At 43.3% G+C, this 130,328-nt stretch overlaps 2 protein-coding genes across 2 annotated transcripts; one reads left to right on the top strand and one right to left on the bottom strand.

Moving 5' to 3' along the window:
• Nucleotides 1-560: 560 nt before the first annotated feature.
• On the top strand, nucleotides 561-27,461 carry mtnr1al (melatonin receptor type 1A like; the record flags this gene model as incomplete). Its single annotated transcript, XM_079556267.1, has 3 exons — nucleotides 561-903; nucleotides 24,277-24,740; nucleotides 27,156-27,461. The coding sequence occupies exons 1-3, from the start codon at nucleotides 636-638 to the stop codon at nucleotides 27,459-27,461; spliced, it is 1,038 nt and encodes a 345-aa protein (XP_079412393.1). The 5' UTR covers nucleotides 561-635.
• A 22,284-nt stretch (nucleotides 27,462-49,745) lies between these two features.
• slc36a1 (solute carrier family 36 member 1) lies at nucleotides 49,746-129,772 on the bottom strand. Its single transcript, XM_079556311.1, has 11 exons — nucleotides 129,666-129,772; nucleotides 116,547-116,646; nucleotides 112,759-112,849; nucleotides 110,603-110,691; nucleotides 108,703-108,792; nucleotides 107,105-107,189; nucleotides 101,419-101,646; nucleotides 95,883-95,981; nucleotides 92,491-92,657; nucleotides 90,383-90,552; nucleotides 49,746-50,030 (listed from the first exon to the last, which is right to left on the bottom strand). The coding sequence occupies exons 1-11, from the start codon at nucleotides 129,697-129,699 to the stop codon at nucleotides 49,753-49,755; spliced, it is 1,431 nt and encodes a 476-aa protein (XP_079412437.1). The 5' UTR covers nucleotides 129,700-129,772; the 3' UTR covers nucleotides 49,746-49,752.
• Between the last annotated feature and the right edge of the window lie 556 nt (nucleotides 129,773-130,328).

Raw genomic sequence — 130,328 nt, 5'->3', positions numbered from 1 at the left:
AAAACACAATAAATGCCAAAGCAGTGACTTCCATAACCTTTCAGTGAGACTTTCAGTCCAACCACAGAGCGAGATGGGCTAGGCTACTTTCTGCTGTTCGTTTGTTTTTGTTTTTGGTGCTAACAAAGTCATAAAAAGCCCGTTGTGATGCCCTACCTCACTCTCTCAGATCATGAGGCCACACTTAGTAAGAACATGACTTTGGTGACCAGTTCCTCACACCTGTAACAATCGTCGCATCTGAGTTGGTCGTGGAGATTGTAGTTTTCTCTTTCGCTTCATGAACGAACACAAAAGTCAGTCATCTTTCCAATGCCTTATCTCAGCGACTTGATTCATCAGTTCTTCTAAAGCCTGAAACACCAAATCCATATTTTCTTTACTTGAACTTGAGTAAAACTATTTGAAAGAGTTTTCTCAGCGCACAAAGGCTTTATGTTGAAGTTTATACTTTTTTAACTTCTTTCTATTGAGCATCACGTCAGAAAAAACATCCCCCCTTTGGCTCGAGCATCAGAGTCACTGCTTTAAGTAAAGAAACCGGTGGTCCACTATTCAGCCCCCCCCGCTGTCCCCGCCTAATGGCCCTCCCCGTCCCCCTGCCGCCCCGCCGTGAGTGCCCCCCTCGAGGCTGAATGTGGAGCGCCAGGCACCTGCCGCAGCTGATGTCCCTGGAGGGCCATGAGCGGGCGCTGGTGGAGGCGACGCTGGCCCCGGTGCGGAACGCCAGCGCGGCGTCCGAGGGGGAGGACGGGGGCGCCCACGGGGCCCAGCGCAGGCAGCAGTTCCCCTGGGCCGTGACGCTGCTGGCCGGGGTCCTCATCACCACCATCGTCGTGGACATCATCGGCAACCTGCTCGTCATCGTGTCCGTGTTCAGGAACCGCAAACTCAGGAAAGCAGGTAACGCACGGGCGCCGCTCGCCGAGTCCTCGCCTTTGGACGGGTTTCTGCCAATTTAGGGCTAGAGTTAGAGTTAGGACTAGGACTAGGACTAGGGTTAGAGTTAGGACTAGGGTTAGAGTTAGGACTAGGACTAGGGTTAGAGTTAGGACTAGGGTTAGAGTTAGGGTTAAGGTTATGGTTATGGTTAAGGTTATGGTTAGGTTTGGGGTTAGAGTTAGGACTAGGGTTAGAGTTGGACTAGGACTAGGATTAGAGTTAGGGCTAGGACTAGGGTTAGAGTTTGGACTAGGACTAGGATTAGAGTTAGGGCTAGGACTAGGGTTAGAGTTAGGACTAGGGTTAGAGTTAGGGCTAGGGTTAGAGATAGAGTTAGGACTAGGGTTAGAGTTAGGACTAGGGCTAGGGTTAGAGTTAGGACTAGGGTTAGAGTTAGGACTAGGACTAGTGTTAGAGTTAGGACTAGGGTTAGAGTTAGGACTAGGGTTAGAGTTAGGGTTAAGGTTATGGTTAAGGTTATGGTTAGGTTTGGGGTTAGAGTTAGGGCTAGGGTTAGATTTTGGACTAGGACTAGGGTTAGAGTTAGGACTAGGGTTAGAGTTTGGACTAGGACTAGGATTAGAGTTAGGGCTAGGACTAGGGTTAGAGTTAGGACTAGGGTTAGAGTTAGGACTAGGGTTAGAGTTAGGGCTAGGGTTAGAGTTTGGACTAGGACTAGGATTAGAGTTAGGGCTAGGACTAGGGTTAGAGTTTGGACTAGGACTAGGATTAGAGTTAGGGCTAGGACTAGGGTTAGAGTTAGGACTAGGGTTAGAGTTAGGGCTAGGGTTAGAGTTAGGGCTAGGACTAGGGTTAGAGTTAGGACTAGGACTAGGGTTAGAGTTAGGACTAGGGTTAGAGTTAGGACTAGGACTAGGGTTAGAGTTAGGACTAGGGTTAGAGTTAGGGCTAGGGTTAGAGTTAGGGCTAGGACTAGGGTTAGAGTTAGGGCTAGGACTAGGACTAGGGTTAGAGTTAAGGTTAAGGTTATGGTTATGGTTAGGGCTAGGGTAAGAGTTAAGGCTAGGACTAGGATTAGAGTTAGGTTTGGGGTTAGAGTTAGGCGTAGGGCTAGGGTAAAAGTTAGGACTAGGGTTAGAGTTAGGGCTAGTGTTAGAGTTAGGGCTAGGACTAGGTTTTTGGGTTAGGGTTGAGGTTATGGTTATGGTTATGGTTAATGTTCTGGTTAAGGTTAGAGTTAGAGTTAGATTTAGGGTTGGAGTTGGAGAGTTAGAGTTAGAGATTTGAAAGTCAAGACCTAGTTTCAATAATATGTGTACGACCTCTGTGACATTTGCCGTTCCTAACCTCTGACCCCTGACCTTAACGCCGTGATCAGGTGAGACTAACGGGTTAAAGCCCTTGAGGCGCGGGGGTGTCCAAAATGCGGCTCGGGGGTCAAATGCGAATCAAATCTATTCTGATCGGCCCTCATTATATAATGTTGCACGATTTCACAAGGCGAGGCACTGCAGGTGAATGGGGGAAAAAATTCAGTGTTGAGATATTAATTTGAAACTTTGGCTGAACATTACGGATATAAATATAAGAACAAAATGTACTGCAAGTTTACTGTCACTTAAAATATTGTGCATTAAAAAATACGTAGATGTCATCGCTGTAAATCGATGAAATCTAAATAATGGACCCAGATGGTTTTATTTTGACATGTTCGTAACAAAGATTTGCTCAGAGGGATGTTTGTTTTTTGAATAATCAAATCAAGTGAAAAAATCTAGAGGAAAAAAGCCAGGCTGTGAATTAGATATTAAATAATCCCTCTGAAAAAAAAATCAAAATCTTGTTCAGCCCAAGACGGTAAAGTTTGGAGTCTGTACGAACAACTAAAACCTCATTTAGAGAAAACCGGCCCTAAAGTTTCTCTGCTCTTCTGCACCGGGCGTCTCTCAGAAAGAAAAACACCATATTTGGATTATAACGTTCTCCCGGACGCCCTTCAGGATGTAAAATCTGTCAATATTTGTGACTGAATACTTGAGGGAAAGCCGATATTGTGCCTCGTACGGGATCAGTTTAGTCATTTTTATATCTGACGTGAAAACTAAGACGTTAAGGAGTAAACTAGCTCAAAATCTCCAACATCAATACCTTTACCTGCCGTGTCTCTCCTTCATATAGAAAAGGGCTGAACGATAGGCTTGGGCAATTAAACGAAATCGCAACCTCGACTTTGGTCCGTCTCTGTCATCGTCAGGTTCACAGACATTTCTTTGGCAGAAACGTGGATGAGAAAATGTACGATTTTTTGTGTTAAATGGGGGAAACTGTTTGTTTGCATAAAAGATAAGTCAAAGTTCATGAATCAGCTACATGTGTTTCTCATATCGTCCAGCCCTAATGTTCGATAACAGTCATGTTGTGCCAAAAAAGACTTAAAGGATTTAAACTTGGCTAAAATGGAAGTAAATTTGGAAACTCATGACTAAAACTGAACTTTTCCACATTTTAAAGTTCCCACACGTTGTTGTTTCACGCTGTGTTTGCATAAAATGTGTAAATCTCAGTCGAATATAAGACCTTTAACAATGTAGATTGTTCTTCACAATCATCAGGATCTAACGGTTTACTGGGACACAGACGTGGACCGAGGTTCCAGTCCAGAACAGAAAGTCCAGGCTGATTTTTGCTCCGTTCCGTTATGAGAGAAGTGAGTTTGTGAATGGAGCAGTGGTGACTGGTGATAGAAGTAACAAAAACGAGAGCTCGAACGATCTCGATGTCCGATTGTGTTGTCGCCCAAGCACTGCAGGAGTTTGTCAGGTTCATGTGGAAAAAGCCTTTGGAGCCGAGATATTTCAACACCGAGAAACAACAGTCAGTGTTTGATTGTGTTTGACATGTTTAACTCTTCAGAAGCTTCCATGGTGAGATGTTTTGCCAGGACAGTCATCAAAATCGGCTTTTCAATTTTCCATTGAAATGTTGGAAGCCTTTGAGGAGATGCTTTGAATGTCCTCTGGTTCTTACAGTGCATTCAAGAGGAGGGAGATGGAATAAACGAGTAGAAAGATGCCGAGGTTAGAGCATCCAGAAAACTAGCAGCTTCCTTAAGGACCATTATGGACTCTGTGCAGTACAAAAAAAAAAAGCCTTTGAACCCCACTAAAAGACGTGTGTGGATCAGAAACCACTTGGGTTACGGTGTTGCAGGAGCTTCGTCTTTGATCAGTCCCGAATGCCTGAACCTCCACCCTGTCCCAGTGACCCATAAAACCAGAGGACACTTGTCCTTTAAACTATGGAATGACCTTCCTCTGTCGCTGTGGCCGACTCTGGAGATTCTTTTCTAAAGACGCCGATGTCCAGACGAGCTTTTAGCTGACACTGGCTTATGATTGTGTCTATTTTTATTCAGTTTAATTTCATTTAGTCGCACATTTTTGCTACGTGGCATTTTCATCCTTGTTTTCGGCTGTGTCCGAAACGAGCAGATTGGTAAGAGCTTTTACGCCAAACCGGATGTGCGTCAGTGTCCGCCATAACAAGATGCTTCCGAATTGGGCTGTCAGTTAGGAAGTAGTTAGGAAAAGGAGCCTCGATGCTAACTATCATAGCCACTTTAGCATAGGGACCTCTGGTGCTAACTATCATAGCCACCTTAGCATAGGGACCTCTGGTGCTAACTATCATAGCCACTTCAGCATAGGGACCTCTGGTGCTAACTATCATAGCCACTTTAGCATAGGGACCTCTGATGCTAACTATCATAGCCACTTTAGCATAGGGACCTCTGGTGCTAACTATCATAGCCACTTTAGCATAGGGACCTCTGGTGCTAACTATCATAGCCACTTTAGCATAGGGACCTCTGGTGCTAACTATCATAGCCACTTTAGCATAGGGACCTCTGATGCTAACCATCATAGCCACTTTAGCATAGGGACCTCTGGTGCTAACTATCATAGCCACTTTAGCATAGGGACCTCTGATGCTAACTAACCGGTGATTAGGAGCTATGTGCCATCCCATAAGCCACTGCGCCAAACCCCCCACCCCCCTCGGACCCACCCTCAAGTGATTCATGCACCACTGTTGATTGACAGGAGCACATTTAATAATAAAAATAATAATAATAAAAAAAATAAGATTCTGCACAAGCCAAACTTTATAAAAGTGATAAATCCATGTTGTCGTCCCCACAGCTCAGTCACATGTCAGTGTTAAAGAGGAAACAGATTAAATGCTTTTGTTTTCATTTAGTAGAAACTTAAGCCACATGGATCATTTGCTGCTGTAGCTTTAAGAAACAGCTGTTGAGATAAAATAAGACTAAAGGGAAATGTTTGGAGCATTTGGATTTTTTTTTTCTCCTTAAATGTCTTTGTTTGGACACTATGTTGTTGTTGTTGGACACTGTACAGGCGACAAACAGCTGTTGGTGATGTCACTTCCCTTTCCCCTGTTTAAGGACGGACAGATTGTTCAAAATGCTGCTGAAGCTCTAGTTCCCTAACTGCACAGATCTAACAGTCGACCCATGAAAGGTTAAGGATTAGTTGCTGGTGTTAGAGCTTAGAGGCTGTAATGTGATGGTTTCAGGCACAGCCTTCGTATTGTTTTTGTTGCTGCTTTGACGCTCTTTCAAACTGGAGCTAATGTTCTCGGTTCAGGTGGGGGTTAAAGGTCAACTTAACGTTTACACACACTACAAGGTCAGGGAGATTCTGTTTTCTGCAGATATTAATCAGAATGACTCAGAAAGCAGCCGGTGCAATTTGCCAGAACTGTTCCATTTGCAATTACCTTTTGCTTCTCGTTATCCTCGCAGCCTTTTACCTGAACAAACATCGAATTAATGCCAATACGACGAGGCCGACGGGGAAAGCGCTCCTAATGAAAGGCTGCAGTGAACACGCGTGTGTCTGGAGACTCACCTGTGTGTGCGGACGGTCTCAGGTGCTGCTGGTTTATCGGAAACCTGGTGATTCTGAATGAAGCCGTGATGTGATAGAAAGTGACAGGATCCGACTAATCGCCTGCTGTGGAGGGGGGAGGGGGGGGCAGATGTGGGGGGTGCAGATGGAGAGAGAGGGAGACAAACCTCACTACACGCACCTGTATTCTTTCATATTATTCTGGCACCTTGATGGTTGATCTGGGAAATCATATTGATGTGGAGCAGCTGAGCAAAGTCTCACTAAAGCAATGAAATATTCACTTTTGAGATGAATATTGGGGTTTGTTGGTCTTTAGCAGCACCTTGTGTGTTTCTGATGTTACGCTGTTGTTAATTAGCATCAATAAAAGTTCTCGCTGTTGTCGCTAATTTGCAACCAGCCTCTATAATAGTCCCACGAGACGGAATCACCGGGGACCTGCTCAATCCTTTCCAGACGGGTTTTCAAAGAGACTGGAAATACATTCAGACAATCCAAGGTCACGTGTCTCTCGCTTTAGTGTTTTAGTGCGAATCCTACGTGAGCTTCACAGGAATAAAACAGAATAGAACAATCAGGCCCTGGTCATACGAAGTCAAGCTGACCAAAAGATATTTGATCAGTCCAGTGCGTCGTCCATACGAGCCGGTGTTTTGGGCGTCTGTTAACCCCTTAACTCCCACCTGAACCGAGCACATTTCTTCAGTTTGGCTTTACCCCAATCCAAAAGCTTCTGGAAAAGAGGTGTGAAAATAGCGACAGAACTGAGACGAAAACAATGATGAAGATGTGACAAAAAAAAAAAAATGACAAAAATGTGACAAAAAAAGACCAAAATGTGACAAAAATGTGACAAAAAATTCACAAAAAATGCACAAAAATATTGTGACAAAAAAATGGTGACAAAAATGTGACAAAAAATGACAGAAAAGTTACTGAAATGAGTTGAATCCTCCCAGTTTGGGCTGTAGCATCTTTTATGACCTGAAGAGCTTTGAAGAAGTTTCTGTAGAAGAAACTAGAAGCGAAACATCCTCAACTTTACCAAACCCAGTCCAGTCGATGATTCAACCATTTTCTACCTGGATATTCCCTGGATGAACGAGAGCCTTCACAAACAGCACTTGGTTTGTTTTCCTACTGAGGACAGCTTTGAAATCACTCATGGACTCATCAGGAAACGAGGATCACAAACTCTCCCGAGGCTTTACTTCCACCACGACAAACAACGCACTGACTTATTATTGATGGTAAAAAAAAGTCTCCTGTTGCTAAACTATAGCTCAAAGTCACCCACATCTGCATGAACCTCATCACATGATCTACAGCTGGAAACATGACAGGGATGAGTTACTGTGGGCGGACATCGATCACTCTCTCATCAGCTCTGTCACGCGTGGATCCATCTGCGGCATTATGGATTCCAACATTCATGACGTATGTTCAAGAGGTGCTTTCAGACATTGATGACATGTCAGTAAGGAATCTCAGGCTCGCAGTCGCCTGTTTAGAAAGCTCTGAGCTCGGGTATTCAGACCTGCACTGTTTGGTCCACTTTAAACGGACCAGGGTTCGTTTTGAACGCTGCTCCGGATTTTTTATTCATTTACGAATCCTGTTGCGGATCAAAGAACTGGACCGAGATCCGCTTTTTCAGGTGGTCTCGGTCCGGCTTCCAAACGGACTCTGGTCCAGTTCGCTCCAGGTGTGAATATAAACCACTGTTGATCCGAAACAACTGCGGGAAACATGCGCCTTTTTGGGCTTAACAAGCCACCGTAGCTAAGGCACCGTGGGGAAAGTTATCCCATCGCTGCTGCTAACGCTAACACTGGATGGATGCTACAAACGAGGAGCCGTGGACAGACCTGGAGCCTCCTGGATATTTGGGCAGATGCACAAACACAACTGTGAGAAAAGACACAAAAATGCGTTTGTTTAGCGAGAAAATGAAGCCGACTTCGCCAAACTTAAATGAAAGTACAGATGCATTAAAGAAGAGGAGGATCAAGACCAACAGTTTGGCCCGTGGACATAATGGAAACAAACAGCTCAGCAGACGACCCTTCATCCACACTAAACACCTCTTCCTCCAGCTGCTCCGATGAAGCTGAGGTTAATGGTCAGTGGTTTAGCCTCTCACGTTTCTTTTATAGAGCTCCACAGTCCCACCTCCTCCCTGGTCCGGAAGTAAAACTCCCCTTGCTCTGAGACCGTATTGATTTGGAATAAAGTCTTTAACTCCGTAACTGAATCCAGCTCTGTGGTTCTAAAGCGACCGCAAAGTCAGACGCAGGTGAAAAAAGCACGTTTGAGATCCATCAAGTTTAACTGCGAGCCTTCGTCCTAGAACTACATTACCCAGGATGCTCGGGAGTCCCATGATCTACTACGAGGCTTTTGATTGGTGGAGCTTCACGTTCCCACACATATTTATTTATTTATTGTAATGTAGACGACATATTATAAAGAATGTATTAAAACATAATGCAGGCAGAGAGTCGACGTTTTATCCAGATCTAACACTGAGAGTTAGAAAAACGTCAAAAAAATGTTCCCAACGATCCAATTAAACGAACCACCATAATTTTTATTCCCATTAGCCTGATTCAGATTGTTTAATAGTGAAATAATATAGAACTTTTGTCTGCAAAGTAAAAGAAACTCACCTTGTTTGCTGAAAACCTGGTTGCCTTGACCAGCGGGCGCGATGTCGCAATGGTTCTTGGGATACGGAGTTTCTATAGTCAGGAAGTGAATGATGTCACAGCCTTGTACCTTTGCCTTTTCTACAACATGTCGTCTTCTTTTTGGATTGAAATGAAACATTGTATGGTCACGAATTGCTACAGAGCTGATTAGCTTTTGCGGTGACGTTAAACTCTTAATATTTGAATTTTTGGAAAATCGACGGTCGTGTAGACGGGGATTTTTAGCTTCCGGAGCAACAGGACTGCAAGGGGCGGGACTGTGAAGCTCTATTATCATAGTAAGTATCAAATTTTCATTTTTATTTCATCTGTTGTGGTCCTTGCTGTCCAATGGGAGCCTCGATCGTCACACACGTGTCTGTGTTTACAAAATATAGTTCTCTTGCAAAAAGTACAGTCTGAACACGAACTGCACCAAACGGAAAAAAAAGTTTGCTTCTGATCCGGAACAAACAAGCGGAGCAAAGGACTTTTCTGGTCTGAATACGTATTTACACTGGAGGAAAGTCTCTATTCCAAAAGGGGACAAACTGTAAACATGCCAGATCACTCAGACATTCAGCTTTTGTCTGTTTCTCACGTTGGAACGAGCTGAAAAACTCCGTCAAAGCGATACCTGTGCCCTTTGAACGGACGCTTCAGTCGCATTGATTTCCGATCCCGGCTGTGGACGTGGAAAGGCCAGAGTCGTAATAAACGATCGTGTAAAATGGTCTCGAGGGAAACAAATTTACGTCACTTATGAACTCATGGATTTAAAACTGTGGGCTCGAATGTGAGGGCGACGCATCAGCGCGGTGTGTTCAAGCGCTCATGGTTTCTTTCACTCACGGCGGTGATGCTGTGAAGACTTTTACTTTGGAAACAATGTATGAGCTCGTTTCAAATCACCATAACTAAATAAAACACCAAACTGACCCTGTTTACTCATCCCAGATCCTAACACTGTGTATTTCCCGCTTTAGCATCAGTGAAACTCTGAGTCTGTTGTGGTCGTTGTGGAGGAGGTTCTGTGTTGTTCATGCACAGTCCAGGAACTTAGAGCAGGGGTGCCCAAACTTTTTGTCTCCGAGGGCCAAAATTAAAAAGCGCCTGTGGGTCGCGGGTCAAACACGGCGATGTCGAGCGTGAAACACATATAACTGCAATTAATAATAGTTACTTCATTTTATTTTTTGGTATATATTTGCATTTTATTCTATCGACATTAATACAAATGTTAACTATGGCAAAATCCTAGTTTTAGTTGAACAAAATCAACAATTGTAGCAAAATGTAAACAACAACAGTTTACAGCACCTACACCTACCTACAGTGACTTTACCTCATTCATTTGTTCACTCAAAGAAAGAGAAGAACTGAGAAGAACTCAATAAGTCATTTTTTAACATGTACCTGTGTTGATGTCAACAACTTTTGCAATAAAAGTTGGAAAACTGAGAAAGTCGATGCTACAACGCTGTGGGATAAACAACAAGACACCACAACAGTGTTTCCTTAACTTTGCGAAAGGAGTCAAACAGCGCCCCCAATTTGACGTGGTCAACAAGTGTACTGCATCCAAAATTAACAATGAGAATGAATGGGAGAGAATTGGTATTAACCTCTTAACTCCCACCTGAATGGATCCTATTTTCTCCAGTTTGGCTTTACCCTAATCAAAAAGCTTCTTGGGAAAAAACACCACAATAGCCACAAAAAATGAGAAGAAAACAAGGATGTAAACGCAACAAAAATGTGACAAAAACTCAACAAAAATGTGACAAAAATTCAACAAAAAAATGACAAAAATTCAACAAAAATGTGACAAAAACTCAAAAAAAAAATGACAAAAATGTGACAAAAATGTGACAAAGACTCAACAAAAATGTGACAAAAACTCAACAAAAATGTGACAAAAATGTGACAAAAACTCAACAAAAATGTGACAAAAATGTGACAAAAACTCAACAAAAATGTGACAAAAATTCAACAAAAATGTGACAAAAATTCAACAAAAATGTGACAAAAACTCAACAAAAAAATGACAAAAATTCAACAAAAATGTGACAAAAACTCAACAAAAAAATGACAAAAATTCAACAAAAATGTGACAAAAACTCAACAAAAATGTGACAAAAATGTGACAAAAATGTGACAAAAATGTGACAAAAACTCAACAAAAATGTGACAAAAACTCAACAAAAATGTGACAAAAACTCAACAAAAATGTGACAAAAACTCAACAAAAATGTGACAAAAACTCAACAAAAACTCAACAAAAATGTGACAAAAACTCAACAAAAATGTGACAAAAATGTGACAAAAATGTGACAAAAATTCAACAAAAACTCAACAAAAATGTGACAAAAACTCAACAAAAATGTGACAAAAATGTGACAAAAATGTGACAAAAATTCAACAAAAATGTGACAAAAACTCAACAAAAAAATGACAAAAATTCAACAAAAATGTGACAAAAACTCAACCAAAAAATTACAAAAATGTGACAAAAATGTGACAAAAATGTGACAAAAACTCAACAAAAATGTGACAAAAACTCAACAAAAATGTGACAAAAATTCAACAAAAATGTGACAAAAACTCAACAAAAATGTGACAAAAACTCAACAAAAATGTGACAAAAACTCAACAAAAATGTGACAAAAACTCAACAAAAATGTGACAAAAACTCAACAAAAATGTGACAAAAATTCAACAAAAAAATGACAAAAATTCAACAAAAATGTGACAAAAATTCAACAAAAATGTGACAAAAATGTGACAAAAACTCAACAAAAATGTGACAAAAACTCAACAAAAACTCAACAAAAATGTGACAAAAATGTGACAAAAATGTGACAAAAATGTGACAAAAATGTGACAAAAATGTGACAAAAACTCAACAAAAATGTGACAAAAATTCAACAAAAATGTGACAAAAACTCAACAAAAAAATGACAAAAATTCAACAAAAATGTGACAAAAATGTGACAAAAACTCAACAAAAATGTGACAAAAACTCAACAAAAATGTGACAAAAACTCAACAAAAATGTGACAAAAACTCAACAAAAATGTGACAAAAACTCAACAAAAATGTGACAAAAACTCAACAAAAATGTGACAAAAACTCAACAAAAATGTGACAAAAATGTGACAAAAACTCAACAAAAATGTGACAAAAATGTGACAAAAATGTGACAAAAACTCAACAAAAATGTGACAAAAACTCAACAAAAATGTGACAAAAACTCAACAAAAATGTGACAAAAATGTGACAAAAACTCAACAAAAATGTGACAAAAACTCAACAAAAATGTGACAAAAATGTGACAAAAACTCAACAAAAATGTGACAAAAACTCAACAAAAATGTGACAAAAATTCAACAAAAATGTGACAAAAACTCAATAAAAATGTGACAAAAACTCAACAAAAATGTGACAAAAACTCAACAAAAATGTGACAAAAACTCAACAAAAATGTGACAAAAACTCAACAAAAATGTGACAAAAATGTGACAAAAACTCAACAAAAAAATGACAAAAATTCAACAAAAATGTGACAAAAATTCAACAAAAATGTGACAAAAATGTGACAAAAACTCAACAAAAATGTGACAAAAACTCAACAAAAATGTGACAAAAATTCAACAAAAATGTGACAAAAACTCAACAAAAAAATGACAAAAATGTGACAAAAATGTGACAAAAATGTGACAAAAACTCAACAAAAAAATGACACAAATGTGACAAAAATGTGACAAAAATTCAACAAAAATGTGACAAAAACTCAACAAAAAAATGACAAAAATTCAACAAAAATGTGACAAAAAATCAACAAAAATGTGACAAAAATGTGACAAAAACTCAACAAAAATGTGACAAAAATTCAACAAAAATGTGACAAAAACTCAACAAAAAAATGACAAAAATTCAACAAAAATGTGACAAAAATGTGACAAAAATGTGACAAAAATGTGACAAAAATGTGACAAAAATGTGACAAAAACTCAACAAAAAAATGACAAAAATTCAACAAAAATGTGACAAAAACTCAACAAAAAAATGACAAAAATTCAACAAAAATGTGACAAAAACTCAACAAAAAAATGACAAAAATTCAACAAAAATGTGACAAAAACTCAACAAAAACTCAACAAAAATGTGACAAAAACTCAACAAAAATGTGACAAAAATGTGACAAAAATGTGACAAAAATTCAACAAAAACTCAACAAAAATGTGACAAAAACTCAACAAAAATGTGACAAAAATGTGACAAAAATGTGACAAAAATTCAACAAAAATGTGACAAAAACTCAACAAAAAAATGACAAAAATTCAACAAAAATGTGACAAAAACTCAACCAAAAAATTACAAAAATGTGACAAAAATGTGACAAAAATGTGACAAAAACTCAACAAAAATGTGACAAAAACTCAACAAAAATGTGACAAAAATTCAACAAAAATGTGACAAAAACTCAACAAAAATGTGACAAAAACTCAACAAAAATGTGACAAAAACTCAACAAAAATGTGACAAAAACTCAACAAAAATGTGACAAAAACTCAACAAAAATGTGACAAAAATTCAACAAAAAAATGACAAAAATTCAACAAAAATGTGACAAAAATTCAACAAAAATGTGACAAAAATGTGACAAAAACTCAACAAAAATGTGACAAAAACTCAACAAAAACTCAACAAAAATGTGACAAAAATGTGACAAAAATGTGACAAAAATGTGACAAAAATGTGACAAAAATGTGACAAAAACTCAACAAAAATGTGACAAAAATTCAACAAAAATGTGACAAAAACTCAACAAAAAAATGACAAAAATTCAACAAAAATGTGACAAAAATGTGACAAAAACTCAACAAAAATGTGACAAAAACTCAACAAAAATGTGACAAAAACTCAACAAAAATGTGACAAAAACTCAACAAAAATGTGACAAAAACTCAACAAAAATGTGACAAAAACTCAACAAAAATGTGACAAAAACTCAACAAAAATGTGACAAAAATGTGACAAAAACTCAACAAAAATGTGACAAAAATGTGACAAAAATGTGACAAAAACTCAACAAAAATGTGACAAAAACTCAACAAAAATGTGACAAAAACTCAACAAAAATGTGACAAAAATGTGACAAAAACTCAACAAAAATGTGACAAAAACTCAACAAAAATGTGACAAAAATGTGACAAAAACTCAACAAAAATGTGACAAAAACTCAACAAAAATGTGACAAAAATTCAACAAAAATGTGACAAAAACTCAATAAAAATGTGACAAAAACTCAACAAAAATGTGACAAAAACTCAACAAAAATGTGACAAAAACTCAACAAAAATGTGACAAAAACTCAACAAAAATGTGACAAAAATGTGACAAAAACTCAACAAAAAAATGACAAAAATTCAACAAAAATGTGACAAAAATTCAACAAAAATGTGACAAAAATGTGACAAAAACTCAACAAAAATGTGACAAAAACTCAACAAAAATGTGACAAAAATTCAACAAAAATGTGACAAAAACTCAACAAAAAAATGACAAAAATGTGACAAAAATGTGACAAAAATGTGACAAAAACTCAACAAAAAAATGACACAAATGTGACAAAAATGTGACAAAAATTCAACAAAAATGTGACAAAAACTCAACAAAAAAATGACAAAAATTCAACAAAAATGTGACAAAAAATCAACAAAAATGTGACAAAAATGTGACAAAAACTCAACAAAAATGTGACAAAAATTCAACAAAAATGTGACAAAAACTCAACAAAAAAATGACAAAAATTCAACAAAAATGTGACAAAAATGTGACAAAAATGTGACAAAAATGTGACAAAAATGTGACAAAAATGTGACAAAAACTCAACAAAAAAATGACAAAAATTCAACAAAAATGTGACAAAAACTCAACAAAAAAATGACAAAAATTCAACAAAAATGTGACAAAAACTCAACAAAAACTCAACAAAAAAATGACAAAAATGTGACAAAAATGTGACAAAAATGTGACAAAAATGTGACAAAAATGTGACAAAAACTCAACAAAAATGTGACAAAAATTCAACAAAAATGTGACAAAAACTCAACAAAAAAATGACAAAAATTCAACAAAAATGTGACAAAAATGTGACAAAAACTCAACAAAAATGTGACAAAAACTCAACAAAAATGTGACAAAAACTCAACAAAAATGTGACAAAAACTCAACAAAAATGTGACAAAAACTCAACAAAAATGTGACAAAAACTCAACAAAAATGTGACAAAAACTCAACAAAAATGTGACAAAAATGTGACAAAAACTCAACAAAAATGTGACAAAAATGTGACAAAAATGTGACAAAAACTCAACAAAAATGTGACAAAAACTCAACAAAAATGTGACAAAAACTCAACAAAAATGTGACAAAAATGTGACAAAAACTCAACAAAAATGTGACAAAAACTCAACAAAAATGTGACAAAAATGTGACAAAAACTCAACAAAAATGTGACAAAAACTCAACAAAAATGTGACAAAAATTCAACAAAAATGTGACAAAAACTCAATAAAAATGTGACAAAAACTCAACAAAAATGTGACAAAAACTCAACAAAAATGTGACAAAAACTCAACAAAAATGTGACAAAAACTCAACAAAAATGTGACAAAAATGTGACAAAAACTCAACAAAAAAATGACAAAAATTCAACAAAAATGTGACAAAAATTCAACAAAAATGTGACAAAAATGTGACAAAAACTCAACAAAAATGTGACAAAAACTCAACAAAAATGTGACAAAAATTCAACAAAAATGTGACAAAAACTCAACAAAAAAATGACAAAAATGTGACAAAAATGTGACAAAAATGTGACAAAAACTCAACAAAAAAATGACACAAATGTGACAAAAATGTGACAAAAATTCAACAAAAATGTGACAAAAACTCAACAAAAAAATGACAAAAATTCAACAAAAATGTGACAAAAAATCAACAAAAATGTGACAAAAATGTGACAAAAACTCAACAAAAATGTGACAAAAATTCAACAAAAATGTGACAAAAACTCAACAAAAAAATGACAAAAATTCAACAAAAATGTGACAAAAATGTGACAAAAATGTGACAAAAATGTGACAAAAATGTGACAAAAATGTGACAAAAACTCAACAAAAAAATGACAAAAATTCAACAAAAATGTGACAAAAACTCAACAAAAAAATGACAAAAATTCAACAAAAATGTGACAAAAACTCAACAAAAAAATGACAAAAATTCAACTAAAATGTGACAAAAATGAAAAAAAAAAAAAAAAAAAAAACATACAAAAGGTGACTCAACACAGCAACAATGCGAAGAAAAAGATCAGTTTTGCGGGTCTTAGCTTTCAAATGAGGTGTTACACAGGCCTATATAATAGCCAAAGAGGACAGAATGCATTAGGTTTAGGCGGGTGGTAAGAGGTTAAGAAATGGCCCCAAAAAATCCACAAAGATCTAAACTTTGCACAACTGTATATGGGGGGCGAAACATTCTCCTGATGTGTTGAAGAATAAAGCATTAAAAAGTGTCTTTGTACGTCTTATGTGATACAGCACTGGCGCCGCATGTATGTGGAAGGACATGTGGCGGCTTCTCACACAACAAAACATCCGGCCTAACATTGTCATTTAGACTTTTGTTTCTTGTATTAGTTTAGAAGTTCATATCTTCTCTCAAATATGTTTAAAATGTGCACATGGACAACGTTTGATCCCAGCTGAAACACTTCCCAGCCCTCGTACGGTCTCTGCTCATAGAAATCATTCTAATAGTCTGTATGAAGTAGCTCAACATGGGACAATACATGTTTTCCTTGATATTGCAAATCAATACTGAGCACATTACCGTCCTCAGCGCCTTGTTATCCATCGATCGCCTGGACTGGACTCCAAAGTTCATTTCCGACCTGACACCGCACATGAATCCTGCTATAGATTTAAAATAATAATAATACGACGTGTCCGCAGATTAATACGCCTGGACTGTGGAGGATTTCTATCAAAACAAGACGGAGCAGGAGGAGAACGTGTTCATTTAGTCTGTCTCGACAACGTCACAACGTGGTTAGCCACAAGTGTGTTAAAAGTCAAGTTTCACTACACCTCAGTCCTTCTGAAGCTCAGAACCTGGAGAATTGAATCGCTGAGGAAGTTTTGACCTCTGCAATTGTATTTTCGATCACCAGTGCTGTATGTGGCTGTGAAATGCATGTCATCACATTCTCTGAATACACAGGAGGGACTGTGAGAGCTAGAAACAAGTTTGGGCCAAAACAAAAAGTGTCACTGTTTGAACAGGAAAAATCAGGTACCCCAGATTTAATGAACACACATGGGTCTCATGCATGTAAACACGCCTGGTTAAAGTTAGAAAACACACGAGCCTGGCTATAAAGGCTTAAAGGTTTGAGTGGAAAGTCCAGGGGCCTGGCTCCACATCCTTGGGGGCTTCCAGATTGGGGGGGGCTATAATTAGTCCGTTGATGCGTGCGATGCTAAGCTTTCCCAGAGTGCGTGGTCTCTCATCACGTCTCGCGCTTGTCAGAATCGTTTAGTCTGTGGCTTCAAACGAGCGTGAGATCAGAAACGTGTGTGTGGACTCCAAACGTGACGCCTCCATTTCAAACTCAAACGGTTTTCAGAAATTCTCTCATGTTTTAGAATGTTTATTTGGCTCGACATGTGAGCTGAGCCTTTTCACTGTTATTGTTCCACCTTCACCAGCAGAGGGCGCTCACACCGGGATAGGACTTAGAGCTTCAAAGGAGGCGTCTCTGTCACAACAAGGTCAGGAAGAAGAGCTATATTTACGATGGTGATCTGCGGGTCAGGAGATAAAAATGACCGTGAGTGGAGGCTGTGTATCATACGTGTTTCATGGAGAACATCACTCTCACTAAACATGATGGAGGCATTACTCTTTATTAATCTGACCTTATCAAACACGCAGGTCCTGATCTCAAAGGAGACTCACACAAATGACCCTGGAGTCATATTTCACTTCATCCACGGAGTTTGGTGTAAACCTGTTCACTGGTTGTTTCTTCTTCTAGTGTTGAAGCGCTCGGATCTGCATTTCAAGGATTCAAGGAGTCGTAGATGGACGAAAGTGAAAGAAATAGCGGCAAAAACGAGACGTAAATGAGAATCAAAACACAGCAAAAGAGTGACAAAAGTGCAATAAAACAAAAAGCGACTAGAAATCAACAAAAAAGTTACAAAAACCTGACAAAAAATACAATGGAAAAAGTGACGACAACGCAAGGAAAACTCTTAGATGTGTTTTGTAGGTCTTAGCTTTCAAATGAGGCGTTGCACTGGCCACGTTTGTTAAGTGTGACGTCACGACTTCCGCTTCCGGGTCCCAGAGCAGACCGGCAAATATGCAAGAAAAAAACATCACTATTTCTGAAACTCAGCGGAGAGTTACTGAACCTGTTTATTTCTCAGACTCATAAGCCACAAATGCCGCACCTACTGCTATTAAAGTAATATTTACTAAAGTCACTACTTCCGGGATTAGCGTAGCTGCTGCGCGGTTAGCATTTGTCTCCGCTAACCCGGATGTACCGATTTTGGTAAATATGTCTGTGGAGGCTCCGCCCACTCGAGTGCAGGGCTTCCCGCCCTTTTGCCCTTTTAAGGAACAGGCTGCATAGGAGACAGAGCGGCCATTAAAGGAACTATACAGAGCTTAAAAATGTTAAAGAGGGGGTATTATGTTTTTTTCAGTCACGTAGCACCAGTCTATATCACACTACAATGATGACAAACCTTCTGTTGGTCTGTAAATGCAGTAAATTAGAATAACTGCCTTGTATAAAATGTCTCTCTCAAAATGGCTGTAGTGAATGTCTTGAAATAGGCCTCTGTCTCTTTAAGAACCTCTGAGCCTTTAGACACGCCCCCTCCACACGCTGTCTGTGGCATCAGTGGGGAGGGGGTTCTGCTGAGGAGCAGTGGTTGGTTACTCGGCTGGTGGCGAAAGCTCGGAGGCGTCTCCAGGAGGTGGGGGCGTTCCTAGGAGGACTCAGGCAAACCTATCCCTAAAATGGCCGCGATCAGAGTTTTTACAGATTACTCACAAATACGTGAATGTGCCAAGGCAACACTTCAGGCATGTTTTTAATGAGGGAATGACATAATAACATGATGGAGAGCTTGAAAAAGTCCATTTTGCATAACCATAACTGGGAACCATAACTCAGGACAGAGCATCCTGGTGGACGAGTTGTGTAATTACATCTTAATAATTATCTGAACATTAATGGACCTTTCAGTTTCTCGTGTGGGCCGGTGCAGAACAGGCCGGTCCTCTGGTCTGACCTCGGCCCCCGACCTCGGCCCCCGTGCTCCCGATGGCCAGTCCTTATATGTAGCTCTTCATTTCCTCACGAGTCCTCTCTTAGTCCTTGATCAGTTTGAGGCGGTGAAACTTCCTGACGGCCCCCGGGCCCCCGCCCACCCTCTGATCCGATAGATTGGGTCGTAATGAACACATTTGAATTTCAATGAGGTCGCGTACAGTAGAGACCAGATAACACGGCGGTAAACTCGTCGGCCATTTGTCTGGATGACGGAGTAATTAGTGAAGACGTCTGCTGCCGGTGTGAGATTAGATCCTGATAAAGCCCATAATATATTACAACAACGTGGAGACGAGGAGGCGGGGTTATCGACCTGGAGTAACTTAGGAGTCGATGCTGTGAGGCTGCGGACCGAGGAGGAGGAGGAGGACGCTCAGGATCAATCCATGCACCGAGCTGCCCACACCCTCCACCTGCTTCTGCTCGGCTCTGAGACTCCATCCACACAAGCTGCTCTGGCTGATGCAGATTCAGGAAACTTTATTTATCTCCTTTATTTATCATCCATCACCATAGACCTGAATAATACATACGAGTAAAATAATAATCGATCTGAAGATGACTCATCCTGGTTTAGCAGCGCCATGTCTTAACTTAACTCCCACCTGAACCGAGCACATTTTCTCCAGCTTCACCCCAATCCAAAAGCTTCTGGAAAAAAGGTGAGAAAATAGAACTGAACTGAGATGAAAAAAATGATGAAGATGTGACAAAAAACGGACAAAAAGTTGACAAAAAAACAGACAAAAATTCGACAAAAAATTGACAAAAAATGATGAAAAAATTTACAAAAAAGGACAAAAAAGTGACAAAAAATTGACGAAAAAATGATGAAAAAGTAGCAAAAATGTCACAAAAAATTGACAAAAAAGGAAAAAAAATTTTACTAAAAATTACAACAAAATTACAAAAAAATTACAAAAAAATTACAAAAAAATGCAAAAAAAATGATGAAAAAATTTACAAAAAAGGACAAAAAAGTGACAAAAAATTGACGAAAAAATGATGAAAAAGTAGCAAAAATGTCACAAAAAATTGACAAAAAAGGAAAATTTTTTTTACTAAAAATTACAAAAAAATTACAACAAAATTACAAAAAAATTACAAAAAAATGCAAAAAAAATGATGAAAAAATGATGAACATGTGACAAAGAGTGACAAAAATGTACTATTTGATTAAAAAAAAAATTACAGAAAAGTAAAAAAAAATGTTTTTTTGGAAAACCCCCCCAAAAAATGATGGGAAAAAAATGTGATGACGTGAGGAAAAAGATCCATTCAGATGAGTGTTGTAAATCTTAGCTTTCAAATGAGGTGTTACTCTGGCCTACAGGACTTGGGTAAAGCTGAACTGGAGAAAATGCTCTAGGTTCAGGCAGGAGTTAAGAGGTTAAACCCCTGAACCGAGCTCTGTCCGGTTTGGCTTTACCCGGATCTAAAAGCTTCTTGAAAACAGCATAAAAAGAGCGGCAAAGACAAGGGCTTGGAAAGGCGACAACACAATGAAAAAAGTGACAAAAATGCAAGAAAAAAATAAAAAATGAAAACGTAAGAAAAAGACGAAAAATGAAACTACGAAAAAGCGCCAAAAACACAATAAAACGGAGGTGAACACATTGAGTGAATCATAAAACCCTCGTTATCTCCGTTTCTAGAAAACAATCTGTCATTTTGATCAAAACTAGCCTCTGTTTAGCTTAGATTTCTCAGGAACCGAGGCACATAGAATGAAACAGTTTTCACCTACGGAGAGATTAGAGTCTCCCCTTTCAAACGAGCCACAGCCTGTGTTCACGGCTATAACATAGAATACGCTGTGGTGCTACAAATATCATGAAAAATGGTCTGGATTGTTGGCGCTCTACAGCTGAATCCCCAAAACAGCGCGGCCTCCATGTGTTAACAGCTGATTCTTTGTTGCTCGTGACACTTTGTAGCGCCGCCCAGAGGACATCGACAGAAACTCTGAGGACAGAATGTGCTCTGGTCGGCTCAGGATTTGTTTTGCACGTTCACTGGAGAAAAAGACGGGTCATATTCGTCTGCTGCGCTCCTCAGAGGAGGGTGAAAGACTGACCGGCTGGTTTCCCCGACCTCCAAAAACCTGCTGCTCAGGTTGACCCACAGCGGCGGCGCGGCTCAGTCGCAGCGGCTCAGGACTAACACCTGAGCTACGCAATTTTGTTGCACAATTGTACAATAACAATTAAAGGAACAGGCCACCGTTTTTCATACTGAGTTCTTACCTGAGCTTGGACGAGTTGATGCGTACCTGAGCTATAGGAATACACTGGGAGAGGCCAAAGGTTAACAACATCTTTGGTCGTTTTGACTGAGCGTACGCACAAAGACCAGACAGGTACACATCAACTCGTCTAGGCTCAGGTAAGAACAGATCCTCCCAGTTCCTTCAAAGCACTTACTTATATATTCACATTTTTAACCTTTGAACCTCCTCTTCAACCAAGCATATTTTTGCCTGTTTGGCTTTACCCAAATCTAAAAGCAAAAAAGGGACAAAAACGATGATGAATATGCAACAAACGAGCAACACAAATCTGACGAAAACCCAATAAAAAGTGATGGGAAAAAATGTCAAAAAAGTGAAGGCAACGCCAGGAAAAACCTCCATTCAGATGAATTTTGCAGGTCTTTCAAACGAGGCTGTGACCTCATGGATTTGGGTAAAGCTGAACTGGAAAAAATGCACTCAGTTAAGAGGTTAAAGGAAAACTGTCAGTCTATGAACCCCCCAAAGCTGTGGTGATCCAATGGTTTTCTACACTGTAAACGTGACCTTTGTGAAAGAAAACCAGATCATGGGCGTCGGCTGTGTCTCTGAACCATCAGGACGAGCGTGAGGGGTTTCACCACCCTGGACTTTCACGGTCTGAAAAAGGAGAGATTGAGGTCGTGCTGCTCTAACCTGGATAGTTCTTGTAACATAAATGAAGCATCTAATGAAAGCATCTGCAAATACGGAAGGAAAAGGGTTAGTAAAGGGGAAAGACTCCAACCCCAGTGGAAAGCGAAAAGGAATGAAGAAGACTGAGCTGAGTTTTACTTGTATAACTATACTCTCTAAACTATAACTATATCCCAGGTCTTTACTATTCAATAATTATTCAGATGGTTTGCACCCCGTCCAACCAGAGGCAAAAACACCCCCCTCTTCAACAACAGCCCTTAAATGAATCCATAGGCCGACTCTAATGGCGCTAATGAGCCGCTCCGAGTCCAGAGGAGGCCCCGGCCTAACGAATGACGCACGCGCGGCGTTGAACCCGTAACCTCGGCCGTATAGTTTCCCGAAGAGTGCGTGTCCTGGCGTCGAAAGGCCACGGGGCTAATAAAGTCAGAACATTGGACTAATACGCATCGAGTGGCGGATAACAAGCTTCTCCGTGTTCACTTCAAGCCAAACGTGGCAGAAAACGGCCTTAACTACGAGGGATTAATGGAGGAGCAGGAGGGATCGTTCATGCGAGGCCAACCATTGACCGGCATCTGCACTTTCTGCCTTCTGTCTGTTTCTGTAGGAAGGGTTCAGAGCCCCTGTAATCCTTCAGCTCTGTTATGTTGATGCTAAATCTGAATAAAACAATGGAAAAACTAAAAACTAAATACAAAATCTACAATTCGACAATTCTCTTTGGTCCTCAGGGAGCTGACACTGCTGTAACACCACCCCCTGGTGGCCAGAGGCGACTCTGAAAGACACTTTGGAAACAGGATTCCTATTATAGTATGTCATGGTGGAACACACGGCCAACCCAAGTCAGGAACTGTGGCACTGATTTTACTTTGTGTTCTGAGATATTGGTTGAAAACTAACCTGACATGAACCACACTGGTATATTATCCTTTTTTTGGAGCGTCGGGCGTCTTTGAGTATATGTACATCTTGTATATATCTCTTCTGTATATTGTCTTAAGTTAATGTTTGCTGATCTTACCAGCCTTCGGACAACGCATGAAAATTAGCTTCTGTGCTAACTCCGACAGATTTATGTTTATGTTGATGAATATGTACTGTCCTAATTCTAATAAATAAATGTAGCTTTGGGCCTCGTTTAGACAGTTTAAAAGCACTAAAAAATGGCAGGTGGAGCCCTATGGAGGCTCCGCCCACCCCGCCAAGGCGGGACTTCCTGCCTTTTTGCCCTTTAAAAGAAACAGGCTTCGTAGGAGGATAAACCCTGCACACTCCGGGCAGATCATTGAGGTCCTCGGACCAGTTGCTCTTAGACTTTAGCCCACGGTCCAAACGAACAACCCGAGGAGATCCAGCCTTTGCTGTTGCTGGTCCTAAACTCTGGAACTCTCTGCCAATCAGAGCGGCCTCCACTGTTGACAATTTCAAGTCGTTGTTGAAAACGCATCTCTTTGCACTGGCTTTTACTCCAAGCTGAGCTGGACATTTGATTATGCTGCAGTTTTTATTTTTTGTACATTGTTGAAGCGATATGTTTTGTGTGTGTGTATTTTTGCACTGAATATGGAAAGCTCTGGGGCAGTACTCTGTTTTTAAATGTGCTTTATAAATAAACCTTGACCTTGACCTTGACACCCACTTCTTTCTGCAAGAAAAAAGTGGGTGTGGCCATACACGGTTAACAAGTGTCTGATTGGCCAATCATGACCGTCACAGAGAAATGATAAGGCTATGTCACTCGCTGCACCGCTATGTTGTTAGTTCAATTAACTTTAACATTAGCCAAAACTAATCATGGATGAAGGAGTCGAGGATTTTGCCTCCGCATGAGTTCATGTTCAGTTCACATTTTGTGAATTGGACACAGCTGTCGTCACGTCCGCTAAGTGCTTGGTTTATTTCACAGACAATCTGTGCGTGCTAGGCCCCGCCCCTTTAAACTGCTCCAATTGCTCCATGACCAGACTAACTCCCTGTGTGGAATAGTATGGCAGAGCCAGGCAAGGAACCCCGGTCAACTCTTCTGTCTTATATCTATGGTTCAAACCCGCAGACCGTAAACTCCTCCTGCCCAAAGATACTGCCCTTCAGTGAGAGCTTTTTTTAAAATCCACAGACCTTTTCTTCCTCTTTAGTTTGACCCTGTATGACTGTCCTTTATTCTCCACGAACAGTGACATGACTGATAAAAGCCTAATGCTAAAACGCTGCTCACCTGTAAAAGAATTGTCTTTTTTTTGTTTATGCACAGTTTGCAGAAGACTCTTTGAATGTCTCACACGAGCATCAGGGCTGTCACAGAGAGGGCCTCCTCGTGTCTCTCCTCGTGTCTGTGTAGGGTTTTGCATCTGCAGCCTTTACCTCACGCTCCTCCCTCTGGTCCTGCAGGAAACGCCTTCGTGGTGAGCCTCGCCCTGGCCGACCTGGTGGTGGCGCTGTACCCGTACCCCCTGGTCCTCACCGCCATCTTCAACGACGGCTGGATCGCGGGCTACCTCCACTGCCAGGTCAGCGGCTTCCTCATGGGCCTCAGCGTGATCGGCTCCATCTTCAACATCACGGGCATCGCCGTCAACCGCTACTGCTACATCTGCCACAGCCTGAAGTACGACAAGCTCTTCTCCAACGCCAACACCATGTGCTACGTGGTGCTGGTGTGGGCGCTCACCATCCTCGCCATCGTGCCCAACTGGTTCGTGGAGTCGCTGCAGTACGACCCGCGAGTCTACTCCTGCACCTTCGCCCAGTCCGTGAGCTCGCTCTACACCATCACCGTGGTGGTCGTGCACTTCATCCTACCCATCGGGATCGTCAGCTACTGCTACCTGCGCATCTGGATTCTGGTGATCCAGGTGAGCAGATCATTGTTATTGATTTATTTCATACGGACAGAACGACAGCACTGGACAAAACAGATACACGAGGCCTCATTCAGGAGACAGGCCAGCGTTTTTACATGAGCTTAGACTAGTTCATGTGTACCTGTCTGGTCTTCACGCGTGTCCTCAGTCACGTAAACACAGACGGCGTTAGCATTTAGCCTCTCCTCCTCTATAGCTCCAAACCAGGTGAAGATAGAAGCGACCGAGCTCTTCCACGTTTTCTCTATTTAAAGCTACACTGCGTAGAATTTTACCCAAAAAATAAAATTGAAATACAAGCTTTTATTTTATGACAGATATTTTCAGCGTTGAAAAATACCTCAAACATTTTATTTTGCTGTAAGCAGCTCAGCTCTTCTAAGACATGACATAACTTTACAGGGAGTGGGTACGTCTCCAGCTCGTTTCCATGGAGATGTCGACTAAAGCCAGCAGAATTTGAGATTTAAACAGATTAGGTTCCCATCCAAATCCATTCTTTGATTTCTCACTGCAGAAATAGCATTTTCTGTGTTGAGTTGGTCATGAGGAGCATGTTTTGTACTGGTGGAAACAGTATAGTCCAAATGTTACGCAGTGTGCCTTTAAATATGGTTACGTGAAGTGTTACACGATAAAGTATAATCACACAAAATGAAACAATGTGGATTTTCTAAGCGGATAAAAGGGGGGACTATATTGTGAGGCGTGCGAGGCGTACGAGGAGTAGTTCGACATCCGCGCAGTAATAGATACAGACGGCATCTCTGGAATCGCCCATATATGGTCATTTTTGAAAACAGTTAAGGGGGAAAACAATTTTGAAAAAATTTATACTTTCTCTAATTATTCAAAAACTACTGTAGCAAATGCTGAAATATGAATATAGTTTCTACTAAATAACGATACAAAGACATGGGGAGGAGCAAAGTGGCTCAACAGCCCATAAATACATGAATAACGGAGAATGCTAACTTGATGCTACATGTTAGCATCGGGCTAATGCTAACGGTTAGCTAGCGCTTGCTACAACTGCCGTTTTTTCACTTCTACTGAACAATCTGTTGTGACAAAATATCCATATGGGCCTGATTTACACTGGACTTTATTTATGTGATGAATAAGTTCATTTTCCACCAGAAAATGGCTAAAAAGAGGGAAAATTGTGTTTGTCTAAAGATTGTATTTTCCCCCTCGGCGAAGCCACGCCCCCTTCTATGACGAGATGCCGTCTGTATCTATATCTTCACTTTACTGTGCGAAGCAAAGCTATAACTTACAAAAACGTTGTTATTAGAGATGGCAGAGCTGTGTCTGAGCCAGGACTAAACCAGGACTAAACCAGGACTAAACCAGGACTAAACCAGGACTTACAGTAAACTGGTTCAAAACCAGGACTAAACCTGGACTGAATAAGAAACTAGAGAAAAGCAGTGACAAAGAAACACATGGGCTTTAGCTTTAGCTTTAGCCTCACAGAGCCTGAAGTTACTGCTGTTGTTACTAAACTCCAGATCAAAGATAGTTTGTGGATAAAGCGAGCGCTCACTCTGCATTAGCCATCTTTGGATCAGTTTTGGTAAATGATTCGTGACAGAGTGAGCGCTCGCACTACGTAACAGATCTTTGACGTGTGGAGTTTTTTCACTTTGTGGATCAGCTCAGTGAGATTAGAAAAGTTTCTCTGAAGTAAAACTGTCCTGATGTGGATCTGTCTCTGCAGCTCAGGAGGGAATAATGTCTGAACTCTCTTTTTATCCAATCGCTGTAGTACCTCCATGTAAACGACTGTAAAGCCAAGTGCCTATTTTTTTTAAATATATTTAGATATTGCTCCTGTGAAAGCACTGGGTTAGACACAATTCAAGAAACCACGAAAAACTACGATGCTGTCGGACGGTTCCCGCAACTTCCCAGCTCGTTTGCCGTCACATATGTTTGACCTGGTCAGATCTAACTCGCCAAGCTTTGGGCCAGGAGTCGGAAACACTTAAGTTTAGAAACAGGAAAAAATGAAGGTTAAGGTTAGGAAAATGACGGTTTTATAGACACTGCCTAAGAAAAACATGAGAAATCTCGAGGCCCTTATGCCCTTTTTAGGAACAGACTTCGTCAGAGCTGGGGAGGAGGAGTCTGTAAATCCGCCATGATTTCCCCCTTGAACGTGGTCATTATTGCAAACGGGAAGAGTGAGGAGGAGACGCTCTATTAATAATATGTTTTTATCGCTGCTGAAGTGGGAATTCTGCTCAGAAAAGTTCCAGGTGACGCTGCTGTGGCCTGAGTTCTTTCTCTTGTGCCGTTTTTGGACTTTCCCCTGAACGTTGGGCTCGACCTTTGTGTCTCTGGATGTTTGATTGTCTCTTTTGGTACTGTCATGTTTACGCTCTGACCTCGCCCCTGCAGGTGCGGCGCAGGGTCAAGCCGGACACGAGGCAGAAGATCAAGCCTCACGACCTGCGTAACTTCCTGACCATGTTCGTGGTGTTCGTGCTGTTCGCCGTGTGCTGGGCGCCGCTGAACTTCATCGGGCTGGCCGTGGCGCTGGACTCGCGGCTGGGCACGGCCATCCCCGAGTGGCTCTTCACGGCCAGCTACTTCATGGCGTACTTCAACAGCTGCCTCAACGCCGTGGTCTACGGGGTCCTGAACCACAACTTCAGGAAGGAGTACAAGCGCATCGTGCTCATCGTCTTCAGGTTTCACTGCTGAGAGGGGGCGGGGCCTGGAGAGGGAGGAGAACCACTGACGCCCACGCTCAGCTCGAACGCAGTGGTTCTCAAACTGTGTGTGGGACTCAGGTGCAATTCTACACATTTGAATTAGTTATTTGTTTAAAGGGGGGTGTTATGCAAAATCGACTTTTTCAAGGAGGGGGCGTGTCGGAAAGGGTCAGAGGTTCTTAAAGTGCAACTAAACGGGCGTGGCAGAGCCTTTCCCCACCCACAAACTAAAGTCAAAAAGTGCTGAGAAAGGGGTGGTCTCGGAGGCTTTGGGGGAGACGAGGGGGGTGAGTGTGTGGGCGGGGTCTGCTCTGTTGACAGTCTCAGACCAAGCCCCTAGATCTGACAGGACTGACAGACGGCTGTTACCGCTGTCACGGCTGTGCACAAGGTTGATTTTTTCGTAGGAGAGTTGGTGCACTCTCATGACTTGTGATTGCTTGATGTAGCAACTAGTGATGCGGGTCAGGGTTTTTTTTCAACCCGCGGGTCCCGCATTTGGAGCAGGTTCTAACCCGACCCAGCCCGCCCCGCAACGTTGTTCTATTTTTACAACCCGCCCCGCCCAGCACCCGCAACCATTAAATATTACATGTTACAAATATGATCCGTATGAACAGCACCGGCGTGTCATCACGCGCGCTCTCGCTTTCTCTCTCTCCCTCCGAAGAGCGCTGGCAAGAGGGAGAGAGGAAGAGAGCAGAGATAGGCCTAACGCGAAAAAGAAAAAATCGCCTCTGGTAGACGACTCGCGAACACAGAGAGAGCATCGCACAGTAGCTTTTCTAAGGGATTTATTCCTCTACACCACCTCAGCCGAAGTGTGAGCATCGCAGGGGCGCCATCTACTGGTTTGACTCAGGAGCTCAGGCGGTGTGTGCGCTACACATGTCCTGGTTGCTGCGTGACGGAGGCGGCGGCGTGTGTGGGCGGGGCCACAGAGGCACAGAGGCACAGAGGCAGAACTGATGACGTTTTCTGGACGCCGTGGACACACTCTCCTCCAACCACAAAATATCAAATGTAGTTGCTGCGTGAAACCAGTAGGGGGCGCTAACCCTGCGGTTTTAGACACTAAAGTGAGATTTTGAACAAGTTTGCCCCAAATGTCAACATATTGACTGGGACATGTAGCTAACTCTATTCAACAACCATTTAGACCGTTTATCAGCAAAAAAAAGTGGATTTGGTGTTTAGTTACTCTTTAACCACTTAACTCCCGCCTGAACCGAGAGGATCTTTTTTCTCACGTCATCAGATTTTTTTTCCATCATTTTTTTGTTGGGGATTCAACTCATTTTTGTCACTTTTTGTCATTTTTTTGTCATTTTTTCTCACATTTTTTGTCTTTTTTTTTAACACATTTTAATCACATTTTTGTAATTTTTTTGTCGTTTTTTGTCATTTTTTGTCTTTTTTTGTCATTTTTTGTCACATTTTTGTCATTTTTTGCTACATTTTGGTAACCTGGCTAACACCAGGCTGCTGTGTGCGCTCGAATTATTTCGAACTGCACAACAGCCTGGGGACCATGGCCAAATCTCCGGTGGATTTGGGAACCAATCACAGAGCGAGGAGGGACGGCAAGACGATGACGCGCTATTCGATATATGGAAGCTTGTAGTTTATTTACGGATAATTTTTAAAACAGTGTATTTACGGATCCAACATGACAGCAGCAGACACGATGGTATTTTTTGATCAAGCTTTAGACCTTGTTCTAAATAATTTAGCTCAAAAGTTTACAGCGGGTACGTCATACGTCATCTCATACGATGATATGATTGGCTGGGGCTACGTGCAGACGCATGAGACTTTTTTTTTTCTTTTTTCGTATCGCCCAATAAACGACTATGGACGATCGTAAACCACACCTCTCCTACGAGAAAATGAATTGGTGGTCCCCAGACTAAATATCACTTGTGATTTTAGTCTGGTGTTAGCCAGGCTAACATTTTGGTCATTTTTTCTGCAATTTTTGGTCAATTTCTTGTGACATTTTTGCCACTTTTTCATCCATTTTTCGTCACTTTTTGTCACATTTCCATCATTGTTTTCGTCTCAGTTTTGTTGCTATTTTTGCTTTTTTCCAGAAGCTTTTGGACTGTAGAAAATGTGCTCGGTTCAGGTGGGAGTTAAGGGGTTAAAGAGACAGAGGCCTATTTCAAGACATTCACTACAGCCATTTTGAGAGAGACATTTTATACAAGGCAGTTATTCTAATTTACTGCATTTACAGACCAACAGAAGGTTTGCTCATCATTGTAGTGTGATATAGACTGGTGCTATGGGACTGAAAAAAGCATAAAACTCCCTCTTTAAGGCTTTTCTTGTTGGGAAATGGATCACACTCAGTTTAGACCTAACTTAGTCCAATTTAAAGCAGACAAATGCAAAATGGACTTTTCTGGTCTGTTGTATGAAACCTACATGGAGTTGTTTCTTCTTCTTCTGCTGAAACGCTGCGATCCGTATTCCCTGGGTTATATTCTGTCATCGGCAAAATACAAAACTGTCCTCTGCATCTTCAAGGCCCACAATCCAACATTATATGAACCCCTGAGCAGCTCTCAATCAGCAGCAAAGTTAAATATACAAATCTGAATCTCAATAGGCTTTAACCCCTTAACTCCCACCTGAACTGAGCACATTTTCTCCAGTTTGGCTTTACCCCAATCCAAAAGCTTCTGGAAAAAAGGTGTGAAAATAGCGACAAAACTGAGACGAAAACAATGATGGAAATGTCACAAAAATGTCACAAGAAATTGACAAAAATGTGACGAAAAAATGACAAAAATGTGACAAAAAAATGACAAAAAAATGACAAAAAAAATGACAAAAATGTGATAAAAAGTGATAAAAATTTGATAAAAATGTGACAAGAAAATGACAAAAATGTGACGAAAAAATGACAAAAATGTGACAAAAAAATGACCAAAAAAATGACAGAAATGTGATGAAAATGTGATACAAATTTGAGAAGAAAATGACAAAAATGTGACGAAAAAATGACAAAAAAATGGACAAACATTTGACAAAAATGTGATAAAAATGTGATAAAAATGTGATAAAAATGTGATAAAAAAATTGACAAAAAATTGACAAAAAAATGACCAAAAAGTTACAAAAATGAGTTGAATACCCAACAAACAAATGATGCAAAAAAAATCTGATGACGTTTGGAAAAAGATCCTCTCGGTTCAGGCGGGAGTTAAGAGGTTAAAGGAACAGCAGCAGCTCATCAGCTCTGAGGACTCGAGCGCTGTTTCCCAAAGCCTTGATGTCGAAACTCAAGGCTTTGGTCGTTCCTTGGACCAAAAAGGAGCTGCTAATGGAGCAAACTTCAGAGGTAAAGGAAGTGACATCACAAAATATAAAAGGAAGATTTCATTTGCTTGAATGTTTGTATTTTTTCTGAAAAAGTCACACGAGCCTTTCCTGACCTGTCAGACGCTCCTCCTTTCTGTTCAAAAGAAGAACCGTCTGGACAGCTCCTCGCAGCCGATCATCTCACCATTTTACCCACATCGGTCCAATCAATATCTATGAAAAAGCATGTAGTTTGGCAGGCCAGGCGAACACGAGCCAGCTCCACCTTTTTTAGAAGCGTGGTGCATTGTGGGTCCACTGATGTATCCTATATTAGCCACATGCTAACCAAAGGGCCTCCAGACGACTTGAACATTGGAACAGCACTTGGGCGGCGAGTGATGATGTAGCTGTCTGACCACACCCACTTTTGACCAAGGCGAGGCACCGAGGCTTTGGGAAACAGACATAAAACACAACATTTAAAATGGCAAATTTATCCAGAATGTATAAACTGAAGCTGTTTTTTCTAGTATGCGTTATGAAAGGACTACGGATAAAATGAATGTTTTTTTTACTTCCGCTGTTCCATCGGGATGAGCTGTTTGAGACTGAGAATATTAAACAACGAAAGAACAAAAGAACATTTCACCAGCAACTTTCAGTACAAATTAAAGCAGCACTAAGCAACTTGTTTACCTTCATAAATCCTTTCCCTCTGGGGGTAATACAAGTGTTAAAGGGATGAGTGGGGGGTCTTTCATCTCCCCCTGGTGTCTCTGGACAGAAAACCATACTAATGGAATCAGGAAGAAGAAGCTAACAGGCTAATGGGCAAAGCTAACTGCGGGCTAGCGCCACTTAAACAGTATTTACAGCCAAGATTGAGTGAAAAAACTGATCTCCATTGTGTAATTGGATGAACAATATCCCTCTGTCCCTTTGTCTTTTCTGTCAGCGTAGGATTTACTCTCACGGACAATTAATGAGTAAAAAACACAACATGTACGACACCTGCAGTGGCGCTTATGGCCTCTAGGGGCACGAGTTACTTAGTTCTGCTTTAAATCTCAAAACCTGTACTTTTCTCTTTTTAAAGCCTATATTCTCAACAGATATCTATCTTGAGAGGAAAATGGCTTCAGGACCCGGATGTGGGCGGGACTCTGTCTGAGTAAACCACCTCTGAAGTGTGTCATTCCCACTGCTGCCTGCGGGGGGAGCTCCAGGCAAACTCCTCACCAGCCCCGACCCCGGTGTCTTAGAGCCACTTTCTAACCCACATATAGACATTATTCAAAGAGTGTCTTAGACCCCAGTTTGAGAACCACTGCTGCACGGCTGTACCGAACATCCTAAACAAAGAGCAAAGTTATTATGATATGAAAGTACTTTACAAACACTGTGATCAAATACTTGTTCTCTCTGAACTTGGTAAAGACATTTATTTTGAAGGGACATTCTCACTCCCGCACTTGGAGCCATGAAGACAATTTTTCATATTTTTGGACCTGGTGAATATTATGAACTTTCATGACGAGGACTTCCTGCAGGGGGCGCTGCTGAAGAGACTATTTTTTATTCTAAATGTAACTATTGAAGAAAAATTAAGCTGTGAAAACTTTGGGTCATGTCTTAAATGTCTCCACATGGATATTTTTGTAACCACAACGTCATTCTGAAGGATTTACTTTCAGTTATCCTGCTTTTCTCATTATTCACTCTGTTTTTGAAGCCACAGCGTCGGGAGCTCAGACGAAATCAAAACGTCAGAAAATAAACATCGTAAAGAGAGAGTTTGGTCTATTTCTTAAGACGTTAAAGGAGAAAACGATTCAAAAATGTATGAAATCCCTTCATAGAAGCTTCTTCTTCGCTCTCGTGGTCAGAATGTGAAACCAGAGCGTGATTTAAGAAACAAAAGTACCAACACCGGCTCAAGCGCTCAGTGAGGCAGCAGGGTTCATTTTTAAAACATACTACTTACTTTTGATGAAAATGTAATTAAGATAAGATAAGACAGCCTTTATTGATCTCACAATGGCCACAAAGCCTCTGTCTCCGCCTCTAATGCATCACTAATTCTCTTGTCTCAAAGAAACTATTTTCCTGATATGGAAGAGTATTACATGGTTACTCTGCCGGTCACTAGAGAACACAGACACTTGACAATGGCACACTGTGTGCAGATAATAATTACTTTGTGTTCAAATGATATTTTATAGACCCACTAAGTGAAATTGGATAATTTCCCAGGCCACACCAGACAATATCTCCCGGCACAGTGGTTGAAAAACACTGCTTTAAAGAAACAGGCCGTGTTTTTATAGACTGAGAAATGTTCTTACCTGACCTTAGATGAGTTCATGTGTACATGTCTGGTCTTCACGCGTGTCCTCAGTCATGTAAGGTTAGTGCTAGATCGTATGCTCCGGAGGGACAGTCTGCTGTGAAAACGTGAGATATCATGACACAAATTAAGGTTAAAATTCTTTTAAAATTCTTCTTCTTCTTCAACTCATTTTTGTAATTTTTTATCATTTTTAATCACATTTTTGTCATTTTTTTGTCACTTTTTTGTCACATTTTTGTCACTTTTTTTGTCAATTTTTTGTCACTTTTTTGTCATTTTTTTGTATTTTTTTGTCATTTTTATCACATTTTTGTCATTTTTTCGTCCATTTTTTGTCACATTTTTTGTCACATTTGTGTCATTTTTTCGTCACTTTTTTCGTCCATTTTTAATCAATTTTTCGTCCATTTTTTGTCACATTTTTTGTCACATTTGTGTCATTTTTTTGTCGATTTCTTGTGACATTTTTGTGACATTTTTGCCACTTTTTCATACATTTTTCGTCGCTTTTTTGTCACATTTCCATCATTGTTTTGTTGCTATTTTCACAGCTTTTTTTCCCCCAGAAGCTTTTGGACTGGGGTAACCTTAAGGATTAGGGTTATTTGTATTTTTAGACAAACTCACAGCAGACCGTCCCTCCGGAGCAGACGATCTAGCACTAACCGTCATGTAAACACAGCACAGACGGCGTTAGCATTTAGCCTCTCCTCCTCTATAGCTCCAAAACAGGTCAAGATAGAAGCTCCCAAGCTCTTCCACGTTTTCCCGATTTAAATATGTTTACGTGAAGTGTTACACTACAAAGTATAATTACACAAAATTAAACAATGTGGATTTTCTAAGCGGATAAAAGGGGGAACTATATTGTAAGGCGTAATAATACCAGGAGTAGTTCGGCGTCCGCGCAGTAAAGTGAAGAGATTACTGCGCGGATAAGAACTACTCCTGGTATTATTACGCCTTACAATATAGTTCCCCTTTATCTAACCATATTTAAGTAGGGAAAACGTGGAAGAGCTTAGTAGCCTCTATCTTCACCTCGCTAAATGCTAAATAGCTAAATAGCTGAATGCTAACGCCGTCTGTGCTGTGTATACGTGACTGAGGACACGCGTGAAGACCAGACGAGGTAAGAACATATCTGTAAAAACGGTGGCCTGTTCCTTTAACAGGTATTTGATCTCTTATTTGAATAATAATGTTTCTCAAAATCATCTTGGGGGCCAGAGGTTCTGTGCTGCAGGGCCGGATTTGGCCCCCGGGCCTCTCTTCTTTTCATTTTAATTTATTCTTATTTTAGTCTCAGTTTCAGTCTCATAATCAAACTTTTAATTTAGTTTTAGTCCAATTTTAGTCGACAAAAATATAACTGACTAAAATCTTAATACTTGACGTTATCGTGTCAACACTTTCTCCAGTTCGACTTTACCCAAATCCAAAAGCTTATTGAAAAAAGCGACAAGATGAGACATAAATGAGGAGGAAAAGGCAGCGAGAAAAAAAAAAAAAAAAAAAAGTGGCGACGAGTTTTCAAATGAGACGTTCCACTGGCCTATAGACTGTGACCTTTTAGGTTTGGGTAAAGCTGAACTGGAGAAAATGCACTCAGTTCAGGCGGGGGTTAGAGGTCCTTCACTCCTGCTGAGTCTGGGCTGATGCTTGACCCCTCGCTAAGTTCGTATCTTAACCTCGTCATCCTCACAGGTTCATGGCTTTAAGTTCGGCCGTTCTTTTTGGTTTCCTCCATGCACTGCTCACTGCACTGCTCACTACACTACTCACTACACTGTTTACTGCTCACTACACTGCTCACTGCACTGCTCACTGCACTGCTCACTGCACTGCTCACTGCACTGCTCACTACACTGTTTACTGCTCACTACACTGCTCACTGCACTGCTCACTGCACTGCTCACTACACTGCTCACTACACTGTTTACTGCTCACTACACTGCTCACTGCACTGCTCACTGCACTGCTCACTGCACTGCTCACTGTTTACTGCTCACTGCACTGCTCACTACACTGCTCACTGCACTGCTCACTACACTGCTCACTACACTGCTCACTGCACTGTTCACTACACTGTTCATTACTCACTGCACTGCTCACTGCACTGCTCACTACACTGCTCACTACACTGCTCACTGCACTGCTCACTGTTTACTGCTCACTGCACTGCTCACTACACTGCTCACTGCACTGCTCACTACACTGCTCACTTCACTGCTCACTACACTGCTCACTACACTGCTCACTTCACTGCTCACTACACTGCTCACTACACTGCTCACTTCACTGCTCACTACACTGCTCACTACACTGCTCACTTCACTGCTCACTTCACTGCTCACTACACTGCTCACTACACTGCTCACTTCACTGCTCACTACACTGCTCACTACACTGCTCACTGCACTGCTCACTTCACTGCTCACTACACTGCTCACTACACTGCTCACTGCACTGCTCACTACACTGCTCACTACACTACTCACTGCACTGCTCACTTCACTGCTCACTACACTGCTCACTACACTGCTCACTGCACTGCTCACTTCACTGCTCACTACACTGCTCACTGCACTGCTCACTTCACTGCTCACTACACTGTTCATTACTCACTGCACTGCTCACTGCACTGCTCACTACACTGCTCACTGCACTGCTCACTGTTTACTGCTCACTGCACTGCTCACTACACTGCTCACTGCTCACTACACTGCTCACTGCACTGCTCACTGCTCAATGCACTGCTCACTACACTGCTCACTACACTGCTCACTGCTCAATGCACTGCTCACTACACTGCTCACTACACTGTTCATTACTCACTGCACTGCTCACTGTTTACTGCTCACTGCACTGCTCACTGCACTGCTCACTACACTGCTCACTGTTTACTGCTCACTGCACTGCTCACTGCACTGCTCACTACACTGCTCACTGTTTACTGCTCACTACTGCTCACTGCAATGCTCACTACACTGCTCACTACTGCTCACTGCACTGCTCACTACACTGCTCACTGTTTACTGCTCACTGCACTGCTCACTGCACTGCTCACTACACTGCTCACTGTTTACTGCTCACTACTGCTCACTGCAATGCTCACTACACTGCTCATTACTCACTGCACTGCTCACTACACTGCTCACTACTGCTCACTGCACTGCTCACTACACTGCTCATTACTCACTGCACTGCTCACTACACTGCTCACTGCACTGCTCACTACACTGCTCACTGCACTGCTCACTACACTGCTCACTACACTGCTCACTGCACTCGTCCTTACACTGTCTGTTCTGTTTACAAAAGTATCCATGTGCCTGTGGGCGGGACAGCTCTGACCACAACACTGTGTCATCACTGAATGTCCGATTTTGTTTCCTGCGTTGAAACCACGTCCAGTCGTGAATGTTTTTGACCTGGGTCTGTGTCTGTGTCAGGTCTGTGTGTTTGTTTCGATCTCCTTTACGACACAGAGAGAAACATGTGAAGAAGAGGATCTACTGCAGGTCTGGGGGGCGGAGGCACCAAGGCAAGTCCAGGAAATACAACTCTTTCAAAAGCATTACATCTGCACAGCGCCACCTACAGCTCTGGAGTGTGCATTATTAGGCTTTTAAAATGAACATAACGATGTTTGTGGAGAAAAAATACAGTTTAAGATCTGGTGAAAACATTTTGAGCAAAAGATCTGTATCTGCTATTTTATCCATTCCAAAGTAAAGTATAGGCATTTATAGGATATATTGTACCTCTATCACTATGGAGCACTGTTTTTTGTGAGAAATATAAGTATTTTTTGGGGGTATTTTGCAAACCCAGAAGACATGACGCTTCGATTCAGTTAACTCCGCCCCCTCTCTCCGAGATAATCCGCCCAGGCAACATTAGCAGTAAAAGAAATATAAATATTACAGCAATAAGTTAAGTTACTTCACAATGCAGTTATAAGGAGTTGACATCTGCAACACAGCTTCATAAATGGCTAACACACACATGCTAACACACATGCTAACAAACACGCTAACACACACGCTAACACGCATACTAACACACATGCTAACACACACGCTAACACACACGCAAACACACACGCTAACACACACGCCAACACACACATGCTAACACACGTGCTAACACACATGCTAACACACGTGCTAATACACATGCTAACACACATGCTAACACATGCGTTGTCGTCACTTTATCGTCATATTTTTTAAGCTTTTTTGCGTTTTTGTCGCCGGTTTTGTAGCATTTTTGTCACTTTTTTGTCAGTCTTTTTATTTGTTTTTGGTGCGTTTTCATTCCCATTTTTGTCTCTATTTTGACGCTTTTTCCAAGAAGTTTTTAGATTTGGTTAATGCGAACTGGAGAAAACGTGGTCAAGGCGGGACTTAAGAGGTTAAAGGTCAAACCTTAGTGTCATGACGTCCTGAAGACGTTTTGAACATGTGGTGTTCTTGAGCTGCGCCGTTGGCGGGACGCAGTGAGGCGGCCATTTTTAATTTCTTAAAAGATCTTGATTGGCCTCTCCGTAAAGACACTGGACGCTACGTTAGTAACCCGTGGCTCCCACAGTCTGAGCGATGTTCTCTGTAACATCTCACAGTAAAGTAAACCCCAAGAACCATCTAAGGTTTGTTTTTTCTCCAAACATCTGCTTTTCCAACAAAGGACAAAACCAATTTAATTCCACTAAAAGAGCCGGGTTTAACCTGTTCCTCGGTGCCCCCTCCCCCAGGCCACGCCCCTGTACCCTGTTTGTTTCTATGGAGACCGTCTGCTGCTGTGGAGGTGAAGGTCCTGGAAGTGTCTTAATAAAGGAACTCACTGTGATCCTGTCTTTGTCTGATTCATTTATTCAACAACGAGCTTCACTCCACACGTCTCACCGTCACCATGTCATGCTATTTCAGTCGGAGCCGGCGCCGATACAACTCAACGGGACGGACAAAGCTTTGGGAAGAAATCTCCAAACAGAAAACATTCATCTCACATTTCATCAAACGCATCCTTTTGAATATTATTACTACTTTTGGACACTTTTATGAGACAGTATTTCAACCTAAGGTCATCTGTGCTGAGAGAGAAGACGTTATTAGATATTAACCACAAACCAAGTCCAACTTAGAGTCCGCTAGCTCGCTCAATGTATTTTCCCTATAGCCGTTAGCATTAGCCACCAATCATCGCAAATTATGAACGATGTTTTCAGCTGTTGTCAACCATCGACCACATTTAGGTCAAAGTTAAATCATTAATGAATGAAACAAACCTTTTGTGGTATTACTTAATTTACAAAATGGCGCCTAAAAGTAAAAGTCTGAGCTAAATGCTAACTCTTAGCATCAATAAAGCATATCTTATCTTATTCGGTCAAGTCTCTGCTTTTTGTGGAGTCACATAAACATCCAGTTGTCACTAAACATTATCTACAGTGGTTTGCATAAGTTTGGTTCCCCTTTAACTTTTAGACATTTTGCCGCGCTAGGGACCATAAACATGAATATATTTAATTGAAATGTTATGTGAAAGACACACACTAAGTGACACACAATCGTGAAGTGAAATTAATTTGATACATGATTTAGATTTGAGAAGTGGGATGAGCATAAGTCCCGCCCCCTTTCCTTTTAGTGAAACAATTGCCTTCAGAAGTTTCCTGATGATTTCTAAATGATCGCATGTTAGAGTCGACCTGTGTGTTTCTAATGTCAGGTCAGATACAGCTGCTCTGTGATGGTCTCAGGTCTGTTCAGAGACTATTGTGGAGCAGAAACATCATGAAGTCCAAGAACACACCAGACAGGTCCAGGATGAAGTTACTGAGAGGAATAAAGCTGGGTTAGGTAATAGTGTACAGTTAAATCCACCATCCAGGAATGGAACGAGTCTGGCATCACTGCAAACCTACCCAGACCCGGCCGTCCTCCTAAACTTACTGACCGAACAAGGACAGCACTGACCACAGCTGTTACAGAGAAGCCTGTGATGACCCTGGATGAAGTGCAGAGAGACACAGCTCAGGTGGGGGAAACTGTCCACAGAACAACTACTGGTCGTACACAAAAAACAGGACTTCTTAAGGTTTAAAAAAAATGGCTTCTTCGAGCGACTCTGCCATAAGGTTTGTGCAGTGTTGGACTAATAGTTATTCCAAATATCACCCTGATGGTAAATAAGCCGCTTTACCATTAGATTATGAACTGAACCTTCTCCACAAAAGACTCAGAGCTTCATTGATGATGGGAAGAAGTTTCCACAGATCCATGAAAGCAGCTCCTCGTACCCCCCCCCCCCCCCCCCGACCCTCTCTTATGTCCGAGCTCGAGCACCTTTGAGCCCCTCGCGATGCTGCCGTAAACATTTATGCCTGACCCTGTTGTTGACCCCGCGGTGTTGCCCCCGGCGATAGGACCAGCTGGTTTCCGCGACAACAGAGGCAGCAGCAGATGATGACGATGGGAGGAGGAGGAGGAGGAGGAGGAGGAAGGCCACTCTGAGGTCCAGCGTGTGCAGCGCTGACCTTTCCTCACAGGTCAGGAGCCGCCCGGCTGGTCACGACTTTAACGACTTACAATTACTGTAAACGAAGAAAAGGACGTCAGAGCAGATTCCTTCAGACAGACGGGGAACCATGGCAACTCTGCTTTTTATCTTCCTTCAAAAGATGAAAAACAAAACGATTAAAACCCACTTCCACTGACATCACGCATAGTTCCGGCGGCCATTTTGAATAAAATAAAAAGTCAAAGCGTTTCCAAACTGTTACATGCCTTTCAGTCATGTGACCTTTGTTGTTATGGCGGCCATTTTGAATACCGAAGTAGAACTGTGTAGTACTATAACATATAACAATATCTCTATGAAAGACAAGAAATCGAGTCAACAGAGTCTGAGTCAGTGTTTAAGCTGCTCAAGATGCTAGCATGCTACCGGTTAGCAACTGTCAACCATTTACCCTCGCTAACCGGTAGCATGCCAACCGATTCCATCAACATGAATTCTCTTAAAGCCACAGGCCACCGTTTTTACAGACTGAGAAATGTTCGTACCTGAGCTTAGACGAGTTCATGTGTACCTGTCTGGTCTTCATGCGTGTCCTCAGTCACGTTAGCACAGACGGCGTTAGCATTTAGCCTCTCCTCCTCTATAGCTCCAAACCAGGTGAAGATAGAAGCTACCAAACTCTTCACGTTTTCCCTTTTAAATATGGTTACGTGATAAAGTATAATTACACAAAATTAAATGTCACGGGGTGACTGGAGACTGGGTGTGAGAGCTGGGCGTGACCAGAGCGAGTGGGAGTGTGTGTGGAACAGTGACCCAGCCCACGACAATCAGTGAATAATTGGGCACAGGTGTGCGTGTTGAGGGGGGACAGTTTTTCAGACGCCGAACGGCGAGCAGTCGGGGAGCGCACGGCACCGGACGGCACCGGACTCTGAAGCGGATTTGCGGAGCAGTTAGACGAGGGCGAGGGGACCAGCCGGGACTGAGGACACACGCCAGCGGGACAACGCGACAACAAGAGCGGCCGGTGACAGGACGCGTCGTGGGAATTGTGGAGGGGGAGAGTACGGCAACCCCCCTCCTCCCAGCTAAGTGCCATTCCGTAAAGCTGTGCACGCAGGGCTACTGCGCTGTTTAGAGTGTGTGTGTGCGTGCCTTTCCGTGCGTAGCAGCTAGCCCTTGTGTGGACAGCTTGTACTAGAGCCTTAACCTGTCACTGGCCTGTAGTAGTGACGGCCTGTCTTCTAGGCTTCCCTCTCGAAGCGGCGCCATCGGAACTACAAAGTGGAGAGCTGACGCACCGGTGGAACAGTGGAGGGGGAGAGTTCGCCATCCCCCTCCTTCTTGCGTGCTTTTGGCGTTAAGTGGCAGACGCCCTGTTTGGCACTTTTTCGGTGAACGTTTAACAACTGTCCTGACGGCCTGTGTCCTACTTCCAGCCCCCGTTACGCGCAGAAGTGGACGGCGCATTCCACGCAATGGCCGCTGGCTGCCCTGCTTTTTGACCACAAACGTGGGGGCCGCCATTGCTCCGCCGTTGCTGTAGTACCTCCATATCGCCGCTAGGCCCCCATTGAAAAGCATTGGACTTTAGACACGTTAAAAACTACTTTAAAGCCTGGTTTCAATTGTTTCAACGCTAGACTAGGCTCGATCTTCCTCCTGAGATAACGCTGGGTTAATAACAATATATGAAACCAGGCTGGTTTTCGTAATATGATTTTTTGAAATCTCGTACTTAATGAGGCTCGGACTGTTAGCATTGGAGCAGCGTGAGCTACACGTCACGCAAGGGCCGAGTCTACGGTGAAAATCCCGCCCTTATGTCCTTTTTAGGAACATGCTTCGTCAGAGCTGGGGAGGGGGAGGCTGTAAATCCGCCATGAATTGCCCCACGGCCGTGGTCATTCTGGTAAACGGGGAGGAGTGAGCATAAGACGGCCATTTTTTCTACAGTCTATGATTCCACGCCAGCAGAGCGCTTTCCCCCCGGATGGACGGGCGCACCTACTGACCAACAAAATCCCCTTTTTTTAGACGCTTCTTAAACCATTTTAGCCTTGGCCTGGGACTACATTTTTAAACCTCTTATTTTTGTAATAAATAAATTGTATAAACTTTTATCTGTGTTGCGTATTGTTTTAATAGAGCTACTCCTCTTGGGACCAAGTTGTTTTAACGGTTCGGGGCACAAAGCCCCGTGACATAAACATGTGGATTTTCTAAGCGGATGAAAAGGGGAACTATATTGTAAGGCGTAATAATACCAGGAGTACTAGGTTCATCAGCCACAAACACTCACAAGATCATCGGTTCAGCCTGAGCGACTGAAATGACGAACTGCCATATTTTGCCATTTTTCCGCCGCCCTCTGACCCTTTCAACACGGACGTGAACGCGGGAAACCTTCTCTAATGAAAGTCCAAAGCGCTGATCGAAGCCCCTGAAGTAACGGTTTTATTTCAGAGCGCGGTTTGTGTTTCGCGGCGTCTTCGCGGCGGCAGATTGGACTCTCCATCTCCTCGGCAGATGAAACGTCCGGCACGAGTTCACCTCACGGCCAGATTCATGGGTTTCATTCTCACGGATACAGAGAGGACAGTAAACCCGGAGAGGGAAAGTAACAACGGTCTTATTTCTACACTTCCACTTTGTTCTTTCATGATCAATAACTTAAAGCTACACTGCGGAACATCAGGTTGCATTTAAAAAAAACATTCAAGATGTTTTCATACGTTTATGGAATTTAGGAGGAGATGTTATAAATTCACAGTTACCATAGAAAATCTGCTGTGTAACATTCCTCCAACCAGACTCTGCGACCGGGAAGGGGAGCGGGAGGCTGTGGGGGTGAACATGTGCTTTTGTTTTGGTGGCGTTAACGCAATTACAGCCGAGCGAGTGCCGTCCCGCGCCACACATGGACCGGCTGTAGCTGCATCTCTCTTAGGAACAGTGTTTAGCTCACGATGGGGTTAATTAAGTTTTAAGTTTGACCTGTGAGAGCCTTAAAGGAACAGGCCACCGTTTTTCCATACTGAGATATGTTCTTACCTGAGCTTAGACGAGTTGATACGTACCTGTCTGGTCTTTGTGTGTGCGCTCAGTCACACAAAGTAACCAAAGATGTTGTTAGCGCTTGGCCTCTCCCAGTGTATTCCTATGGCTCCAAACGGGGGTGAAGTTGGAAGCGACCGAACTCCTCCACGGGCACAAAGACCAGGTACGGATCAACTCAAGGTAAGGGTTTGCGCTGCCCCTGTATCGTTTCTGCGACATGTGGGACGTTTCTGTGACGTCCCTGCAATGTCTCCGAGACCAGCTGGACACCGTGGAGATCTTTAAAGGGATATTTCAGGAATTTTGACATAGGGCCTCATTCCTAGTCCAGAGTGTTGTTGGTTACGGAGATTTTTTTTTCTTTTAACTCATGCAGTCCTTATATTTGAAGAGTTTAGTAGTGCTAGGCTAGTGCTAGGCTAGTGCATGTCTATGGTAACTAGTAGCCTGCTTTAACCTCTTAACTCCCGCCTGAACCGAGAGGATCTTTTTCCTCACGTCATCAGATTTTTTTCTCCATCATTTTTTTGTTGGGTATTCAACTCATTTTTGTAACTTTTTCGTAAATTTTTTGTCATTTTTTGGCACATTTTTTTTAATAACATTTTTGTCATTTTTTGTCACATTTTTTCTTTTTTTGTCAAATTTTTAACACATTTTTGTCATTTTTTCCATCAATTTTTTGTCAATTTCTTGTGACATTTTTGCCACTTTTTCATAATTTTTTCGTCACTTTTTTGTCAATGTTTTCTCACTTTTTTGTCACATTTCCATCATTGTTTTCGTCTCAGTTTTGTTGCTATTTTCACAGCTTTTTTCCAGAAGCTTTTGGATTGGGGTATAGCCAAACTGGAGAAAATGTGCTCGGTTCAGGTGGGAGGTAAGGGGTTAAGAGACGTCTCCACAACTGAGAGGTTTGGCCTCTAATTTTTTACCAAGATCTGATGGGACGATGGGAGTGAAATAACAATGCAATGCTGGATCTTTCAACATTGCAGAAGCTTATTGAATCAAAGCCACAGTGAAGGTGTCATAATCAAAGCTGAAGGCGCTAAACTACACTGCTCACAAAATCTTAGGGCACACTCAAAAAACACAATGTAACTCCAAGTCAATCAAATTTCTGGGATATCAGACTGTCCAGTTAGGAAGCCACGCTTATTGTGAATCAGTTTCACTTGGTGTTGTGGAAATTAAACAGACACAGGTGGAAATGAGAGACAATTAGCAAGATCACTCCAAAAGAGGAATGGTTTTGCAGGTGGTGACCAGAGACCATTTCCCTGTCTTCATCCTTTGGACCGTATTTTTGGAACACTTTTGCATTTGTCCAGTGTTCTCACCACTAGAGGGATCATGAGGAGCATCTACAACCCACAGAAGCTGCTCAGGGAGTGATGCTCATCCAAAATGGCACGTCCATTCGTGCTGTGGCAAGAAGGTTTGTTGTGTCTCCCAGCGCAGTGTCCAGAGCATGGAGGAGATACCAGGAGACAGGCCAGTACACCAGGAGACCTGGGGGGGGGCGACCGAGGTCAACAACCCAGCAGCAGGACCGCTATCTGCTCATTTGTGCACGGAGAAACAGGAGAAGCACCGCCCGAGCCCTACAAAATGACCTCCAGAGGGCCACAAATGTGCATGTTGGTCCTCAAACGGTCAGAAACCGACTCCATGAGGGAGGTATGAGGGTGGTATGAGGGGGGTATGAGGGGGGTATGAGGGGGGTATGAGGGCGTTGGGCCGGTGCTTACTGCCCAACACCGTGCAGCCCGATGGGCATTTGCCCGAGAACACAGCGATGGGCAGATTGGCCAATGATGCCCTGTGCTCTTCACGGATGAGAGCAGGTTCACCCTGAGCACATGTGACAGACATGACAGAGTCTGGAGACGCCCTGGAGAACGTTCTGCTGCTGCAGCATCATCGAGCATGACCGGTTTGGTGGTGGGTCAGTGATGGTCTGGGGAGGCATTTCATTGGAGGGCCACACAGCCCTCCATGTGCGAGCCAGAGGTTCCCTGACTGGCATTGGGGACCGGGATGAGATCCTCAGACCTATTGTAAGACCATATGCTGGTGCTGTGGGCCCTGGGTTCCTTCTGATGCCTGATAATGCCAAGCCACATGTGGCAAGAGTGTGTCAGCAGTTCCTGCATGATGAAGGTATTGATGTTCTGGACTGGCCTGCCCGTTCCCCAGACTTAAATCCAATAGAGCACATCTGGGACATCATGTCTCGGTCCATCCATCAACGCCACGTGGCACCACAGACTGTCCAGGAGCTGACTGATGCTCTAATCCAGGTCTGGGAGGAGATCCCTCAGGAGGACATCCGTGGTCTCATCAGGAGCTGCCCAGGCGTTGTAGGGAGTGCATTCAGGCACGTGGAGGCCACACACACGACTGAGGATGATACAGACTCGTTTGGAGGAATTTCCACAGAATTTGGATCAACCAGTGACCTGAGTTGTCACTTTGATTTTGACTATAATTTTGGATCCAGACCTCCAGGGGCTGAGAATTTGATTTCCATTTATCATTCTTATGTGATTTTGTTCTCAACACATTGCCCTACACTATGAATAAAGATTTTCATCCGAAAAATCTATTTGATTGATCTAGGATGTGTTTTTTGAGTGTGCCCTAAGTTTTTGTGAGCAGTGTATAAACATTGGAGGCAGTGTATACTAATTACTGCTGAGCTACAACATATACTTACTGGATCTACTTTGTGACGCTCAGACACCGAACAGGAGTAGAAAAGTGTCTCCTTCGTGGTCCGTTCAGGCAAAACAAAGGGACTCAATATAATGGATTTTCTTCTGAAACTAAACTACATCAAAGTCGGTTTAAAAGCTCCATCGATGGGAGAGTTTGTGACGGGGCTGAACTCTACAGGGACAGGATTTAAGTCTGTGCTAAAGTGTGGAAAGGTCACATTTCAGACAGAGGCACAAGTGAGTGGACAATTCAACACAGAGTATTTGTAAAACATTGCCTTTAATCAGGATTATTATACAGGAAATGGACATGATTTATACATTTGTTGTTCATATCTTTCAATGAGATAAATCTACATCGATTACGGCTGGTGACGAAGGACTACAAATGTTATCGATTCAAATGGACCCGACTGACTGTTTTTAGCATCAACCAAAGCTAAAAACTTAGGTATTTTACAGAAATCTACAAAAATTACAACTTGTTCAGTGCTATACATTTACAGCACATTTGTTGAGTGGATCAGAGGAAATACTGCTTTTGTTTTGTTGAAAATGAGGACGGAGCAGAACTTTAGGAATGCGTCTTGACTTAAGTTAATTTAGAACAGTTTGAGGAGCTGAGAAAAGCTAAAATACAATCTGTTTTAGTTACAGTTAGGTGCAAATCAACAACATTAGACGATCCAAACGGAGAACCTGGGACTCACGTCAGGTTTTAATATTACTTTATATAAAGGCTCATGTGGCAGCGAGTCCGGGCTGAAGGCTGGGTGACGAGACCAGAAAGAAGCCTGTGAAACCTACAGGTACAAAGGTGGGTTTGGAAAATACATCCCTGGACGTCGGGTGTTATAAAACGCAGTTACACAAAACGACAGCAGAGGGCGCAAAAATATAAACAAGCTTGAACAAGGACTTGATGAAAGTCTCGGCTAATCCGGGAAACTTTGCAGAGTTTGTACAGCTCTTCCTATTTGTCCTTTAGCTGTTAGCGTTAGCATCGCAACATGCTAATGGGAAAAAATGGAAAATTTGGCAAAAATGTTAAAAAAATAAATACAAAGGGGGGGGGTTAATATCGTTGAAGTACCTGTATCGAAAAAAAGAAAAGAAAACTATACCCAGCCCTAAACCTCACCATACTTTAACACATTGAGTGTTTGACAAAGCTGAGCGGCTTCACACGGAAGATTCTGAGTTTTTAAATGGTTAAAATCGGTCCAAGGATGACTGAGAAACATCCTGTTAAAGTCTTCAATCCAGAACCGGGCTGTTTAAATGCACACGCCATAAAAAGAGATCGAGAACACGCGTGTTTCAAAACATGTCAACAATGAGGTCTTTGAAAATTGACCTGAAACAAATATATTTAGGCATTTGCCTTATAACGTTGGTGTCAGGAGAGAGAGGAGGAGAGGGAAGGAGAGGAGGAGAGGAGAGGAAAGGGGAGGAGAGGGGAGGAGAGGGGAGGGGAGGGGAGGAGAGGGAAGGAGAGAAGGAGAGGGGAGTAGAGGGGAGGAGACGAGAGGGGAGGAGAGGAGGAGAGGGGAGTAGAGGGGAGGAGACGAGAGGGGAGGAGAGGGAAGGAGAGGAGGAGAGGAGAGGAAAGGAGAGGAGAGGGGAGGAGAGGAGGAGAGGAAAGGAGAGGAGAGGGGAGGAGAGGAGGAGAGGAGAGGAAAGGAGAGGAGAGGGGAGGAGAGGGGAGGAGAGGGAAGGAGGAGGAGAGGAGAGGAAAGGAGAGGAGAGGGGAGGAGGAGGAGAGGGGAGGAGACGAGAGGGGAGGAGAGGGAAGGAGAGAAGGAGAGGGGAGTAGAGGGGAGGAGACGAGAGGGGAGGAGAGGAGGAGAGGGGAGTAGAGGGGAGGAGACGAGAGGGGAGGAGAGGGAAGGAGAGGGAAGGAGAGGGAAGGAGAGGGAAGGAGAGGGGAGGAGAGTGTTAAAATGGCTTCACATGACTTCTCCAGTCATGTGTTTGCTTTGTTCAAACTGGTCTGTGAAGCCGTCGGCGACAGAAGGACACTTTTGTAGGAACACATGGTCATTTCTGGGACTTTTAACATGACAAACTATGGAAACTATCAATTTGTCTATTTTAAAGGTGCACAATGTAACTCTTTTTGTGGAAAATAACTTAATATTTGCGTGTATTTGACCTTTTAGTGACTCAGTGGCGTTATTGGTGCAGCCTGACACCTTTTCTTTCCCTCACAGTGGCCTTTATGACACTCTAGGATCAGTTGTTTTCAGGTTTCTGGCCCGTTTCTGGTCCGAACCTCCAAAAACAATTGATCCTGCAGCGTCACAAAGGCCCCTGTGAGGGAAAGCACAGGTGTCACGCTGCTCCCATAACGCCACCGAGTCAGTAAAAGGTAGAATATGCACAGATATTAAGATTTTTTTTCCACTTTAAAAGATCCATATTGCAGCTTTAAGTGTATATTGGGGTGTGGGCCGGATTTAAATGTGTGCAAATTTAACTAAAAATGACTAAAAGGGAACAAATGTAGCCTCACGTCTCCATTTCTGGTTTAAAGGTAATGTACGCGGCCTTTAATCCCGGATTACTCCTGATCTCGGTGGTGCTGAGGGCAAGTCTTTGGTCCACATCACCCAGCCTCGTCTCACAGCCGCTACAAAACCTTCTGTTACTGAAGCTGCTAAACAAGATTACATTATTGCACAGATTTCACAGCAAATAAGGCAAAAAAATTAAAGTGCCAAAAAGAAAACACATGTTAATTTCTACAGTAAAAAAAAAACGTTGCTCTGGAAAGGTGATGCAAAGTGAGGTAGCGTGATTGGATAATGGACCTCTCCTGCGTCTTCAGCTTCTTGTCGTCAAAATGATTGAATTTCTTTAATCATTAAAATCCCACAATAAAAACAGATTTCAGTCATAGATACGAGGAACCAAACCAGGAAGCAAAAAGAAACATTTACAGCTTAACACAGATGGTTTCAGTCCTATTTTTATATATGTTTTTAAATGTTAGTGTAATTTTAGCCTGATTTGGCCCTGGTTTAATATTCTTTAAGTCTTTAAGTCTTAATTTGACAAACTATGAGGAAAAAATGAATTGCTTGTTGAAATAAGTCTGTAGTAACTTCCCTTTTTCACCCATAACACAGAAAAGTGTAGTCTTTAAAATAAATATTAAGCCATAGATACAGACGGCGTCGCTGCGGGAGGAGACCCTCAGAACTGGGTCCTCGTGGATGTTTCGTTTGCAGATTGTTCGGTAGAAATGAAGAACCACAGAGGCAAAAAGGAGAAGCGGCGTTCGGGCCTAGCGTGTCAGCTAGTGCGTTTGCGGCTGAATGTATTTTTCCTATAGCCGTTAGCATTAGCCACCAAACATCGCAAATTAAGAGCGATCCAGATGTTTTCAGCTGTTGTCAATCCACCACATTGAGGTAAAACCCTGGTTAGAAATCAGACTTTACTTTCCATACAAAATGGCCTCCGAGCTCGGGCTGAACGATTAGATAAACGACGAGATAAACATCCAATGGCCACTAAACACCGACTTATAAGACGCTACTTATAAGAAGCTACAGAGATCAAAGAAACGCCATGAAAAGGACAAACGTACCTCACCGTACTTTAGTATTTATTCGTATGGGAGTAGAAAGTTAAAATGGGATTTATGGACGTATTAGTAGGAACAGGCTCAGAGCTGAAGGCATTTCTATGATTTCAACGTGAAAAAAAACGGCACTTGAAGCTAGCATTAGCATGTAGCATGAAGCTAACGTTAGAATCCACTGGAATACTTACGAGTTTGGGCTTCTCCGTGCGTCTGCATCTTTATTCAGAGGAACAAACATCCATAATCCAGCGTTGGTTTGTGTCTGCACGTAGTTATTCTGCCGTCTGTATCTAGAACTTGCACATTATCGGCATCAGAATCCAAAACAAAGCAAACTCACTGATTCATAAACCTTCTCGAGCTGCTTCACCGTCACCTTACTTGAAGTTAACAATACTTTATATATTAACAAATGAATGGCCAGAGTCTGTTTGATGAGCATGATTTGAAACACCTCGTGTCCAGACGAAAGAACACAGACCAACGACACGCTTTTAAATACGGGAGGAAGAATTGGTGAAGCTTCACAGATAACGACACATTCACACATTCATAAAGCATCGTTAAACACTTCCCTAATCAGCAGAGAATCACCTTCAAGCTTTACGAAATGTGTTACGTGTTGAGTTATTTGAAAGAATGACCAATTTTCTTTTGTCTTTTCCAAAACAATTCCACTGAAAAAAAAGTTTCCTCTTCCCCTCCCGCGCCGCTACTGGACCACGATGTAGTCGGACACGGACTCGACCCGCTTGAGGGCGTTCCGGGCGATGATCTGCTCGATGGCGATGTACGTCCCGGCCAAGAACCCCACGAACCCGATCAGGCTGATGAGCAGGTTCTTGAGGACGACCACGGGGGACAGGCCTTCGCTGTGGAAGACGGCGATCTGGAGCAGGGGGGGGAAGATCAGGGCCAGGAAGCTGCTGCTGACCGAGCCCACCAGGGAAATGACCAGGTCCAGCTCCGGGATCAGCACGGCCAACGCGCCTGCAACGCACAGAGAATGTACATTACACAATCCATCAATACATGAGCAAAAGTACAGGAAGTCACCGGTTAAATATTACTCCAGTAAAAGTAAAGGCTGCCCAGGCAAAGGTGCTCAGTATCCAAAGTAGAAAGTTTTATATACGTTTAAATATGCACAAAACTTGCACCCTCTGTACGGCAACACCACAGGGACAAACCTTCCTCCTTGTTGCGAGTCAGCGCCACCTACTGTTCATAGTGTGCATTGTTAGGCTTCTAAAATGAACTAAACAGATGGACACATTTACTTTTTACTTTGGAGGCTTTGTAAAAAAGTTTTCTTCAAATGTAGTGGAGTAAAAGTCGTTCTCAAAAAAATGCCATAAATTCCAGACTATTGGGCGCACCTGAATGTAAGTAAGTAAGTACTTACTTACTTAAGTACTTACTTACTTACCTGAATATTAGCTGCACCATCAAAATGTGTTTTGTTTTTTACATAGAGAGGCGCCTTTAGGCCACTGGAAATACTGGACTTTTCTCTTTATGCGTGGTCTGTTTTACCGAGACAACAGTGGCCTACAGGTACATTTATTACGTTATCACGTTATTAAAGTGTTTCAGAACTTTGATTATGTCATTATTTATTGAAGCCAAAGTGCTGCACAGGGGGTGTGGCCGTGTTTAGAGCCGCCCCCCTCGGCCTGTGAAGCCCATCCATCCATTTTCTTCCACTTTATCCGGGTCGCGGGGGCAGCAGCCTCAGCAGAGACGCCCAGACTTCCCGATCCACACACACCTCCTCCAGCTGTTCTGACCCGAGGCGACACCAGGCCAGCTCGGAGACATAGTCCCACCACCGTGTCCTGGGTCTTCCACGAGGCCTTGTCCCACTAGGACATGCCTGCGGGAGGCGACCAGGAGGCATCCGGAACAGATGCCCGAGCCTCCTCAGCTGCTCCTTTCGACGTGAAGGAGCAGCGACTCTACTCCGAGCTCCTCCCGGGTAACTGAGCTCCTCACCCGATCTCGGAGGGTGCGCCCAGCCACCCTGCGAAGGAAACTCATTCCGGCCGCTTGTATTCGCGATCTTGTCCTTTCGGTCATTACCCAAATCTCATGACCATAGGTGAGGGCGGGAACGTAGATCGATCGGTAAATCGAGAGCTTTGCCCCGACTCAGCTCCCTCATCACCACGACAGACCGATACAGCGACCGCATCACTGCTGACGCCGCACCGATCCTTCTATCGATCTCACGCTCCATCCGTCCCTCACTGAGAACAAGACCCCGAGATACTTGAACTCCTCCACTTGAGGTAAGGACTCCCCACCGACCTGTAGAGGGGAAGGAGAACCATGGCCTCAGATTTGGAGGTGCTGATCCTCATCCCGGCCGCTTCACACTCTACTGCAAACCGCCCCAGAGCAGCTGAAGGTCCTGGTTTGTTGAAACCAACAGAACAACATCATCCGCAAACAGCAGAGATGAGAGTCTGAGGCTCCCAAACCGGACACCCTCCGGCCCCTGGCTGCGCCTAGAAATTCTGTCCATAAAGGAATGAACAGAACCGGTGACAAAGGGCAGCCCTGGCGGAGACCAACACGCACCGGGAACAGGTCTGACTTACTGCCGGCAATGAACCAAGCTCCTGCTGCTCATACAGGGAACGGACAGCCCTTAGCAGAGGGCCCCGGACCCCATACTCCCGGAGCACCCCCCACAGGGCACCACGAGGGCCCCGGACCCCATACTCCCGGAGCACCCCCCACAGGGCACCACGAGGGCCCCGGACCCCATACTCCCGGAGCACCCCCCACAGGGCACCACGAGGGACACGGTCGAACGCTTTCTCCAAGTCCACAAAACACATGTGGACTGGTTGGTCGAACTCCCACGAACCCTCGAGCACCCAATGAAGGGTATAGAGCTGGTCCAGTGTGCCACGACCAGGACGAAAACCGCATTGTTCCTCCTGGATCCGAGGTTCGACTAAAACGCCTTGACACGCGTCAAAAGAGCCGCCGGTTACGGTGCCGTGGAGGAAAACACAGGCATTAAGAGGACAGAGGACACGCGTGAAGACCAGACAGGTACACATGAACTCGTCTAAGCTCAGGTAAGAACATATCTCAGTCTGGAAAAAACGTGGCCTGTGGCTTCAAGAGAATTCAAAACAATAAAGTGTGTCCACAAGAGGTCAGTGTTGAAACAGAACGAAGCAGCTGAAGCGTCACACGGCTTCATCCTTATACGTTTCTTCGATGTTTATTCTTTACTATGTGGGGAAAACGCAGTATTTTCTTGCCCCGCTGGGATTATGGCGGGTCCCGACTGCTCCAGGTCATTCTTCTCCTGCGTGAATAGCAGCTGTCGATATGCAGAACTTTAACCAGCCTCCGTCTGTGTAACCACTCTCTCCAAACAAACCGCCCTGACAGTAATTGCGGCTCTCGTCGTGTTAAACCGCGGCGGCGGCGTCCGCGCTCCTTCAAACGGCGTCCTTGACTCGCCGCGTGTTGGATCTGACAGAGAAACCAGGCAGAGGCATCGATCACGGTTCAAAGCGCCTTTTATCACCGACACACGAGGCACATGAAAAAGCAACAGCGTCAGGCGGAGTTTAGGTCTAATGGGCCCGACATCGACCGCCCGCTTTAACCATGTGGACACGGAAAAGCTCAGAGACGCGGGAGGACTTCACAGCTCCACACCGCTGGAAACATCTGCACGTCGGAGGAAAAGATCGACTCAAACAATATCAGGATGAGAACCGGAAGGATTCCAGTCTCTTAAAGGTCCTATATCCTGCAAAATCGACTTTTTGGAGCTTTTAGCCATGTTGTTATGCTATTTCCTTATCAAAAACACCCCCAGAGTGGTTTGTGGCTTCATTCACGCAGCTCTCAGTAATCCTCCTGAATCCTGCTCTCTGAGGCTCCGCCCTCTCCTGGTGAACGACTGAGTGTTCAGTTGTGTCGTAACAACGGAACGGAAGTGCTCGACGTCTGTAATGTAATGTCTTAATTCTATGCTTACGGCCTGATTTTAATTTGTAAAACAGCGTTTTCATTATTTCTGTCATAAGAAAGGAGCAGAGCGGTGAGTCAATCCAAACGCGGGTTAGCATATTAGCTTGTGTGTTAGCATATTAGCATGTGTGTTAGCCATTTATGAAGCTGTGTTGCAGATGTCAACTCCTTATAACTGCATCGTGAAGTGACTTCACTTATTGCTGTTTATTTATATTACGGTAAAGTTATATGAGCAGAGAGAGGGGGCGGAGTTAACTGAATCGAAGCGTTGTGTCTTCCGGGTTTGAAAAATACCTCCAGAAAACAATTATATTTATCACAAAAATGAGTGCTCCATAATGGTAGAGGTACAATATATCATATAAATGCCTATACTTAACTTTGGAATGGCTAAAATAGCATGATATAGCCCCTTTAACTGGAAAAAAGGGTCAATATAGCGACAAAAACGAGATGAAAACGCAACTAAAGAGCGACAAAAACCTGACACAAAAGAGCAACAGAAAAGTGATAAAAACACCACAAAAAGGAGTAACAAAAAAGCAACAAGAGTATCAGAAAAGTGACAAAAAAGTGACAAAAATGTGTGAAGAAAAAGCAACAAAAAACGCATTAAAACAATTATAAAAAAAAGCAGTGGATCAAATACAACCAAATGTTGATGATATATGTGATCGCTGCCGCACAGTATCCGGTACTTTAGCACATATGTTTTGGAGCTGTCCAAAATTGGCTGGGTTTTGGAAGTCTGTTTTTATGTTTTTTTCTAAAGTACTAAAAACCCACATTGAGCCTTCCTCAATTTCGATACTTTTTGGGGTAACGTTACCCAGATTAGGTTTGAACACTGCTGGTAAAATAATGATAGCTTTTGCTACTCTTTTAGCCAGGCGACTTATTCTTAAACAATGGAAGGACAAATCTCCACCCACATTTATTCTATACAGGGCAAAAAACAAACATTTGATACTGTGTGGCAGCCAGTCCTCCGAATTATCAAAGAAATGGACTTTGATGTCATGACTCCATAATCATAAAGATAGGCCTTTCCTGTATTTTTTCTGTATTTTTTATTATTTATTTTCTTATTTTCTCATTGTCATTAACAATATTTTCATTGTTTATGATACTCTGGTGCAGTGGGTTGGGCGGGTGGGAAGGAGGGCTTTTTTGTGCGTGTGTGTTTTCTGGTTGTTAAAAGGAAAAATTCAATAAAAATAATTTACAAAAAAAAAAAAAAAGCAGTGGATGAGTGACAAAAAAGCCACAGATGAGTAACAGAAAAGTGACAAAAATATGATGAAAAAAAAAAAGGGGAAAAAGTGACAATGCAGCAACAATGCACGGAAAAAGATCTGTTATGTAGGTCTTAGCTTTCAAATGAGGCGTTACACTGGCCTGTAGGCTGTGATATTTTAGATTTGGGTCAAGCTGAACTGGAGAAAATGTGCTTGGTTAAGGCGGGGGTGAAGAGGTTAAAATGTGAAATAAATCACACAGAACACTTGGTGATTCTGATGAATGCGAGACACGAGGAGAGACCACACTTGTGTTATTGTGAGGTTCAGTTCTGAGACTGTGTGAGCCTCTGAGGGGTTTGCATGTTCATTTGGCAGGTCCTCCACCTTCTGAGGAGACTGAGGTCCTTCAGAGTGAGCCCCGGGCCAAGAACAGGAGGGCCAGCTCTGGACTCTGTGGAGGAGCTGAGGGACAGGAGGGCGTTAGCCAAGCTCACCTCCATCATGGACAACACCTCCCACCCACTGCACGGGACTGTAGAGGAGCTGAGCAGCTCTCTCAGTGGCAGACTGAGACACCCCAGTTTAAGAAGGAGCAGGTCTTTCATCTGCTGTTAGACTGTGAAGTAACATGTGCAATAACTATGTGCAATAATCTCTGTATCAGCTTCACTTATTGACAACCTGCACTAGGACTGTAAAGTTTGAACCTCGATATTCAACTTTTTATAATCTGTTCTAAGTTTTAGCTATTGTTATTTCCTTATTGTGATAATTCTGCCCCTTAAGATTTGTGCTTTTTTACCATTTAACTGTTTGCACATTCGTCTCTTGTTTTGCACAACCTGGTGATCTTATTGAATACCGAATGTGTTTGTGAGATCAATAAAGGATTATCTCATCTTCATCTCTGAGTCCTGATGACTCTGTAATCATGGTTTTATAGTGTCCCTGTCGGGTTAGACCCAGAGTCCGTTAAGTTTAATCCAACTGGAAGGAAACCGTAGCACCTAGAGGAAACTTGGCTGCCTCTGAAACTGGTTTTGTCCCTGTTTCAGAGCGTGGTGTCCTGCACTGGTCAGCTCCTCCTCCTTCACAGCTCCCTCCGCTCCACAACAGTCTCTCACCATGTTCTGGGAAGAGCTTAGCCGTTAATAAGCTTTATTCTCCAGTGAGTCTCGCCCGGATACCTCCTCGTATGTCCCGTCCTTGCTTCCTGTAGCTCCTCTTGTGACTCCTCCTCTGTGCTGCCGGTGTGGGGGCTCTTGGTTCCTCTTCAGTGTCTCAGAAGAAGAAATGTTTAGGTCTCAAATGGGTTTAGCTCATACGCCGCTTCATGGAGAGTCTGTAGTAAAAAAAAATCCTCCACGAAAACAGATGCACAAAAGCATCCAGCGAAACGATGTGAATCAGAAACCACAAATGCAGCTGTACCGAGAGAGAGGGAGGTTGCTGCCTGTTTACACCCGGCCGCCATAAGACTGTACAACAAACCTCGTCACTTGTTTATTACTATTGATAGAAGCTTTTTCTCTTAACTTATTCTTGCGGATGACGCAGCTGCTCACTGTCCAAACGTCCTCAGAAGTGGCTGTGTTTGGACAAGCCCCCCCTGAGGAAGGCAAAGTGGTCTGAGGGGAGGCATGATCCGGGCACATGAAAGTCCTGGGAGACCGTGGCCTGTTTAATGAAGTGCTTAGAGCGCTGGCCCTGTTGCACCGTCCCACACCACGGTTACTTTCATCGACTCAAGTAATACTTTTGCTGCCGAAAACTAAAGACAAGTAGCTCAAGAGACTAATATTAGGGCTAAAATCTCCATATGGCGACTAAAAAGCAAACATGAAAATAAAGGACTAAAACATCTGAACGAGCTCACAGATCTGGGCTTTTCTCATGTCGGAGAAGCTCCATTAAATATGTGTGAAAACAACAATGTGTAAAAGTGGGTTGAATGAGTTTTAATTTAATCTGCCCAGGGATTAACAGCAGTAAAAGAAAAATAAATAATAATAATAATAATAATAATGCATCGGTTTTATATAGCGCTTTTCTGGACACTCAAAGACGCTTTACATTGCACTATTCATTCACTCCATACCCGGTGGTGGTAAGCTACTATTGTAGCCACAGCTGCCCTGGGGTAGACTGACGGAAGCGAGGCAACCAGTCTGCGCCATCGGCCCCTCCGACCACCACCAACCACTCACTCACTACATTCGCTAGGCTTCCTGGTGTTACTAAACGGTCTCCCATCCAAGTACCGACCAGGCCCTTCCCTGCTGAGCTTCCATGGTCTGACGGGATTGGGCAGAGCAAAGGCGGTGTGGCCACAAAATATCCCAGCAATAAGTGAAGTTACTTCACAATGCAGTCATAAGGAGTTGACATCTGCAACACAGCTTCATAAATGGCAAACACATATGCTAACAAACAAGCTAATAAACAAGCTAACACACACACAAGAACACGCCAACACACAAGCTAACACACGCTTCGCTCTGTCCTGGCCGCTCCATCAGGTGTTTACTTTATGGGACTAGCACTGGTTATAAAAGTGAATCCACTTTGATGGATGTTTGGTGAACCTTCACCAGAATCAGAGACAGCCACAGAAAAAAACTATTTTGGCTGAAAGTCGCAGAATCCCGGAAAGAAATTACAACTTTTTAGGAGGAGCCTAACGCACTTTTCTCCGTGACATTATCATTAGGTAAGAAAAAAGAACAGGTGTGTCCAGAGTAGGTTAGAAAGAGCTCCTTCTTCACAACTTTCAAAGCAAACATGACGTCTGTTCAGACGCTGAGGGGGGGCCTTTGTTTTCTCCACAGGGGCAGCACGGACACCATTTTCATAAATTAAAATCAGGCCTAAGGCATTACATTACAGACGTCGGGCTCTTCCTGTTTGACACTGACGTCAGAGTGTCACAACTCAGTGGTTTTCCAGCAGAGGGCGGAGCAGCAGGATTCAGGATGATTGATGAGAACTGCGTGAATGAAGCCACAAACCACTCTGGGAGTGTTTTTGATAAGGAAATGGCATAACAACTTGGGTAAAAGCTCCAACAAGGTGATTTTGCCTGATATGGGACCTTTAAAACAACATATTCACCTTATTCTGGAGGTTCGCGTGGGCGCCGCCATGAATTGTGCCCGCCCCTTTTCTCCTATGTGTTTAACATGGGGCTGGAGAAGTCCAGATAAAATCAGTCACTACACGAAAACAAAGCCGTTTTTCAGCCGCGCAGAGAAACGCTGCAGTGTCGACATGTCGGTGCAAATGAACATCGGACATTTTACACAAATCAATCGACTAAACATCAGATTTGAGCGGAGAATATTTTCCCTCGTTCTCCGTTAAAATGAACAGGCTTCGCGCTTGCCCGGAAGTGTCTGGACAACGGAAGTGCCGAGACAACGCAAAAAGTGGCAAAAGTGGGCAGGGCGGAATAAGGTGAATAGGTAGATAGGCATAGAAAAAAAGTAGGGTTAAGGCACCGGTATCGAAAAGCATCGTTAAAGTAGTGGCATCGGGGGGAAAAGGAACATTACTCAGTCCTATTCGGGACCAAGACTTTTGTGTTTTCACTGAATTTATGGATCAAGTCCATCAGTTGCGACATAATATTCCAACAGGAATAATGCACATCCGGCGAGTCCCGGTTGTCGGCGTTGTCCTCCGGAGATGAACTGGCATTAGAGCGACTCAGCTGTTTGGACAAACACGTTTGTATGTTAAACATGACCTTCTGCAGATCACACACATCATTCATTATTCATGCACATACAGCGGGTGAGAGGTCAGAGCACTCACGGCTGAATAATGCACTCACGCCGCAGTGGTTTACACATGAGGGACATGAGACACCGGGTTTCTCTGGGCTTAGGACCGGCACAGAGTCAGGAGCAGGACAGGACCACAGTTACGTCATTTTAGTAAAGAAATGGATGCTCAGGCTGCTCCGAACTCTCAAAAGCTACATTTTACAGAGGCGTTTGACCCGGCGGCTCTCGAGGGACTCTCTTTGAGCTGGTATTTTGTGGCGGTTTAGTTACCCCAGGCCTGGCTTTGGGCCCACTGACCCGGGCAGGATGGATTATGCTAATGTCGCTGACGCAGTAGATGGTAATTGTCTGGGAATAATGCTCCGTATGACGCCAGATCTCACATTAAACTCTGTACAGACTCTGGAGAAATGGACCATGAGAACAAAGCTGCTGATGTGCGCCCCAAACAACGACGCTGACCTCCATTAACGGCAGCGACTCGGAGTAAAGCTGTATCTCCAGGCAAAATGTGCTTCATATTTCGCATGGTTTCATAGACAAACGACTCGACATTTGCCATTTAGTTTCCATCAGTGGTAAGGCCTCATTGAAGGGGCTAAAATTTCAAATTTCTTTCTTTCTTCAAATGTATTTTTTGTGAATGTACCTGTAGGTGTTGAACTTCAAGATGAATCCCATGGACCAGGCAAGTTTGTTTGTTTTGTTTTGTCATCCAAATACCCAGGGCCGAACCTCCCGCTTGTTGTTAAGTTAAGTTGCCAGCGGGGCCGGCGCTCTGGGACCCACCTCCAGATGTGGAGCCAGGCTGATGGTCAGAAACACCTGGCTGGAGGACAGGGGGAGAACATGCAAACCCCACAGAAGCGCCCCGTCCAGGTGGGATTAAACCCGGGACTTTATAGCTTCTGTGCAGCACGAGCACTAACCGCTGTGCCACCGTGCCGCCCAAAGTTAACCATCACTTTCACGAAGGCCAGTGCTCAACATCATGTGACTAAATGAGGTGCCAGGGAATGTTTAAGGATTTGACAGGATTTTCTACATTTTTACCATGTATTTGATATTTCTAAAAAACATCTTTAGGGACAGATGTTTTATGCTTCAGGGCCTGACGCTGCCCCCCCCCCTCCCTGCACTAGACTGTGCTGTAAATCAGTTGTTTCAGTGTGGTCGTCCACGTCGTCCCCCTGTCCCTCAGAGCTACTGAAGCTCAATGGGAAATCCCATTGAAGCTCGGCTTCTGGAAAGCAGAGCTTTGAAGCGTCGTAGCGTTTGTTTTTATCCTGGAAAGCGCTCTGGGCACCTTCTGGCTGTTGTTGGGCGCTATAAAAATAAAATGTGATTGATTGATTGATTGTAACACGCACCAGCTGAATGCTGATTGGCTGCCTACAGAAAAAGGGGTAAAACTCCTCCTGATGCCCCTGCTCTATGAGAGCAAAATTGGCATTAGCATTAGCTGCTGTCATTGAAGCTACAAGAGGAACTAAAGCTGTTCAGGCCAAACATCAGAGGGATAGACTTTATTCCAGTCACAGACGACATGCTTTATGAGCGTGTAGAGCCAGGTTAATTCAGGTTTTGAATTGTTCCAGTTTAAACCTTGCTAGCTTTGTAGCTACTGTCTGGACTTGTATTCATTCATCAGTATTCATCAACAGTTTTTCAAGTTTAATTTGAACTTTTAAAAGTCTAAATAAATCCTGTTTGTACAAAAGGCTGTGTGTAAAAATGCAGGTACGATGTTGGTGCAGATTTACAAAGGTCCATGATAATGAACGCAGTGAGCGGTGGTGGTGCTGGTGGTCAGAGGGGCCGGTGGGAGTCTGGAAAAGCGCTATATAAGCACATTATTATTATTTTAAAGTCCACCAGCTGCCACAAGCTTCCAGACTTTATTCAAATCCACATGAGTCTGTGTCTGCGACTGGGAGGGAGTCTCACCCTGTAAAGAGACAGAATATTTTCTTTTGAATCCTGTGGCAATGGCAGTTTAAGAGATTAAAGCGATGAAATGATCAGTGAATAAATCGTAATCGTGTGAATGTGAAAAGCTCGAGCCGCTTCTAAACGATTTTGTCACCCACAGAGACTTCATTTGAAACTCGCCCTTCAGCTCCATATTCAGTGTTATTCAGAGAGGAACTCGCTGCTTTATTCAAATGGAAAAAGGAAATGGACTTGGCAGAAGGTCTCACGGCCAGAAACACTGAATTATTAGTAAAAACTTTATAACCTCTTCATAATCTCTCTGACCTGAGCCCAGTTTGGCTTTAATCAAATCTAAAAGCATCAAAACAGCGACGAAAACGAGGATGAAAATGTAGGTCTTAGCTTTTAAATGAGGCTCACCTTTCGCTTCGCTGTTTCACAGATTTTTTTAGTACAATATTGTGTTCTGCGTCCAGTTCTTGACACATATTTGGACATTATGTCTTTACATTATCATATTTACTGCCTGAATGTTCGGTGCAGCTGTGAGGAAACTCCTGTTGTGATATTGGGCTTTACAAAACCAGTGATTGACTGATTGTGTCCTGATTGGCTGCTCGCAGAGTGAGCCTCCTCTCGCTGCAGAGAGGATCTCTGTCAGTGTCATTAGGGCCGCCCCCTTTTGGTCGTTTAGTCAACTTATTGGTCGATGCTGTCATGGTCGACCAAGATTTTCATTGGTCGACTAAATGCACAAACTTTTGCAAAAACTAAGGGGCTAATATGAAACAGATATATCAAAGTTTTGCAGACAAGTGTTTAAATTGTTCTTTTGTGAGGAAAAAAAAAAGAGAAATGAGAACAGGAGAGTGTGTACCCCTGTGCGCATAAGCAGCTGAGATCAGGGGCTCTGTCTTTGCGAGATGTTGGAGATGTTTCCTTCTATAGGCCAGACCTCCACAGTTGGTTAAACAAACAGAGTCTGACGCCGGTCCACTGGCAGCGCCTCTTTACAGGAGAATGAAAGTGAAAGAACATCAGGAGCAGCTCATGGACCCGCGGTGTCTTTCTTCACTTCATTCTGACTTTTTCCGAGATAAACAAGACGAGGAGCTCCGAGTAACGTGAACCGATTCATCCCTGCACCGTGCAGCGCAAAAGTGGAAGAAATGGGCCATATGCACAGTGATCCCAGATGATTTCTGCATGGACAGTCAGCCAGAGGCTGTCCTTCCTGTCCGTTATCTCTTCCCATTAAAAATTAGCAAGTCCCACAGAACTGAAGCAATAGCTTAAAGGAATAGGCCACCGTTTTTACATACTAAGATATGTTCTTACCTCACTTTAGTCGTGTTAATATATCCCCGTCTGGTCTTTGTCCGTGCGCTCTGCCAGGCAAACGGAGCACATACGCAGCCTCTCCCACATGTCACATAGCTCCGAAAAAGCTCACGATAGAAGCTACCAAGCTCTTCCACGTGTTCCCTATTTAAATAAAGTTACGTGAAGTGTTTTCATGCGAAGTATATTTACACAGAAATGTAGCATGTCGATTTTATAAGCAAATAAAAAGGGGGACTATATTGTGAGGCGTAATGATACGAGGAGTAAAACGTCCGCGCAGTAACTCCTAAAGGTTATTGACGGAAGTGAGCGGGGGAAGTCTTTAGGAGTTACTACGCGGACGCTGTGCTCCTCGTATCATTACGCCTCACAATATAGTTCCCCTTTTTATTTGCTTATAAAATCGACATGCTACATTTCTGGGTAAATATACTTCGCATGAAAACACTTCACGTAACTTTATTTAAATAGGGAACACGTGGAAGAGCTTGGTAGCTTCTATCGTGAGCTTTTTCAGAGCTATGTGACATGTGGGAGAGGCTGCGTATGTGCTCCGTTTGCGTGACAGAGCGCGCGGACAAAGACCAGACGGGGATATATTAACACGACTAAAGTGAGCTAAGAACATATCTTAGTATGTAAAAACGGTGGCCTATTCCTTTAAGATTTGGTAAAGGACAGCGAGTAAAAGTTAAGATGTGACGGAGCAGGTTAGAAAATATTACATGAGACGTAACGACTTCACTGGAGGAAACGTCCGTGTTCATAACGGTGGATGTTTTTGTCTTGAGGCTAACGCGGCTAACACTAAATAAAAAATAAAACTAGCGCAAAGTTTTGAACGAGCCTGCGCAAAAAAGAATCGTCCTGTTAGTAGTTTAAATAATATTTACTTGTTTACATGTTATATTATCACTATTATTAACACTAGCCTTTAGCTCTAAGATAAAAGCTCCGCCCCTTACAAAAGCTGGCGTTTCCTTTGGGGCTGGATTCACAGTGAACATGATGTTTGTAACACGTTGCTGTGACTCCATCAGTAACTCTGTCCTTAACCAGATCCTGAGCTTCTCTATATTTGTGTGGGAACCTGCTAGTTGTGAATGTAAACGATCAGCGACAGGAAGTCCAGCGTCTGTCCAGGAAGACGTCACGTGGGGAAACTGTGCATATAGCCTATGAAGCGTCCTGAGAGGTCGAAGAGGACGGAGAGGACAGGGAACCACGGGGCGGAGCTTTTCACAATAAAGCACATGGGTCGTGTTTACATTACGGCGAAACAGAGACAAACGGAAACGTCTGACCCGGAGGACGTTAAGAACCGGGACGATGATGGAAGAAGAATCTGCATTTGGATTACATGGATGTACAGCAGCAGGAGTTAAAGGTCTGATTAATGTGACTTTTTACACATAAATGCACCGTTTACACTTCGTCTATGTATAAACAGTAGCTACAGCACGAGCTCCTTTAATTTTATGTCTTATGAGCGCAACTGGCTTCTTGCACGGTATGGCTATGCTAGCTCCTCTGACCTGAAGCTGTGAGCGCCAGTACTTCCTGTCTGTTTTCTTTTCCTGGAATAATAATATAATATTTTCTAAAGATTGTGTTGTGGGCAGTGTGTTCCTGGTAGATGATCATTTACTGTGTTCAAACATGATGTAACGAGTTCAGAGGAGACGCCTGTGATCATGAAGGATCGATAGTTTGTCTTGAAGCTAAAGGCTAACATGCTATAAAAAAAATGGAATAAAACGCACTATTTCAAATTGTATAATGCATGAAGTTAATGTTTAGCTTCAAGACAAACTCACTGATCTTTATAAACATATATATTTACACTGCACAGCAACTCTTTAACCTGCAGGAAGTGATCATGTACCAGGAACTCACTGTCCACCACAGAGTCTGTAGGAAACACCATGATTCCAACAGGTCTAAGCTAATCGTAATGGAAATGAATACGAACAGGAAGTACTAGCGCCCACAACTTCAGCTCAGAGGAACTAGCGTAGCCACATTTCTACATTCGTCTCCATCAGGCACACGTTTATCCTCGTCCGCCTGAGGTCCTGGAGAAAGGAAAGCCTCTCCTCCACATGTCGCTGCACGTGAGTTGCCGCCGTCGGACTATAAAGCAGGGTGAGCTCTGTTTTCCTCCGGTCTGTGGTATTTGTCGATTTGTTTGGCTCGGTGAAGACCAGGACCTCCTCAGGCTGAAAGGTCGATCTGCACCGACGCCACACGTGAGATATTTATAGCGTCAGTCCATCCAAGACTTTACTCCGCCTCCAAACTGATCTCAGACTGTATCGATCACTCAGTCCATTATCAGGTGTTTATCCGTCAAACTGCTGTGTTCATTTCCTCTGTTTTTATCATGTTGAGACGATTCGATTCCTTTGGCTTTTCCTAGATCGACTGCTCTGGATTTGGCTTTTAAATCTCTTAACCCCCAACCTTTTTACCCAAATCGACTGTGAGTGTAACGTCTCATTTGAAAGCTAAGACCTACAAAACTCATCGAAATGGATCTTTTTCTTCACGTTTTCTCAATCACTTTTTGTCAGGTTTTTGTCCCACATTTGTTGCATTTTCATCCTTGCTTTCGTCACTTTTCTGTTGCGTTTTCATCGCTTTCTCGTCTCATTGTTGGTGCCGTTTCGATGCTTTTAATTTATTCCTTTTCCTGCCATTTCATTTCATTTGCATTTGTATCATTTGAGGTGAAACAACCAAGAGACTTTCTTTAAAAAAAGCAGAGAGAACACTTTCCATGTTTTTTATTTCCCCCCACTTTAAACATTTTTTTCCCCAAATTGTCCATGTTTTTTCTTATTTTATTATCCTAAATTTTCCCAAATTTCATTTTTTTTTTCTTAATTTTTCCCAGTTTTAGGCCACATTTTCCCCATTTTTTTCCACCATTTTTCCACTTGTGTTTCCTAAGTTTTCCATTCCCCCGAAACATAACATTTCCCAAATTTTCTCTTCCTTCTCTCAAAATTGTCTATTTTTTCGAAAAAATTTCCCTAAATTTCTCCCAATTTTTCCCTTTTTTTCTATGTGTTTTTCCCCAATATTTAAATTTTCCCCCCCACTTTTTCATCACTTTTATAATTTTTTTTTCAGTGTCGACGGTATTTTAAATGTGCTTTATAAATAAACTTTGACCTCGACCATTGGAAGCCTGAAAACAATCATGATTATCTTCCCCATATTGATCGATCTCGGTTTTCAATATTTTTTTTTTGTCCCTGGGATTGACCTGACAGGCGCTGCAGCATTGCTTCGTCCACATTTTTTTTTCGACAGGACTGGCCAATTCTCCTCGATTAAGCTCTTAACTCCCGCCTGAACCAAGTTTTTCCATCATTTTTTTGTTGGGTATTCAAATCATTTTAGTAACTTTTTTGGTCATTTGACACATTTTTTTGGTAATTTTTTTGTAATTTTTTGTCCAATTTTTTGTAATTTTTAGTCAAATTTTTATCACATTTTTGTAACTTTTTTGTCCATTTTTTAGCAATTTTTTGTAATTTTTTTGTCACATTATGTCACATTTTTGTCATTATTTGGTCAATTTTTTGTCACAATTTTGTCGATTTCTTGTGACATTTTTGCCACTTTTTCATCAATTTTTCGTCACTTTTTTGTCAATGTTTTCTCACTTTTGTGTCACATTTCCATCATTGTTTTCGTCTCAGTTTTGTTGCTATTTTCACAGCTTTTTTCCAGAATCTTTTGGATTGGGGTAAAGCCAAACTGGAGAAAATGTGCTCAGTTCAGGTGGGAGTTAAGGGGTTAAAACACACCACGTGATTATCATGATCAACCTTTATTAAAATCACTATTAGTTTAAAATCTGATTAATTGCTCCACGTTCATGTTGCTTTTTCTATTGCGTTTTCATCCTTGTTTACGTCTCGTTTTCATCACTATTTTGCCGCGTGTTTAAGAAGCTTTCAGAAGAAGCCAAACTGGAGACAATGTGCTCGGTTCAGGCGGGAGTTTAGAGTAAAGCTGGTGCTCTCAGTCCAAGGTTTTCTCCTCACACAAATCCAACATCGTTTGAGGGAATAAATGTCCACAGACCTCCTGAGATAAAGCGAGGACGCCGAGTTCACACCGTCACAAATGAAACCAAGCTTTAACAGAACCAGTCACGAGATGCGTATTAAACACAATAACAAAGCCGCTGAGTGTTCTTGGCCTTGGATGAATTATTCAGACAAAACTATTTACTTTCAGGGGTAAAACACAGCAATTTAAGAGAAATGATGGGGCTAAATTGTGCGGCGCGAGAGAGTAATAAACCAGGGATGTGCTTCTGCGCATCGTTTCATGAATAAATCCATAATAATCTGCTCCAAAACGCTGATTTCCTTCTCACACGTGACACGGAGGCGGAGGAACAGCGGTGCAAAAACACAGGCCACTCACGGGGAAATTACCTGGAATAGAGATCGCCGGGATGTTTTCTCCATTTGTAGATGTTAAAGGAAAATGTGTCGCCTGACTTTGACCCATTTGTTCCACAGGGTTTAAAGCAGCAGCTCAAACAGACTCTTATGTTCCCGTCTCGTACACTCACAGATCCCAGCGTAGTTACTGTCAGTGTGTTTACGCTTCTACAGGTTTGGCCAGCATGTGTTATCGAACGTCACCACCAGAGGGCGCTGGACGTAAGACAGAAAACACAAAACGGGAGAAGAAAGATTAAGCAAAATGGCTGCGCCACCCGCGATGGTTTTTACACGGGCTGTATCTGAAACCATCAATTGTAGCCTCTAAGCTCAAACACCAGCAACTAATCCTTAACCTTTCATGGGTCGACTGTTAGATCTGTGCAGTTAGGGAACTAGAGCTTCAGCAGCATTTGAACAATCCGTCCGTCCTTAAACAGGGGAAAGGGAAGTGACATCACCCCCTACTGTACAGTGTCCAACAACAACATAGTGTCCAAACAAAGACATTTAAGGAGAAAAATAAATCAAAATGATCCAAACATTTCCGTTTAGTCTTATTTTATTTCAGCAGCTGTTTCTTAAAGCTACAGCAGCAAATGATCCATGTGGCTTAAGTTTCCACTAAATGAAAATAAAAGCATTTAATCTGTTTCCTGAGTTTCCTCTTTAACACTGACATGTGACTGAGCTGTGGCGACGACAACATGGATTTATCACTTTATAAAGTTTGGTTTGTGCAGAATCTTATTTTTTAATTATTATTTTTATTATTAAATGTGCTCCTGTCAATCAACAGTGGTTGCGCATGAATCACTCGAGGGTGGGGGCGAGGGGGGTTTGGCGCAGTGGATTATGGGACGGCACATAGCTCCTAATCACCTAATTAGCACCAGAGGTTCCTATGCTAAAGTGGCTATGATAGTTAGCATCAGAGGTCCTCTATGCTAAAGTGGCTATGATAGTTAGCATCAGAGGTCCCTATGCTAAAGTGGCTATGATAGTTAGCATCAGAGGTCCCTATGCTAAAGTGGCTATGATAGTTAGCACCAGAGGTCCCTATGCTAAAGTGGCTATGATAGTTAGCACCAGAGGTCCCTATGCTAAAGTGGCTATGATAGTTAATACCAGAGGTCCCTATGCTAAAGTGGCCATGATAGTTAGCATCAGAGGTCCCTATGCTAAAGTGGCTATGATAGTTAGCATCGAGGCTCCTTTTCCTAACTCCTTCCTAACTGACAGACCAATTCGGAGGCTTCTTATCATGGCGGACTCTGAAGCACATCCGGTTTGGCGCAAGAGCTAATCTGCTCGTTTCGGACGCAGCCAAGGGCTGGGCACCGCTACAAACTTGTTGATACTTGGTTTTCGACACCAATATCTGAACGATACTTTACCAATACTAAATGATTTGTCATATAGAACCACAAAATAGATAAATAATGTTATTCCTTTTACTTACATTTTTTCCACATTTTACGTAATTCTTTTCCAATTTTTTCCCCCTAAACTTCCCCTATTTTTTAAAATTAGTTTTTTCCCCTAATAAAAAAAAGAGAAATCCCCAAATTTAACCCAATTTTTCCTATTTTTTTTTTCCATTGCCCCCCCACAAGTTTCCTTTTTTTCTCTCGAAATAATCCATATTTTTCCGGTAAAATTTCCCCCAATTTTTCACTTTTCTACGTGTTTTTTCACCAATCTCCCCAACATTTTTCATTTTTTGTCACTTTTTTATGATGTTACTGATTTTCCGGCACGTTTTCGTCGCTGGAGAACGTCTGCTCGGTTAAAGTCGGGGTGTAGAGGTTAAACTCCACATACTGGGAGCCCAGAAGAGTCGTGGTAATTCTTGTCTCCGCAGCCGTCCTGCCGTCAGAGCTGAACCGGGATGACGGAGCCGAGTTGTGGGACAGTCGTGACCTTCCCCTCAGTCAGCTCCAAGTTTAATTCTCCTCCCGGGGCGTCCTGCCATTATCCTGACACACTTAGACCCACCGCACGAGGTCAACACAACAAACACGCATCTGCAGACGGCCTAGTGGTTAGGTCGCAGGGAGGACCAGCCCCCGAGTTTGAGTGAAGACACTTCTGTAAAGGTCTCTCCTCACGCTTCGTGACGCTGACCTGAGGATATTTCTTCTGCGAGTCCAAACAAAGGTCCTTTACGTAAAAAATGAAACTGTTTTATTAAAGAATAAGTTCTGACACACGTATGTTCAATCACACGCAGGTCCATGATGACGTCTGCTTTAAGGCGAGACACTGCAGGGGAATAGGGGAAAAAAATCATTGTCAATGACGAAATCTAAATGGATAGAACCAGATTTAAATGTATGGTTTGATTGTGTTGACATGTGTAACAAAAAGGTGAAACGACAGGATGTTTGCATTTTCCTAAACTATAAATGTTCGCATTGCCGGCAGTAAGTCAGACCTGTTCCCGGTGCGTGTTGGTCTCCCCCAGGGCTGCCCTTTGTCACCGGTTCTGTTCATTACCTTTATGGACAGAATTTCTAGGCGCAGCCAGGGGCCGGAGGGTGTCCGGTTTGGGAGCCTCAGAGTCTCATCTCTGCTGTTTGCAGATGATGTTGTTCTGTTGGCTTCAACGAACCAGGACCTTCAGCTGCTCTGGGGCGGTTTGCAGCCGAGTGTGTAGCGGCCGGGATGAGGATCGGCACCTCCAAATCCGAGGCCATGGTTCTCCTTCCCCTCTTCAGGTCGGTGGGGAGTCCTTACCTCAAGTGGAGGAGTTCAAGTATCTCGGGGTCTTGTTCACGAGTGAGGGATGGATGGAGCGTGAGATGGACAGACGGATCGGTGCGGCGTCAGCAGTGATGCGGTCGCTGTATCGGTCTGTCGTGGTGAAGAGGGAGCTGAGTCGGGGCAAAGCTCTCGATTTACCGATCGATCTACGTTCCCGCCCTCACCTATGGTCATGAGATTTGGGTCACGACCGAAAGGACAAGATCGCGAATACAAGCGGCCGAAATGAGTTTCCTTCGCAGGGTGGCTGGGCGCACCCTTCGAGATCGGGTGAGGAGCTCAGTTACCCGGGAGGAGCTCGGAGTACAGTCGCTGCTCCTTCACGTCGAAGGCTAAGGCATCTGTTCCGGATGCCTCCTGGTCGCCTCCCGCGGGAGGTGTTCCAGGCATGTCCTAGTGGAACAAGGCCTCGTGGAAGACCCAGGACACACTGGTGGGACTATGTCTCCGAGCTGGCCTGATGTCGCCTCGGGGTCAGAACAGCTGGTGTCGCCTCGGGGTCCCCCCAGAACAGCTGGAGGAGGTGTGTGTGGACCGGGAAGTCTGGGCATCTCTGCTGAGACGCTGCCCCCGCGACCCGGCCCCGGATAAAGCGGAAGAAAATGGATGGATGGATAAAATGTAAGATGCTGATCCAGACGTCTTACAAATGGTCACTAAATACCTGAAAAAGACACTTGAGTTGGGCTTGATTTGCAAGCGTCGACCAATCAGGAGCTTTCCCTAAACAATGACGAAGGAGCGGAGCCACAGATGTAAAAGGTCATGGAGGATTTTAGCTTCATCGTGTTGTGAACCGGAGCTACAGCAGCTTTGGGACTTTTACAGACACACATCATCTAAGCATGTAGCATTCCCATCGGAGAAAGCTAATGCTACAAGCTAAAGCTCTGATCGATCATGTGAAAACAAGAAATATGCTCGAATAAAGTCAGTTAAACCACCATCTGCACAATGATCACACATGAGCTGGGCTTGATGATTTGTAGCTGTAAAGGAAGGAGATCAGGAGTCTGCACTGGGTCAAAAAGAGTAATGAAAGGGTGTAATGCTGTAAAAAGCTTTAAGAATCAGGTGCTTTTGTCATAAAAAAGGCCAGCCCTGTGGTGGGGCTAAAGCTGGGCCCTGTGGAGGCCGTGGCTGAGCAAAGGACTCTGTCCAGACTGTGGACCATTATGAACAATGACTCACACCCTCTGCACCAGGCCTTCACAGAGAGGAGCACGTTTATAATAACTCTCTCACTGAGCCATGAGTTTCGATTCCCATTGATGCATTGTCGTTTTAAATTTGTACTGTTTTTTAAATGTATTTTAGTGATTTATTTATTGTGCTGTGTGAATGTGAGCAGCCGACAATATTGCAATTTCCTTTGGGATCAATAAAGTTTCTTTCCATCCATCCTCCCATCCATAATTGGTCGTAGGTAATCGGTGTAGCATCCGATGTAAACAAGTTTTATGAACTATACATAGAACAACCTTTATGATGATCACACACTGAGCTGGGCTTGACATATTTGTGATTTTGTTGCAGACTTTTCATAAACGATGAGCTGGAGGCTCGCTAACAAGCTAACGAGGCTAACGAGGCTAACCTGGAATAACCATTATTCACCGGCACAAATAATCGCCCCCTTTTTCAAGCGTATGGGCTGGATATAGGCTTAAACACTGAGGAGATCCTGGTATAGACCATGGGGATATGTTAAAGATCAATAGGACATGGCAGGAGCAAATTCAAACTGGCAACAAATCAAATTTTGCTGGAAAGTAATGGCATTGCTCAACTATTTTTTTTTACTGCAAAAGTTACAAAAATGATGGCCAAAACTCATTCAGCTGGAGTTTTGGCTGAAATGGCACAAATCCAGGCCAAAGCAGCTCCTCAGTTCGATCGACCACGCGACAGACCAGTGTTGGGTCTGAACAACAGAAGGCGGCGTTGCTTTTGTATGTACGAGTGTGTGCTTTCTTAAAGGTTAAGTCTTTGACAGGGCCACGGCGACACGTCTGAGCCGCCGCGCTCCGGGTCCAACCAGAAAAACAACAAACTCACGGCACAGTCACGCGACCGCCTCAGTCGGCTTCACTCACGTCACATCGCAACAACTCAGCTCCGGGCAACGAGGGGAGGGGGGTCAGTGGAGGAGAGTCGCAGCTGAAACGGCAGGTTGGAGGAGGAGAGCGAGTGCATTTATGTCACTGCATCGAACAGAGCGGCGTGCGGATGCAAAGTAGACTTCTCCAGCTGAACAAAACTGAAGCTCACAGACACAGAGAGAAAGTGTTATCGCTCACCAATCCCATTAACCTCTTAACTCCCACCTGAACGGATCCTATTTTCTCCAGTTTGGCTTTACCCTAATCAAAAAGCTTCTTGGGGAAAAAAGCACCAAAACAGCCACAAAAAATGAGAAGAAAACAAGGATGTAAACGTGACAAAAATGTGACAAAAAATCAACAAAGATGTGACAAAAATGTGACAAAAACTCAACCAAAGAGTGACAAAAATTCAACAAAAAATTCAACAAAAAATTAACAAACATGTGACAAAAATTCAACAAAAATGTGACAAAAATTCAACAAAAATGTGATAAAAATTCAACAAAAATGTGATAAAAATTCAACAAAAATGTGATAAAAATTCAACAAAAAATGACAAAAATTCAACAAAAATGTGACAAAAAATCTACAAAAATGTGACAAAAATTCAACAAAAAATGACAAAAAATTAACAAAAAAGTGACAAAAAATTAACAAAAATGTGACAAAAATTCAACAAAAATGTGACAAAAAATCTACAAAAATGTGACAAAAAATGACAAAAAATGTGACAAAAATTCAACAAAAAATGACAAAAAATTAAGAAACATGTGACAAAAATTCAACAAAAATGTGATAAAAATTCAACAAAAATGTGACAAAAATTCTACAAAAATGTGACAAAAAAACAAACATACAAAAGGTGACACAACACAGCAACAACGGGAGGAAAAAGCTGTTTCGTGGGTCTTAGCTTTCAAATGAGGTGTTACACAGCCAAAAGAGGACAGAATGCATTTGGTTTACGCGGGTGTTAAAAGGTTTATCAGGAGTAATCATGGACTGAACTTAAACATCAAATCACAACATCAGCAGCTTTTTACCGACTAAAACCAGTATGTAAATCAAACTCAGAACGTCCTGTGTCTCCAGCCGGTTAGACGAGCTGTTGGAGCTGCAGAACGTCCAGAATGCTGCTGCTCCAGTCCTGACAAGGACCAGGAAATACAACTACATTAATCAGTCAGGCACTCAGGTCTCTGGCTTCCTGTCGCTCAGACAATTTAACCTCTTAACTCCTGAACTCTGAACATTTTTTCGTCACATTTTTCGTCAAATTTTTTGGTCACATTTTTGTCATTTTTTGTCACTTTTTTGTAACATTTTTTGGTCACATTTTTGTCATTTTTTGTCACAATTTTGTCATTTTTTGTCACATTTTTGTCATTTTTCCGTCACAATTTTGTCATTTTTTGTCACATTTTTGTCATTTTTCCGTCACTTTGTCATTTTTTGTGATTTGTGATTTTGTCACATTTTTTGTCTTTTTTGTCCATTTTTTTGGTTATTTTTTGGTCACATTTTTGTCCTTTTTTCGTCACTTTTTTGTCAATTTTTTTGTCACATTTTTGTCATTTTTTCGTCACTTTTTTGTCACAATTTTGTCATTTTTTGTCACATTTTTGTCAAAGTTTTCTCACTTTTTTGTCACATCTTCATCATTGTTTTCGTCTCAGTTCTGTCGCTATTTTCACACCTTTATTCCAGAAGCTTTTGGATTGGGGTAAAGCCAAACTGGAGAAAATGTGCTCGGTTCAGGTGGGAGTTAAGGGGTTAATCAGTTACTCGCCGTCCCCTCAGATCTATGGTTATGATTAGAAATGGCACATGGACTTTTTGGAGCTTTTAACCATGTTGTTGCTATTTCCTGATCAAAAACACCCCCATAGTGGTTTTCAGCTTCATTCACACAGTTCTCACAATCCTCCTGAATCCTGCCCTCTCTTCTCCGCCCTGTCCTGGAAAACATCTGACTTGTTCCACTGTGGCGTCAGAATCGAAGTGCTCGACGTCTGTAATGTCTTACGGCCTTGATTTTAATTTGTAAAGCAGCTTCTTCATTATTTCTGTCGTTAGTAAAACAAAAAAACGTCTGGACAGATGTCATGTTTGCACTGAAAGTCGTGAAGAAGGAGCTCTTTCTAACCTACTCTGGACACCTTTTTTTTTTTCGTTTTTCTTACCTAATGATGATGTCACGGAGAAAAGCGCGTTTGGCTGCGAGAGGTTCTTAACCTCTTAACTCCCGCCTGAACCGAGAGGATCTTTTTCCTCACGTCATCAGATTTCTTTTTCCATAATTTTTTTGTTGGGTATTCAACTCATTTTTGTAACTTTTTTGGCATTTTTTCGTCATTCTTTTATCAATTTTTTTGTGATTTTTTTGTCACTTTTTTGTCACATTTTTGTAATTTTTTTTGTCACATTTTGTCACATTTTTGTTATTTCTTCGTCAATTTTCTGTCAATTTCTTGTGACATTTTTGCCACTTTGTCATACATATTTCTTCTCTTTTTTGTCAATGTTTTCTCACTTTTTTGTCACATTTCCATCATTGTTTTCGTCTCAGTTTTGTTGCCATTTTCACAGCTTTTTCCCAGAAGCTTTTGGACTGGGGTAAAGCCAAACTGGAGAAAATGTGCCCGGTTCAGGTGGGAGTTAAGGGGTTAAAGAAGGTTGAATAAAATAGTTCTGCAATAAATCTGTGGTGTGGACAGATAGTTCTGTATACAGTTGTAGAAAAGTCTGCGTTTGTGGAGATATCAGGACACGTGTGGACATGGCCTAAGAAAAATGTTTGCCAACACCCACAAACATGGCGGATCTCCATGGTAAAGGTGAATTTTCCCAGATATGCATAATTTGAGAAAATGACTCCAATCCAAACCCAAACTCCATGAACCATCTCAACTATGAGAACCTCAGAGACGGGTCTCCTGCTGGTTCTCAATCAGCTTTATGAAGCTACAATCTGGAACGGCCTTCGAGAAGACAATGTTCAAGGGTTAGGGTTAGGGTTATGAACATAAGCACTTCTGTTCATATGTTATACAATGAATATATGTTTAATGGATTGAATGATGTGCCTTCTTGTAATTGTATGTAACTGAAGCACTTTGAATGAGGTCTTCAAATAAACCTGCCCATGTGAGCGGATTGTCATGTGCGAGTGTGTAAAGGACGCCGTATTTACACTGAAAGCCTCATTACAAAAGGTTCTCTCTTCAGTATGTTTATGTTTCACAGTCTCAGCGCGGTGTCCTTGAGCGTCTAAAAGGCTTTAGAATGCCGTTTGTGCAATGCGGTGGTTAACATGCTTGGAAAACACTCAAACGTCTAACATAAAAAAGCGAGGCTTGGAAATCAATGTGTGAATATAATATATAATAGAAGTAGTTTGTGGAAAACTTTCAAAGGCTGTGCAGCTACAAGGAACCAGAACAGTCATCTCTCTGCAACAGAGGGTTCAAAAAAACAAGGGCTTTGATATTTTTGAATTATCCAAAGTATTATTCACATTTTAAAAAGGTCAGAGTGAAGTGTTAGCTCAGCAAACACTACACGATATTCATGTGCGATTTTGCGATACGACATTACATTAGAGACGTCGAGCACTTCCATTCCGCTCTGACGCCGCAGTGGAAAGTTGTGAAGGAGGAGCTCTTTCTAAGTAGTTCAGAATTTTTCTTTTTCTAAAAAATGTACCAAAAAGGACCCACGCATCAACTCGTCTAAGCCCAGGTAAGAACACATGTCAGTATGGAAAAACCGTGGCCTGTTCCTTTAAGACGCACAGAACTCATCACAATATGTTAGAAAATGTAAAAATATCACTAGGGTTAGGCACCGTTAAACGGTACCTACTTGGAACCGACCGAAAAGCTCCGGTCGGGGGTGGTATCGAAAAAAATAAAATTATTTCAGTGCCAGTTTTCGGTTCTTTTTCTCTCCAGACCCGCATTGAGTCTAAAAAAATGCACGTATGTGATAATGAGCCGCTTCAGCGCAAATGGAGCGAAGAAAAGCTACACCTTAAAGCTCTAACTTACAGGCCTCTGTAGACTTCACAAGACGAGAGAACTGGAGCATGAACTGGCGAAGCTACAACGTACAAAACCTCTGTAATAGAGATGGCAGAGTCGGTCTGCGTCAGGACTGAGCCAGGTCTAAACCAGGACTTACTCCGGTCGTAAAACCCAGAGCTAAACTAAACAAGTTATAAACCAGGACTAAACCAGGGCTGAATAAGAAACTTTAGTTTTTAGGCAAATTGAAAAGCGAAAACAAGCCGTGACAAAAAGAAAGACGTCTTTACCTTTAGCGACAGACCCGGAGGCGGAGCTTACGTGCTGTTGGGCGGAGCTTACGTGCTGTTGTTACAACTTTACAGCAGCTGCAGAAGGGAATAACGTGCTTTCTCTCTTTTATCTCTGATTAAGTGGAAATGCTGCTCAAAGCACGAAGTTACAGCGACGCTGCTGCTCCTGTGGAGCCTCTGTTGTGCTGTTTTCAGTCTTTTCCCTGAATGATGCTTTTAATACACGTTATTTTTATTGAATTAAAATAACATAGGTATCGAAAAAAGCACTGTTAAGGCACCGAAAAGCAGGTATCGTTAAAGTAGTGGTATTGAAAAAAACAAAAACGTACCCACCCTACTGATTAAGTGCCCAAAAGCAGCTTAAAGGAATCATTTTATATGCGTATGTGCACTTTAATGCAGCGTGACGGCTTTGTGGCGATGCTGAGCTTTCAAATTGACGTGCACGTGACTTCTTGTGTCCTGAATATGCAGCTTCTGAACATCTTTGAAGCTCACTGGTTAGTGCTAGTTCAGTCCCGGTTCATTCTTTCCTTCCGTCCAGAGGGATCTTTCCCACACGTGTGTCGACATAAAGGAGGATCCGAACGGGAATGCAAATGAGGAAATCAATGCGCCATCACTCCTCGTACAGTGCGCAGCTTCGGGACCCAACGAACATGTGAATTAAAGGAGGCGTCAGTTCACGGCGCCCGCAGGGGAGAGTCGTGTGCGCGCTGGTGCTTTCACTGAAGGTTACGGGAAGTGCGCACGCATAAAGGCGGCATATTGCTACTCAGAGCAGGTGCAATGCCCTCAGGCGGCAGCGTAATTGTCCACAGCCCGAGTCCAGTTAAATAAATCAATGGAAATATGAATGAGCGGCACCTCCGGGTGGAACTTCCTCCGAGGCTCGTTAGTCACAGAATACAGAGTTATGAGGCCTGGCCTGGACGCCATCACGGGAAGTTTACAGAGAAGCTTATTATTCAGCGACATTGTTCACAAACTTGGCAGAAATGTTGGATACCGATCGAGGCCACGTGACCCCACACAGTCACTGCCCCTCGTTTCTCTGAGCAACTATTTTAAGAGTTGACATCACCATAATGTGGTCAAACTTGGTCCCATTTAGTTCTACGGCCCAAAAACCTCTTACAATAAACGGCTTCATCTGAAGGACGTCGACGAGTTCGTGCACATTAACTCTGAGATAGGATTGTAAAATTGGATGAGAGGGTTAGTAACTCGATAGTAAGTTGTAAGTAAAATATTTCATCAGCCCAGTGTATCGTCCATACGAGGACGGCGTCTTGGGCGTCTGTAAATCAACATTTTCCAAACTAGGTCCCGGAGGAAAGATCTTAACCTCTTAACTCCCGCCTGAACCCAGAGCATTTTCTCCAGTTCAGTACTTTGTTACATTTGTCCTTTTTTGTCAATTTTTTATACATTTTTTGACACTTTTTCATCATTTGTTTGGTCAATTTTTTGTCAATTTTTCTTTTTCTTTTTTTTCAATTCACTTTGACAAAAAATGTGACAAAAAATGACACATTTTTTGTCATTTTTTCGTAATTTTTTCGTAAATTTTTTGTCCAAGTTTTCTCACTTTTTTGTCACATCTTCATCATTGTTTTCGTCTCAGTTTTGTTGCTATTTTCACACCTTTTTTCCAGAAGCTTTTGGATTGGGGTAAAGCCAAACTGGAGAAAATGTGCTCGGTTCAGGTGGGAGGTAAGGGGTTAAAACGCCGTTTACGTGGCTCCGTTGTTACGACGTCTCGATGACATCACAGCTCCAGAGTCTGTGATCCAGAATCTACTGACCTGATACTGAGTTTTCCTCATGGATCTATGATGGTTTGACAACGCCCCTCTTTGCTCCACTGCCGTCCACAAGCCACAGGTGACAAGTAGAAAAACACGAGTCAGTCTGTGTTTTTGGACTGACAGGAAAAGTCACTGACAGGTTTTTCTGCTTTAAGAATAAACTCTCCTCCTCATCTCTTCTGTAGATCCTAAATCCTTCAGTCAGTTTCATTTTCACTGTTTTTTTACTGCACATGCGCCGCTACATCCTGTTCTATATCTGTGTTAGTGTCACAGCGCCTCACACAGGCCTGGAGGATGAATCACACGGTTGTGGCTGCTCACATTTACTGAGCTGCTTCAGGCTCACAAAGAAAGTTTATGAAAATATAAGTGTTTTGTCTTCGTGTGGATGTGGCCTAAATGTGTGTGTCAAGTAAAGTTTCAGTAAAACGAAATCTTATGACAGAGTGTGTGCACCTGTGAAAGCCGCACGCCTCCAGTTCTCTCTAAAGTGACACTTTTTAAACAGGCCAGAAGAAAATACAGCCATAAAACCAACAAGTTTGTTTTCTGTGGCAGATTAGTTAAAACACAAGGTGCATTTTGGGATTAATTTTGGGAACTAAAATGAAATGAAAAAGGTCACGGCATCAGTGTGATCAACTCTCCAAAGGCCTCCCCCCAGTTCAATTGAAACACTTTTTCACAGTTTGGCAGGGTCTTATACTCCGGAACGAGTAATATATGATTTATTTTTTTGCTTTTATTCAAATATATAATGTCATGCCGCTAGAGGGCACTGCAGGCTAATCTAGCAGCAGAAAGAAAGTTTGGAGTGAGCGAGAAGCCGAGGTTACTCTTAGAGAAGAAAACAAAGCTAATCACGGGCGAAAAGCGAAAGCCTCAGTTAGAGGAACGAGTTTGCAAATGAGAGCTTGAAAAACGTGCTGCCGGGAGAGGCTTGTCAGTGGTTTGTTCTTTATGCTGTAGTTTATCTGAACTGTTAACAGGCGTCTGGTTTGTTAACGTCACATTTAGTTCGTTGTTTGGCTTCATGTAGCTAACCATGTGCTACGTTAGCATACCGTACGCCTATTCAGCCTGTTGTTTTTTTCCTTTTTCAACTTGTGACTGATTTTCCATGTGTCTCAGTTCCCCTGAGGCCCAGGATGTTGTGGGAGGCTCTGACTGAGCTCCTTCCAATGCAAAAAAAAAAGTAAAATGTCAAGATATTAGTTCGTTAGGTCATTGGTTTATTAACTCTAAGCAAAAACGTTTGCTTTATATCCAAATCTACACCAGTATCAGAAATGCAGTTGTTTGGACTGGACTGGTGAGTAATTTTCTGTTAAACCAGTGGTTCACAAGATGATTTTGAGACAATATTTCTGACATTTTACATAGAATTTTATGTATTATTGATTAAAGCAGTACTGAGTAACTCTTGCCCCTAGAGGCCACAAGCGCAACTGCAGGTGTCGTAGCAAGTTACAATTTTTTTACTTATTAACCGTCTTGGAGAGTAAATACTACGCTGACAGTAAAGGTGAAGGGAGAGAGGGTACATCTGATTATACAATTGAAATAATTTTTTTCACTCAAACTTGGCTGTAAATACCGTTTAAAGAGACGCTAGCCAACAGTTAGCTTTGCCCGCTAGCCTGTTAGCTTCGTGATTCCATTAGTGTGTATTGCTTGCTCCGGACCGGTGGCAGTCAAGTTGCAAACATGGTTTTCTGGCCCGAGACACCAGGGGGCGATGAAAGACCCTCCAATCATCCCATAAACACTTCTCTCTCTCTAAATGTGGAGAAGACAAGAGAGATTGTTGTGGATTTTCGAAGAGCGCGGGTCCAACTCCTCTAACAATCAACGGTGCTGCTGTGGAAAGGGTGACCTGGGTGTGCACATCACTGTGAAGCTCTCCTGGACCATGAACACTACATCACTGGTCAAGAAAAGTAATCAACGTCTCTACTTTCTCCACAAGTAGAGAAGAGCCAGAGTCCCAGTCTCAGTTATGTCCAACTTCTACAGAGGGACTATAGAGAGCATCCTGACCATCACTGTGTGGTTCTTCTACAGAGGGACAACAGAGAGCATCCTGACCAGCTCCATCACTGTGTGGTTCTTCTACAGAGGGACAACAGAGAGCATCCTGACCAGCTCCATCACTGTGTGGTTCTTCTACAGAGGGACAACAGAGAGAATCCTGACCAGGTCCATCACTGTGTGGTTCTTCTACAGAGGGACAACAGAGAGCATCCTGACCAGCTCCATCACTGTGTGGTTCTTCTACAGAGGGACAACAGAGAGCATCCTGACCAGCTCCATCACTGCAGTGGAGAAGACCTGTGGAGCCCCTCTCCCATCTATTAAGGAGATGTCCTTCACCCGTCTCACCCGCAAAATCACCAGGGACCCTTTGCACCATCACACAGTCTCTTCAAGGTTGTGCCTCAGGGAGGAGACTGCGGAATCTACAGGCCAGTTCCAGTCGACTGAGGAACAGATTCGTACACAGGGCCATTGGGAAGCTTGAATAAACTATTATACTGTAAAAGCGTATTACATTTACCAGAAGGGGGTCCAGGGTTCTTGGGTGACCAATTTGGGGGTCGCGGCTTGAAAAGTTGTTGAACCTCTGAGTTAAAACAACAATCTTAGACACAAGATTTACTAAGTTTTCAACGGTTGCAACACAATGCGTCCACCTCCAGTTCTCTCTAAAGTGCAGCTATAACAGTCCAAACAGAATATAGCCATGAAGCCGATCTCCAGGGGACAAAGTGAGTTCGGGCAGTGGAGTTGAGATGACGACCCGCTCTACAATCAGAGTCACCGTTGCTTCTTTCTCTTCCTTTTCTCTGCTGTTAACTCCCAGCAGACGCCAAGTGGCCCCTCTGCATTATGAGCTCATAAACATGCACGCACAGGACCCGCCGAACGTCATCTGCATAACTCGCTATAGGCTCCGGTCTGAGCTAATCAAGACATAGAGAACCACAGCTACAGCTCTGTTTAGATTGAACTGTGTGAAGCATCAAAGAAACGCACAGCGGACGTTTTAAGTGCAATTCAATGACGTTTAAATTATTAACAACGTCACAGTACAAGATAGGAATGTGCGGCTTTATGAATAGAAATAAGTATTCATGTCATTGATAAAAACAATGCAAGGGACTGGGGGAATGGGAATAAAATTAAGTTCCAGGTCTAAAAGAAAAGTCAATGAGCAACAGACATTTGAACAGCAGATTTCATTCACTCATTAACATTACTGAGGTGTTGTATAGAGATGTGTGGAGTAATGAATATAGTTTAGTTTAGTTTTAGTTTAGTTTATTTCTTATTTGGTGTCTTGCACCTAAAGGTGCCCAGCCCGCATGGGCTTATAAGACAAAAATGCAGGCAGACAACAGAAAAGCATTAAACAAAGAGTGTCCTCTTCCGTGTAAGCGCTTAACAAAAACCTAGACAAATGAAATGGCTTTTACTTGAAGAACTTAAGCCTTTCCTCATCGGACACAACAAACGTACAGCAACATCAGAATGTTTACACAATAATTGCCTTCTCGGTTCATGATACAAAGGACAATAAAACACAAAATGCAATTCATTTTCAATATCATTTAACTCAAATCGCCCCGTCTCCAGTGCCAGGGCCAGAGTCCCGGACCTCAGCACAGACTGACCTCTGACCTCTAGATAGGTTCAATATAAATAACTCAGATCTACACCGACGAATGTTAGCAACTTTCCAGAATCCCGTTCGGCTAATCAGTGGATTTTTCCAAAAGCCGTTAGCATTAGCCGTCAAACATCGCAAATTCTGAACGATCCAGATGTTTTCAGCTGTGGGCAAAGCCTATAAGAAATCATTAATGACTACACAGACCATTTTAGATTAGGGATGCACCGATGCGACACTGGATATCGGGTATCGGCTACAAATATCCGAAACTGAACCAGTTTTGGCTCTCACCACTTTAAAAACACAACTTCCACCAACTAAATCTAAGTGAATATTCACATGCTGTGCGTCATTTTAAATCTCAATCGCTGAGTTAGTTTTAACCTCTGCACATGTGCACTTGGAACTAGGGATGCTCCGATACCGAAACCAGTATTGGGCCGATACCTCATGCTTGTACTCATACTCGTACTCATTCATCAGGTCCCGATATCAGAAACCGATACCACCTGACGTAAAAAAAATGTATATCGAATGAAAAAAAAAAAAAAAAAAATGGCATCTGTTCAATTCTGATATAACTTCTCTTAAAAGTGTCGCCTACTTTACTTAAGGAAATGTAAATGAGTAAATTAACTAATTACAAACCAATCTGCTGTGAACAAGTAAGTTTATAAACCCTACTGTTCACTTAAAAGTCTGTTGAAGAAAATGCCTTGTACTAGTATTAGTATTCGATATCGACAAGTACTTAAATCAAAGTAAAAACTACTTCTGAACTAAAGTTACTAAAGTCCAAATCCAGTCAAACCCAGGCTGAGGGAGACGCGATGGAAAGTACAATGAGCATTTTATGTGCAAATGTCCTATGTTTTAATTATTAACGATGCTGCGTGTGAATGTGCTCCTCAATCCTCACACAAACAATGAAAAAAAATGACAATTAAAAAGGAGGAGATTAGTCAAAATTAAAAACATCTTTGCAAAATAGACGCCGAGAGCTGACGGGGAAAAGCAATCAGCTGCATTAATGTCTCCCCGGCCCAGATGAGACGGCGGCTCGTCCGACCTTTACATCAGTGCTTTTTCATATAGTACACAACTTCACGTCCCCTCAGGGCCACCGTAGTTATACATTAATATGCAAAACCATTCTGATTTTTTACAGATCAATAAGTTGCACGGGAATTCATCAGTTCTCATGCAAGTCTGGTGTTAAAGTCACTGTGTTTGTGAATGAATAGTGCCACAGCTTTTCGTCAAATTGTGAGGAATTTATTACTCGGTTCATTTGTGTTAAATTATAAAGGTATTAGGAAGTGTCCATAACGAAGGCCACTCTCAAAGTAAATCAGATCACAGAATAGGCTTCAAAATATGAGAAAACGTTAGGATTATGGATTATTATATTGCAATAAGTACATTATAAGTATGTTTTACTAAACCATTATACCATTAATTGACTGTAAAAAGTCAATTAAATTTAAAGTGACGCATTGAAGAACCTGGAGCGCGAGATGGACAGACGGATCGGTGCGGCGTCAGCAGTGATGCGGTCGCTGTATCGGTCTGTCGTGGTGAAGAGGGAGCTGAGTCGGGGCAAAGCTCTCGATTTACCGATCAATCCACGTTCCCACCCTCACCTGTGGTCATGAGATTTGGGTAATGACCGAAAGGACGAGATCTCGAATACAAGCGGCCGAAATGAGTTTCTTCCGCAGGGTGGCTGAGGGTGAGGAGCTCGGAGTAGAGTCGCTGCTCCATCACGTGGAGAGGGCAGCTGAGGCTCGGGCATCAGTTCCGGATGCCTCCTGGCCGCCTCCCTCGGGAGGTGCTCCAGGCATGTCCGATTGGGAGGAGGCCCCATGGAAGACTCAGGACTCGCTGGTGGGACTATGGCCCCGTCCGAAACGAGCAGATTGGTCAGAGCTCTTACGCCAAACCAGATGTGCGTCAGCGTCCGCCATGATAAGAAGCGTCCAAATTGGGCTGTCAGTTAGGAAGGAGTTAGGGAAAGGAGCCTCAATGCTAACTATCATAGCCACTTTAGCATAGGGACTGGTGATGAGGAGCTATGTGCCATCCCATATGCCACTGCACCGCCAATCCCCCCCACCCTCGAGTGATTCATGCACAACCACTGTTGATTGACAGGAGCACATTTAGTAATAAAAAACATGGATTAAGATTCTGCACAAGCCAAACTTCATAAAAGTGACAAAATCCATGTTGTCGTCCCCACAGCTCAGTCACATGTCAGTGTTAAAGAGTAGACTCAGTAAACAGATTAAATGAAGGCAGTTTGTGCTTTTGTTTTCATTTAGTAGAAACTTAAGCCACATGGATCATTTGCATAATGTAGCTTTATGAAACAGCTGTTAAATAATGCTAAAGGGAAATGTGAAGGATAATTTAGAGTTTTCCTTTTTTTGTTTGGACACTATGTTGTTGTTGGACACTGTACACTAGGGGGCGACATGCGCTTTTGTTTGGCCTGCACTCCACCAATAACTTTAAAGAAGAAGAAAAACAGCTGTTGGTGATGTCACTTCCCCTTCCCCTTTGGTAAGGACGGTCGAATTGGGAAAACATGCTAAAAATGTAACAAAATTAGGAAAATCATGACATTTCTTATTATATTGTGGCCTCTTGCGAAATGGAACTCGAGTCAAACTTCAAAAAGGTTAATTCTAGCATTGTGATCATTATAATCTGGTCATCTGTTGCAGCCACATCCTCCGCAGTCCTTACTTTGAATCCGCGTCCTCTTTCTAAAGCTATGCCTCGTGAAACACACCTTTCCCAGGAGCTTAAACTCGTGTGTACTCAGATCCTCTGCCTTTTACCAGGAAAAGCAGAGAACACTTAATCGCGGCGCCAAACGGTCGGATTGGAATCGATTCCTTTTCAAGTGCGTTTCTGACTCGAAACTTTCTCCCGGCTCCGGTTCATTCATTAAAGCTCTACAGTTTTCATCTTCAGGAAGAACACTTTAACCGAGGAAACTGAGGAAAGGTACAGAAAGATCAAGATGAAGTCAAAAACAAAAAACGTGCCAGAAAAGCAAAAAAAAAACAATTAAAAAAGCAACAAATAAGTGACAAAAAGACGTGACAGAAACGTGACAAAAAATGCTTCAAAAAGGTGACATAAATCCGTGATCAGTTTTGTGGGTCGTTCAAATGAGGCGTTTCTCTGGCCGGCAGTCTGTGAGCTCCAGTCCAGAAGCTTTTAGATTTGGGTAAAGCCGAACTGGAGAAAATGCGCTCAGTTAAGGCGGAGGGTAAGAGGTTAATTAGCGACCTACGCATTTCCCGCATAGTCTTGTCGGAACTGCACAAAGCTGCCGTCATTTAAGGGCATATTGTTATAGTAATACGTTTGTTAAAAGGGACTAGATGCAAGATGATCATTTTATACTCACTACTGCCACCTCAGGTCTTAGGCGTAACTGCAGCTTCTATATTAACCTCGTGCATGACGGCACTTCTGACCCGAGGTAACACCATCCAGAGGGACAGGGCAGGATTTTAGAGGCAGTTGTGGTGAACAGGTCATTAGGACATGGCTGGAACATGTAGGGGGAGGAAAATACTTAGTTTTAACATTTTTAAACTCTGTATAGTCCCTTTAAGTGTGACGTCACGACTTCCGCTTCCTCACAGACCGCCAAATATGTGAGAAAAAACATAAAAAACTGTTAAAAACAACCCTCAATATTTGTGAAACCCAGCGGAGAGTTACTGAACCTGCTTATTTCTCAGACTCATTAGCCAAACCTACTGCTAAAAAAGTAATATTTACTAAAGTCACTTCTTCCGGGGCTAGCGTAGCTGCTGCGCCGCTAGCATTTATCTCCGCTAACCCGGATGTACTGATTTTGGTAAATCTGACTTTTACAGCAGTAGGTTCAGCATGTTTGGCTCATGGTTCTGATAAATAAGTCTGTTCGATAACTCTGAGTTTCACAAATATTGATTGTGGTTTTAAAGAGTTTTTTGTAGTTTCTCGCACATCTGTAAACCCGGAAGTAGAGCTGTGACGTCACCACTTAACAAACATATAAACAGAGAGAAAAGTCTAAAATAACTGCAGTTTCGCCTGCCCCTTAGTCTACATGTTCCTTTTAAAGAGATTAAAGATCAACTCTTCAAAATGGCTTTTAATACCAACAACTCACTGAATTATGTCCAGGATGTAATTTATTTTTGTTTTGTTTTTTTGTGAAGCGCTTTGGTTTTCCTGATGTTGTACTATATAAATAAACTTTGATTTGTTTCCTGTAGCGCCTCTTGTGCTGCAGGTGTGGCGGCTTCAGTGCGACAGAGGAAGAAATGCATCACTCTCAAATGTCTCAAGCTCATAAGCGGCCGTTTGTTTACTTTTATAAAGCTGCTTCTTCAGGACCGTTATGAACCCTCAGCAGTAAAACAATCCACCAAACTCCAAAAACCACAGCAAAGACGCACAAAAGTATCCAGTAAAACAGTGTGCAGCAGAAACCACACACGCAGTTCACAAAAAAAAAAAAAGGCAAAAAAAAACAAGAGAGAGGGCGGCGGCTGCAGTTTGTTTACATGTCGCCATGACGACAGTTGACTTTCGAAGAGGACAACTTACTGACCATTAGACCGTCAGCCTACTTACTGAGGCTCCAGCTGAAAGACTGGATAAGCTGGATTTCCAACAGTAAATTGTAAGCTTGATCGTCTTTTATACTTTTTAATGTTGCTGTTCACTCGTGTTTCTTTATGTATTTATTCAGTCGTTGGCGCTAAACTCCGTAAACCGTGGCCTGAATCTGAATGAATTCTTATTATAATTAACCATAACATTGGCTATTTAACGGATTCTTGGCTAAATCAGACAGGCCTAAATGAATACAGTATCAGCTCCTGTGGCTGAGGGCGGGTCAATGACAGCAGCTGAAACTGCTCTTTTTTCAGTGAATTGTTTGCCTTTTTCAGCGAACCACATTGTTTTTCTGGATACTTTTGTATGTCTTTACCGTGTTTTTGTGGAGGTTTGGTGGATTTGTTTACTTTGAGTCCAAAATGGTCCTGAAGAAAGCAGCTTTTTGAAGGTAAACAAACTGCTAGCTTATCAGCTAAACCCATTTGAGATCTACAAACATCTTCTTCTGAGACACTGAACAGTGAAGAGGCACCAAGAGCCCCCACACCTGCAGCACGGAGGAGGCGTCACAAGAGGAGCTACAGGAAACAACAAAAGGGACCAACGAGGAGATGGTGATCGACTGTGGAGGGAGCTGTGCAGGAGGAAGAGGAAGGACGAGGTGGAGCTGACCAGTGCAGGACACCACGCTCTGAGGAGGCGGTGCACCGTTTCAGATGATCAGAGGAGACAGAGGGCAGCTACAGTTTCTCCATCCTCCAAGGTCATGCGGGTGGAGAGGCTGAAGGACAACGAGATCATCGACCCGGCCGAGGACAGGAACTTCTACGTCACCGTGGACACAACCTGATCATCAAGCAGGCGCGTCTGTCCCACACGGCCAACTACACCTGTGTGGCCAAGAACATCGTGGCCAAGCGCAAGAGCTCCACCGCCGTGGTCATCGTCTACGGATTTCCCATCAACCAGAACTCCTCCTGTGGCCAAAACAGTGAAGATGGCGGCCGCGACACAACGATCTTTCACCAAAGAAAAAAAAAGAGTGGGAAAAGAGTGGTGCGCACTGAATGGGTGCTGCTGCCGGATGCTCTCTCATCGAATGCAATTTCTCCATCTGTGAGATCAATAAAGTATCATCTTATCTTATCTTTACATTAGCTCTCTGTTAGCTTTATGCTAGCTCTGTGTTATCTGTTGACCATGTTTGTGATGTTTACAGTTTCACTTCCTTATTGCTGTGCCACGTTATGTCAATGGGAAATGAGTCAAACTCCTCTTGAACGTTAAAACCTGTCATACACGCTTTTATGTGCATATTTTATACACCATTAGTCACTTGCAAGTGCATCGCCTATTGCCAAGGAAACGACTGCTTTTCAGCCATTGTTGACCAGCTGCGCCCTCAGGCAGATGCAGGACAACTTTCTCATCCTTTTGTCACCTTTTTTTCTGCAGAGGGACGATCTGAGAGCTGCAGCGGTGCGCCGTGCTCCAACAGAAGTGATGCAGATGGAGCCGACGACTGAAACGATGCAGCCCGTCCACCATGACGGCGCCCTGGACCAGCAGGAAGGAGGCGCCCCTCACATCCTGGTTCCTGCCATATCCAGGAAACGGCTGGAGCCACTCGTCAACACCTTCTGGGAGAAAATGTCAAGAGCAGACATGAGCAGGTCCGAGTCCAGAGCAGAGCTGGTGCAGCTGTTTTTGGAGATTGTGTCCGTCACCTCCCAAGAGATCCTCGAGGCCTTCAGGAAGTATGTAGGAGCTCTAAATCCACACAGGACGCCGCACGTGTCCAAAAAGACAGTGAAGAAGTCACTGCTGACATGCAGTGTTTTCAGATGTTGTCGTGGGCATGAGTCCTCTGAAGAGCTGGTGGACCTGGTGAGCGATGAAGTGACCTACAGGGTCAACCAGCCCCTGCCAGCAGAGGTCACCTGCCGCCAAGTGCCAACAGACGAGAGCGCGCAAGACAGACGACATCCCAAGTGTACACAGTTCCATACTTTCAAAGCGTGTCTTTTATGCAGATGCTTTCCATGCACCAGCTCTGAAGAATCTTTAGAAGAAGAATCTGCAGACTCGATAGGATCAACTGTGCCTCTCACTCCACCCTGCATCAAAGCGTGCAGTCCCGACAGTCTGAAAGAGGCCACACACGCAGTGAGGGACATTCTGGAGCAGGAGGCTGAGGAGCTGTGTAAAGGGGACCAGCAGGAGGTGGACGGTGGACGTTCAATGTCCTGGGACCAAGACAGTGAAGACACTGCATCAGACGTTGTGACCATCATAGTGGAAAATTTGCCCCGTTGTGATGACGCCCCTTTACCTGCCACCCCCCTTGAAGCTGAGGCGGCACAAGAGAAGATCAAATCCTTCTTCGTTTGCTGCTATGCCAAAAGCTCATTTAAAAACCTGGTGAGTAAACTGTGTTATCAGCAAACCAACATCACGGATAATGTCCTGGAAGAAGCATCTCCTCTCCTGAAGGAGCTGTCACAGCCTGCTCAGGCCCAGCTGCAGTCTAAAGCAGAGCATCCTGAGCTGGAGCAGCAGCCGGCCTGCTCTGACAAGGAGGGCCTGTATCAGAGACTGTCCCAAGACATTGATAACGGACAGTACGAGGAGCTGAGCGACCAGCTCTCAGAGATCCTCTCTACGAACATCGCACCACAGTCAACACAGCCACACCCCAAGGGCAACATCCGTGGACACGTCGACTCCTTCATGAGGCGCATCAGGGACTGGCTCCACCTCCAGCGGCGTCAGAATCCCAGCTCAGACCCAGTGCAGAGGACTCTGTCAAGGATCAGTCAACTGTCCTTTCCAAGTGTCCCACAGTCCCCGCTGTCTCCCACCAGCCTAAGGGAGGGCGCTGGGACCTTTGAATACGCCTCGCCAAGGCCTCTGACCCTTGAAGACGCTCTACAGACAGACACCAGAACAATCCCTCTGACCCTTGAAGACGGACTTGAGGACCTTGGAATGCAGGTCTCTCCACTGGACAGAGTGACGTTCTCTCCACAGGACAGGCAGCTGTTCAGCGCCGTCGCAGCAGCACAGACCGCTGCTCCTCCAGCTCAGTCGGTCCGGCCTCTGTTTAAGTGGCACACAGCGCACATCATTGACTTGGTGTATGAAGTTGTGTCCCGGGTCATGCAGTCGAAGAGTTGTTCTGAGCTGAAGGACGTGTCCATGGACCTGATACAGGAGCTGGAGTCACAGATGAGCCAGTGGGAGATCACAGTCTCCCCAGAAGATCACAACGTCCAAAGTGTTGCCAAAGCCGTGTACACAGAGCTGTGCCGAGGCCGGAAGAAGAACTGGGTGACCCTCCACGTCCTGGTGTGTAAAGAATACATCTCTACCATCGTGGAGCAGATCCATCAGAATGTCACCCCCCCAGGAGGAAAGCTCGCAGTGGGCTTCTTCAGCAGGCGCTTCTAAACGCCGCCCTTCAGGATGCAGCATTAGAACAATAAAAACATAAATACCTGCAAACACATTTGATCTCTTTGACTTATTATCATCACATCAAATCTTTATCGCAAGGAAATAACTTGATAAACCTGGTAAATGTTTGTAACTTAAAGGATCTGTATCTGCTATTTTAGGCATTCATATTCATATTGTACCTCTACCACTATGGAGCACTAACATTGTGATAAATATTTTCTGGAGGTATTTTACAAACCCGGTAAACACAACGCTTCGATTCAGTTAACTCCGCCCCCTCTCTCTCCGCACAAACAGCAGTAGTAGAAATAAGTTACTTCACACTGCAGTTATGAAGAGTTGACATTTGAAACACAGCCTCATAAATGGTTAACACGCTAATCAATCAATCAAATGTTATTTATAGAGCCCTTTACAACACTCAAGGCGACCAAAGTGCTTTACAATAAAGCCACATAAAATCCATTAAAACATTCATACAACCAAACAATAAAACGTATATGATAAAATGTACTAAAAGTCTCGCCGTGCTGCTTAGTGTTAAAAACCAGTCTGATTAAATACGTCTTGAGCCTGGATTTAAAAAGGCCAAAGTCAGTGATGGTTTATATCAGGGGGCAGCTTATTCCAGAGTCTGGGTCCAGCTACTGAAACGGACCGATCACCCCAGTGCTTGTACTTGGTCCTGGGCACTTCTATCAGGAGCTGGTTTGACGACCTCAAGGATCTGCCCGAGTCACGAACAGTTAAAAGTTCAGACAAGTATGAAGGGGCAAGACCATTGAGGGCTTTAAAAACAAAAAGAAGGATTTTAAAATCAACTCTAAAAGAAACTGGAAGCCAATGCAGCGAACAAAGGACTGGGGCTGATGCGCTGACGTCTGGGTGTGTTTGTTAAAAAACGAGCTGCAGCATTTTGCACCAATTGAAGACGATTAAGACACGACTGGGAAACTCCAAAATAAAAGGACAGTACTTGAACTGATAAAAGCGTGGATGGTTCGCTCCAGGTCTGAGCGGTTTAAAAAGGCTTTACTTTAGTTAAAACACGCAGCTGATAAAAACTTGATCTGATCTGTTTGTCAAAACGAAGCGAGTTGTCAAAGACGACCCCGAGGTTTCGGACCATTGGTTTAAAATAAGAAGACAGCAAACCAAAAAAACTCGAGTCACCAAACAAAATGAAATCTGTTTTATCCTCGTTTAAATGGAGGAAATTCTAACACACACGCTAAAACACACGCTAACACATGTTTGGATTGACTCACCGCTCTGATACAGTGCTGTTTACATTCTGGGACTCCCATTAGTTCTAAAAGTGAACACACTTTGATTCTGGTGAAGGTTCACATCCATCAGAAACAGGTGCAACTGAGCAAGTCAGTCATTCACCAGCAGAGGGCAGAGCAGCTGAAGCCAAAAACCACTCTGGGGTGTTTTTGATAAGGAAATAGCAGAACAACATGGTTAAAAGCTCCAAAAAGTCGATATTGCCTGATATAGACCCGCTTTAACAGAATAACGATTATGATGATCTTTACTACAACTCGCACTAGTACAGCAAAACACAAACAAATTCTGAAAACTATTGAGAATGAATGCAACACACAGAATTCTATAACAAGAACGCGACCTAAAAAAGCAGAGTGACCTTCATATTTTTGACACTAATTGAAACTGATTTGTACAGCCTACTTTCAACATATGAAGCATTTTTTCCAGCAGCAACTTCAGTACTTTTATTGGAGTAATATTTGAGCGGCTGGATGGTTCTCGCTGGCACTCACATGTGACGATGACCAGGCCAGTCCTCATGAGCAGGTCCACGGGTCTCTCCCAGCGCTCGGCCACTCGCGCCACGACCGGAGGGATGAGGATCTCAGCCGGGACGTAGAACTGAAGGGCGAACGTGATGAAGATCCCGAAGCAGTAGAGCAGCTTCACCAACTGATACGTCCTGGGACAGAGAGGGGGGAGACATGGGGGAAAGAGAGGGGTGTTCAAGTATAAATCTACAGAACGGTCATGAGTCAGGTTCGATCAAAGTGAAACACTATTTTGAAGGTTTTGCTTTGCTTTTGCACGGAAACTGAACAGCTTTTAGTGTTGTGATGGATCTCACAACGGAGCTGAGAGCGCATGGATTTGGATAAACACACGAAGGACCAGGAGAGGAAAGAGGGAAGAGGTGTGTGGAGGCAAGAGAGTGAGGATCGGGCGTCTCGTTTTGCAGCGATGCTAAACACTGTCCTGATCACCCGCTGCTTCCTAAATAAAGAATAAACTCCAGTTTACAGTTGTATTAGTGCAATATGAGCCTTGATATTGAGGAGCAGATAACGTTATGAATAAGTTTATACACATTTCTGTTGCAAAATTTGTGTTCCATGACTCTGATGAGATCATGTTTAGTTTAGATCCATTTATCCTGTATTTTTCCAAACATAAATAATACCGTAAATGCTCTAATATAGGCCGGGGCCTTTATTTACTCAAGGGCATCTAGGACCAGGCCTTTATTGGAACCAGGCCACAATTAGAGACAGGCCTTTATTTCTATTTGAGCAAAACGGACGACCAGGAAAACGAAGAAAAACGAGATTTTTGTCCATTTGCACCTAAAATATTAGGTTCATTTATTTATTAACATTTCAAACCCTCTCCCAGTGGCTGGAGCATTGACGCCTTTTATTTTGTCGGGACAACAGGAAGTGTTTCGTTGCTGTTAGCGGAGCTTTGACATCAGTGTCACTGCAGGTTTCTGTTTCGTTTTTACCGCAGACCGGATTATTTGTTGTTATCTTGTGTAAAGGCGAGTTTAGACGGAGCGTTTGTGTTTGTGATCGATCATGAGACTGACCCGAGAGAAGACGAGACGCTCGCGCTGATGGGAGGAGTTATTTTGAGGCGTGGGAATGACCTGCACACGGAGCAGCTGGACGTGCTTTGAAGACGCGATGGAGGCTTTATTAAAACCCTGGAGGGTCACACAACATTTGCCCTGTTTCCAAATATCGTCACAGGAGGTTTGAAAAGTGGCTAAATCTGTGTCAAAGCTACGCTCGGATCAGCTCCTCCGCAGCGTCCCCATCGGCCCGGGTTCAGTTTGTTACTTCCTGCACGTGAGTTTTCATTTACACCAGTATGAGACAAATTCCTAACATGGGGAATATTTCTACCGCCATTGTTTCTAATAAAAGCCCCGGCCTGTTTTAGAGACCGGCTTTAATTTGCCTCCGCCAGCCGCGAACCCGGCCCCGTCAGAGACCCGGCCGCTAATGGAATACAGGCCAGTATGCAGTACTGTATGCAGCCTATATAAAGGCAACGTAAATTAGGGCTGTTCGATCACGATTATTCAAATGATTTTGTGTTGCCTTTAAAACATTTCTTTTGTATTTATTATAATTTGTTTTTTTAAATTAAAGCAGTACTAAGCAACTCGTGCAGAAAAGACAAAGGGACAGAGGGATATTGTTCATCCAATTACACAACGGAAATAATTTTTGGCTGTAAATACGGTTTAAGTGGCGCTAGCCCACAGTTAGCCTGTTAGCTTCTTAGTGTGTATTGGTTGGTCAGAAACACCAGGGGGAGATGAAAGACCCCAATCATCTCATGAACACTTGTATCACCCCCACAGGGACTACGGGAAGGATTTATTAAGGTAAACAAGTTACTTAGTATTGCTAAATATGTTTCTAAACTAAGGGCTTGCTTCGAGCTCCGTTGATCTGCTCCTGAAGAAGAGTTTCAGAGTTTTCTACTAAACAAAACCAGTGTCTGGGCGAAAGATCTCCAGAGACAGAGATGGCGTGAAGTGTCCAAAATGCAGAGTCTAAATGTACTGGGTTAAGTGTAATTATGATGTAAATTCTGAGATATTTGGCCGTACCAGCAGTTGGGCAGGTTGAGCGTGATGCTGCCCACGATGGTCTGTCCGAAGCACAGGTACCCGATGGTGCCCAGGCTGATGTACAGGAAGGTGACGATGGCCATTCCCACGTACAGCACTAACGTGAACCTCTGAGGACGCTGCATCTTATTCTCCAGAGGCAACACCTGCAGACAGACACCAGAGAAAACAAAAATATTAGCCGGAGCTTTCACGCCTCGTATCTGCAGAGCGGGACACGGATATTTGCATTTTTCTTCTGTCAGTTTTTCTGTCAGTGGTTCCCCTGTAATGACCCAGGCCCTGTATACTCGGATTCGCCCTTGCTCAAAGGCCTTCAGTCCCGCTGTCACTGGGCTCTGTGTGGCTGCATAAAATAACCTTTAAATGCTGTAACTGTTGAGAGAACGCCTTAAAACACAGAAAAGCCCCAAGATTTCTGTCATTAATCAGCTCTTACATGCTGGTTCTGGAGGCTCCGTCTGCGCCGGAGCTTCAGTCGTTGTTTTGAACGTTTTCTTGTCCTTAATAGGGATGGGTACCGTTAGTTTTTTTTCCGATACCAAGTACTTTAAAGGTTCTTTTTTCCATACCTATGTTATTTTAATTCAATAAAAATAACGTGTATTAAAAGCATCATTCAGGAAAAAGACTGAAAACAGCTCAACAGAGGCTCCACAGGAGCAGCAGCGTTGCTGTAACTTCGTGTTTTGAGCAGAATTTCCACTTAAGCTGAGATAAGAGAGAAAGGACGTTATTCCCTCCTGAGCTGCACAGTCAGATCCACATCAGGACACGGTTTCTTTCCACACGTCAAAGATCCTCACATGGTGTGAGCCTCACTCTGACACTGATCATTTACCAAAACTGTACCAACAATGTCTAATACAGAGTGAGGCTCACTTTTCTATAAACCAGCTTGGATATTCCCCTCTCTGCAGCTGCTGTAAAGTTGTAACAACAGCACGTAAGCTCCGCCTCCGGGTCTGTCGCTAAAGGTAAAGACGTCTTTCTTGTTGTCATGGCTTGGTTTTGCTTTTCAATTTGCCTAAAAACTAAAGTTTCTTATTGAGTCCTGGTTTAGTCCTGGTTTAGTCCTGGTTTAGTTTAGCTCTGGGTTTTACGACCGGAGTAAGTCCTGGTTTAGACCTGGTTCAGTCCTGACGCAGACCGCGCCTCTGCCATCTGTATTACTAAAGTTTAGTAGTTGTAGCTTCGCTTTAAGGCCAGTTCATGCTCCAGTTCTCGTCTTGTGAAGTCTGAAGAGCCTGTAAGTTAGAGCTATATAAAGGTGTAGCTTTTCTTCGCTCCATTTGTGCTGAAGCGGCTCATTATCACATACATGCTTTTTTTAGACTCAATGTGGGTCTGGAGAGAAAAAGAACCGAAAACTGGCACCAAAAGAATTTTATTTTTTCGATACCACCCCCGACCGGAGCTTTTCAGTCGGTTCCAAGTAGGTACCGTTTAACGGTGCCCATCCCTAGTCCTTAATAAATGTTTATGAATCTTCACCTCTTCACTCACTGTAGAAAACTTTAACTGTATCCAAAGAAACACACATTTCCTCCCGCCTTCAAACGCTGTATTGATCTGACGCTGAAGCTGAAAAAGCATGTGACTAATCACCATATAGCGCTTTTACGCAATGACTCCTGATCTTTCAACAGTTTCACTCAAATAAATAATCGAGTCACAGAGAGTCACTGGCCTCAAGTCCAAGTTAAGTCTCAAGTCCCGACAATTGTGACTCGAGTCTCCCACCTTTGCTGATTTACAACAGAGCATTAAAAATACGAAATAAAACATCTGTAAAACGCAACAGTGTGGAGGACTGCAGAGGTTAAACTTTATTAACTTTGGACCTTTGGACAGTCGGCCTTTACTGTCCAGGAGCTAAACTCTGGGGCTGAAGCAGGACTTGGATCTGTGTTTTAAAAAGAGATTATTAGATCGCACTCACCCTTTGTGTAAAGTCAGAATTAATGTTACTGTAAATGTGTTTTCTGTATTTCTTGGCGCACTTGAAAAGCTGCTAATGTCGTGGCTCACGTTGACTGTTCACACATCACTAATCTGCTCACGGAGCCACTCCACACGCGTGTCGCTGTGTTGATCCGTGTCTAATCTTAACATATTACAGCAGACGTACCACACGAGTTTAGCAGCTTGTGATTCAGGGAACGCTTTTATGTGTTTGAAAAGGGAGAAAGAGTTTGATGAAAACCAAGGACGATTTTCTGACAACTCTTTAAAAAGACACACGAGCTCAGAGTCAATAAGAGAAAACTCCGCCTGTGCCTCGAGCTTGGGTGTATTCTATTAAGAGCAACAGTTAATAAAGTGTGTATTTTACTAATGAGCTTTTGGACGGCTCATGCATTCTGTTGGAGCGATATCTACCAGCAAACAAACAACACTAATTGGATTAATTTCCTCAACAAATACAGATGAACAAACTTTAAGTCGTTAGCTGAGGGAAAATAAAGTCATAAATCAGAAAGTCCGAGTTCAAAAGTATCTCCAAATTTTATGGAATGGGTGAAAATGAATGAGTCGTGGTTCATGGTGGTTTGCACTCGGGCTGTCACGGTATGAAAACTTTACCTCACGGTTATTGTGACCAAAAGTATCACGGTTATGGGTATTATTGCGTTTTTTTTTAATGTGTGTTAATATGTTCAGAAAGCATTGATAGTCCTGCACAAACTGAAATAGTTTCAAAAAAGTTTAACAGTGCTTATTACATGTAAAGCCAAAGTAAAGGAACTATAACGATGTGTTGTTGATCGTTTCGAGGGTATTACACTGCTTGTGCAGTTGTGTGTGAGACTCATGGCCTGAAGAGAGGTCATGGGTTATTGTGATTCTGTCAGTGAGGTGGAATGGCCCATCGTTTTAGGCAGGTGTGTGCTGTTTTTGGGGGGGCTGGAGGTGAGACCTGTACAAAGTCTGGAGTGGAGCACTGTAAACAGTTTGCCATGCAGGAAAAATGAACTTTGTCTTTGTCTGACGTTTCCTTTAAAAGCCACTTTTTGGTCACTCACCGTTACCTTACAGAGACGGCGGCTCATGAGGCTCACTTTGTCTACACCACGGGCGCGGTGATCCACCACGGTAACACACTTTTTCAAAAACAAGACGGTAATTATTCTTGTCAACATTCTTACCGGGGTTTCCCGCGACACCGGTAACTGTGACATCACTAGTTTGCACAAAACATGCCGTTACCTGTGACGCTGCTGCACCCGTGTTCTTCCTGTTGTCCTGAAGGATAGTTTTTTTATTTTAATGATGAACCCTTAAGGCACAGGAAATAACTAACGTCTCCCAGAACCACCTATGACAGACTTTTCTCACCACAAATCTGGAAAGAAGCATTTCAGACTCACCACTCCGATGCCCTCGAAAGCAAAAATGGCGGTCCCGAAGAAGAGCGGGTAGTCTTTGGCGTATCCCACATAGGGCAAATCGATGGGAGACGTGATGTGCTGCGAGAAAAAGAAGCACAAAACCAAAGCGTCAAGAACATTAGAAAAGAATTATGGAAAAGAATTATTAGATGTATGAAGATAAAAGATGAAGAAATGGTTTATTCTGAGGGAAATATTTAGAGATCCTGAATTTAAGGCAATGGGAACAGATTTGTGCAGGGGTCCATAAAACTGTGGGTTCCTTATTTTGGAGAGTTCGCTTGGAAAATAATTATGAGATAACTCCAGAAAGTATGAGGAAATATAAAGGGGCAAATTGTGAATATTACACACACACATTTTCTATACTTGCAAAATAATACAACCTTACTGGAAAGACGTATTTCAAATTGTTGAAGCGATACTGGGAAAGAAACTTGACTTAACCCCTTAACTCCCACCTGAACCGAGTACATTTTCTCCAGCTTGGCTTTACCCCAATCCAAAAGCTTCTGGAAAAAAGGTGTTAAAATAGCGACAGAACTGAGACGAAAACAATGATGAAGATATGACAAAGAAAGTGAGAAAACTTTGACAAAAAAGTGCCGAAAAATGACAAAAATGTGACAAAAAAAAAAGACAAAAAGTTGACATAAAAAATACAAAAAAATACAAAAAATGACCCAAAAAATGACAAAAAAAGATGAAAAATGTGAAAAAAAAGACAAAAAATTACAAAAAAGTGACGAAAGTATGACAAAAAGTTGACATAAAAAGACAAAAAAAAGACAAAAAATGACAAAAAAAGACGAAAAATGTGACAAAAAAGTGACGAAAAATGTGACAAAAAGACAAAAAATGTGACAAAAAAAGACAAAAAAGTAACGAAAAATGTGACAAAAAAAATAAAAATGTGAAAAAAAAGAAAAAAAATGAAAAAAGACCAAAAAAAACGACAAAAAAGTGACGAAAAAAGACGAAAAATGTGACGAAAAAAGTGACAAAAAAAGACAAAAAATGTGGAAAAAAAATGTGAAAGAAAAATGACAAAAAAATGACATAAAAAGACAAAAAATGACAAAAAATGACCAAAAAGTTACAAAAATGAGTTGAATAACCCCCCCCCCACAAAAAGATGGAAAAAAAATCTGATGACGTGAGGAAAAAGATCCATTTAGATGAGTTTTGTAGATCTTAGCTTTCAAATGAGGTGTTACACTGGCCTACAGGATTTGGGTAAAGCTGAACTGGAGAAAATGCACTCGGTTCAGGCGGGAGTTAAGAGGTTAAAAATAAAAAAATATTATATTGGGAAAAACCCCAATTAATATAAACTCAGATGAAAAATATATCTTTCAAATTCAGAATCACAAAGACCATAACAAAGGAATGGAAAAAAAGTAATGCACTGGATATTAAAAAATTGATTAATATTATACAAGAAGTAAAACTGAATGAGAAGATAACTCACAAAATAAGGAACATGGGCCATGAGTAAAGTACATAAAGACTGGATTGGCGTTGATTATGCAGTGGATGTTGTTTATATCATGTACATTCTGCAAAAACGGCAACTGTAAACAACAGTATACAAGACAAACTAAACTCTCTCCTCCTCGTTATATATTTCATTACTGTTTTTTATTGCACCAGTGTAGCTCAAAGCGATACTGATAATGATGATCAGACAGTGGGGGGCCATAGATCAGGGGTTGTTAGGAGAGGATCAGGTTATTGCTCATGAATGTCCCACACAGAAGCAAAGGCAATACAAAATAATCTTGGTTCCAGCTTTGCTTTATTATCGTTTGAGAAGATGAATGTGTTTAATCTGGGCCGTAACCTCAAAAACCTCCCTCTCCGCCTCGACCACGTAATGCGTTTTCGGATTCTCGTTTCCCCCCTTGTTTCAGACTCCTGGGATGATTCATGCGGCGCCCTCGACCTCCCCCAAAGGCCGTAAGTTTGAACTGTTTCTGATGCACAGGATTTGTTTCCGCTCCTCTCGAGGTAGGGAAAGCAGGGCGTTTTGTATAAAGGGCAGCGTGGCGGTGATGAAACGCCTGGTTAGAGACGGGGCCGGGTAATCTGCCGCTTCTGTCGGCGCCGGGTTTGGCGTTATCCATAAAAAGCTGAAGGGGAAACAATCGTGGGAGGGAAGAGAGACGGATCGCGGCAGAACCGGGTCGTAATATGACCTGGGGGGGGGCTATTTGTAATTCTGACAGGTATGAATTAAGCCAAAACATGACCAGTAGGGGGCAGTAGAAAGGCCAAGGGCTGAGAATGTGAGAAAAGAAGTGTGGGTTTTTGTTGTAACCTCTTACCCCCCACACCTGAAACGAGCACTTATTCTCTAGTTTGAACCAAATCTAAAATCTTTGTGAAAATAGTGTCAAAAGTGCGACAAAAAAATGCAACATAAATATGATGAAAAAAGGGACAACACGAGGAAAAAGCTGCCCATATTTTCCGGACTATAAGGCTGTGTCCGAATGTCCACCCTAGTCCCTGACCCCTCATTCACTACATAGGCCCGCAGTATATAGTCACTGATTCTGTTGGTGATTCAGACAGAAGCCACGACTTTCTCCGAGCTGCGTGACGTCACGCGAGCTGCGGCTGCAGATGTTTTTTTAATTTTTTTTTATCTGAACTTATTTATTGTTACAAACGTTTATTTTATGAAACAGAACGACTGTTTTGGCACTTTTACACGCGTTTTATTTGACATTTAAATTTCAATTAAAACTATCATCACAAAAAAAAAAATCCCTCCATCGTGAGCTCAAAGAAAGTGGGTCCGAGCCCGGTGTCCGAACACCAGCAGATTGAGTGACGACATCTGCTAAAAGTTTGCTAAACTCCGGGAATAAAGTATTTCTGTGACAAAGACCAAACTCAGAGACAGTGGAATATTTATGGATTAATACGAGTCAGATACTTTATATTTAACATGGATTTTACATGAATGTCTTGGATTATTTGAGAGGAAGCTGTCGGTCATTTAGCTCGAGCTAAAGGTTAGCGGCTAACGTTAGCATCTTTTCACCGTAACCGTTTATATTTTGGTCGTTTATTCCTGAGAAACACAAACACACGACTGAAACAGCTGATTTACTTCAGTCGTGTTTAGTTCAAAGACCTGTCTCTGTCAGGCTCTTCTCCCACTCTCCCAGTGCATTGTGGTCTATATTTACCTGTTTAGTGACCATCGATGCTCTCTACTTTTCGAGATGCATTGTGGGAAATTTCAAGTGGACTACTTTTTTCTCTCTGGACATTCGGAGACCCCTACAACATGTGACCACTATATAGTGACTATATAGTCACTATATAGTCACTATATAGTCACTATATAGTGACTATATAGGGAATAGTGTGGACATTCGGACACAGCCTAAGTCAACAAAAAAATGTCAAAAAAACAACAAAAAGGCAACAAAAAAGTGACAACACAAAGAAAAACTTCTGTAGGTCTTAGCCTATAGGCCAGTGCAACGCCTCATTTAAAAGCTGAGTCGAGAAGCTTTTAGATTTGGATAAAGCCGAACTGGAGAAAATGCGCTTGATTAAAGTGGGGGTTGAGGTTAATACTGTATGTACTTAAATCCATCCATTCAATCATTCAAAATAAACACATTATAGGCTGTTTTACACTGACATTTTACACTAAATATGCTCAAAACAGAAAAGTCTTTTCTTTTTGGTTCATCTTGAAAACATCACTCAAGGCCTCGCGACCCGCACTTTGGGAACCACTGGGCAATTAGTCCAATTTTAATCTAATCGTGATTTTAATAAAGGTTGATCATGATAATCGCCTGGTGTTTTTTAATCGAGGACAATTGATCAGTCCCGTCACATTCTGGGAAATATATGGCCGGTGCAGCTGCAGCGCCTGTCAGGTCAATCCCAGGGAAGCACTCGGCCCAAACAAACAGGAAGCTCAGGATGATACATGCGGCACAAAGAGGACCTGGAGATTTTACTGTAAAATCAGCCACAAAGTCTTTAACTCGTCTAAAGGAGAAACAGTGAGGAGCCTCAGAGACCAGGACTCACACGGGGATGAAAAGGAGAATAAAACTGAATTATCAGGATGGGAATAATGTGGACATTCATACCGGGTCAGACTGAATTTTGACCCTTTCGGTTTTTGCTCTTGCTTTGATTTCAACTATGTTCATTTCCCCCTAAACCAAAGCGAACGCAATACATTAAAGTAGACAGTGTTTCGACCCGACCCACCCAGACCTGATGTTCTCACAGCAGTGACTGACCTGACCCGGGAGTGACCGCATCGCTGTGACCGGAGGAGGATTTCAAAGTTCAAGCACATCCTGACATGTGCATTTAAGCGACAGTAAATGTGTAAAGGCAGGGGTCGAAAACAGCCAGACTTTGCATAAACAATCACAAACTAAAAGAACTAAAGGAGGAATAATGGCAAAACTCACCAACGGCTGATGTAAAGTGAGCTTTCAAATTAACCTTTTAACCCCACAGGAACAGAGCACTTTTTCTACAGTTTGGCTTTACCCAAATCTAAAAGCTAAAGTGACAAAAATTTGACAAAAAAAAATACAAAAAAATAGACACAAATTTGACAAAAAAGTGACAAAAATTTGACCGAAAAATTCGACAAAAAAGTGACAAAAATGTGACAAAAAAATAGAGAAAAATTAGACAAAAAAGTGACAAAAAATTGACAAAAAAATAGAGAAAAATTAGACAAAAAAGTGACAAAAATTTGACAAAAAATAGACAAATTTGACAAAAAAGTGACAAAAATTTGACAAAAAAATAGACAAAAAATTGACAAAAATTTGACAAAAAATTGACAAAAAAATAGACACAAATTCGACAAAAAAGTGACAAAAATTTGACAAAAAAATAGACAAAAATTCACAAAAAAATAGAGAAAAATTCGACAAAAAAGTGACAAAAAATACAAAAAATAGACACAAATTTGACAAAAAAGTGACAAAAAATAGACAAAAAAATAGAGAAAAATTTGACAAAAAAATAACAAAAATTTGACAAAAAAATAGACAAAAATAGACACAAATTCGACAAAAAAGTGGCAAAAAATAGACAAAAAAATAGAGAAAAATTTGACAAAAAAGTAACAAAAATTTGACAAAAAAATAGACAAAAATAGACACAAATTCGACAAAAAAGTGGCAAAAATTTGACAAAAAAATAGACACAAATTCAACAAAAAAGTGACAAAAATTTGACAAAAAAATAGAGAAAAATTTGACAAAAAAATAGAGAAAAATTTGACAAAAAAATAGAGAAAAATTTGACAAAAAATAGACAAAAATAGACAAAAATGCAACAAAAGTGTGATGTATAATGTACATTTTATGATCACTTCTGTAGGTCTTAGCTTTCAAATGAGGCGTTACACTGTTGCTCTCCAGTCGAGAAGCTCTTAGACTTGGGGGTCAGAGGTTAAGAGCTGGCACGACCCTGTTAAACGCTCTTTCCTTCCACATTAAAGCCTCACCGTGAGCGAGTAGAAGTAGATGAGCACCAGGCTGGCGCTCATCATCAGGTTGGCGATGAGGGACAGGGGCGCGAGGTACTTGAGGTTTGGCGTGAAGACGAGGAGGATGATGAAGGGCATGAAGCACAGCATGTACAGCCGCTTGTCGAAGCTGGGCACCAACACGCCGGTCTGGTTGGTGAAGTTCTGCTCGCAGTTAAAGGTGGTGGCGTTGGCGGCTTCCACCACCTGGAAAACAAAGAAACACTTTAGGAGGAGCTTCGTGCGAGAGGCCGAGCAAAGGGAGGACGTCTGTAATGAATGAGGTGACCAGACGTTTGCCTTGGACAGAACACCAGAGCAGTGGTTCCAAACCTTTTGTTTGTCTTGTGGACCCCTTGGACCCTTTACCTCAAAGTGTTGTAGTTTATCACTTAAAAGCGCTATTTGCAAATGAAAGACAATGTTGTGTTCTGTAAGGATTCTAACAAAATCTGAACAAGCCTCTGACTCATGCTTTGCTCACACGCTACACAACAAGACCATGTCACTGAGATGAGCTGATAGACAATGGTCCACACCATAATCATTCTGAACATAACGCAAAGTAACAGATAATATACAAACACATAGACACAAACAACTGATTCACTGATAGGCAGTCAGCCTCTCTGCGTAGAGGAGTGCAAGACTAGGATAAAAGGAGACTGTCAACGGAGGTCTGGACTTCACTTCTTCTCTTTCTCTGAAGTCACCAGCTGGTTATACAACTTTGTAACTAGGAACAATGGCAAATAAAAACTGTTCTCGCGTGATACAAAAGAACCAGATCCTAACAGTTCTAAATAAACCTACAAATTTCACTGCAAAATATAGCTTTCCCTTTCAAAATAAAGTTCAGTTTTCCCTACAATCCGAAATAGCTCCATGTACCCCCTGCTAAGTCCCCGTATCCCTGGTTGGGAGACACTGCACTAGAGCACCTGTGAGCAAAGTGACACCCTGCCCACGCAGCTGAAAACAGCACGGCTCCTCTCATTTCTGTAGCGCAGAAGACTGAGCTGCACCAGAAGCACAGACTCCAACACGCTCCGAGCTGGAACTATAGTCCTTCTCTCACTTATAACCTGCTCTACCTTACAGCCTCTCTTTCAGACATATCCCTGAGCTACTTAGTCGGTGCATTGAGGATGTTGACAATTGTTTACACTGCTCTGGTTGTGCCGGGTGTTTTTTCCCTGGAGCAAATCCATGTATGTGATTTTCATGATGCTGAGTTTAGAGTGTCCTGGGTCTCTGGGCTTCAGCTTTGTCTTTGACGTCTCTGATGGCCTGGGTGTTTTCCTCCAAAACACACAGATGTTTGCAATAGTGATGAAGGTCGGGGAGGGTTAGTGAAATTAATCAGGCTCAGAGTTCGTGCCTCTGGCCTCACAGTAAGTGAGTAACACAGACTTATTTGAGTCAAAATCAGACATATTTAGTTTCTCTCTCCCGAGGACACTGAGCTTCACCAGAGAAGTCTCACATATCCAGGAACAGGTGGAACAAAGAACAACTTTACATCTTCATTATGACATTTTTTAGGAATTTTCCAGTAATTTGAGAATTTTTATATGGTCCTCTCATGTTGCTTTTCTTTCATGTTACTAGACATGACACAGTTTAATATTAAAGAACATGACTCACATGAGTCATGTATTGTCATGTTTTGATAGATTTTTGATAGATTTTGTAGTTCTTTTTACCTGGTGTTTCATCTCAGGTAAAAATCACCCGGCGTTGTCAAAAATCAGAATTCAAAATATCTTTTAACCATGAAGTGCTAAAAAAAAATTCTAGCCACAGATTGACTGATATGGCTTCTATCTGGGAATCTTTGTGAAGCTATAACTCAAAGCCCTTGATCCGATCGAGATCCTGCTTCTACTAGAGTAAAGCTTTATCCTAATAAATGAAAATCTAGAAGATGAAGATAATCACACAAACCGGAATTCAAAAATTCCCATATTTAGCAGCCTATAAATCCAAATAAATACACTATAGGACATTGTTGATGAATGTTCCTGGAAGTATTGGTAGACATGATTTCATTCAATTCAATTTCAAAGATTTTATTTGTCAGTTAATTTCACAATGAATCGAAATGGTTAATTCTCTCATCTGGGAAAGTAAGGGGTGGAAGCACAGGGAGGGCAGGGAAGGGAGGGAGTTCAGCTTCCTAACAGCCTGGTCTATGAAACTGTTCTTCAGTCGACTGGACCTGGCCCGTGGATTTCGCAGTCTCCTCCCTGAAGAGACTGTGTGATGGGTGACATGACAGACCAAATTGTAGCCCTATACGTGTTTCCACTGCGGAGTTAAAGCTCTTTAAACGTGCTCACAAACGCAAAAATCCCTCGCGAGCAGAAAAGGGGGTAATAACTCCCTGTTTTGTAAATTGCTTTTAAAAAAAACAACTATTGGGTCTGAGCTTTGTCCATGTGGGAGAAGAAACATGAAGCAGAGAATATGATTGAACACAATAATATGAATGTAAAGCTAAGTACATTTTAGATGCAGCAACTATGAACGTCTCTGGTCAGGCTCCAAACAGAGGAATGAGTGACTGAACAGATGAAAGTTTGAGAGGAGGAGGAGGAGGAGGAGCTGAGGAGTGGTGTGAAGGATGGAGACGTCACAGTGAACAGGTGCAGACCTGATAAGCTTCAGTGACGCCGATGATACGGATGAAGAGCATGACAATTAACAAAGGAGGAATAATGATCAGGTCAGACTGAATTACACACGCTATCTGCCAAACTTCAGACCAGAACAAGAACTTTCTCAGGTAAAGAAAGGGAAGCAGATTAAACGATTAGATCATAATCAGCAGAGTCAGGACACTTTTACTGTAATCCCTCACCTTTAATGTTCTGTATCTGACAGTTTCTCACATAAAACCACTGAAGAGAAGCGTCTGCAGTTTGTAAATAATGTGATATTTGCAGGTGTGACAGTAAAGCAGCGCCCGTGCAGACAGCTCCATCTAGTGGAAGGAAACGCACACAACCAAGATAGAGCAACTACACTGTTAATCATTAGATTAGAACAAACATTATAAAAAACCTGCAGTTTGTGGATCACATTGCAGATCAGTGTGACCAGACTCATGACCCGATACGTTCATTGTGTCGACTTGTGTTACTAGTATAACTTTCAGAGTTTATTGGGTCAGAAACTAGGACTAGAGATGTTGAAATCTTTACCTGAGACGAGGTCAGCGGATCTGAAACCAACAGATTCAAGCGCTGGATAAAAGCAGCCATCGAAATCAGGAAACACACCTGGGACACCCTCCTCCAGTAATCACGCCCCCGTCACCCTGAGGCCACCGGGCGGCAGGGGGCGTGGCCAGTCTGATGGTCCTGTCAGGACTGTTACCCCCAGATTCCACGTTCTCTGTTCCGCCCCGACCTCCGCAGCAAATGCGTTGCTATGTTGAACGTTCAGAAACATTCCACATCGTCCACTCCGCTCCGAGGGGCCTGCGTCGCCTCTCCGACACTCCGCCTCGCCACGATAAAAATACGGATCAACCCTATTTTCAGGTCCGTCTGCGCCCCGTCAGCTCCGACCGGATCAAGCTCCACAGTTCAGACGCACCAAACGGGAAAGAGAACGACAACAATTTCCGTATTTTCAAAGTAAATTCCCTCCGAGCGGACTTTATTTTGAAGAAAATGTCACTATTTCACACAAAGTGACCTCGATGATTCCCTCTGCGGAGTTTTTTATCACAAAAACAATCACACGACCCGATTAAGCTTCTGTTGCTTTCGTTCGTGTAACTTTTTTCCCTGCCTCTCTCTCCCTCGCGCAGGAGGGGGGCACAGGCTTCATGCTTCAACGCGGCTTATACCATGGTCTGGGTGAATACTCGATTCTGATTGGCTGGTGGGTGCTAACAAGCGTGCATTATTTTCGTATAACCGCACACGTAGTCCGGTAGTTAAATCACTGGGATGTCACTCCGCTGTGGGCATCGCCATAGCAACGCATGACACAGCTGAATCAGATAAACGCGTAATTAGTGACTGACAGGAACATGAGATGGATTTTGTTTAATTTAAACGTTTTTGGCCAAAACAAAATGTTTGATAAATGGGAAGTAGAGGAGAGTGAGCAGCTAGGTTAGCTACTGTTAATAACATATGAGCTTTACATTTCTATTGAAAACGGTTAAGGCACTGTTCATGATTTTCAGGCGTACATAAAATGATCCTGCATTTATACATATTTGTCTGGATTAGTAAAGTCAGTCATAAAAGTTTGAGTTGGGGGGGCCCAGGTGTGAGCGACTCCACCGCAGCTGTTTCCATAAACAGTTGAGCTGGTTGAGCTAGCTAGCTTCAGATTAAACAGCGTAAAAGTGAAATAACTCCTGCCCATGAGTGCCGCATATCGGTGTTTACTTCCACGGAAAAGTGCCGGGTTAGTCCTGTTGTGTTGTGATTCTGTGCTGATGTTGTTTCGTTGCGCCTGACTGAGATCCTCGTAATAGCTGTGGAGAATGACTCGCTCTGAGACCAGCCTTCAGTGACGGTGGTCTGGCATATTTAGTGACTTTAGTAAATGAAACAAATATTTATTATAAATGTTACGTTTGTGGGACCATGGTATAAGCGGATTAAACAACTCGGAGCCGTGCATTCGACGGTTATAATGCACTTCGCGGAGTAACACCACTCCGCTGCGCGTCGTGGTGTTCTTGACTCCGCGTCGTGCATTATAACCGTCGAATGCACGGCTCCTCGTTGTTTAATCCTTACATAGCTCACATGCTCATAAATAGTTGTTTATTATTTTATTGGAGCACTGGCGGAGAGGACCAGGCAGACTGAAGCGGAGACAGTGGGCGTTCGGAGTCGGGGGGGAGCGGAGCTGAGCGCACAGGCGGATCATGTGGAATCCCGGGGTAAGACTGGCCGAAGGAAGAGCAGCTGATAAGTGACACACACTGACGGCCTGCAGATGGCGCTGAAACTCGTAAAGGTAAAGATTCAAACATCTCTAACCCTAGTGTCTGACTAAATAAACTCTGAATGTCACACATCACGATATTCAGGGGCCGATCAGTCATATATTTACCTTAAAATGTGAAAATACTCATGTGTCCAAAAGTGTTAACAAAATATAAGTGGTTTAAAACTTTTTCTGAGCTGCAAGATGAAAAAAAAAGCCTCTAAACACAAAGCAGTCACATAAACAGAAGCCTATTGCAAATATAAATACTTCCAGAAATCAAACAGAGGAAAAGCATTGTTACTGGAAGTGCAGGAATTACATCTTAACAAATGAACTAGGACTATTTCGATTAGTTCATCCTTTTAACTTCACATGTTTCACGATATATTGCAAAACGATAATGTCCGACTATTCACATCCAAGAGAAAAAACATGACGCAGGGTGAATATATAATATAAATGAATGAAACTGTTTGGTGAGGCTGGTTGACCTTCACAACTAAATCAATAAAACCAGATCAAAATATAAAACATGGTTAAAAACGATGAAAAAAAGTAAATTAAAATGCTCTGGTGTGCATTTCCAGCCTAGACCAGTTCCTGCTTCCTCCTTCTTACTTTCCCACAAAGTCCTCCTTCCTTCTTTCATTTCCTCTTTTATTCGGTTTCACACTTTTGCAAAAGTCTGCGCCGCACTCGCCTGTTTGACGTTCTCGCTCAGGAACACGAAGTAGACGCAGCAGAAGCCCAGCTGAGTGATGATCAGGAACACTTCCACAACTCGCCTGAAAACAGACAGTTTAATCAAGGATGGAAAAACAAAGTACAGCTTATAGTGTAGTGTGGTGCTAGGCTGGTGCTAGGCTAGTGCATGTCTATGGTAACTAGTAGCCTGCAGTAAAAACAGTCTGACCCACAGTGCACGTGAGGCAAATCACTTATAACACCAGACTAACCATATAAACGTCTGTGTCGACTCATTTTGCATTTAAAATAACTTATATTTGAGCAGCTTCCTGGTTGTAGCTGCGCAGCGGCGGAGTGATCTGCTCGGTTACCGGATCTACAGTAGTTTGTTTACCTGCGGCCGCTTTACTACACGTGGAATTCACAAAGGAGCTTTCTACAAATCAGATCTGGCAACGTTTGGAGGACGAGCCCATGATTTTGAAGAGGTTTTTAATGCAGGCTACTAGTTACCATAGACATGCACTAGCCTAGCACTAGCCTAGCACCACTAAACTCTTCAAATATAAAGAACTGCATGAAGTAAAAAAAAAACAAAACACTCTGGATAACTAGGAAATGACGCCCCGTGTCAAAAATCCTGAAAGATCCCTTTAAAAGCTCCAAACAGTCATATATATCGCCTTTAAAAGGGGGACATATCAGTTTAGTGCTTTCATTCACCAACATATGTTCTCTCTTCATGTTTTACATTCATGGCAACTGGTTGTGTGAGTTTGGGTCACTTTGTCCCATTAATTTCTTTTGTCACTTTAGTCTGTATTTAGTTTTAATCCTTTATTTTGTTGAAAATATTCATTTAAAGCTGTACTAAGCAACTTGTTGACCTTAATAAATCCTTCCCGTCGTCCCTCTGGGGGTAATACAAGTGTTAATGGGATGATCGGAGGGTCTTTCATCTCCCCCTGGTGTCTCTTTCCCCAATACACACTAATGGAATCACAAAGAAGAAGCTAACAGGCTAACGGGCAAAGCTAACTGCGGGCTAGCACCACTTAAACAGTATTTACAGCCAAGTTTGAGTGAAAAAAATGATCTCCATTGTGTAATTGGATGAACCATATCCCTCTGTCCCTTTGTCTTTTCTGTCAACGTAGGATTTACTCTCACGGACAATTAATGAGTAAAAAAACACAACTTACTACGACACCTGCAGTGGCGCTTATGGCCTCTAGGAGCACGAGTTACTTAGTACTGCTTTAATTGCACAATAAACGACAATGTGCAGGGGGGAACTGGTCTCAAGCTTTCTTGTTTATGGAGTATTTTTTGTATTTTGTTTTGTATTCTTATGTTTATCGTTGCTAATTTAAAACATATTTTTGGGTTGAAGTGACCTGCAAAATATAGTTTGCTGTAAAATCCCTGTGTTTCAGTGAGCGACGTGTGACTCGTTCCTATTTTCAAGTTGTTTTAAGTCAATACTGCCTCTGTTGACACTTCATAAACATGTACATTTCAGATACTGATTCTCACACACAGCTTTGGGCAACAATAAAAGCGTGTGTTTCAGTAATAAAGCATGAGCTAAAGGAGGGTTATGAGTCTTACTTTCCCCATTGCGAGTGCCTCCGCAGCCCGGACACGTTCTCCAGGCCGTACTGCACGGCGTCACCGTACGACAGCGAAGGGCAGCTCAGCCTGCAGACGATAAACACAGACATGTAAACAAAGACATGATCACTTTAATCATCGAGCCGTTCAGTCACGCTCGAGACAGTCATGCTCCTAACAGTCCCACAGAAAGTCAAACTCCAGTGTTTCTGCCTGGAACATTTTATTTTAGCCCTACAAAAATATATATCTGTAAGAATTCAAATTATAACAATCTTAGCTTCTATTAGACACCAAATTTAGTCATTTTAGCATGTTTCCAATTCGTAATTTGTGAGAATATATTAGGCGCTAATACCGTTAGCATCCCTATTGCTTTTCCCATGTAAATTAGCATTGTGCTAATCGCTCACTATGCTATTGTTTTTTGAGGTTTTAGTTCACTTTATTTTATATTTGCATTGTATATTTGCCCAAATAAGATTGTTTTATGCATTCTTTGTGTTTCTGTATGTTACAGTTTAACAGTCCTTCCACTAAATCACACCAAAACAGCAAGACACTTCCTGGTCCTTTACTAGAGACTATTCGCCATCTGTAAAGCTAGTAAAGGCAGAATAGTACAATACTTTCAAAGACGAAATCTAAACAGCTTATTCAGAAAGGTTCTAAGTGACTTTTTTATGGACAGTTGATGAAAACCTCATTTTGAGAAATGTTTGTGACGTTTTCCTCATCGTTATCTGCGTCTCCCAGAAAGGGAATGACCATATTTGGAAAACAGCGTCAACTCTGTCGCCTTTCATGCTACACGTGGACACCAAACGTGTCAGCATTTTAGACTGAATAAGCGTGACAGAAAGACTGTTGCAGCACAAGGTTGTAGCTACTTCCTGGAAATCTCTGGCTCACGAGACAAATGATAAAATAAGCAAAATGAAGGGACATTAAAACTAAGATGTTTAACCTCTTAACCCCCACCTGAACTGAGCATTTTCTCCAGTTTGGCTTGAACCAAATCTTAAAAAAGCAACGAAAAAAAATCAAAAACATCAAAAAGAGGATGAAAACAAAAAAGTGACAAAAAAAAATCAATGACAAAGTTACAAAAACACAACAAAAGTTAAAGCTGCCTTAAAGTCACACCGCGTAGAATTTGACCCAATAAATAAAATTTAAATACCAGCATTTATTTTATGACAGATATTTTCATCATTGAAAAATACCTCATTATATGTACAAACAAACATTTATGAAGCTCACCCTTGCTAAGATAAGACAGTAAACTTTACTGGGAGTGGGTACGTCTCCAGCTCGTCTCCATGGAGATGTGACAAAAGGCAGTAAAATTTGAGATTTAAACAGGTTAGTTTCTCATCCAAATCCATTCTTTTATTGCACACTGCAGTGATAGCATTTTCTGTGTCATTAGGAGCATGTTTTGTTTTGCCGCAACAGCATAGTCCAAATGCTACACAGTGTACCTTTAAGCGATGTCTTTTTGAAATGTTTTCATCAGTAGGTGTCAGTAGTGAGCTCTGCTCTGGTCAGGTCTTAGCTTTCAAATGAGGCATTGCACTGTTGCTCTCCAGTAGAGAAGCTTTTAGATTTGGATAAAGCTGAACCGGAGGAAATGCGCTCGGTTACAGCGGAGGGTAAGAGGTTAAAAACACTAGTCACTTAATGTTCACAGAGTTTGAGCCTGGGTGTGTGGATGTAACTCCATATCCATAACCTACACCTGGTCAGACCGGTTTGGCCTTTGTTATGGAAAAGCTCGACACAGCGGCTGAAAGAGGAAAACCTCCTACAGAGCCTCGTGTGTCCTGGTGAATCAAACACAGCAAAGACACAAACAAACTCCTGAAGTCCATCAGGCTGAGGTCACATGACGTACTTCTCACTGAGGTGATGAGAACATTTGACCAGGAGCCTCATGCAGTGGACGGCGATGACGCCCATGACCAGGAGACTGATCGGACCCAACTACAGGAGGCAGGAGACAGAAAACACATCTTTAGGAAATTATTACAGAAATACTGTGCTGCTAACAGAGTTTATGAGCTTTATTCTCTTTCATGGATTAAGATCAACGTTTGGTCGGGAGAAAAGACTTTCAGCCATAAGAATAAAGTGTTTGTGAATCCAGTCACTGTCAAATAATGATCAGGGAAAACATTTCTTTCTTTCTCTCCCATAGAAATATACTGACACCTGCTCCGACTGAAATAAAATTCTACAAAATGAACACAACCTATTAATATAAACACAATAATACCTCCATGTAAACACCTGTAAGTAAAGTACTGTGACCATGAGCCACTCATGGTGATCCAGTCATGGGCTGTGTCCGAATGTCCACACTCTTCCCTATATACTGACTATATAGTGAATATAAAGTGGTCACATGTTGTAGGGGTGTCCGAATGTCCAGAGAGAAAAAAGTAGTGCACTTGAAATTTCCCACAATGCATTCTGAAAAGTAGTGAGCATCGATTGTCACTAAACGGGTCAATATAGACCTGACAGAGACAGGTCTTTGAACTAAACAACACGACTGAAGTAAATCAGCTGTTTCAGTCGTGTGTTTGTATTTCTCATGAATAAACGACTTCAATATAAACGGTTACAGTAAAAAGATGCTACCGTTAGCTGCTAACCTTTAGCTTGAGCTAAATGACCGATAGCTTCCTCTCGAATAATCCAAGACATTAATGTAAAATCCATGTTAAATAAAACGTATCTGACTCGTATTTATCCATAAATATTCCACTGTCTCTGAGTTTGGTTTTTATCACAGAAATACTTTATTCCCGGAGTTTAGTGACTTTTGGCAGACGTGGTCACTCATTCTGCTGGTGTTCGGACACCGGGCTCTGACCCACTTTCTGCACGTCTTTGAGCTCACGCTGGAGGGATTTTTTTTGCTAGTATGATAATTGGTAACTAGTGTAAATGTGATGCCACTACAGTAAATAATGTAGAGGGTATTAAAGATTATCCATACATTGTCATATTTGAATTTATATAAACATATTTGTTGATATACGTTTCAAAATAAAGGTCCAGACCTTAAAGGTAAAGGTTGTAGTAAGTTGCTGGTATAATAACTGGTAACTGGTGTAAATTTAGTGCCACAACAGTGAAAACTGTAGAAGGTATTGAAGATTATCCATGAATGGTCCTATTTCTGCATACATTTAAAAAAAAAAAAAAAAATTCAGGGTGGACATTCGGACCCTCGTCTGGAACCACAACCTTAACGTGGTGGAGGGTTTGAGCCTGAGTGATCCTGGAGCTCTGTTGTCGGGGCTTCGTGCCCCTGTAGGGTCTCCCAGGACAAACAGGTCCTAGAGGTGACGGGTCAGAAGCCCCTTATGAGAGACCAACAGGCCCGGTTAGAACCATGAGGCCGTCCTGCTGTGGACCCACCACCTGCAGGGGGCGCCATAAGGGGCTGGTGCAGCTCGAACAGCCGCCCCCACGACCCGGCAACGGACAAGTGGAAGAAAATGATGGACATTCGGACACAGCCATAGTTTTTCTGTCCCAGCCTTGATTAGACGCCGTTAGCATTAGCCTGCTGTTGCTAGTCAGTTTTGTGCAGTGATCGAAGGAACATTTACAGATTAAAACTATCGCAGCAGGTTCTGAGCTTCGAAATGACTTACAGCATATTTACCTAGACTTATTCTGTGAAAGTTGTGTGTTTAAAAAGGTGAGACAAATCTGGTATCTGTTCAGTATTGGATATTTGTAGCCAATACCCGATACCATATTTTCCCAGTATCGGCACATCCCTAGTTAGATACAGAAACTAACAGAGCTCAGTTAAAATAGTGCATAAACAATGAAGATTAACACAGGGACAGACTTGAACAAAAACATATCTTTGTCAGGTACTGGTGTCACAAACTAAAAGTCCTCTGGCCCCATGTTAATGTATCACAGGGAGTAAATGAGGTTTATTTCTGTCCAGAGACAGAGGACAATCTAATATTCTCCCTCATGTGATGTTTGTGATTCAATAACGGAGCCGGCGCCCCCACTCACCACGAGCCCGGCGTTCTTCACAGCCAGCGGCAAACCCAGCAGCCCCGTCCCAATGTTCCCCTTCAACAAGTGGATCAGAGTCTGGAAGAAACTGCGGGAAAGACACAAACGTCAGGAGCTTTAATAAGAGATTCACCAGCAACCAGTCACATTCAGATTGAAAACATTCCACTTAAACAGATCAAATGAGCGGAATTCCAATTATATTAGATTAGACATTAAATTAGACACAACAGGCGACTTCTGAGCAAACATTAGTGAACTTTCAACAACTACTTTTAAAGACTCGTTGGGACAAAAAACTTTTCAATGCAAGCACTTTGCTAACTGTAACACAACGCGTGTAATATACCGTTTGGATTGTCCCTGTGGGCGCTTTTATATCGGACTGACAAAACGCAGACTACGGGATAGGTTTTCTGAACACAAATATGCTGTACGTACAAACAATCCCAATTATCCCATCGCGGTGCACATGAACACTTCAATCTCAATCACCTAAGAGTTATGGTGCTGGAAGTCATCCCAAACATCATCAAAGGGGAACCTTCTGGATAAACACCTTGGGAGCTCCCCGCCCCCCAGGGCTCAATGAGGACATGGACTTCTCGGTCTTTCTGTAGCAAATAAGCGACTCAACCTCTGGGGATCTTTTGATTTGGATTTATTTTTTGTCCGCTGCCCAATACCTTGTTTTATGTAAGGTTTGGTGCAAAATAATACCTGATACTTGCTTCAATATGGTGCGAAATGGAACCTGTGAGATGTGCTTCAATATAAAAGGATGTACAATGTCAAGGATCTGTTTGGTAATGGCGCTATCACCAACTTTAGATGTTCCATGTTTGACGTGGCCTTTTATGTTCTGAGCTCTCTGGTTGTAGTTGGATGTGCAATGTAATGCTATGCAATGTAAACTACCATGTATTCAGTAATGTAATGTATAATGTATAGTAATGTATCTCCAGACTAGCTGTGTTTTTTAATCTTCATTTTTTTATCGGTTCATCTCAGGCAACACATGACTTCTCACGTGACTTGTGACCATTAGTAGGTGTGTTCGAGATGAGCCAGACGGACGCAGTTTTGCAGCCGACTGCAGACGCACGGTAGATTTCTGTCCGACTTGCTCCAGACGGGCTCTGATGTCACGGGCACGTGGGGCACGGAAAGATCGTGAGACCCCAGCGAGAGCAGCCGACTGGATCAGCCGCTGCATCTCTCCAGAGGCAACTGCAGGGGCTCCACGGCCCCGTGCATGATGGGAAAACACCCACCTCAGGCTCAGGTGATTGGATACGAGTCTGTGTGATCAGAAACGTGCTCCTCGCCCCCTCCCCTCTCCTCTTTAGATCTGAACAAATAAACTATGACTGAAACTATTAAAGTTATGCATCGCCCCTAAAATAGAGCTCATGTTTGATGCTTTTCAGAACAAACTCATGATTTAAAAGGACGTTTTTTATCTCACAAACTTAAACAAACAAATGGGAAAGTTTTCTCTGATGAAGAATGATGTCTCTGGAGTGAAGGAAACAGAGCAGGAGGTGAATAACTTTTATTTAGGATCAACTTTAAATGAACGCGATATCTGAACAAGACGCTGATCTGAGGCCGCTCTCGTTGTTCTGCATGTGGAGCGGTCGGATGGGCTTCAGACTTTTTTCTGCGCCCTCGTTGTGTCGGCTACTCTCGCCGATCATCCAGGCGAGACACAACCGCATCTCGAACAAACCTAATAGCGCCTGTGCTTGATTAGTCTTTACACTGTCTGCCCTGATGAAGACCTAAGCGGTCGAAACGCGTTGGTGTCCCTCGGAAATAAAGGATTTTTACTGATAAGTCGGTTGTGCCTCGGAGCTCCTGTTTTGTCTTAATTAGTGAACTTTCAGTTTAAATAATTCAGTTTCAGTGAAAAAGATGATTATTCTGTCAAACACAAGGCTCAGGCTGAAGTTCCTTTATTCTTCGCTTCAGGCTCTGTTTAAAGCATAAATATTGACATGCAGGACTTAATCCTCTAAAGCAGTGGTTCTCAACTGGTGGTTCTTAAAATGACTGTGTTTTTGTGGCTAACCCCCACCTGAACTGACCACATTTCCCCCAGCTTGGCTTTACCAAATCTAAAAGCTTCTTCAGTTTGTCGCATTATTAACTTTGTCACTTTGTTTGTTTAGAACAATAAGCACCAGATTCATTGATTTGTTAATAATGACTCTTTGTTTTCCTCAGTTACAAACTCACCTGCACCACATGGCTGCAGCAAAGAGGAGGCGTGGTCTTTGTCGGCCATTTTGAAACCTCAGGCTGAACCATGTGGCAGGAGGGAAACTGCTTTAAACTTTGTGCAAGATTTTTGGTTTATATTTTTGCCTTTATTAGTTTAATTTGTAACACGTTGTCAGCACCGACTTGTTCTATGTAAAATGCTAAAAGAGCTGAAGTTATTTTGAACTGATCAGGTAATGGTCCGCTCCTGTGGGCGGATCCTGTGGGCGGATCCTGTGGGCGGTCCTTCCTCATTAGGAGACGTATAAAAGCTGAAGTCACTGAGGGAAAGTCATGTGGTAGTTTGTGCATGAGACGAATTATACTTTAGTCACGTCTGCCTACTCATTTTGATCACTTAACTTTACTTTATTAGTTTATTTGGAGAGGACAGTGCACATTAACGAACACACAGTACAGTTACTTTGTGTAAATGCACCAGATTTAGCTCCGGGCTACTTCACATACATAGTCCTCGTACATTTAAAGGTCCTATATCATGCAAATTCGACTTTTGGGAACTTTCAGCCATGTTGGAATGCCATTTCCTTATCAGTGTGTTTTTTGGCTTCATTCACACAGTTCTCAGCAATCCGCTACTTCACTTATTGCGGTGATATTCATATTTCTTTTACTGCTTAAGTTGTATGAGCGGAGAGAGGGGGGTGAGTTAACGGAATCGAAGCGTTGTGTCTTCCGGCTTTGCAAAATACCCACAGAAAATACTTATTTCTCAGATACTCCGCCTCAATACTCCTCCATAGTGGTAGAGGAACAATATATCAAACAAATGCCTATAGTTTACTTTGGGATGGATAAATTGGCAGATACAGATCCTTTAAAAGGCCAAACACTGCAGGTGAAAAGAAGAAAAATTCGATTTGAAACCTTTGCTGAACTTTTGCTGGGAAACTAAATCTAAATAATGGATTGAGCCAGATTAAAATGCATGGTTTTATTTTATTGACATATTAGTAACTATGATTAAGAGGGGATTTAGGATATTTTGCATCAGTGAAGTGAAAAAATCTGTAAGAATTCCGCCTTGTTTTGTTTGGGTTCAAAGTTGAATCAATCAGGCTTGACTTAGATATTAAAAAATCCCAAGACTGGCAGTTTGAAGTCTGTATGAGCGACTGTAAGGGCTCACCCGCTGCCCGAGTGGGGCTTTATCCTCATTCAGAGAAAACCAGCCCCTCATGAGCGCCACCTTCCGCCTCTCTTCTGTATTTTGTGGCTCTCAGAGGGAAAAACACCATATTTGGATTAAAGCGTCATCACGGGGACCCTTCAGGACACGTGGATGTAAAATCTGTCAATATTTGTGAATGGAATGATGATAAAAAAGCAACATCAGCAACGCGAGGAAATAGATCCGTTTAGATGAAATGTGTAGCTTTAAAACGAGCCGTGACTCTGGAGACTGAGCTCGAGAAGCTTTTAGATCTGGGAACATCTCCGTCATATGAAGTGTGTCCTCCTCGTCTCCCTGAACGTAAACCCTCTGGTCTCAGACTCACGTGGTTCCCGATCGCTCGCCCATGCGCTCGTAGTCCCTCTGGGGCCTGGCGGGGCCCGGGGGACTGGGGCACAGCGCGTCCATCTCTGACGGATTGTGCTCTGCAACAGAAGAGAAGGAAGTCTGAGTGTCACCGGTTTAACCTCTGAGGCGCGACGCTGCAGGAGAACAGGAAAAACACACACTTTAAAGACTGTAAAGAGCCTAAAGTCGAAAACTGAGGCGGGAAAGACCTGTGTGTGATGTTGGTCAGTACAAAGAATAGTGTGTCAGGGTCTTTCAAAAACTGTTTCCAAACCGACTCTCCCGTAGAGTAGTATTGGCCTCTGCTCCCACATGAACCCAATTACACTAATTACAATAAATTAAACTAATGTATTTGGTGCTAGTCAACACAAGAATAATATAGACGACCTATGAATTAAAAAAAAAAGGAAACAGTTTGTCACCGTTACGCAACTTGACAATAAGGAACTGAAGGAGAACTTTTATATTTTCAAACATAAGGGGCCAGATCTTGTGGTTCACAGCGCAGGCTGTAGAGCAGACGACTGCGCAGACGGGTGGCGCTCCTTGCAATCTTCAGTGTCAGACCTGGCGCAAAACGTGGGCAGGACAGGAGGGGGGACAGACTCTCATTGCGATGCCGCCCCCTCCTCATGCTTTCCCCAGACCTGTGGAAGGCGGTGGGTTGTGAGGGGGGGGTTCTCCTGTACACGCGTAACATGCTGATGCAGTGCAATGTGTAATAAAGATTAAAGAAATAAAAGTGTCCCTCCGCTGCTGCAGATCCAAGATGAGCGGGCGGGGACAGAGAGGCAGCAGCCTCGCGCTGGACACTGTTCGAATGCGCAAAGTTACCAAATGTACGGGATTTAACTGATCAGAAACTGTCATATCGGCTGTGAAGGAGTTACAGAGTTATGAAGTAGTTGCAGGAAAACTGTAGCGTGTTGGAACATTTGAGCTACAGCTGCAGGATTCAGGAGCGGCTGAATTGAAAAAGAAAAAAAAGTTGCTCTGCGCCCTGTAAAATGTGCTTCTTTCTTTTGGACTGAGCTGTGGCGACACAAGGAGCATCATCAGGAGGTAAAGACTGACACACGATGGAAATGTCTCCTTAAAACTCAGATCAGACCTGGTGTTGTGGCACTTGAGGCACGTGTGGTTTATTTATGGAAAACTGTTGTTGTTTTGGTGTTAGGAGTGTGTTGCATCAAAGTCAGCCCGTGCGTAACCGACGCTCAAACAGACTTTTCAAGGCAATTTCGCTTTTGCTTTCAATTGTGCTGCTTGTAATGAACCACGCCTCAGTCGCCTCTTTTTCTTAAATAACACCCTCTCCCTTGTGGCGCAAAATAGCGCAAAACCTGCGCACATGCAAGATCGCGCGTGTACCACGTTGCGTTTAGAGTTACGCACGGACTGCGCCAGTCACAAGATCTGGCCCAAAGTGTCTTTTGGAGTCGCCCTCGGTCACCAGGGGGTGGTATTACAGCAGTGTCAGCTCCCCGTCACGAGGACCAAAGAGACGTAGGAGACGTCTCTGTTAATAAGGATCAGTGAGTTTGTCTTGAAGCTAAAGGCTAACATTAATTTCAGGCATTATACAATTTGAAATAGTGCCGTTTATTAAAAATGTTTTATAGCATGTTAGCCTTTAGCTTCAAGACAAACTATCGATCCTTTATGATCACAGGCTCCTCTGAACTCATTTCATCAAGGTTTAAACACACAGTAAATGATCATCGACCGGGAACTCACTGCCCACAACATAATCTTTAGAAAATATGATTATTATTCCAGGAAAAGAATACAGACAGGAAGTACTGGCGCTCACAGCTTCAGGTCAGAGGAGCTAGCATAGCCAAACCGTGCCACAAGCCAATTGGTTTTATCTTGTCTAAACTTCTGCTGCTCTGACCACAGACTGACCCGCCGGACACGAGCTGAGAGGCAGAAAACAAGCTGTGGCTCCAGTTCATCAAGTTTTTAAGGATTATAACGAAATCTGAACAAGCCTCTGACTTATGCTTTGCTCCCACACTACAGAACAAGAAGACCATGTCACTGCGATGAGCTGAGAGACAACGGTCCACACCATAATCATTCTGAACATAACGTGAAGTACAGATGATTTACAAACACATAGACACAAACAGCTGACTCACAGATAGGCCTCACCCTCTCTACGCAGAGAAGTGCAAGACGAGGATAAAAGGACCTGTCGACGGAGGTCTGGACTTCACTTCTTCTCTCTCTGAAGTCACCAGCTGGTTTTACTGCTTTGTAACGAGGAACAACGGCAATAAACGCCTTATCTTTGAGACGACTTCTATCTCCTGTGTTTGCTTTGGCTATATCTAAATAACTGTCCTCGCGTGATGCAAAAGAACCAGATCCAATTTGGACTCAGTCCCCAGAGCTACAGCCAAATCTAACAGCCTGGTAATCCTAGATTTACAACATGACAGTAATAATTAAAAAAAATAGTAAGTGAAGTATTTTAACGCCCATATATTAAGTGTTTGCGCAAATTGGAAATAAAAAAAATAAAATAAAAAATAAATATCGGCCCAGGATTCACAGTGACTTTTCTTTTCCTTTTAAAGTACCGAAAAGAGAACCGTGTACGTACAGATCGATAAGGAGCATGGATACCCATCCCTACAGGTGCGGGCAGTGGGGGAAGAAGTACTCAATATTTTTAAGTAAAAGTGCAGGTGCAGGACCAAAAATGTACTTCAGTAAAAGTAAAAATATCCAACACAATTTATTACTTAAGTAAAAGTATAGATTATAAAATAAATAAAAGTATTTATTAAAATGATTTTTAAATATCATTTGAATAAAACCAGATCTAAAGGAGTAAACCACTAACTCAGGTCAAAAACAGGAACTAAACCTGGACTAAACTGGGACTAAACTGGGTCTAAACAAGGTCTAAACCAGGTCTAAAATAGTGAACCACAAACTCGGGTCAAATTAAAAACATGAATTAAACCTGGACTAAACTGGGTCTAAACCAGGTCTAAAATAGTGAACCACTAACTCGGGTCAAAAACAGGAACTAAACCTGGACTAAACCAGATCTAAACCAGGTCTAAACGAGTAAACCACTAACTCAGGTCAAAAACATGAATTAAACCTGGACTAAACTGGGTCTAAACTGGGTCTAAACCAGGTCTAAACAAGGTCTAAACCAGATCTAAACAAGGTCTAAACGAGTAAACCACTAACTCGGGTCAAAAACATGAATTAAACCTGGACTAAACCAGGTCTAAACCAGGTCTAAAGGAGCAAACCACTAAACCAAGTTCATCGCATGGAGGTCACTTTCAAAATAAAATACTTTTACCCCAATTTAAAAAGTAGAAAGTACAGATACAGGCTCTAAAATGTAGTGAAGCAAAAGTAAAAAGTACTCATCATCATAATCATAAAATGTACTGAAGTGAAGTGAAGTAAAAGTACCTATAATATTTTTTTGTGCCACTGGGTGATGAGTTGACTTTGCTGCATCGCTTCATTAAACTTATGAAAACATTGAAGAGCTGGAATCACAAACATGTTTGAGATTTGAATCATGACCTGAGGCTGGACAGACTCATGCGAGCGTCTGAATCCGAGTCTTTCAGAGCCAAACAGAAGCAGAAGCAGCAGCAGAGTGATCCGTGTGGTTCTATGTGCAGACACCATTAACTTTAACCTCTAAAAGCCTCACTGTGAACAAACCACATCCTTTTATAATCGTGGTACTCGAAAAAACGGTTAATCCCGACATCCCCTCACAAAGTCTGCACACATTACACCTACAGGAGAGTAAGATTTATAAAAACTACTCACATGTGTCTCTGCTGTCGTGGCTTTGACAGACCTGGACTGGTCTGTGTCTCTGCAGCTCTGACACTTCCTCCTCAGGGAAGCCACGGCAAACAACCGCTGTATTGACATTAGACTTAACCAGTGTAACGTCTATAAAGACAAGTCCCTCTGGGCGTTTGCACTTCCATATTTTAGCTCGAGCCACAGCGTAACAGTTCAGACGCTAAACACAAGCCAGGACCAAAAATACCTCGTCTCTGATCCCGTGTACGAAGCTTCTAAACTGTAAAATGTGTCAGTGTTGATCTGTGACAGCAGATTTATTAGAGGCACAGGGCGGATTTATTCAGCACGTTCATAGTTCATTCACATTTAGTAGATCAGAGAGAGCTTATGATAAAAACAAAACACTTGGGCCTGATCTTGTGTTTCTAAACGCAAACTAAAGCGCAAACTAAAGGCTCGCACTTCGATCTGCATTATGGGGCTTTTGCACTGGCTGGTCAACCCTGTTAGGCGAGCGTCTCCACTGCCGAGGCCGGGGCCAAACCGGCCTGTCCAGGTATCAACCTCCTGCTGTGGCCAAAGTGCTGAAGTGAGACTAACGTGACGTGATCAAACGCTGGCCTCTGATTGGCCAGAGGAGAGAGAGGACCGCCCTCACTATTAACACGCAGGTCAAACGGATTCAATATTTCACATCATCATACGGCTGTTCTAAAAGGGGATTTTGTCGATGATTTAGCCGTTGTTAGCATAACTTTAGCTGGTGTTAGCATAACATTAGCTGTAGCTTACTGTCATAGTTCGTCTTTTAGCTGCTTCTTTCCGCCCGGCTCACATTAAACCCGGTTAAGATCCGGTACGGCCTCCGCGAACTTAGAAAGTCATTCAAACCAATGTTGCAGACTCACACTGCTCCGCGAAGTCCGGGTCCGGTTACCGAGGCCGTCCAGCGGCAACGGAAAGGATCCGCCCGGAGCCCCAACGGATCAAGCTGATGGAAAAACACGAGCCAGGCAGGAAGTCAGGTCTCGTGAGACAAGAAGGTGTATTTCAAAACAAAATCTGCTCACGGTTACCACCTGTGCACGAGCATGACGTCGGAAACGTAAACATTTCTACATTACCAGTGACAAGGGGCACGAGTGTGTTAAAGCCTCAACTTCACTGAGAGAGTCGTCACACTGGCAAATACGGCTTTTGTTTACAAAAACTACCTATGTTCAACTTATTCTGGAAGTTTGCATGGACGCCGCCATGAATTGTGCCCGCCCCTTTTCTCCAATCTGTTAACATGGGGCTGGAGAAGTCCAGATATTTGTTGGTGCAAATGAACATTGGCCATTTTACACAAATCAATCGACTATACATCAGATTTGAGCGGAGAATATTTTTCCTCGTTCACCGTTTAAATGAACGGGCTTCGTGCTCGGAAGTGTCAGGACAACAGAAGAGCCGAGACAACCCAAGAAGTGTCAAAAGCGGGCGGGATAAGGTGAATACTCACACCAAGAGGGCAAGCCACGTGCACTTCTGTTCTAGCGAGCCTCAGTGTCAGCCGGACTCACTGTGAGTGGTAGTTTGGGGCAAACCCGGACTGGATCAGGACCGAACCCGGACCGTAGTTAATGTGAGCCGGGGGTTCCTTCAGTATTTGCCTTGGCACCTCTGAATGATTGCATAAACCCCACAAGAAGTCCACATTTGTTCTCTTATCTTGCTTGAGTAATGTGTGTAATCCAGCGGCGCATCAGTGTGAGCTTCGTCCACTAAATTACACGAGTGGAAACCCTCGTCTGTACTGGGTAGTGTAGATACATGACAAGGCAGTACTTAGAACGAAGCGTGTGGGACATAAGCGTGTTCTGTGGAACCACAAGAGGAACCACAGACTCCTGTGATGGCGACATCATGTAGAACAACCTTTTTCCTCCGACCAGACTCTGCGAGGGGAAGGGAGAGGAGAGAGGGGGGAGTGGAGGGTGAACATGTGCTTTTGTTTGGGTCGTGTAGCTCAGAGCTGAATGAACGCCCGTACAAGTGGGATGTGCCTTTTTCCCTTTATTTTCCAATAAGATCCCGTACATCACCACCGTAAGAGCTAAAACATACTTTACCAGGAGCATGTAACGATATCAGGCACTTTGGTCACTGCAGACTAACCATCCTCACACGGGACATAACACGGAACAACGAGGTCATGCTGAGCCTCCTCTCACTGCCTTTACAAATGCCTCTTTATGATGAAGCCCCTTCACATCCAGGACAAACAAAGACCAGACGCGAGGTTCAGTTCAGCCAAAGGAATGTGCCATGGCTTTGTGAAAACAGGAGCGACACGAGACGCTGTTCAGGAAATCAGCTGACAGAGAGAGGCCGGAGAGAGGCCGAAGAGAGGCTGGAGAGAGAGCGAAGAGAGGCTGGAGAGAGAGGGAAGAGAGAGCGAAGAGAGAGCGAAGAGAGGCTGGAGAGAGAGCGAAGAGAGGCTGGAGAGAGAGCGAAGAGAGAGCGAAGAGAGAGCGAAGAGAGAGCGAAGAGAGAGCGAAGAGAGGCCGGAGAGAGAGCGAAGAGAGGCCAAAGAGAGAGCAAAGAGAGGCCGGAGAGAGAGCGAAGAGAGAGCGAAGAGAGAGCGAAGAGAGAGCGAAGAGAGAGCGAAGAGAGAGCGAAGAGAGGCCGGAGAGAGAGCGAAGAGAGAGCGAAGAGAGAGCGAAGAGAGGCCGGAGAGAGAGCGAAGAGAGAGCGAAGAGAGAGCGAAGAGAGAGCGAAGAGAGAGCGAAGAGAGAGCGAAGAGAGGCCGGAGAGAGAGCGAAGAGAGAGCGAAGAGAGAGCGAAGAGAGGCCGGAGAGAGAGCGAAGAGAGAGCGAAGAGAGAGCGAAGAGAGGCCGAAGACAGAGCGAAGAGAGGCCGGAGAGAGAGCGAAGAGAGGCCGGAGAGAGAGCAAAGAGAGAGCGAAGAGAGGCCGAAGAGAGAGCGAAGAGAGAGCGAAGAGAGAGCGAAGAGAGAGCGAAGAGAGAGCGAAGAGAGAGCGAAGAGAGGCCGGAGAGAGAGCGAAGAGAGAGCGAAGAGAGAGCGAAGAGAGGCCGGAGAGAGAGCGAAGAGAGAGCGAAGAGAGAGCGAAGAGAGGCCGAAGACAGAGCGAAGAGAGGCCGGAGAGAGAGCGAAGAGAGGCCGGAGAGAGAGCGAAGAGAGGCCGGAGAGAGAGCAAAGAGAGAGCGAAGAGAGGCCGAAGAGAGAGCGAAGAGAGAGCGAAGAGAGAGCGAAGAGAGAGCGAAGAGAGAGCGAAGAGAGAGCGAAGAGAGAGCGAAGAGAGAGCGAAGAGAGGCCGGAGAGAGAGCGAAGAGAGGCCGGAGAGAGGGCGGAGAGAGAGCGAAGAGAGAGCGAAGAGAGGCCGGAGAGAGAGCGAAGAGAGAGCGAAGAGAGAGCGAAGAGAGAGCGAAGAGAGAGCGAAGAGAGAGCGAAGAGAGGCCGGAGAGAGAGCAAAGAGAGAGCGAAGAGAGGCCGGAGAGAGAGCGAAGAGAGAGCGAAGAGAGAGCGAAGAGAGAGCGAAGAGAGAGCGAAGAGAGGCCGGAGAGAGAGCGAAGAGAGGCCGGAGAGAGGCCGGAGAGAGAGCGAAGAGAGAGCGAAGAGAGGCCGGAGAGAGAGCGAAGAGAGAGCGAAGAGAGAGCGAAGAGAGAGCGAAGAGAGAGCGAAGAGAGAGCGAAGAGAGGCCGGAGAGAGAGCGAAGAGAGAGCGAAGAGAGAGCGAAGAGAGAGCGAAGAGAGAGCGAAGAGAGAGCGAAGAGAGGCCGGAGAGAGAGCGAAGGGAGGCCGGAGAGAGGCCGGAGAGAGAGCAAAGAGAGAGCGAAGAGAGGCCGGAGAGAGAGCGAAGGGAGGCCGGAGAGAGAGCGAAGAGAGGCCGGAGAGAGAGCGAAGAGAGGCCGGAGAGAGAGCGAAGAGAGGCCGGAGAGAGAGCGAAGAGAGGCCGGAGAGAGAGCGAAGAGAGGCCGGAGAGAGGCCGGAGAGAGAGCGAAGAGAGGCCGGAGAGAGAGCGAAGAGAGGCCGGAGAGAGAGCGAAGAGAGAGCGAAGAGAGAGCGAAGAGAGAGCGAAGAGAGGCTGGAGAGAGAGCAAAGAGAGAGCGAAGAGAGAGCGAAGAGAGAGCGAAGAGAGAGCGAAGAGAGGCTGGAGAGAGAGCAAAGAGAGAGCAAAGAGAGAGCGAAGAGAGGCTGGAGAGAGAGCGAAGAGAGGCCGGAGAGAGAGCGAAGAGAGAGCGAAGAGAGAGCGAAGAGAGGCCGGAGAGAGAGCGAAGAGAGAGCGAAGAGAGAGCGAAGAGAGAGCGAAGAGAGAGCGAAGAGAGGCCGGAGAGAGAGCGAAGAGAGGCCGGAGAGAGAGCGAAGAGAGGCCGGAGAGAGAGCGAAGAGAGGCCGGAGAGAGAGCGAAGAGAGGCCGGAGAGAGAGCGAAGAGAGAGCGAAGAGAGGCCGGAGAGAGAGCGAAGAGAGAGCGAAGAGAGAGCGAAGAGAGAGCGAAGAGAGGCCGGAGAGAGAGAGCGAAGAGAGGCCGGAGAGAGAGCAAAGAGAGAGCGAAGAGAGGCCGGAGAGAGGCCGGAGAGAGAGCGAAGAGAGGCCGGAGAGAGAGCGAAGAGAGGCCGGAGAGAGAGCGAAGAGAGGCCGGAGAGAGGCCGGAGAGAGAGCGAAGAGAGGCCGGAGAGAGAGCGAAGAGAGGCCGGAGAGAGAGCGAAGAGAGGCCGGAGAGAGAGCGAAGAGAGGCCGGAGAGAGAGCGAAGAGAGAGCGAAGAGAGGCCGGAGAGAGAGCAAAGAGAGGCCGGAGAGAGGCCGGAGAGAGAGCGAAGAGAGGCCAGAGAGAGAGCGAAGAGAGAGCGAAGAGAGAGCGAAGAGAGAGCGAAGAGAGAGCGAAGAGAGAGCGAAGAGAGAGCGAAGAGAGAGCGAAGAGAGCGAAGAGAGAGCGAAGAGAGGCCGGAGAGAGAGCAAAGAGAGAGCGAAGAGAGGCCGGAGAGAGGCCGGAGAGAGAGCGAAGAGAGGCCGGAGAGAGGCCGGAGAGAGAGCGAAGAGAGGCCAGAGAGAGAGCGAAGAGAGAGCGAAGAGAGAGCGAAGAGAGAGCGAAGAGAGAGCGAAGAGAGAGCGAAGAGAGAGCGAAGAGAGAGCGAAGAGAGAGCGAAGAGAGGCCGGAGAGAGAGCGAAGAGAGGCCGGAGAGAGAGCGAAGAGAGGCCGGAGAGAGAGCGAAGAGAGGCCGGAGAGAGAGCGAAGAGAGAGCGAAGAGAGAGCGAAGAGAGAGCGAAGAGAGAGCGAAGAGAGGCTGGAGAGAGAGCGAAGAGAGAGCGAAGAGAGAGCGAAGAGAGAGCGAAGAGAGGCCGGAGAGAGAGCGAAGAGAGAGCGAAGAGAGAGCGAAGAGAGGCCGGAGAGAGAGCGAAGAGAGGCTGGAGAGAGAGCGAAGAGAGAGCGAAGAGAGAGCGAAGAGAGAGCGAAGAGAGGCCGGAGAGAGAGCGAAGAGAGAGCGAAGAGAGAGCGAAGAGAGAGCGAAGAGAGGCTGGAGAGAGAGCGAAGAGAGAGCGAAGAGAGGCCGGAGAGAGAGAGCGAATAGAGGCCGGAGAGAGAGCGAAGAGAGAGCGAAGAGAGAGCGAAGAGAGGCTGGAGAGAGAGCAAAGAGAGAGCGAAGAGAGGCCGGAGAGAGAGCGAAGAGAGGCCGGAGAGAGAGCGAAGAGAGGCCGGAGAGAGGCCGGAGAGAGAGCGAAGAGAGGCCGGAGAGAGAGCGAAGAGAGGCCGGAGAGAGAGCGAAGAGAGAGCGAAGAGAGGCCGGAGAGAGGCCGGAGAGAGAGCAAAGAGAGGCTGGAGAGAGAGCGAAGAGAGGCCAGAGACAGAGCGAAGAGAGGGCAAAGAGAGAGCGAAGAGAGGCCGAAGACAGAGCGAAGAGAGGACAAAGAGAGAGCGAAGAGAGGCCGGAGAGAGAGCAAAGAGGGAGCGAAGAGAGAGCAAAGAGAGGCCGGAGAGAGAGCGAAGAGAGAGTGAAGAGAGGCCGGAGAGAGAGCGAAGAGAGGCCGAAGAGAGGCCGGAGAGAGAGCGAAGAGAGGCCGGAGAGAGAGCGAAGAGAGGCCGAAGAGAGAGCAAAGAGAGGCCGGAGAGAGAGCGAAGAGAGGCCGAAGAGAGAGCAAAGAGAGGCCGGAGAGAGAGCGAAGAGAGGCCGGAGAGAGAGCGAAGAGAGGCCGAAGAGAGAGCAAAGAGAGGCCGGAGAGAGAGCAAAGAGAGGCCGGAGAGAGAGCGAAGAGGGAGTGAAGAGAGAGCAAAGAGAGGCCGGAGAGAGAGCAAAGAGAGGCCGGAGAGAGAGCAAAGAGGGAGTGAAGAGAGAGCAAAGAGAGGCCGGAGAGAGAGCAAAGAGAGGCCGGAGAGAGAGCGAAGAGGGAGTGAAGAGAGAGCAAAGAGAGGCCGGAGAGAGAGCAAAGAGAGGCCGGAGAGAGAGCGAAGAGAGGCCGAAGAGAGAGCAAAGAGAGGCCGGAGAGAGAGCGAAGAGAGAGCAAAGAGAGGCCAGAGAGAGAGCGAAGAGAGGCCGAAGAGAGAGCAAAGAGAGGCCGGAGAGAGAGCAAAGAGAGAGCAAAGAGAGACACGTGACCTTCACAATAAGAGCGCAGTATCTGACTTCATACAGTGTGATGTTTTGAGACCCACTGACCCGCTCTTGTCACTCACGGATGAAGTGAAAGCTGCTTTGTTGAGTCGTGTCTGTGTTTTGGGATTAGATCAGATTAATCCTGAACTGTCTGCAGACACAGTCACTGCACGGCCATCTCAGGAAACACAATGTTAGCTGTGCCTCACCAGTCAAAAAAAACTAAAAACAAGTCCTTTTCCTGAAGATGATAAGGATTATTTTAATCAATCTCATGGTTAAAAAATCCCCAAAAGTTTTATCAGTCTCCCCCCAAAATTAAAATACATTAGTAAATGGGTTTTCTTGGGCGCGTTGGTTTTCTATCATCTGGATAAAAGGCATAAGAACGACACCTTTAACCTGTTCATTTGAAGGCCCAAGGTTCGGCCTCACATGCACTGCCCCTGGCGACCCGAGGGGGGCGCTGTGTCTGCGCTACACATTTCTACAAAACATGTGCAACACAAGTTCTGAGTTTTGTGGAGGCAAAACAACTTTCTCCAACTAAACTCAGACAAAACTGAGATCCTTGTTTTTGTCTCACAGACACAAAGACAAAGTGTTCTCAGTCACCTCGAGTCTCTCTCTCTGAGACAAAAACATCAGGTTCAAAATCATGGACTCAGACCTGAACTTAAACAGCCTCATCAAAGCAGTAACATCAGCAGCTTTTTACCATCTGAGAAACATGGCTCAGATCAGAGGAACAGTGTCAAAACCAGAGACTTGTCCATGTGTTTGTCTCCAGCAGGTTAGACGACTGTGACGGCTGCAGAACATCCAGAACCAGGAAATACGACCATATTAGTCCAGTGCTCCGGTCTCTGCACTGTCTTCCTGTCACTCAGAGAATAAACTTTAAAGGGGGGGTATTCTGCAAAATTGACCTTTTCAAGCCTTACATCATGTTATTCTGTCACTCCCTCATTAAAAACATGGCTGAAGTGTTGCCTTGGCACATTCACGTATTTCTGAGTAATCTGTAAAAACTCTGATGGCGGCCATTTTAGGGATAGGTTTGCCTGAGTCCTCCTAGGAACGCCCCCACCTCCTGGAGACGCCTCCGAGCTTTCGTCACCAGCCGAGTAACCAACCACTGCTCCTCAGCAGAACCCCCTCCCCACTGATGCCACAGACAGCGTGTGGAGGGGGCGTGTCTAAAGGCTCAGAGGTTCTTAAAGAGACAGAGGCCGTTTCTCAATCTGTGTACTTGTGCGGACTTCTGTGCTCGTGGACTCGTGAAACGTCATCACGCGCGGCCCAAGTCCTGTTCCAATTCAAAGTTCGCTTCTCAGTAAGTTCGCTGTAAATCCCCGGATGAGAACTTGCTCCGCCCGTTTTACCGAGGATGCATCAGAGGAGACTTGTGCGTTCTCCGCCAGCTATATTTCCCACAATCCGTTTCGTTTTGAGCACCGCGAGCCCCCGCCTGCAGCGGCCCCTCCTCGGCGCGCACTGAGCCGCTCCAGCTGAACTACAGCTGGTCGCGCGCATGTAAATAAACGCGGAGATGTTCCCGGTTTAAGTCTTTTATCCTCAGAGACGTGTCTACTGGTCATTGAGGACAAATGCATTTTACTTTTACATTGTTTTATTTAGGGGGCCCTGCAGACACATCTTTATATGGGGAAAAACAGTTACATATTTTAAAGTCTAAATTGTTTTTTGTTTTTTTTTCAGAATAATTTGCAAAACCCCCAAACAAGTTCAAATTTGACATATTTGTTTATTATTATGAGCCTGTTGTTTCAGTTTGCACATCAGATTTTTTAATGACTTTCCACATAACGTCTTATTTATAGGCTATAATTGTAAAAAATAATGTGAAATTGTTTAAAATGTAAACATTTATTTTTGTTTATTGCAAAAGTGTATAATTTATGTCTTTAAAAACATATTTCCTCTTCGATTGCAGTGTCACCCTTTTAATTTCATATGAGGTGATTTAATGTTGTAAAAGCTCACAGCCCTGTGTTCAGGAGCTACTTCCTGTGATGTCATCGAGTTCACTCGTTCCAAACGCTGAAAAAGCCGAGTCCACACTCGTGAACTCCTCAAGTCCGTTCTCCGAGTCTGCACCCGCAAGTCCGTACCCCGGAGTTCACGAGTACTGAGTACGCATACTGGGGATTGAGAAACGGCCAGAGGCCCATTTCAAGACATTCACTACAGCCATTTTGAAAGAGACATTTTATACAAGGCAGTTATTCTAATTTACTGCATTTACAGACCAACAGAAGGTTTGTCATCATTGTACTGTGATATAGACTGGTGCAATGTGACTGAAAAAAGCATAATACCCCCTCTTTAAAAGTCTTTTTATGGTTTAGCACCGAAGTCCATCTCTGACAAGTAACAGCCGCATGAACCATCTCAGGGAGGGGTCTCCTGGTGGTTCCAGAGTCAGGACTAAACACGCTGAGGCTAGAGCTAAAATCTGGAACAGTCTACACCAGGATGTGAGACAGGCCTCAGCTCTGACAATGTTCAAATCCAGGCTGAAAACAGTTCTTTGACACTGAAAGTATTGTATCTGCGCTCTTGCCTTTTACTGTAATTGATTCCTTTTATGTCCATGTGATTGATTTGATCTGTTGAATTGTGCTCTACAGATAAACTTGCCTTGCCTAAAGGGACCTGATAACTGGACTCACCCTCATTGCGGTCGACGTCGCTGGAGGCCATCATTGTGGAGCAGGACCTGCCGTGTTCAGGATTCAGAGCCGAGAGAGACGACTGTGCAGCATCTGGAGGTCACGCTGGAGGATCCACAAAAACAGACACGGTTAAAGAGAACAACGCCAGCCCCATCTGTGAGCAAACATGAGCGAAACAAGTCCGTTTAGTTAAGGGCGTTAAGCGAGTAAACATCAGCGTGGAGCAAATACAGGGCATAAAATGAAGCTAAATGAGGAAAATGAGGATGGAAACAGGACTTTCGTGTGTTTTGTTTGTGATTTACTGTGACTTCCTGCTCGGGCTCGACAGATTTACTGCAGTACTTTGTTCTTTTACAACACTGGCTGATATCTGTGGGGCTGAAAGTGATAGCGGCGACTTCCTGTTTGTTTGCGTTGGAAAAGCTCAGTCAGAGCCTCAGAAACAGTTACAGGTTTAGTTTACTTTACTTTATGTTGTTTGAGAATCACAAACACAAAGACTCGCCGTTTATTTGTTTTGGACAAGTTCCCGCTGAAGAACCGAGCGAACAGGAACGTCCTGAATAAATCAGCCTGCAGATACAGACGGCAGCTCGCCCATATATGGTCATGTTTGAAGCCGTTGAGGGAAAACAAAGGAGAATAATCTAAACTTTC

The sequence above is a fragment of the Gobius niger genome, assembly GCF_951799975.1.
Source record: "Gobius niger genome assembly, chromosome: 5".
Lineage (NCBI taxonomy): Eukaryota > Metazoa > Chordata > Actinopteri > Gobiiformes > Gobiidae > Gobius > Gobius niger.
Note: the sequence above shows the minus strand (reverse complement) of the source record. Positions and strands in the feature narration are given on the sequence as shown.

What these genes read in the sequence shown, in the direction of transcription:
- slc36a1 (XM_079556311.1), bottom strand. Translation starts at nt 129,699, where the DNA reads ATGATGGCCTCCAGCGACGTCGACCGCAATGAGG. An exon ending in CGACGTCGACCGCAATGAGG is followed by an intron (nt 116,647 to 129,665) that starts GTGAGTCCAGTT and finishes CTTCTGTTGCAG; the next exon opens with AGCACAATCCGTCAGAGATG. An exon ending in TGGCCTGGTCATCGTCACAT is followed by an intron (nt 50,031 to 90,382) that starts GTGAGTGCCAGC and finishes TGTGCGTTGCAG; the next exon opens with GCGCGTTGGCCGTGCTGATC.